Source organism: Molossus molossus, unplaced genomic scaffold (genome assembly GCF_014108415.1).
Source record: "Molossus molossus isolate mMolMol1 unplaced genomic scaffold, mMolMol1.p scaffold_m16_p_19, whole genome shotgun sequence".
Classification (NCBI taxonomy): Eukaryota; Metazoa; Chordata; class Mammalia; order Chiroptera; family Molossidae; genus Molossus; species Molossus molossus.
In genome coordinates, this window is record NW_023425354.1 from 10197399 (window position 1) to 10340103 (window position 142705).

At 50.7% G+C, this 142705-nt stretch overlaps 1 protein-coding gene and 1 long non-coding RNA gene across 4 annotated transcripts in view; both read left to right on the forward strand.

The window, feature by feature from the left end:
- The window catches only part of LOC118634461, a 4190-nt gene extending 3916 nt beyond the window's left edge, over window positions 1-274 (forward strand). The window contains exon 3 of the long non-coding RNA XR_004960354.1: window positions 74-274. This is a non-coding gene — a long non-coding RNA (uncharacterized LOC118634461). The remainder of the gene's footprint in view (window positions 1-73) is intronic.
- Window positions 275-19352: 19078 nt separating this feature from the next.
- RGS9 (regulator of G protein signaling 9) lies at window positions 19353-71118 on the forward strand. Of its 3 annotated transcripts, XM_036268376.1 has the most exons (19): window positions 19353-19533; window positions 26342-26438; window positions 28231-28281; window positions 29633-29739; window positions 29952-30003; window positions 30259-30317; window positions 31185-31261; window positions 33603-33684; window positions 39783-39854; window positions 48151-48180; window positions 48873-48934; window positions 49709-49822; window positions 53136-53251; window positions 56602-56689; window positions 58673-58811; window positions 61505-61590; window positions 64952-65069; window positions 70056-70540; window positions 70977-71118. In XM_036268376.1, exons 1-19 carry the CDS (start codon window positions 19477-19479, stop codon window positions 71110-71112), a joined length of 2028 nt encoding a protein of 675 aa, XP_036124269.1. In that variant the 5' UTR covers window positions 19353-19476; the 3' UTR covers window positions 71113-71118. The 3 variants fall into 3 exon arrangements, with proteins under 3 accessions (XP_036124269.1, XP_036124270.1, XP_036124271.1); XM_036268377.1 differs by lacking the exon at window positions 70977-71118 and having other exon boundaries at window positions 39783-39845; window positions 70056-70597; XM_036268378.1 differs by lacking the exons at window positions 70056-70540; window positions 70977-71118 and having other exon boundaries at window positions 39783-39845; window positions 64952-66560.
- The last annotated feature ends 71587 nt before the right edge of the window (window positions 71119-142705 follow it).

Sequence of the window (142705 nt, forward strand, 5' to 3'; positions counted from 1 at the left end):
ACCTGCCAGAGCCCCTGGTGTAATAACTGTTTAATAGCACCTGCTTGTCAGTCTCCTTCTATTTGCCTTGCAGATCGAAGCATCAGGAAAACACACATGGAACCAGAGATGGGGATCAAACCGCAAAGCCAGAGGGGCCTGTTATCAGGGGCCCGAGCGACATAACAAAACTGGCATAGACTCTAGTTTTCTCCCACAAATCAGTTCAAATTGGAGGGACAGAACTCAGAGGGAGGAAGGCAAGATGAATCCCATGTTATTTCCTGAAACCGCTTTCCCTGAGGTCATCATTTTTATGCATCTATCAAGATGGTTCATGATTAAATTTTTTCTGCTAATGACTTACCTTGATTGATTTTTAAATATGGACTCGCCCTTGCATTCCTGGAATAAACCCTAGTTGGATGCTGGATTTATTTGCTAATACTGTATTTAGGATTTTGTACCTATATTCATCAGTGAGTTTTCTGTTTTGTTTTCCCTCCTGACACCAGCCCGTTCTCCAATTCTCTGACACCAGTTCAGTTCAGTTTTGACCCTACCTACCTGGAGTTAGCATTAGATTCCAAAGGCTGAGGGGCTCAGTCCCACAAGACCACCCCCACCTTAGGCGCCAATCCCAAGTCCAGAATCACCCATACTTCTGATCGACTGGCTATAAACAGGGGGCTTCCACATACCCTGACCCCCTGAGTTTCAATAATTTGTTAGAACTCATAGAACTCAGAAATGCACTTTATTTACCTGTTACCAGTTTATTATAAAAGAAAAAATTCAGTCACAACCAAATGGAGGGGTTGCGTAGGGCAGGATACGGGGGGAGCTTCAGTGCTCCCTGTGGGCAAGTCACCCTCCCAGAACCCTCCATGTATTCAACTGGGAAGCTCTCCGACTCCTATCAGTGGGGGTTTTTATGGAAGTTTCATTAGTAGACGGACTGATTAAATCATTGGCTGTTGGTGATTAACTCAATCCCCAGCCCCTTTCCCCTCTCTAGAGGTGGGGGTAGGGACAGAAACCGCCAATTCTCTTCTGATTTCCTGGTCTTTCTGGTGACCAGCCCTAAGGGCCTCCCGCAACCAGACATCTCATCAGCACACAAAAGACACTCTTATCTCTCTTCAGATTCCAAGGGTTCAGAGCTATGAGCCAGGAGCCTGGACAAAGGTCAAATATTTACTTTCTATTCTACCATAACGTTAGGGACTAGCCAGTAAATTTTCTTTTTTGTAGTAAATAGCCTAGTCTAATTTTCCATCAAGGTTATATTGGCCACATAATAAGAGTTAGGAAGTATACTGTTTTTCTGCTCTCTGAGTTGGTGCAAGATTGGTGCTATTTAAATATTTGCAAGAATTGCCCTGGCCGGTTTGGTTCAGCTGTTGGAGCCTTGGCCTACCGTCTGGAGATACCCAAGTTCAGTTCCCATTACGGGCACGTACCTCGGTTGCAGTTTGTCCCCGGTCCTGTACGGGTAGAGGCCACTCGATGTGTCCCTTTCACGTTGATGTTTCTCTCTCTCCCTTCCGCTCTAAATGAAAAAATGAAAAAGTGTCCTCGGGTGAGGATAAAAAATAAAATAATAAATATTTGCAAGAATTAACTGGTGGAGCCATGTTGTTGGCTTAGAGTTTTCTTTGTGGGATGTTCTTACATAACAGATTCAATTTATTTATTAGATAGTAGATACTCAACTTTTCTTTTTCTTCAGCTGGTTTTGCAAAGTTACATTCTTCAAGAAATTTTTCTATTTCATTCAAATTGTCAAATTTTGGGTGTCAAGTTTTTAAAGAAATCTCTTATTAAGGCTTTTGATGTCTGTAGGATTTGTAGCGACATCCTTTTTTATTTCTAATATTGGGAATTTATGTTATCTCTTGTTTTTGTTGATTAGTTTTCTTAGGAGTTCACCAACTAAAAATATTTTAAAAGAACCAAGTTTTGATTTTGTTAATTTTCTCTATTGCATATTTTTCTCTCTATTGTATGTTTATCTGTTTGTTGTATAAACTATGGAGGAAGGTATGTTACTCTTTCACTATGATTGTGGATATGTCTCGAGTTTAATTTTTGCTTTATATACTTTGAAGTTATATCTTTGAGTACATACAGATTTGTGAATTGATATCTTTCTGTTGGATTGACTCATTATATGTCCTTTTTGATTTCTAGTAATGCTTCTTGTCTTAAAGTCTTACTTGATACTGATATAGACATACTCAGTTTCTTTTTGCTAGAGTTTGTATCTATCTTTTCCCATCTTTTTACTTTAATAATTCGGTTTCCATATATCTAGTGTCTCTCAGAAGTTACATATAGTTGGGTTTTGTTTTTTTATCTAATCTGACAATCTAAGTCTTTTACTTGGATTGTTTAGTCCATTTACATGTGAAGTAATTACTGATATAGTTTGGTTTATTCCTACTTTCTTACTATTTATTTTCTATTTGACTCCTCTGTTTTATGTTCCTTTTTCCTTCTTTCTTGCATTTTATTGGATTAATACAATTTTATCTGCTATTCTATTTCACACCCCAAACTCATAGGTTATATATTCTGTCGTTATATATATTTTCTAATTATTATCCTAGAGAGTAAACATGGAAATGAAGGGAGGAATGAAAAATCCCAGAAAGGATAAATATATGGGTAATTACTAAATGAATATTAAATGTCATCCCAATGATTACCATGTCTGTGGAATTTAAATATATGCCTAGAACTTAACATGTACAACAACACAAAATGAAGAAGGGAACACACTTTTAGGAAGCTAAAGGTCTGTAAGGTTCTAGCAGTCCTGGGAAACTGGTAAAAGTAATCATTTGTATTAGATAGAAGTAGGACAACATTACACAGCTGGTAAATGCAGGGAGGGTTTGGATCAGGTGTAACGGTGCTCTTTGCTCTGGGTCTAGCCCTGTCTTGTACTTGCATCTCCGCTGCTGACGCTCTGACTCAGCTTCCCCACAGGTTCGCTGGAAGTGCAGGAACTCAGAGGTACCTTAGAGGTCTCCAGGCCAACGCTCTCCCTTCATTGAGGAAAGGACTGAAACTTGGACCAGGTCAACAGCCTGCCTGTGGCCACACTGCAATCAGTCAACCTTCAATTCCTGTGATTTCTCTTTAGGGCCACCCTTAATACATTATCACCCGTGTAGTTAAGTGACAGCTGTTGTCGGAAGCGCATAGAAAATATATACCCAGTCAGTCACTCTTGGAATTTATAGTTAGAAATGGATAAAAATACCTAAAAGCTACCAAAATGATGATAGTTATAATATCTCAACAATGGATAAATGTGATTTGGACGAGCTATCCTATGGCACTGAAGGTGCTAACTGATTAGAAACTTATGTGCAGTTAATCTTCACATCAAGGGCAATGTCACAGAGGAAAGGAGACTGTTAAATAGGTTAATACAGGTCCTGGCTTGGATGTGTCAAATGGGCGTAGGAGGAGGTCACTGAGAGGACGTGACTGCCAGTTGACCCTGGACAGAGGCTCCTCCCCCCCTCCCCATACATTCTGCCCATTGTTCCCACAGTGGAAGACATGTTCAAGGAGGAAGCCTTGGAGAGCAAGCAGTGTGTTGTTGAGACCATCTGGATAGATGTGAGTGGATCCTGTTAGGCCTCTATATAAACTTTTAAGATACTGGCTGCTGCGTGTGGAGATCTACTTATCTTGCAGATGCCCAAGATTAGCCTCATATGTAAGTTCCCTGGCTTATTAACCCTGCCACTGTAACCATGCAGAAACTTCATTTCTTTTTATAATACTCACCCCAGGATATTTTACTACTGATTTTCAGACAGGGAGGGAGGGAGAGAGGGAAAGAGAGAGGGAGAGAAACAATCAATGTGAGAGAGACACATTGATTGGTTGCCTCCTGCACAACCCCAACCAGGGCCAGGGATCGAACCCCAACCAAGGGGTGTTGACCTGAATCCAACTTGCAATTCTTTGGTCAGAGGGCTGATGCTCTAACCACAGAGCCAAACGACCAGGGCAGAAACTTCATTTTTTTTATCCTCACCCGAGAACATTTTTCCATTTTTTGTTCAGATAGAGCGGGAGGGAGAGAGAGGAAGAGAGAGAGAGAGAAACATCGATGTGAAGGGACACATCGAGTGGCTGCCACCCGCGCGACCAACCAGGGCCGGGGACAAACTGCAACCGAGGTACGTGCCCTTAGCGGGAACCGAACCCAGGTCTCTCTGTACCGCAGGCCGACGCTCTAACCGCTGAGCCAAACCGGCCAGGGCGAAACTTCATTTTTTAATCTGACCTTTTCTTTTTTCCTTCCTTTTGATTCCAACTAGCTTCATCCAGACACAAACATACAATGGGGTAAGACAGTCTATTCAATAAATAGTATTGGAAAAGCTGGACAGATACATGCAGAAAAATGAAACTAAACCACCTCCTTATACCATACACAAGAATAAACTAAAATGGATTAAATATTTAAATGTAAGACTCAAAACCACAAAAATCCTAGAAGAAAAACATAGGCAGTAAAGTCCCGGACATTTCTCATAGCCATATATATATATAAATAAATATAATTTTTTTTTTTTTATCCTCACCCGAGGACATTTTTTCTTTCTTTTTTTGTTCAGATAGAATGGGAGGGAGAGAGAGGAAGAGACAGAGAGAGAAACATTGATGTAAAAGGGACACATCGAGTGGCTCCCTCCAGCACAACCCAACCAGAGCCAGGGACAAACTGCAACCGAGGTACGTGCCCTTAGTGGAAACCGAACCGGGTCTCTCCGGACCGCAGGCCGACGCTCTAACTGCTGAGCCAAACTGGTTAGGGCAACAATATTTTTTTTAATATACCTCCCCAAGCAAGGGAAACAAAAGAAAAAGTAAACAAATGGGACTACATCAAATTAAAATGTTTTTGCACAGGAAGGAAATCATCGACAAAATAAAAAGACAACCAACTGAATGGGAGAACATATATGCCAAAGATATATCTAGTAAGAGGTTAATATCTAAAATTTATAGAGAATTATACAACTCAACACCAAAACCACAAACAATCAAATAAAAAAAAAATGAAAAAAATGGGCAAAGGAACCGAACAGATACTTCTCCAAAGAGGACATACAGATGGCCAAGAGACACATGAAAAAGATGCTCAACATCATTAATCACTAGAGAAATGCAAATTAAAACCATAATGAGATATCACCTCACACCTGTCAGAATGGCTATTATCAATAAATCAACAAACAAATGTTGGCCAGGATGTGGAGAAAAGGGAACCCTCATGCACTGTTGGTGGGAATGCAGATTGGTGCAGCCACTGTGGAAAGTAGTATGGAGTTACTTCAAAAAATAAAAAATGCAGTCCAGTTGGTGTGGCTCAGTGGCTGAGTGTCGACCCATGCACCAAGAGGTCATGGGTTCGATTCCCAGTCAGGGCACATACCCAGCCTGTGGGCCAAATCCCCAGTGGGGGGCATGCAGGAGGTGGCCAATTGATTTTCTCTCTCATTATGTTTCTACCTCTCTCTCTAAAATCAATAAAAAAAAAAATTAAAAAAAAAAAAAAAAGGAACCACCTTATGACCCAGAGATTCCACTTCTGGGAATATATATGAAAACCCGAAACACATGTTGGAAAGAATATATTCACCCCTATGCTCAATGCAGTGGTCTTTACAACAGCCAAGATCTGGAAGCAGCCAAGCGCCCATCAGTAGATGAGTGAATGAAAAAGCTGTGGTACATTTACACAATGGAATACTATTTGGTCATAAAAAAGAATAAAACCTTACTTTATGCAACAGCACAGATGGACCCAGAGAGTATTATGCTAAGTAAAATAAGCCAGTCAGAGAAAGACAAATACCACATGTTTCACTTGTATGTGGAATCTAATGAATAAAATAGAAACAGACTCATAGATACAGAGAACAGATTGATAGCTGTCAAAAGGGGGAGGGGGGGACTGGGGAGGCTGACTGAAAAGGGTGAAGGGATTAAGCAAAAAAACAAAAAACCCTCATAGTCACAGACAACAGTATGGTGATTACCAGGGGGAAAGGGGGGTGGGGCAGGCAGAAGAGGGTATGGGGGAGGGGTAAATGGTGATGGTAGGAGACTTGACTCGAGGTGGTGAACACATGATACAATATGCAGATGACGTGTTATAGAACTGCACACTTGAAACCTACATAATTTTTTTAACCAATGTCACCCCAATAAATTCGATAAAGATTAAAATGAAGTCAGTTAAAAAGTGAAACAAGCCCTGGCCGGTTTGGCTCAGCGGTTAGAGTGTCCGCCTGCGGTCTGGAGAGGCCCGGGTTCGGTTCCCGCTAAGGGCATGTACCTCGGTTGCAGTTTGTCCCCGGCCCTGGTTGGTCGTGCGGGTGGCAGCCACTCGATGTGTCCCTTTCACATCGATGTTTCCCTCTCTCTCTCTTCCTCTCTCCCTCCCACTCTGTCTGTACAAAAAATGGAAAAATGTCCTCGGATGAGGATTAAAAAAAAAAAAAAGTGAAACAAACTAGCCTAGACCAGCGCCCTGGCTCACCTCTCTCCTTCTCCCTTGCACAGCATTCCCTTAATCTTTAAGCCCTCAAGACAACGAGGCCCTCTTCCGCATTAAGCAATCCTGGGAACAAAGCCTCAGGTCTGTTGACCACAGAGACAGTTTTAGTCGAACTGAAGATAATATCTAGGCCTTTAGCTGTGTTTCAGCTCCAGACTCAGAAAAGTGAACTGACTCCACCCACCACATCCTTGTGAAACTGGATGAAGGGACTAGATGAAGCAATACCATGAACGATATCAGGACCAGATGCAATGAGCAGCTATCCCCTATCCCTGGCACCGATCAGTAGAGACCATGACGCTAACTCCCTTAGTCACCAAGACCAATGATTCTCCCTCTATATAACCCACCCCCTGGGAAGCATCAGAGAGCCAGGTCTTTGAGCAAGAGCTTACCTGTGACTCTGGGCATGGTGCCATTTCCTTAAAAATAAACCTTTACTTTCTTGGCTACAAACTCTTGTTCGTATTTAACTGGGCTTTGACCCATGCAGGCAAACAAACCCCTGTAGTTCAGTAATGCCACCTACAATCTGGAGTGGACTGCCTTTTTCTTGTCTCTCCTTGCCTTCCATGTATGGGGCCACTTTCAGATTTCACCCAGGAAGCTTCCAAGATTTTGAACCAACAACAGGGCCAATAGACACTTAAACTTTAGAAGGAGAACAAATACATAGAACGAAATAAGTCATGAATAGAAAGGACGCACGAGACTGTGAAGACCCCAAATCCAAACTGGGTGACTTGGTTACAACTTCAGAGGTAGAGCTGGATAGGGACGGTAAACAGAAAAGCTTAAACCAAGCCAACTGTATTGTACTCTAGCTTGAGACAGAATATGGGGAGAGCATCTCTGAAAGGGATGAACATAGGCAAAATGACTTACTTTGCCTCTAGCACCATGGGAGAGTACTCTTTACCCATGAAAATAAGTATCTGGCCAATTTGACAGGTGTTGCCTGTAGCGTGAAGACACCTGATGCTATTAAACTTCGACATCATTCTCATCACTCTGATTCTATGCTGTGTCCCCAATTACAACATACCATAGTATAAGAATCTGGACTCCCATGTAGATCTTCCTTCAAGAAACATACTGTTGGCAAATAAAATGATCCCAATGACTAGTAATTATTTTTCACTCTAGCTTTATACTTTAGTCCCTTTTGCATTTGGTTAGCATTCATGTATCTTCTGAAGCCTACATATCTCTGCACACTAATGAAACTAGGTTTCTGCCCCTACAGAATGGAGGACCAGCCCTGGCCAGTTTGGCTCAGCGGTTAGAGCGTCGGCCTGCGGTCCGGAGAGACCCGGGTTCGGTTCCTGCTAAGGGCACGTACCTCGGTTGCAGTTTGTCCCCGGCCCTGGTTGGTCGTGCGGGTGGCAGCCACTCGATGTGTCCCTTCACGTCGATGTTTCTTCCTCTCTCTCCCTCCCACTCTATCTGTACAAAAAAATGGAAAAATATCCTCGGGTGAGGATAAAAAAAAAAAAAAGAATGGAGGACCAGACACTGGAACAAGGGCACTCCAATGTATGGTCATCCTTAGGCAAGTCTTGCTTGAAACTGCAAGTTTAGTAACGTGCAAGTAAAGCTCTCCTTGACACTTTGTCCAACGTGGAACTACCTCACTAACAGCGTCTATTGTTACTTCGGTAACTAAGCGATTGTGAATGACGTTCAAGATAATGCTTGTACTAAATTTTATTCTATACTGTTAGGACACATTTCCAGTGAATGTCACTTACTGCACACACACACAACACTTAAATGGTTTTAACTTACATTCTACGTACAGGAAAAATGCTAATTGTATCTTACTAAACTGGGCTCTTCTAGGAGTCCATGAATAAATTTTCTAAGAAATGTGTTTAAGGAACCCTGAATTGGAGAATTGTCAGTTGGAACAATTTATATACACATATTTCCAAATAATGACTCCCTTTTTTTAGTAATCACACGTTGATATTTGCTCAATGGTACTGAGACATTACATACTGTGCATGATGTATGTAGGATGAAGGGCAAGAAGGGTTCACGTTCTCTTCCAAGTGTTACAGGGCTTGTAGAACTTCTTTAATTATAGACCATTTTCTGCAACATTTGTAAAATGGAAACTACCCTTACTGAAATCCAGTCAGATGACTTTGAAAATGTAGTTCTAAAGTGTCTTTTGAGAAGCGAGAGTGCCTTTAGGGTAGATCTGAGCCCATCCAGGTAAAGGATTTCTTTATGTCAGCGTTTCCCAAAGTATGTTCTGGGGAAACCACTTGGAGAAACATTAATAGGGTGTTACTCAAGTTTCTACAGTCAAAACTACTTGCGAAACACCAGGCTAATCAAAGTGAGAATAATTCCATTACTTCAGGGCTTCTCAGAACAAATTATCCACTGTGCTCAGAGGCCATAGTTAAAATCCCGAACATATTTGTCCATTTTTTATTTTCCCCTCAGTAATGCATTATGGTAACAGCTTCTTTATATGAAATATTCCCCCCAAATAACCTTTAACATAGTGTTGGAGAAAGTAAATCCATTTTGCAAAAGAACATATACCTGTGCACAATCACTCATATTAAGATAGGATGGCAGATATCTTCATTTCAATATTGAGGCAACTCCAGTTAGCGCCTGTGGCAAGCGGCCGCCTGGAAGAGAGAACCCAGGCCAGCACTCTGCGGGCAATAGAAAATCTCGAGTCCCATTTCTCCTTGGTGAGAGAACTTGACTCTAAGCCCCCAGCCCCTCCTCTCCCACAGGGAGGGCATCCCGACCCCTTGCACCCCCTACCCCGACCTCCTTCCAAATCGCACCCTGCGTGTTCCCCTTGTTCTTCCAGGGCCACAGGTCCTGTCCTCCTCGTTTAACCTAACTCCTCTCTCCCTCACCTGGCCACAATCCAATAAATACCAAGGTGCATTTTCAGTTTCCTTTTTAAATGGGTAAGTGGGTCGTTCTCTCTGATACACGAAAACAGGCCCTAACGAGCACCTCTTTTTATATTGGGGCATCGCCATTCTTTTCTACCAGCCAGTTGGCCTCCAGTAGTACTAAGATGTAAACAAGTCCATGGTGCTGGGTATTAGGAGAGGCGGATCGTGAGGCATCCCTTTGGGGGGAAGGGACCAGGCCCCACGGTTTCAGGGTGGCACCTCCACGAATCCTTCCTCCCAGCCTCCTAAATCCTTGGCACGTAGGTCGGCGGAGCAGGCGCTGCCCAGGGCTCGGGGCCCGACTTCGGGGGTCCACGCCCCCGGCGCACGACCCCACGAGCCCGGAGCAGGGATAAGAACGACGCGAGCGAAGACGCCTCCCGACACCTGTGAAGTCGGCGGACTGGGGTGGGTGGGCGGAGCCGGAAGTGGGCCGCCGGCGGAAGTCGGCCCCCGGGGAGCCTGCGTTTCCTCTCTAGGAGTGTGGAGGACCCTCACCTCTGTGTTCTAGACCTCGCGTGGCGCTACCGCCGGGGGAGAGGGCTGCTGGGCCCGCGGGGCAGAGCGACGACAAGTGTCTCCGGGACAGGTCACCCGTGTGCAGCTGGCAGCGCTACTGGCCGAGAGTCGGAAACTGCCCGTATCAAGATAAAAAAAACCCCCCCACACAAAAACCGAAGATACAGGACCGCGATGGGGCACCCCAAACTCCTCAACCGTTCTCTCTGGCAGTTTTTTATTCGTGCATGTTCACATACATTTTTTCATTGGCATGAGGTCTAACTTCCATGCAATAACTGCTAAAGTGACGCTCCATTTTTAAAATAGTTTTACATTCGAAGTATCTTTTGAACTTGAACCCCAGGCTGGGGCTGGCCCTGCCGCTCTTGTCTCTTCAGACAATACTGCAGTGATGAATGGGCACACCTGCTCTGCCCGCACCCCCAGGGCCCCAGGTGGCTCATCTGTTGATTCTGAGGTTCATGTTAACCAACTTTTATAAACTCACTTATTTGAATTTTTCACTCGAAAAAGAGAAAGGAAATTATGCAAATATAAATACAGACTCTAGTAAAATTAGAATTGTGTAGTTTTTAAAACACATAATAGCATCCAGCACAAATAAGGGTGCGGTGAAATTAGTTCATTCTGGGCAAACAATGTAAATATGCAATCTTGTTGAAAAACTCCTCGACATTCTATTATTATTATTATTTTTAATTTTAATTTTAATTTTTTGGTCTGTGCCCCTAGCGGGAACCGAACCCAAGACTCTCTGGTCCACAGGCCGATGCTCCAACCGCTGAGCCAAACTGGCCAGGGCTCCTCGACATTCTATATCAAAAAACATTGAATATGTTTAGGCTCTGACCCATGAGAGACCATCTGTGGAAAATTGATCCCAAACAAATCATCCGAGAGAAAGGACAAGCTGTATTTCTGAAGTGATTCTGCAACGGACAACTGTTGGTTTTGCTTGTTCAACATCCTATTTTCTTTTTTCTGATTTTAGCACTATGATTTTTCTGTAGGAAGCCAGCTAGCTCTCAATTCACTTTGGGGAGGATTACATGACTCAGGCCTGGCTTATCATTAACATCCCAGCATGACCTGGAGGCAAAGTATGAAGTCCCGAGGCCAGGCTGCCTGGTCCAAATCCTGGCTCTGCTTCTTCATAAGTGCATGAACTTCAGTTTGCTATTTATCCTCTCTGAGTCTCAATTTACTCATGTGTTGAATGGGTGTATTTATAATAGATGAGAACTAAATGAATGGAGCGGGTATGCTAATGCCTGATGTGCATGTCTTACCATTATCATTTCCTACCTCCATGCCTCTGAGCAAGATCTTACCACCTCTCCTTTCTTCACTTTTGTTTTTGCCTTCCACATACTCCAGTATCATTGGCTGCATTCATCCTAGAATAATAGTTTATATCTTTCTTGCCTACCGGGAATGCCCTTGTAGTGTGAGCTTTGGCTTGCCAAGGCACCCCCTTCAAAGACAGCTATCCCAACACACACTTCGTCAGCCACACGACCGTGATGAAGAGCCGGGCCGCCTCCGGAACTGAGGCGCCTTTGTTTCAGAAATCTTGGTTGATTTCAATAACTGACCAGTTTGGGCTACTCGTCTGTTTTCTCTTTCTGCAGTTTAAATTCTGGCTCTTCTGTTTTAAAATTCACTCATGAACAAAATAAATGACGAATAAAATAGGTCCAGAGGTATGGATGAATGCAACAGACTGACAGATCTCAGAGGGGAAGGGGTGGGGATAGGAGACGGGAAAAAATTAACTAAAGAACTTACATGCGCCTATGCAGAGCCCATGGCACAGACAATAGTGGCATGAAGGCCTAGGGTGGGGGAGGGGGGCTGGGTGGAGGGGGGCAATAGGGGGGAAATGGGGACATTTGTAATTCTGTCAACAATAAAAAATAAATTAAAATAAATAAATAAGTTCACTAATAAAGAGTGAGCCAGGGGAAACCCTAGCTCACCATCCTCAACCCCAGTGAAAACAGAATCCAGGCCCTTTCTCTCCGCCCTTTCTTAACCTTGCTGTGTAGCCGCAGGTGTAGTGTGTAATTTCCAGGTCCTGTAAGTGATAAACCTGTATCTTTTCGGTTTCCCGATGGTTATTGCTGCAGGGTATCTTGCAATCATAATAAGAACCACAAGGCTAGTCCAGCCACAACAGTGCTTATTCACAGGCGAAGACCAGTTGCAAACCCCCCTGAAGGCAGGACCAGGCCGTATTTACCTTTATAGTATGGGTGCCTGATTTACTCTCCACCCCGGAAATGGTGCGCATGAAAGGCTTATTCAACAAAACTCAGTACTTTCTAACACAGAGCAGAGACAGTTGGAACAATGAATGCAAATGTACTAGATTCCAGAGGATGCACACAAGGGAAAAAGAACCACATGAAGCTAGAACAATTTTCCTACCAAAACTGGGCTCAATTCCTGAGGACTATAGTCTCCATTTCTTCCTGGCCCTGGCCTTGCTCTCATACAGTGGGCAGATGAGTGCCTGCAAGAGACTGGTACCTAAGGTGACTTTCTGAATTACTACTTCCCTTTTCTGCCTGAGACGCAATCTTCCTTTGGGAATTGGCAGGAAAAATGACCATTGCCTTCGAGAGACTGGGAGCCACTGACGATTTTTGGGAAGGGGACAGGATTATAAAGAGATACCTTGGGGGCATTAATTCTCTGAATTTGCACTCAGTAGCTTGAGCTATAATTCAGATACCATAACATTCACCCTTTTATAGGGTACATTTCAGTATATTCACAAGGTTGCGCACCAACGCCACTCTAATTTCAGAACAGTTCCCTTTGTCCAGGAAGAAAGTCCATACTCATTAGCAGTCACTCCACATTCCTTCCTACCCTAAAGGTGTGTACTTTTTACAAAACAGTAAATTTGTTGTCTGTAAAGTGACTTGAATCTTGAACCCAGAAGAGGGATGTCCACCAAAGAGAGAGAGAGAGAGAAAGGAAGGGGCAGAGCTAGCTTTCCCAAGGTTCAGGTGATGTAATCAAACATCTGTCTATCTGTCTATCTATCTATCTATCTATCTATCTATCTATCTATCTATCTATCTATCTATCTACTTACCTACCTATCTATCTATAGATGAGAGAGAGGAGAGAAAACAATATTAGATCCATACATGGGAGCAAAGAGAAATGAGTGTGAGCAGAGCAGATCTTCAAATACAGCATCTAAATAGAGCGGAAGTTATGGATGTTCTAACAATTCTTGCAGGGGTTAATATTTTTATTTTCTTTGCACCTCCTGTCATCTTCTGGTACCCTTCCAGACATGGCCTTTCCTGGGGAAACCTAGGGAAAATGCCGAAGGGCAGAACTTCAGAAACCCCCTGCTTTGGAAGTCTTAAGATGCGTGCTCCCTGCTGCTCTCGGGCTCCGCACAAAGGGCGGTGATGGACACAGAAGAGGGGCTGGGCAGCAGGAGCGTCTGAGCACAGGTACAGGACCCTCAGCTGGTGTGCATTCAGTCTAGACATCCTTCCAGCATGCTTGGCAAAAGAAGGGACTTCAGTAAGCCTAATACAAGCGAGGTGCACCAAGTCGTACATTTTCCTGGGGGTTTTTCTCCCAAGTGGGTCCTGCTTGTCCTTCACCCCACCCCCACTTGTGGCAGGAATGGTTGGGCTATGTCAATGGAAGTGTTCAGCTTTTTTGAATGTCTGTCACGTGGAGTCCCATTTGGAGGTGGCTGGTCTAAGTCCAGAGGGGCCTCGTGTTGTCAGGAGCACTAACCCCCACTCTGCCAGCCTTCGGGCTGACTGAGCTTTTTATTCTACTTAGAATACTGAAGTCTTATGATTTTTAAAATAGGAGGAGACTTCTGAATTCATCAAGTCCGATACTTTTTTTTTTTTTTTTATCCTCACCCGAGGACATTTTTCCATTTTTTGTACAGACAGAGTGGGAGGGAGAGAGAGGAAGAGAGAGAGAGGGAAACATCGATGTGAAAGGTACACATCGAGTGGCTGCCACCCGCACGACCAACCAGGGCCGGGGACAAATTGCAACCAAGGTACATGCCCTTAGCGGGAACCGAACCCGGGTCTCTCCGGACCGCAGGTGGACGCTCTAACCGCTGAGCCAAACTGGCCAGGGCCCGCTGAGCCAAACCGGCCAGGGCAATACTTTTTTATTACTTGTAAGAAACTAGCGAATCAGAGATCAGGCAACTTGATCAAAGTCATCCATCCAACTAGTTCATGGTGACAGGAGGCAGAGCAGTGGTGGCTTGGGGACAGCAGGGAGAAGGGTCACAAAGGCACAAGGAGCTTTTGGGGGAAATGGATATGCTCCCGATCTTGATATGGGTGTAGTTTCACGGGTGTATGCATATATCAAAACGTACCAAATTGTACACATTAAGTATGTGCAGTTGAGTGTACGTCAATTACACCTCAGTGAAGCCATTTTAAAAAGTCACACATGCAGCCCTGGCCGGTTTGGCTCAGCGGTTAGAGTGTCGGCCTGTGGTCCAGAGAGATGGGGGTTTGGTTCCCGCTAAGGGCACGTACCTCGGTTGCAGTTTGTCCCCGGCCCTGGTTGATCATGCGGGTTCCTCTCTCTCTCTTCCACTCTGTCTGAAGAAAATATGGAAAAATGTCCTCGGGCGAGGATTAAAAAAAAAAAAGTCACACGCAGTCAGAGGCGGAGCAGGGACCAGAAGGCACCCTTGTGCCTGGAGGCTTTCACACTCCCCTATCCCAGCGCTGCCCTAAAACCAAAGCCTATTTCAGGTTGTGAAAAGAATCTTTTCCCATAATGTCACTGAGAAAACTCTACTGTACAACATTTTCTATAATGAAAAAAAAGAACACCCTTAACAAGCCCTGGCCAGGTGGCATGCAGGAGGTGGGCAATCGATGTTCTCTCTCATTGATGTTCCTATCTCTCTCCCTCACTCTAAAATCAATAAAGAAAAAAAAGATAAGGGTGAGGTTTTGTTTTGTTTTTTATCCTCACCTGAGGACATTTTTGCATTTATCTTCATACAGAGCAGGAAGGAGAGGAGGAGGAAGAGAGAGAGAGAAACATCAACGTGAGAGAGACACATCGAGTAGTTGCCACCCACACAACCCCAACCAGGGCCGGGGACAAACTGCAACCGAGGTACGTGCCCTTAGCGGGAACCGAACCCAGTCTCTCTGGACCGCAGGCCGTCGCTCTAACCGCTGAGCCAAACCGGCCGGGGCAGGATGAGGTTTTTTGTAAGACTGTACTTTGTGATGTATTTGGTGGCCCCCATGGGACAAAATAGTTTTTGAGCAATTCCTGGATAAGGAAGAAGCAGGAAACCTTCCAGAAAAGTTCCAACTCTACTTTTTCTGTCTCTCTCTCTCTCCCTGATCACACAGCTGGGGCCACCAGGTGGCCAGCTTCCTGAGGTCTAAAATAGCCTGTTTGTGGAGGAGGTGAAAGTCCAGGGTCAAGGGTGGCTGTGCTCCAACCTGCTTGCTTTACTGCTGATCTGGCGCTGACCAGAGGGTGCACAGAGGGATTCTGTCCCGCTGGCCCTGTGTGCTCGCTGGGTCTCTGGTTTTTCGACCAGAATGTTTTCCTGAGCTCTTGCCTCTCTAGCAGGAGCTAGGAAGAAATGTGCATGTAACTAAGGTGTTATTTTTCCTGTATGTGATTTTTGAAGAATTGTAAATGTAACAAATCCCAAACGAGACAGAATTATATGAAATGCAAACAGGGGTAGAGTAGGGGCAGTGGCTCCAGGTGACAGATGAATTCAAATGATTTCTGTAGAGTCTGGGAGATGTCTGTCCAGCAGCAGAAGGAGCTGTTACCAGGCTTCCTGAAGAGCCTGGGGACACGGGATCAACTCTGAGAACTCTCCTCTGAGTGTCCACACTATCAAAGACATTTAACCCACTGTGCTTGCCTCCCCGAGTCCCTCACAGCCCTCCTTCCCCTCCTCTGCCTGCTCTGTGTCCCCGGAGGCTGGCCCTAACAGCGGCATCACCCAGGCTCCACTGCCCTCTGGCTTCCGGTCAGGACTGAACAAGGGAGGCAGCAGGAGCAGAGAGAGTTGGGGCATTCATCCCATCCCCACCCCCCACCCCCCCACCCCCCCACCCCCACCCCCACGTCTTTTTTTTTTTTTAATCCTCACCAAGGACATTTTTCCATTTTCTGTTCAGATAGAGTGGGAAGGAGAGAGAGGGAGAGAGAGAGGGGGAGAGAGAGAGAGAGAGAGAGAGAGAGAGAGAGAGAGAGAGAAACACCGATGTCAAAGGGACACATCGAGTGGCTGCCACCCGCACGACCAACCAGGGCTGGGGACAAACCGCAACCGAGGTATATGCCCTTAGTGGGAACCGAACCCGGGTCTCTCTGGACCACAGGCCGACGCTCTAACCGCTGAACCAAACCAGCCAGGGGAGTCTTTTTAAGACTTATCTCCTTAGCACTCAGCTGAGTTGAGCTGGGTTGTTAAGACACTTTCCTGTGCAGGTGACTTCAGACCTGGGCACTGCTGTGTAGATGACCACATAATCATGCCTGGGTGACATTTATCCTACCGGGGACAATGTCTATGTAGATCACATTGTATAGTGTCCAGGGCAGTATGATCCCAATTTAGGCTCCAAGTCACACCCTTCTATTGATGAGGAGGACATTGATGACTACAGTGACAATGGTGATGATGATGGGATGTCCACTTTCATTTTAGTGCGATATCCCTCTGTCATATTGCAAGATCATGTTTGCGTTTCCAGTGGGTCCTTTCACTGAGGTGTAGTTTACATGGACTATTATGCTCCAGTTTTAAGAATATAGTTCAATAAGTTTTGACAAACTTACTGCCACTTCTATCAAGATATAAAATGTTTGTCCCTTTAGACAGTCTCCTATGCCCCTTTCCATTTAATCCCTGACCCAACCTTTCCATTACCCCCATCCCTATCAAAACCAACCACTGTCTGACCCCTGTCCACCTCCATCTCCCCGACCTCATGGGATGTTATGTTCAATGAATTTCTTGTAACCACCCTCAGTGCATGCTGATCCTTGCCTCTGTGCCCAGTCTGTGCTGTTCTCTGATACACCTGCATTTATCCCTTTTCACCTGGTGAACTCCCCATCTTCCTTTATGACTCCTCCTCCAGGAAGGCTTCTTGGTCTTCTCTGCTACTCTGGCTGGATAAGGTGCCCTGCCACAAAGTTCAGTATTGTGTTGACTGGATCACCATTAAAAAAGATTCTTTTTATAGCATTTTTGTTGAGGTATCCTTCTCCCCATTAACCTGTGAGCTCCTTGAGACAGGAACTGGGTCACATTCTGCTTTGAATCCCTGATTCTAGCACAATGCTTGACATGCAATATGTTAACTGTTTAAATGAATAGGTGAATTAAAGCAATTATTATTTTTTTAGGACATGACCACTAAACTTTTAAGACCACCCTACACATTTGGAGCCTTTTTGTTGCAAGAAACAAAGACTCAAAATATGTGGGCAGATTTGCAAAGATGCACATGCCCTTGGAAAGACAGAGCCAGGTGAGCTCTAGGGGCCTCTCTGTTGGCATCATGGCCCCTCCGCTGCTCTTGGTCTGCTTAGTTCATTTGCTTCTCTCCTGATTGGCTTATGCTCACCTTTCATTTCTACTCCCTCATAACTTTAGCTTGCATTTGGCCTCTGCTTCCGCTGGCCTTGACTTTACCTCTGTCTGGCTGAAGCTGACATTCATGAAGGTAACAATCTAACAAGATCACATACGCTTTTCAGATCCACATCATGGTCACATCATCAGCTCAGCACTGGCTGTTGGGTCATGTGTCCAGCATCTCTGGTCCAGTGAACTAAGGGGCAGTTTCACAGAATATGGTTGCTTGGAGAACAGGGTCTAACAGAAGAAAGAGTGGCAGGTGTTCTGAGGCCTCTCCTATCCTATTACAGAAGAAAGTCCCTTGTATTCTTGCTCCTGAATAATTTCACTTTCTTACCCTTGACCTAAGAAAAGCCCGTTGTCTCCTCTCTGCTTTGGGCTTATAGAATTAAGCCATGTTGAAGCTGGAAGGAGCCTCGTGGTTCATCTGCTCCAGCACACCCCAGTGTGTGTTCTACATAACTAGGCCCCAAAGATGATCCATGAAAAAAAGTCAGGATATTCCAGCACTTTCCTTGGGTCTCAGCTCACACCAGGGACATACTTTTCAGTGATGAACCCCTGTAGGGTTCAGGGTCCTCTAGAGGCGGAGTGGGTGGGGGGTGTCTGGCTCTGAGTCAGGAGTCCATGGAAAGCTCCAAAGGGGACCAGCATAAACCCCTTAAAAATGTTTGCACACTTGAATCAGTGGTGTGTGAGTGTGTGTGCATGTGCACACACAGCCACGTTTCCCAGGAGAGTGTTCATAGCTTTCATCAGGTTCTTACAGGTGTGTAATGTACCTCCAAAGATACAGGTAAGAACTGCTGCTTTAAAGGGACATGGGTTGACTGTGCCTTTTGAGGCAAATCTCTTTGTTTTCTTCCAACTTAAACATTTTATCTGCTACAATCAATGGCCATCTGACTTGTACACATAGGAAAAGGTGCTTTATTTTAGGGTTCTGATGATTACTTAGGAGGGTCACCCTTTCATTTTCCAGGCATGAAAGCACTAGGGCCAGAGAAGTAAAACAATTTGCTTAGACCAGGCAGCTGGTCCAGTAGAGACTAAAATTGACTTCTCTTTCTCCTTCACTTTCTTTCTTTCATTAACCAGCACCTCACCAATTCCACTTATCATTTTCCCCCTAAGCATTTCTAAGCATTGGTGAGGACCAAGCACTGTATCATACATTTCTCCATTCAATGCTATAGCAATCCTCCGGTGGATATTATTATCTCATTTTTAAAAAACCTTTCAGATAAAGAAATGGAGACCTAGAGACTTGAAGGCTCTTGCTCAAGGTTGCCCAGCTGGCTAGTGGCAGAGCCGGGAGAGGAACTATATATATCGCGCTTATTAGTAAGGTTGCCTTGTCCCACTTCTGTACATAACTCCGTCCAGTGAGTGGGAGGATCTGTCGCCGAGAGTTTAAAGGCTCGCTCCTCCCACTCGCGAGTCTCTGACACGCACACAGGTCTCACCTGAGGCTCTGCTGGGCTCCGGCGGCGCCAGACACCGCCCCCTGGCGTCAGGTAAGTGCAGCGCAGCGCATGCTAATGAGCTCGCGGCGCGGGTCACTGATTGGCTGGCTCAGATTCCAGCTGCTTTCCCAGGGGCGTGAGCCCAGCGCCAGTAAAGGGACCCTGCAGGCAGCCGCCGCCCGGGCCCCCTGCCCTCCCGGTCCCCCCACCTCCCTTGGACTTACGGGTGTGTACGAGGCACACTGGCTCCTTCACTTGCAGGCTTCTGCTTTTCTCTCCCCTTTTGGGTTCTGGTTCCGAATTCATCCAGGGTCCAGGATGACTATCCGACACCAAGGCCAGCAGTACAGGCCGAGGATGGCCTTTCTCCAGAAGGTAAGCGTGGTCGGTCACCCGGGCCCTGGGAGGTGGGCAGGGACCCAGCTCGGGGGAGTGTCCGCGGAGATGCCGGGAGGCTCGGAGCGTGTGGGCAGGAGTGGAGGGCATCCCGTGTGGTCCATTAATGCTGCTGCTGCTGCTGCTGCTGCCAGTAAATGATTTATTTGCAGTGTGTGTGTGTGTGTGTGTGTGTTTAAAGACTGTAGTAATTAGGTTTCCATGGAACCTATCTATAGTGGAGAACCGGAGGCGGGGCGATGGTCTGCTGGAGGCTCAGAACAACCTGTTACTTAGGAGAGGAGGGCACCAGGAGGTCCAGCCCCGGCTGTCAGATGTGACTGTCTCCTGGTATTGTTACAAGGCATCCAGATGTTAAATGAACATTTTTGGTTATTTATCGGATCCCAAACAGCGATATTTTCATTGCGCGCGCGTGAGTTTGTGTGCACGTGTGGTGGCTGTGTACACATTGATCGAGAAATGACATGATGTATAGGATAAAGGGACACCCCACTCCCAGCACCCCAGATCACTCATTCGAGTATGTGTATCTGCTTATCTCAGGTCTCTTTGCTGGTAGTAGAAGTCAGAATGTTTTCTCTTCCATCACTGAGACTTTCTGAGGCCAAGTGGCCAGGCACAGGGTGTTCTGTGGTCATGGGGGAGGTAGAATACATCGTGTGGGGTGGTATATTTGGGAACAAAGTAGATCATTTTGTCCTGAACTCTTAAGATAACCAGCGTCTGAAGAGATCGTCAGAGGATTAGGTCCTAGGTCACTTGTCCACCCTTCCTTCCCTCCACAGCCACTTGTCACGGTGCAGTGTCCACCATCTTAGGCTTATCGTGTTGAGTCGAATTAGCTGAATGCTTTGTGACAAGCAGAGCCCTGCTCTGCGCCCCTAGAGCTCAGCAGATGGGTGTAGCCAGTGCCTGACTTTCCTGATTTGCCCAGGACTTTCAGTGCTAAAACCTGGACAGTGCCGGGCACACCGGGACGGGTGGTCACACTCGTTCTGTCCACTTCAAGAAGCGTGTGAGGCTTCTCCTTAAAAAAAAAAAAAAGTCGGAATGTTGTCTCACTCAGAGAGAAGCCTGAGAACTGATATTGCAGACACCAGCTCCTAAAGCAGAAGAAACCACCGGAACTCCTTGGCTGAAAGGTACAAGTCAGCCACCAGGATTTCCCAGACTGCCTTCTTTCTCCCAGACAGAGCAGGCTTGGGGCTTGGAGAGTGCTTGTCTGCAGACATTCTGTTTGTCATCAGAATCTCAGGCTTCTTTCCATCATGACTGCTATCTAGACGAGTTTCTTCTCCTTACCTTGGCCTTCTGACTGGAGTCTTGGCCACCAGCTTGCTCTCCTCCACCCCACTCTTGTCTCCTTCACCCTAGTTTCCTCTCTTCCACCCCAGCCTTCCCCTCCTCCACCCCAGCCTCAACTCCCATCAATCTGTTGTTCTACTTATTTGTGCTTTCGCTGGTTGAATCTTGTATGTGCCCTGACTGGGGATCAAACCTGCAACCTTGGCATGTCAGGACGATGCCCTAATCAACTGAGCCACCCGACCAGGTCCGGCATTGGTATTTTAAATAACGCTTCCCAAGAATTTAAATGCATAGCTAAGATGGAAGCCCCTGGGGACATTTGACAAATTCTGAAGACGTTTTGGGTTGTCACAGCTGGGAGGGGGATGCCATTGGCATTTCATGGGTAAAGGCAGGATGCTGCTAGACATCCTACAGTGCACACAGGACAGCCAGCCCCACAGCAGAGAGTGATCTGGCCCCAGATGTCAACAGTGCCTCGGCTGGCAGATGCATTGGAAGCTGGAGATGTGCCTGTAAACATGCAGGTGCCAGGTGGGCAGAATCTGACAGTCCAGGATGGGGGCCAGACATTCCACTGAGGCAGGATTTGGTGGGCAGACAGGAGACACATCAAAAACAAAAGCAGAATCAACAGATGTTGGCCACCTCGGCTGGGGTCATCTAGGATGCTCCTTGGGCTTTTGACCCGGGTGTAAAGAGCAGGGTTTGGGGAACGACTATGAGCACTGATTAGGGTATGGTACTTGTGAGGGTCTACCAGACATTGCGGTCAGATGGCCAGGAGGTCAGCTGGCCTCCATGTGGTCAGATGTATTAGCAGGAGCCCCTTCTGCTTTGTTAGCAAAACAACCCCGTGGCTCTGGGTCACTTTCTGCATCTTGGTACAGAAAAGTCCTGATTATTATCACCCACCCCTGGGAGCCTTCTCCAGCTGAAAGGAAAATTCCAGCCCACAGATCTTGCAGTGAGTGACAGCTTCTTAATGCGAGGAGTGGGTGTGGGCGTGGAGGGTGGGATGTGGAGGCCGCCACAGCCATCATTTCTGCTCCTTCGTGATGTGGGGGTTCCCTGTCACGCCCGCAGTCACACCGCAGCACGTTGGCACCGTGAGAAGCAACGTGGGCTGACACCCCGTCACCTCTGCCCCCAACATGGGGTCAGACGGGGTCCAGCACAGCTTGGCTCCGTGACATTTATCTGTTGCTTGGGAAGGAGATGGGGCTCCTTGGAGGTGCTGGGGAGCTGAGGCTGGTTAGGAGGGGCATTGACTCTGGGGGGTTGGGAGGAATGGCTATCTTCTTCCTCATCTCCAAAGGGATGCTCGCCGGGCAGAAGTTGGCAGCAGAAAGGCATGGGCTTCTCACTCCTGGAGAACTTGGGAAGTAATTCAGACCCTCTCCTGTCTGTGATGGGCAAAGGGGTTTTCTGATGAGGTGTAAGAGGAAACAAAGCAAACACTCATCTGGTCTGGCTGCCACGACAGAGGCCACAGGCTGGGTGGCCTACACAACAGACATTTATTTGTTCACAGTTCTGGAGTCTGGAGATCACGGTGTGGGCAGGGTTGGTTTCGTCTGCGACCTCTCTTCTTGGCTTGGAGACGGCCGCTTTCTCCCTGGGTCCTCATGGTCTTCCCTCTGTGTGTGTCTGTGACTTACCTCCTCTTCTTAAAAGGACACTAGTCATATTGGATTAGGAGCCACACTGATGGCCTCATGTTAACTTTGTTACCTCTTTAAAGGCCCTATCTCCAGAGTCACATTCTGAGGTCCTGGGGGTTAGGACATCAACATATGAATTTGGAGGGGGCACATTTCAGCCCCTAACAGAGTTTCTCAGAGGCAGTGCCACCAACCAGAGTCCTGTTGTTTTCTTGTTGAGCGACTGAGGAGACCCCTCCAAGGAATTGATAGAAGGAGAGTCCTGGGGAAAACTGATTGACATACCCATGGGCCCAACTCCCTGGAAATGTTCTCAAGGTCCCTGTGATGCCCCCATCCTTTCTGGGGAGGGTGATACACCTGCTAGAGAGAAATCTGACTCCCTTCATTGTGCTTTAAAAATAACTCTCATTATTCCTCCTCTGGAGGTTATTTTCAAATTCTTTACAAGTAGATTTTTAAAATTTATTTAAATTGAAGAGGGGATCAAATCCCCTGACTTTCTCTCTGGGAAACTCAGGTGTCTGACTCTTAAGGTGGGTTTCTATGTCTTCTCCAATATCCGGGTCCTCTGTTTCCATGAGATGCTGCTGTTTCCTCTAAAAATTATTTTAAAAGAAATGTCGAGTTTCATCTGGCAGGCTCTCACGTCAAAACATCAGGCACTTCTTGAAGTAGCATTTACATCCATGGCTGGTGGTTGGTTGAGAACTCAGGAAGGAGTGACTCCTGCAGCCCGTGGCTCCTGGGTCCCCTGGCCACGTCCAGGAGGAGCGGGGCCACTCCCAGCCCCGCCTTTTGCTCGTCTGCTGCTGCGCAGCTCTGCTGACCAGGGGCCTGGCCTTCTCACTGTGAAGACGAGGACTGCAGCTCGTCAGGTTCCCGAACACGTCTAAGCCCAGAAAGTGCCCTTGCACATGGGAGCAGCCTGTGGTCAGTCTGGCACAGGGAGCCCCAGGCACCGCCTGGGTCCTGCTGGCTGAGCTGCTGGCCCTGTGCCCGGAGTGACCCCGACCGTGCTCCTGATCCTGCTTGTTTCTCCCGATTGGGGTTCAGGCGCGCAAATACGGGTTTAGCAACAGATTAAAAGAGGAATCTCAGCCCTCAGCATTGACCCAGGGCATTGTCCCACACCCCCCTCCCTCCTGGGGGAGGTGGGAACCTCCAGGCTTCAGGAGGGCAGGTGGCGGGTCTCATTCGTCCAATTTAGGACCCCTTGGCGGGATTGCTTCCCCCCTCCAGTGCAGCTGGGTCAACCTCTGTCTAAGGCTCTACTTTTAGATTTTATTTTATTGTGGCAGAAGCATTTCATATGAGAATTTGAAGTGCACAGACAATATTGTTATCTCCGTGTCCAATATTGTAGAGCAGACCCCCAGAAACTATCCATCTTGCTTACCTGAAACTTAACGCCCTTTTATTAGCAATTCCCCCCCCCCCCCCCCCGCCCCAGCTCCTGGAAGCACCATTTCACTCTGATTCTATGAATCTGCCCATTAGACACCTCACCTGCGTCCTTCTGTGACTGGCTCCTATCACTTAGCAAAGTGTCCTCCGGGTTCATCCATGTTCTCCTAGTGCAGACTTTCTGTTTTGAAAAGGCCGCGTGCTCCCCACTGTTTGCACATACCCTGTTCTCTTCTCTGCCGCTCCATCGGTGGACATCGGTGGTTTCCACGTGTTGGCAGTTGTGAATAGCGCTGCAGTGAACACACAGTGCTAATACCTCTTCGAGATCCCGATGCCAACTCTTCAATAAACACCCAGAGGCGGGACTGCTGGATGATATGGCCATTCTGTGTAATTTTTGGAGGGACCTCCATACCGTTTGCATTTTGCATTCCCAGCAACCATGTGCCACAAAGCTTCCGGTTTCCAGGTCCTCACTTTCCAGGCGTAGAGAAGCCGGGGCCCTCCCACGATTCCTCCCTCGCTCCCTCCCTCTACGTACAGCCCCTTCCTCACTGTCTAGGGAAATCCTACTCATCCTCTGGGTACACTGGTTTTTGATCATCTCAACCATCCTCTTCTTCCTGGCTCTTATTCCATTAGGCACCTTCCCTAGTTTTTGGTGCAAAATTCCGTCTGCTCTTGCCATCTGGTGAGTACTTGCTCGATGCATAGCGCGATGGGAAGTGCTTTACGTGATCAATCTCCTTTCATCTTCACATCATTCCTCTGATGACGAGCTACTTGCAATCCATTTTACAGAGAAACGAGTCTTAGTGAGATGTAGCCATTTATCTAGCTCATACATTGGAGCAGGGATTCGAACGGAGCGTTTTATGCACCCAGATCGCCAGTGTTTCTCTTAGTTAAATTTCTATTTTCCTACAAATGTCTTCCCAACTCTCCCAGGACCGGAAGTATTCTTTACCTTGTTGTTTCCCCCACATGTATTTCACTGGGGGGGTCGAGCTCGGTTCTGACTCCCAGGCTCTGAACACAGCCCTGCATGTGAAGTTTCTAAGATGCACTAATTGTACAAATGCTATTACTGATGGTTCTATCAACAACCAGTAACATATATGTCTCCTCACAAAGCATCTCTCTTTATGTTTCTATGTCTTTATCCTTATATATCTTTATGCCTGTATAACATATATTTTGCCTCATAAAGCATTTTCACACAATTAATTAGATTCTAAGAGATTATAAAACCATATCAATTGGTTGGATACGTACTATCAATGTACTCTTTTTATGGTAGAGGAAGGAAATTTAAAGAGGAAATTCTCCAGGTAGTAGACAAAGGAAATCCTACTGGGAGGCTGTGAGAGGCTTAAGTTCCTTTTGTTTGGACCACAGGCACATGCCAACTGTAAAGGGACATTGTTGACTGTACAGGGCCACACAGCTTTAGAGAGTGTCATTGCATTAAATTGCAGAAGAATAACGGTGATGTAACCAGGTTAGTTCAATTGCAGGAAGCAGGTAGACCAGTGAGCTCTTTTAGCTTGGGGAGTGGACAGGTTGGTTTTCAGGTGCAACCCTCCGCGAAGACAGGTCCAGCTGTATGCAGCTGTCCTGGCTTCAGGTCCAGCTGTGTGCAGCTGTCCTGGCTTCAGGCCCAGCTGTGCACAGCTGTCCTGGCTTCCAGAGAGGGAAACTTGGCCATTGACTGAGTGGAACGGCCCTTGCAGGGTTCTGAGTGCAGAGGTAACGTCCAGAATAATGAAGACTCACTCCCGCTGCGCTGTTGAGAACAGACCGAGGGGTTGACGTGGCAATGGCGACACCCCATCACTCCCCGACCAGACTCTAGCAATAGCTCTGAAGAGATGTCCCTGCTTTTCCCTGCCGTGCCACCCTTCCTACTCGTGTCTTCCCGCTGGCCCAGACCCCACTTCCAGAACGCAGACCAGATTGTGCTCGTCCTCAGAAACAGCTGCTGGAACCAAACCCACACCACGGGAGGGGCATTCGAGGCCCACTGTGATCTGGCCTCCACCTGTTGTTCCAGCCGCGTCTCCACTGTTCTCTGTCCCTCTCGCACCCTGGGCAGGCATCTCGTGCTGTCCTCTGACTTTCTGTCCAGGAAAATCCTTTCTGTCAAGTCCCACCCTCTCCTGGCAGCCTCTGCGGAATCTCCAGGTCACAGTGAGTCTCTCTGAGCTCACAGTCCGTGAGGGATGCGTGTCTGTGGAGCACAGTCAGTTCTGGTGGCACTGCATGAGGGTCACCCAGTGCCACCCCGGTGGCACGCTCTGCGTGTTCATCTTGGTGTCCCTTGGTCCCTCAGTGCTGCGAAAAAGCCCCGACAGCCTCTGAAACGGTTCTGCTCAGCCAGGCTGTTCGCTTGTGTCTTGCAGATTGAGGCGTTAGTGAAGGACATGCAGCACCCAGAGACGGGGGTCAGAGTGCAGAACCAGAAGATGCTGGTCACCAGCATCCCTCATGCCATGACAGGTAACGCGTCTTGTAATTTAGTCTTGTCCTGGAACAGACCACACGCAGGGGCTGGCCACCTGTAGCTCGTGGGCCAAACTTGGCCTGCAGCCTATGTTTGTAAATAAGGTTTTATTGGAGCACATCCACGTCCCCATTTATGTATTGTCTTTGGCTGGGTCAACCGAAATATTTACTCTCTCCAGGGGTGGGGAACATCCGGCCTGCGGGCTGTATAAGGCCCTTGAAATCAATACCAGCTAGTATCACACGCCTCATCAAGTTAGCCTGACCAAATATAACAGGTTAATTAAAAAAATTTTTTTTGTTGATTTCGAGAGAGAGAGAGAGAGAGAAACATCGATCGGCTGCCTCGTACATGCCCCCTACTGGGGATCGAGCCTGCAACCTGGGCATGTGCCCTGACTGAGAATTGAACCCAGACCTCTCAGTCCATGGGACGATGCTCAATCCACTGAGCTACACAGGCCAGGCTAACAGGTTAATTTTTAAGTTGATGATTTTCTATGGCCCGTGAATGATGCTATAAATATCCAAATGGCCCTTGGCAGAAAAAAGTTCCCCTCCCCTGTGTCTAGCCCTTTACAGAGTGCTTTGCTGATTGCCAGACTGCAGGTTCGTTCTGAGGAAGGGGCCAGAGGGAAGGAGAAAAAGAATCAGTAAGGTTACTTTGCAAAGCCATTCCGCCTAGGAGATCATTTAAAAGACATTTACTGTCACTTTCTGTTTGTTTTGGTTTTAATGAAATCAGGTGGCAGAAAATAAAAACCATTTGGCAGAAAACAACTGGCCTTCATTCCACCCTCCCCTGCCTTCAAATTCATAGACTCTTCTTAGCTACCCATGGGGATGATGCCCCGTGTCCTTCCTCTGGGTGTGGGGTAAAGGGGTGCAGAGCAGCATTGGAGAGTATGGACAGAAAGAGCTGGACCCCAAAATAAGAATGCATTTTGAGAAATGTGTGGCATATGCTTTATGATTCGGGGGTTGCAGAGAAGGGTTTGTTCCCCCGGAGGCATATTGGATACAGAAAAGAGACTTCTCTAAGCACTAGCGGGATGCACGTTCTCTCCTGACCTCGTCTCTCTCTGCCCTTCCTGTTTTTTCACCCCAGCCTTCACTCTGCACTGTTCCCAGGCCAGCCCCTGAGACTTGCAGGACTCAGGGTAACTGTGGAACCCACATTCTACTGGCCAAAGTCGTAATCCGCCCTACAGAGTTACTAAAATCAGCCCCACCCTCCTCCTTTCACAGAAGTGCCTTCGCAGTGACCTGGAAGGCCAGGTCAGAATTCTCCGACTCTCAGCTTTCCCCAGGAACTTGGGGGTCCAGGAGAATCAGTCCCCTTTCTCAGCCCACCCCCACTTTTCTCCCCACCACAGGCTTTGACTTAGCCCATGTGTTTGGGCTCCATCTACGGCTCCACAGATAGCTCACCTGGAGTCTGTTTCTTTCAGTGTTAAGACTTAGACTGTTTACTTTCGACTTGAGTCTATGCACAGATTATTGGAAGATAAGAAAAGGAATACCACGAGAGAAGTAGAGATTGAGGGTGTATAGGGGAGGTTAAGCTGGAAATCTGGCCAGAGTCAGATCATGGCTGGCTCCGACGTACGGGCTGCAGGATCTGCACGGAGCACGGTGGGGTAGGGGTGGAGGGGAGCCCCAAACAGTTTGAGCACAAGAGGGATGAGATCACAGCTGAGCAGGGGGAGGCCAGCCAGGCCACAGCGTGGAGGTCAGCGGGTGTGTTAGGAGGCTCTGACGATGGCCGCATACTTCTGTTTTGCAGGAAGTGATGTCCTACAGTGGCTGGTCCAGCGCCTTTGGGTCTCCAGTCTGGGTGAGAGCTGTTCTAGCACCCTTACCAAGGGCTGCCATGCGTAGCACACCAGCATTTCTGCAGGGTGAAGACTCCATGGACGCTTAGCCTGGGTCTCTGAGAAACTGACATGTTAATTGAAGAGACAAGGCCTTCAGGTGTAAAACAACCAGAATCCAACGTGAAGGCATGAGGACTGGGGGACACAATGGTTTCATACAAAACATTGAGAGCATGTCAATGACAGGGGAAACTGGGGAGGAGTCAGTCAAGAAAGGTTTTTTGGAGGGGGCGATGCATCCGCACACTTGGTCTCAAAAGAAGTGATACTTGTGAATCGTGGAGGGGAGCTCGGAGGGTCTGTCTGGAGAAATGGGACGAACAAGGAACGGAGAGGTGCCGGGGGGGGCGGGGGGGAAGCTGGGAGAGATGCCTCTTTCTGGGTTTGGAGGGCAGTGGGGGGAGGGGAACGCATATTTCCAGACTCCCGTTTTATCTGGGAACTAGGCAACAGGAAGCGGGGCGGGGGGTGGGGCTTGAGCACGGCAGTGTGTATGACAGTCCCGTTTAGGCTAGGGTGTTTGGCAGCAATCTGAAGGATGGAATGGAGCAGAAAGAATCTGGGGACCAGATTTCCCACTGGAAAGAAAGGCTGTTGGGACAAGACATAAAAAATGAGGATCTTTGATGGAGGGGGTGAGACGTGAAGGGGTGGCTGGGCGAATGTCTTCCCAAGGCTCGGAGGCTGAGCTACGGGATGGCATGTGGTGGGGTCCTGGGCAGGGTGGGCCTGGTGGACTCTCTCAGTGATGGAACACACCTGCTTTCACTGGTGCCTCTAAGAGCCGGGATGCTTTTCCTTTAATGGTGCACAGTCAGCAACAAGACCTGGAGTGGGGAGGTGGGAGGGGCTGGAGGGTCTGGACGTGGGAGAGAAGTCAACAGTAGCCTCCTTTCCCAGGGAGTAAGGACTGTCCATTGGTCAGGCAGAGGTTTCTGCTCCCGGCTCCTGGGGACTTTCGCAGACCCAAAGGGTCCAAAAAAGCTTCTTCAGGATTTCCCCACCTGTCACCCCTAAAAGCCTACAGTGGACCACCTGTAGCACCTGGTAGCTTTCGGGTTCACTGGCTCCCCTCCAGACCTACCAAGTTGTCATTCCTGGGGGGGGGGGCTGGCTGGGGAACCCTCCTGTCAGCATGCTCCCCAGCTGAGACTGGCCCACAGCCAAGTGCAGGAACCACTGTCCTTGACCGAAGTGCTGTTAGGATGGGGGCATCTCTCCTGGAATTGGGGTGCTGTGTGCGGGCTGGGTCATGAGCTCCTACCTTCGGCCACTGCTCACAACATCCATGACTCAACTGCTTCTCCCCAGAGGCGCAGAACTTGGGCAACTTTATTGTCAAGTACGGCTACATTTACCCCCTGCAGGACCCCAAGAATCTCGTCCTCAAGCCCGACGGCAGCCTCTACCGATTTCAGGTGCGTCTGGGCCTGGGCTTCGGAAATTAACACGGGGTTAATCTTATCTACAAAGATAGTTGCTTGGCTTCTAATCCTCACGGATCAGGGCTGTAGAAATGGTGGGGGGTGGGGTGGGGGGACTAAGGAACTTTTATCTCTTAAGGCACATGGCTGGGGCTTGCTGGGCCACAGCCCACTGTCTAAGTGAGGCTGCCTGGTTTCTTTTGTAGACGCCGTATTTCTGGCCGACCCAGCTGTGGCCAGCCGAAGACACGGACTATGGTAACTGCCCTCCCCCTCACGCCTTTGGCGATGCTTAACGTGCCGCTTATGTACTGGCATTGGTGACATTTGTCTTGCTGTCATCATGGCCTTTATGTCAGTACACGTCTGTGTTGGGAGTGCTCCCGAGGGAAGAGGGCGGGTGTGCGGAGTGTCCTCTCCCCCAGGCTGAGCAGGGCAGCCTCACGCACAGGGAGGCTGCAGATGAACTTTAGAAATCTGATGATGGAAAATGTACATTGTTTTCTTCTCCAGCCATCTATCTGACCAAGCGAAATATCAAGAAGAAAGGGGTTTTAGAAGAACATGAAAAGGTACAGAGATACTTTCTAAAGGTTATTATAATTGAGTGGAATAGAGTCTTGAGCTTTTTCCCCCCTCTGTTTCCCCCATTGCTACATTCATATGTATCCTTATCCATCATCCATCTTCTGTCCATCATCCATCCATCCATCCATCCATCCATCCATCCATCCATCATTTATCCATTTGACCATCTAGCATCCATCCATTGCTCCATTCAGCCATCCACTCATCTATCTCTCCATCCAGCATCTGTCCATTATCCATCCATCCATTTAGAAGCAGTTCCCTGAAGTAAGTTCTTCTGCACATTGAGCTTCAGTTTCTCCTGCTGTAATTTAAGCACGTGTCCCCAAACAATATGAATAAATATGTGTGAAACTGCATATTATTTGGTGAACAGATTTGAATTTGCGTTCGTAATGGGACAATAGGACAGACTTTGGTTTCAGGCCAGATGAGTCAGGTTTCTCAAAGGACACACGCTGATGCCCAGAAGGCTCAGTGTCTGGGCAGAGGGTATCAGTTCTGCTGGTCTCGTTCTCTACAGACACGGTTTTAGAAGAACAGCGTCACAGCCGGGCTAGTCTTATCTTCGGGCATCTGTGATGTTCCGTTGTTGACTATCGAGTCTCCGTGTCCCTCCTCACACTGCTCCCTTCTTCCTCAGAAGATTTGGGATACGTGTCTTTAAAAAGGCTTTTTGCAAATTTGGTGCTTCCCCTTAAGTGAACACCTTGGCAGAACTGGGGCGCAGGCCCTTCGGCTGGGCCCAGTTGCGCAGAGTCGGGGGCACCCCTCGTTGACTTAGGCTTCTGCCCGCTGCACGTGGCATAGGTCACGGGACCCAGTGTTCTCACTCTGTCTTCTTTCCTTAGGAAAATTACAATTTCTTGAACAAAAAAATCAACTACAAGTGGGACTTCGTCATTATGCAGGCCAAAGAGCAGTACAGGTGAGTGAAAGGTCATGTTCGCCCTCTGGTTGTCCCTCCTCCCTCCCTTGCTTGTTTCCGTTCAGTGAAATGAACCTCTGTTGGGCCTGTGGGTGTGAAACACGGGGGAGGCATAGGGAGTGTGAAGACACAGTCTAGCGGGTCAGGCAGATGCTCATGGTGCTGCACTGGGGTGAGAGCCACAGGGGGCAGTTTGCAGAAGGAGCCGTAGACGCGACATTGAACTTGGAGGCTGCATAGGAGGCACCCAGGTGCAGGATGGTGATGGTGGCCGGAGCAGTGAGCTGGGAGAAACCGTGACAACCAGAGCCTGGAGGCAGGGCAGTGTTCTCCATTTGATGAGGTTTCCTGTGGCCGGAGTGGAGAGTCCAAAGCTTGGAACTGGCAGACGTGAGGATGGAGATAGGGCCATGGGGAGCCACAGAAAGGTTTTAAGCAGGGGAGATACCAGGTTCCCACGTTAGCACCAACCAGTGCTGCTGTCTTTTGCCTGCTGCTCATATCGGGAGTGGAGCTGACATCCTCCTGCAGCACACTGTCTTGCCCATCAGAGCCCAGGTGGAAATGCTGGGCGGGTGTGTCCGTCAGGATGGGGCTCGGCTATCGTCACAAACAGCCCCGCATCTCAGGGCCATGCAACCACACGGCTCACTTCTTGCTCGTGTGACACGTCTGCTGGGGGTCAGCTGGGGCCCTGGCATGCTTTGTGCACACTCTGGGACCTGTGCTAAAGGAGCAGCACCATCTCAGCTTTGTCTGCTACCCGAGCAGTAGGGGGGCAGGGCTACGCGGGTCGCAAGTGGTACATGTCACTTCTGCCCACAATTCATTAGCCAGAGCAGGCCATACGGTCATGCCCAATTTCAAAGGCGGACGGGCAGAGATGTACACTATCCCTGTATGCTGCAATGCGGGAGTCAGGACTATCTGGGGACTGATACCGTGATTAGCAAAATGGGTAAGTCCAGCCGGCCCAGCTCCACTTACCCGGACTGTCCGATCCGGGCAGCTCCCGACTTGCTGGTGCACGGTTGGGCTGGACGGCGGAGACCCCGTTCTCACGAAGCAGCCTCGGAACCGGCGTGGTGGTGATTAGTCAGGGTTCTCTAAGAGAAGAGAACCAAACAGCATATAAATATGGATAGATTTGTTCTGAGGAATTAGCTCCCTCAGTTAGGGGGCATTAAGTCCCAAGGTCTGTGGTGGGCAAGCTAGAAGCCAGGAGAGCAGCTGCAAGCTTGCAGGGTCGAGACCCAGGACAGCCTGGGGTGGGACACATTCAGCCCACGGCAGTCTGTCTGGTTCACCAGTGTGCTCCCAGGGGCTTGGAACATACCAGGAGACCAATCAATAGGTGAATGAATAGATGAATGTGATACCCTTGCTAAAAAAAAAAAAAAAATCATAATATGACAAGCTAAAACAATTCCCCATTCCCTGACTCCCTGGGATTCCATTTATTACATCTCTCTTCCAATCACTCCCATCAGAGTGGACCAAAAAAGCGGAGCCAGAAAGGATTATGGGAGCAAATTAGGATCGACTGTTTATCAGGCTGTCGAGCATCATGAAAAGTCACAGTACCTCCGGCTCCCGAGGACACGGGGTAGTTAACCTGGTAGACAATCCAGTTACGTTGGCAGGAGGAAGCTGGAGTGACAGTGTTTATATTTAATTTCCTGAGGACGTTGGTACAACACCCCTCTGGAATGGCCCTCTCCGCCCATCTGCGTCTCTGGACGTTGTTATGTTATTCACAAGACGTTAGCTGGCAAACAAATCTGCCCACTGTGTCTCGTAGGAGGCAGGCCTGTGCGTCATCCCCCGTTGCCTAGGAAAACAAGTGCTACCGAGTGTGAGCGCAGGTCCCCTGGAAATGGTGCTGAATGGGGCCCAGGCAGGGACAATGAACGCTGCCTGGTCCTGTGGCAGCAAAGCACAGTATTGTTTCCTGTTCATGACAGGAAAGGGGGAGACCGAGAGATAAGAGGGAACATAAAAAGCCTTTTGTAGTAGTAAGTCGGGCTCAGAAAAACCCTGACTTGGCACAAACTCTTTGAAGTGACAGTGGAGCCGACCAGAGGGAGGAAGGACCGCTCCCTGAGGTTGGGGTTTTCCCCATCACCAGCCCGAAGTAGCTATGTACGGGGCCCATATGGGATCATATGGAAATGTCAGGGGGACACTTTGCAAAGTATGTGATTGGCTAACCACCGTGCTGTCCACCTGAAAGTAATACAAAATGATATTGAATGCAAACTGTAAGAAAAAAAACTCATGTAACTATTAAAAATCTAAAAACCACACACACACACAGAAAGCACGGCTTTTGGCTTTTCAGGACCGGAAAGGAGAGGGATAAAGCAGACAGGTACGCACTGGACTGCCAGGAGAAGGCCTACTGGCTGGTCCACCGATGCCCGGTGAGTGTCCCCTTCCCCGCCTCGGTGTCTCCTGGGCCCCCACCCACCAGCGCTCACCGCGCCTCTTGCTGGCTCTGCTCCCTCTGCGGCTGGAGCTGAGGGAGGCAGGGGCTGCTCAGGGCTGAGTCTGTGTCGAAGCCGGTGGGCTGATGGGCTCTGCTCATCTGGTGGCCTTAGGACCCTGTGAAATTCCTTAAGCTGTTAAACCTCATTAAACCTGAATGAGTTTGTTTTTTTAAAGGGCTAGGCTGGCCCTGGCCGGTTTGGCTCAGCGGTTAGAGCATCAGCCCGTGGGCCAGAGAGACCCGGGTTTGGCTCCCGCTAAGGGCACGTACCTCGGTTATGGTTTGTCCTCAGCCCCGGTTGGGTCGTGTGGGTGGCAGCCACTCGATGTGTCTCTCTCACGTCGATGTTTCTCTCTTTCTCTTCCTCCCTCTCTCCCTCTATCTGAAGATAAATGCAAAAATGTCCTTGGGTGAGGATTAAAAGAAAAAAAAAAAAAAAAGGACTAAGCTGTTGTGTGTGTGTAGCCAGGATACCTTGGAAAAGAAAGATAAGAAGAACGAGAACACGGGCTCCAAAGCATATAAATAAAATGCTGTCGAGAACTGACACCTGGCCAAGTCACGCCTTGAGTCTCTGCCCCCCCATTCTGGGGCCTCGCGGTGCTGCGCCTCCTGGCTGAGAGCGCCTCGCAGCTGTGGCCGTGGGGCGGCCGCGCCTGTGATGTAACTGTCACAGCTCGTCACGGGAATGGTGGGCTCATTTCTAGCACCAGGAAGCAGGCTGTCACCGCCGCCCACGGGGGTAACTCTGCTGCCTCAGTTTACTCCTGTGTCAGACCCGTGTGCTGCCTGTGGGCCGTGGGAGGTGTGAAAGGCGTTCTGAAAAGTGAAGCGTTCTCCCTCTTCCTCCTCTGGGTTTAGATGACCAGAGTCTCAGAACCAGAAAGCAAACTGGGGCAGTCATGGTGCCAAAGCTGCTGGCTTTCTGAACTTCAGGCCCATCAGACTTTGGCCGTTTTGCTTATTTTCTTTCTACACTCAAATATCCCACAGATGTCCCATCTTGGGGGCTTTGGTTCGGATGCCCTGTTGCCAAGGTCAAGGTCCTGGGGTTGATCTCCAAGCAGCTTGTTTGGTTTTGGAGAAACCAGTTGACCAATGCCCAACACGGGTGCCTGGGGGCCGGAAGAGTGGGTGACTGAGCCCAGGGTCCTGGAGAGACGGAGCCAAGCACCCACCTCTGCATTGGCGCTTGGGAGTGAGTTGTCTGTATGAGAAGGGAACCAGACATTTTTCAGCCTGCATTCAGACACCTGTGCCTAAAGAGGGAGCCGTGGCGAGGAGAAGAGCGATGGCAGATAAGCTACTTGTTTGGCAAGATGCCCTGGTGCTTGGTGGCACTGGTGACCCAGGGGACCTGCACCTTGCAGGGTGGGGAAGGCTGTGGTGCGGGAATGACAGTGTGGCTGCATCCCTTCCACAGTGACGCAGACGGGCCCTGTGCAGGATCTGCCCGGTCTCCTCCTCCCCAGGAGACCCGTGGGGAACAAGGAAAAGCAGGTTATCCAAGTTCTCCCCAGTTCTCTTGGGGTAATCGCTCAGCCCCCACGCCAGGAAAATGGCTGAGTGGGTCTCTACAGTATGATTCAGAAGAACCTAAATTTGACAACGTGTCTCTGTGATGATGGCTTTCACCATCCCCTCACACACCTCCACCACCTCCCACATTGCCCCCACTTTCTCCACTGCCATCTGCACCATCACCACCCTTGACACTGTTGCTACCATCATCATCATCATCATCATCACTGGAGACCTGAATGAACTTTCAGTGTGCTGGGCACTGCCCTGGGCATCGTTCTGCAGTCACTGTCTCACTTTGTCTGTGTGGGAGGCAATATTATTAGTGCCATTTTGGTGACAAGGATGCGGAGGCTCAGGGAGGCTGCTGATTGGCTAGTGAGTGCCAGCGACTCTGAGCCCACAGACTGCACGGCCTCTCCCTCTTAGTCCTCTTAGTCCCGATACTCTCGCCTCCCACGACTGTGTCCCAGGGTGTCTCGGTGCATTTAAGACCTTTTGGTGACCTCCATGGTCATTCGAGCGTTGCCACCCTAACAAATATGCGGCCAGGCTCCCAAGGTGCCCGGCCCCTCTGTGATAGCCCTGGGGAGCCAAGTTCAGAACGAGGCTTTGAAGTACTGGAAGCAGCTGTAAAGTATCCCTTGGACACAGAACTCTTCACATCCATTGCTCTCTTACTGTTCCCTGGAGTGGAAACCGGACCTGCCGTCAGAGATGAGGCCACAGGGCGCCTGGGTCCGGCTTTCTCCAGTGGCCCGAGAGCACTGGTTGGGAACGCGTCCTGTTTGGAGAGCGTCCCGTTTGAAGTCTGTCTCAGCCTGGAAACTGAGCAAACCCAGGAAGCCCAGGAGCTTAGGGACTGACGGACTGTCTCCCAGAAACCCAAACAGACTCAGTGCACTGGGGAAAGAGCCAGCCAGGCAAACAAAGCGTCTGTCTCTGTGGAGTGCAGAGCAGCCAGCGTGTGGGCCGACTGGAACCCATTGCTGTGGGTGGGACGTGGCCTGCAGCTGCCGAGTCGTCTGTCCGGGAATCTGTGAAGCCTTCATGGGGCCCGCCCGACTCTGTGCCCGCGGAGCAGTCAGGTCCTGGGCATAAAGTAACAGCTAGAAGTCATTGAGTGCCAGCTGCGGGCCTGTGGTAGGCTCTTGGCACAGATGGGCCTATACCTGGGACGCTGCTGCGAAGCCGGGAGAAGCATCACCCCATTATCCAGAGGGGAGGTCGAGGCTCAGGGAGGTCCAGTCGCGTGCACAGACGGACGTGTGCTGAACGGACGCCAGGCCAGCGGCTGTGAGAGGCAGGGGTCCTGCCTCGGATCGAGGGTCTGGGAACACCGCTTCATGGGAGTGTCATTCTAGCCAAGATCGGCTTGGAGCCGACTTCCCCCACCCTTCCGTCCAAACCGCTCTCCCTCTTTCAGCCTCATCTCCCTTTCCCCGGTTTTATTTCGTGTATAAAATTATTTGGGGTTTTATTGATCATTTCTTTTCTGGCCCATGCACCGAAAGGGTCTGGACTGAGAAGGAAGAGCGGGGCGCTGAGAAAGAGAGGGGAGTAGGGACAGGAGGGACATGGTGGAGTGTCACCAGGGAGTCACATCGGCTCCCGCCCCGCCCTGCTCTGGAATGCCGGTTCTGGGAATGTCGCCTCCTCAGAGAGCAGATGTTAGGGCTACAAAGGGCCTTTCCTAACCTGAGTTATGAAGAACTGAGCACGTTGCCTCTTTGGCTTATGCCCAAGGGATGTCGTCATGCCCTGCTGTGCACAGTTCCTCCGGAGGGCTTCCTGTGCGGGCACGGGGGTTTCCCAAACCAGCAGAAGCAGAAACCCTGCTGAGTCTTGAAGGCAGGGCGCTGAGATGCAACCACAGCTCTATAGGAGCAGCTGAGATGCATGCAAAGGCCGAGAGGGGGCAGGAGCCTGGGCAGCCAGGGGGGTGTCCCTGGCCCTTCCGTAGAGCTGAAGAGAGCGGGAGGGGGGGCACTGGCCAGGCTGGAAGAAGACTAGGGCCCATGGGGGGCTGTCTGTCCTGGGCAGCTGGGGGCAGCCTGGTGCTGATTACGGTTATGCAGGCCCCCCTGAGCCCAGGGCGCGAGTTCCTATCAGGGCCAAGTTCACGGGGAGCAGTCGGAGAGCGAAGTCAAGACTCAAGGTGATTGCATTGGAGCGTGCACGTGTGAGGATGTGTGCAAGTGAGTATGCGAGTGGGTCTGAGTGTGAGAGTGTGAATGAGAGAGTGTGTGTGTGTGTAAATGAGAGTGTGTGTGTGAGATGTGAAAGTGGTAAGTGTGAGTGTGTTTGAGTGTGTGTGAGTGTGTATGTGTGAAGTCTCTCTTCAGGCAGGCTGGGGGACGTCTCATGCCAGACAGAGGGGCATTTCCTAGAACCCACCGTGGGCAAAGGCGCCGATCCCGACGGCCCCTCTCCGCCCCTCTTGCCCCCGTGCCGGGTCAGAGCTGCTGAAGGCTTGGACTTCTGCGCTGCCCTTCATGGCACTCGTGACAACTGTAATTCATCATTTGTGTGATTAACTGCGGAGTGGCTGCCTCCTCCAGGAGCTCTGTTGGGGGTGCCTGGAGGCAGGGGCTCTGTCACGTCCGCCGCGGGCTCCCCAGGGAGGAGCCCAGGCAGCCATAGGAAGTGGCTGCTCAATCTGTCGACTGAGGTCCACATGCAACAACCAGGGTGAGGACGGCCATCGCCTTGTCCTCCCCCCGACTTCCTACTTGTGTTTTCTCTTCCTTGCCGAGGCCGTATGCCCAACATTTGCCCCATGGCGCCTGCTGAGCTAAGTTGCCAGGTTTAGGAAATAAAATACAGGATGCCTAGTTAAACTCGAATTTCAGATAAACAGCCAATAATACATGCCCCAATATTTTGATACTTATTGTGTGTTTATACTAAAAACATAGGGAATATATTTTTATGTAAAATGATATAATCACAATAGTTATTGTTTATCTGAAATTCAAACTGAACTGGGCATTCAGTATTTTATTTGGCAACCATACTTCTGAGCGAAAACTGTGACCGATCCTATTGACGAGGCTGACTCTAGGGAGAATGCACAGCTGCTCCCGCCTCTGCTCCCGGAGAGTCACCCTGGGTAATCACACAAGAACTTGAAGGTGCCTGGTGCCAAACCAGCACAGAGGGAAGTGCAGGACCCGAACTCTGGCCTCCAAGAATTGAGAGAGACCAAGCAAGATTGGCTGGCCTGACAGAGAAGGGAACTGACGAAGACAGACCTGCCCGGCTGGTGTGGCTCAGTGGTTGAGCATGGACCCTGCACCAAGAGGTCGCTGGTTCGATTCCCGGTCAGGGCACGTGCCCAGGTTATGGGCCCAATCCCCAGTGTGGGGCATGCAGGAGGCGGCTAATCGATGTTCTCTCTCATCGATGTTTCTATCTCTCTGTCCCTCTCCCCTCCTCTCTCTCTAAAATCAATGCGGAAAAAGAAATTAAAAAACAAACAAACACTGAGACCCAGCTTTGGGCCAGGCCTCCACACACAGCCTTAGAATGAACACAGCCCTTGCTCTGTAATAGCTGCCTTCTGCCCCACCTCATTAATCTCACACGAGCCTGGCAGGGAGGAGAATCGCCGCTGTTTCTCAGAAGGGACAGCGTGTGCAGAGAGAAGTCATGTCTAGGACCTTCCTCTTACCTAGGAAGTGGCAGGACTGGGACTGGATCCCAGAGGCGCCTGGCTGAAGCTGGACTCTCCAAAGCACTGCACTGTAGGGAGGGGAAGGAGCAGCATGGGAGGAGTTGGGGGTCTCATGTGTTCATCCCAATGAACTCTTACTGAACTGAGTGTTATCCATCCATCCATCCATCCATCCATCCATCCAGGCATCTTCCCATCCATCCATCCATCCATCCATCCATCCATCCATCCATGCATCTTCCCATCCATCCATCCATCCATCCATCCATCCATCCATCCATCCATCCATCCATCCATCCATCCAGGCATCTTCCCATCCATCCATCCATCCATCCATCCATCCATCCATCCATCCATCCATCCATCCATCCAGGCATCTTCCCATCCATCCATCCATCCATCCATCCATCCATCCATCCATCCATCCAGGCATCTTCCCATCCATCCATCCATCCATCCATCCATCCATCCATCCATCCATCCATGCATCTTCCCATCCATCCATCCATCCATCCATCCATCCATCCATCCATCCAGGCATCTGCCCATTCATCTATCCACTCATCCTCCCATCACCCACCCACCCACCCACCCACCCATCAGGGCATGCATGCATGCGTCCATCTCATTGTACTAGATTCTGGGGGTGCTGTGGTGGTGGAACAGCCCTATGAAGCTCACCAGTTCACCTAGAGGGTCTTACACACCCTCGTATCTCTGTGGACTAGGCCACAGGCCCTTCTCAGCTGTCTCACGAGTGGCAGCTTGGCTAAGACCCAGTTAGAAACTGGACGTGCTCCCGGTAGTGGTCCTTATGTTATTTTTATTCCATTCAGCCAGGAATGAACAACGTATTGGACTACGGCCTGGACCGGGTGACCAATCCGAATGAAGTTCAGGTAAACCAGGTAGGTTGCTGCTGCATACTTTGGGCAGGGCCTAGGTCAGGTTCTTAGGCTGGGAAGCTGTCCGTCTGTCTATTGTCTAGTTGTGTCTGGTAGGGCAATGATCTCTCCCCTCTGAGGCTGCCAAAGAGAGGAGGACTCTGGGCTCTGTGACATCAGTGTTGGGGACAGGGAGGCCACAGCCAGAAAGACAGACGTGAAACAGAGTGCAGGTCAGAACAAACGGAATCTGGATGGCTGGTTTTCAGACTTTCCTGAGTCACTTCTGCCTTTGAGAATCTGATGAAAGTTGTGAAGGTATTGTCCCCAAAGAGGCACAGGTGACACTTTGCATACAGTTTCAGCCAGTTCCCTGAAGCCTATGGGCCCCAGGCTTAACACCCTCGAATCAACTTTGGGTTTAAACCTTCATCCGCGCAACAGGCCCTGGAATGTCACACTTTCTTTGCATCTCAATAGGGTGGTGGGATCTTTGCAAAGATTCTCCCACACTTTCATTTCAAAAGGACCCTTCCCCCCAGTACAGCCTCCATTCATGATGGATGGCCAATTTCCTGTGATGGTTCCTTATGGAAAGAAATGCAGTTCATAAGCCGTTGAAACTGAGCTTCTGGTTAGGGTTTCTCAGCCTTGGCACTATGGGTTTGAGCTTTCCTGTGCATTGTGGTATGTTCAGCAGCATTGCGGCCTCTGCCCACTGGACGCCAGTCATATTGTGCTTTTCCTTGCTCACTTCCCAGTCCTGACCATCAAAAATGTCTCCAGACACTGTCCCATGGACCCTGGAGGACAAAATCGCCCTGGTTGAGAACCACTGATCCCAGTAAACCATCCTAAACCCCACTGCAACTAGTTTTAGGTGGTTTCATTGGTTTCTTTCTACTGCTGTCTTTGAGGAGCAAGGGGTCAGTGACCTTTCTAAGCTTGGGTGATGCCTTCAGGCCTGAGAGGGAGCCAGGAGGGGTGTACCGGGGAGGAGGGAGAAGGAAGTCAATGGGTAAAGAGGAAGAAGCAGGAAAAAGGAGGCCGGGAAGCAGCTGTGTGACGTGTACTCTGCCCTCTGGGACCCAGAACGCAGAGTAGCTGTGGGACTTACCACGCCCAGTGCTGAGACAGATGCCCAGGTTGAGGGATGGAGTCCGTCTGGAGAGAGGCTTCGCACCCAGAGGGCGTCACCTGGGGATGGGCATTGCCAAGTCCCTGGTCCACAACTCAAAGGACCCTTCCTCTGATACACGGATGGCACCGGCCTCCTTCCCCAGCCGTTTCCACGTTCCCCTCCTTGTCGCGTGGTTGCCATGGAAGCAGAATCATCAAGGCAGATCCTGAACCTGGCTGGAAGATTTGCTTTTTTTATTTTTATTTTCTATGGGTAGCTGTCGGCCCTGGAAACCTCTGCGGTGTGGAGGAGGGGAGGGCAGAGCTGGGAAGCACAGCGCCATCAACAGGCTCGGAGCAGAGGGTGCCGTAGGGCTCCAAAGCCCACATCTGGCAGTTCAGCCCCGAGTCAGAGAGCGTGGGCAGAGGGCAGTGTCGGCCGCGCCGATGTTGGACACCGGGCTGCTTTTACTTTTGTTTACCACGGTCTTCTCTGTCTCTCTCTCTTCCACCAGCTCCCTTTCTCGTGTCTGCCTGCTGGCTGGCTGTTGCGAGAGTTAAGAAGAATCAAGGACCGTGATTCTCATGCAGGCGGGCCCTCCCTCCCGTCCCCCCAGCCGGTCCAGCCAGTGCCCCATCAGCTGTTAGGGATACAGGCTGCGGCTGGGCTTGATCTGTTAGCAGCATTTCCCCAGTTCGACTCAGTGTCCCCTGTTTTCGGGGTTTACCTGCCTGAGAGGAGGGGTGGTGGGGAGGCGGAGTGTCTGAGGGGCCCGGGCAGAGCAAGGGGTTTGGATTTTTGTTTCCTGTCAGAGAACACACGGTGCCAGTTTGCAGAGATTGGCCATTGCCGAGAATTAGTAAATTCTTGAAAACACAGTCATTTCCCTTAAATGAAGGCAAATACCCCAAAAGAAATGAACACACCATTAAGTGTAGGAAAGGAGGTTGCTAGGTTGGCAGGTGTGTAGGGTACCCTGGGTGACCCACTTCTTCAGCCTGGTGGCCGCTGGTCGGCATGCCAGCCCAGCCAGGGGCACACCCAGAGAGTGTGCCCTCTCTCAGTCCTGATGGCTTGAGGCTCCTGGGGGTGCCAAGCATGCACAGCCCCCCACTTTCCCTTTATTCCAGAAAGCATTTGGCCGTGCAGTGAGACTGCGTGGTGGCCAGCAGTGGGGTGTCCCTGGCTGGCCCTTGCTTTCCCGGCCCCGACAGGGTTTCCGTGGTCGCTTAGTGACGAGGGCCACTGCGGTGTGCTGAGGACAGGCTGTGTGATCAAAGCCTCAGTTTCCTCATCTATAAAGTGGGAGTAACAGTAGTTCCTTCTGCAGAGGATGAATTGAGACTCTTATGTGATGTGTCTAGAATGGTGTCCGACACAGAGACCTCCACAGACAGAAGCTATTGCTGCTTCTCTAATTGTCAGCATGCTGCGAGAGAGACTATTTAGGGATCCCCGTAGACCCTAGAACCCATTTTGGGGGGCACCTCCTCTCCTGTCCTTACACCTTCTCATACTCCTGCCCCAGCTGGAGGCGGAGGGGAGAAGGGCCACACCGATGTCAGTCTCTGCCTTGTCCGACAGGCAGCTGCTGAGAACGGACGTGCACACTGGAGTCTGGGTAGAAGACCCAAGTCTGGCTCCACAGTATTAAATGCTGTGTTCAGCAGAACCCTCAGCCTGGAGCCTCCCGTAGGTGACAGCTCCCCATACACTGCCTCCAGCTGGGGACACACAGCTTTCTCTGCATGGTTCCCGGGGGACCGCGAAGGCCGAGAAGGGACAACCCTCAGGGCTGACATTCGCTGACAGCTCCTGGCATGCCAGAGGCACGGGGCTGAGAGCGTCACACCCAGTCACAGCTCAGCGAAGACTCACAGCAGCCTAGGAGGTCACGGCTATTGGCGTGCCTTCTTCACAGCTGAGTAAGCGTGTCAGCCAAGACACGTGGCTCGGGCATGGGGAAGCTGGGATTTGAACCTCAGCTCGTGGGCACCCCAGCCCAGTTCATATTCCGCCCCATGTGTTCTCCTGTCCCTCTGTGGCTTCTAGGAGCGTTGCTGGATTTCATGAAATTCTCACAGCAGCTTGGTGGGAGATGGCACGTCAGGTCCATTTCTTTGCATGGCAAAGCAGAAACAGAGACGCTGAGCGGGTTGCCGGAGCTGGCCCAGCCTGGATTTGGATTTAGGTCTTCCCAGTTCTATGGCTCTTGCTGTCCCCTCATACCACCACTTTCCCTCCCTCCCAACCACACCCTTGGGTCCTGCATCTGGGGCCAGTTCCACTGCAAGTGACTTGTTCCTGGTCCATGGCTCCACACTCAGAGGGCCCTGTCCTTGGTTTAATGATCTACTGTCACCAACTTAACATTCTTTTTTTAAAAATTTTTATCCTCACCCGAGGACATTTTTGCATTTGTCTTCAGATAGAGCGGGAGGGAGAGAGGGAGGAAGAGAGAGAGAGAAACATCGACGTGAGAGAGACACATCCAGTGGTTGCCACTTACACGACCCCAACCGGGGCCAGGGACAAACTGCAACCTTAGCGGGAACCGAACCCGGACTCTCCCCAGTCCGCAGGCCGACGCTCTAACCGCTGAGCCAAACCGGCCAGGGCACCACCTTAACATTATTAATACTTTTGTTTGTCTGTTTTTGCACAAAGGGCCCTGCATTTTTATTTGCACCATACCCTGCCTAGTGTGTAGTCCGCCCTGCGTGTGCCTGAGCAGGAAGTACGGAGCCAGACAGGTACCGCGGAGGGTCGCAGCCTTGACCCCTCGCCTCCGTGCACAGCTGGCTGCCTGCCTCCCAGCGCATCTCTCCTGCTTTGCACTCACCTCAGCTCTGAACTTCCTGCCTTCTGACCTTTGATTCTCTCTCTGCTCTCAATGCCTGTGTCCCCTGATTCCTCAGGGTTCGCCCCCTCTTGGGTTTTGCTCCGTGCTTGCCCTCCCCTCCCCTCTTGGTTTTGGCTGCCTGATCCCAGGGTCCTTACTTGTCCCGGTTCTGGGCTCCCGCCCTTCTGTCCGCAGTGGCCCGAGGGTCTGTCAGGTCAGGGCCCGACCCCTCCTGCCCTGTGACGATTGTCTGCAGCCTGTGTCCGGCTTTCAAGGCCAAACAAGTCGGCCACCGAGCTGTGTAAACAAGCTCCAGCTCTGTCCCTATTTGGGCAAATCTGCAAGCGGAAAAGAATAAGTTAGAATTCCAGGAATGCAGAGCATTTGGAGAGTCCTTAGATGGAGGATCTTACTGTACTAAGGATGTCACCCAGATGAGGGCTAAAGAAGTGACCTCATTCCAGGGGGCCAGCTGCTGAGAAAGCAGGGGATTGGTGCGTGAATCCCAGGGTGGGAAAAAAGATGTTATTTCCTCTTTTATCATGAGGTGGTTTACTTCGAATTGCTTAGAAGTGTGTGTGCGTTTCATAACGTCACTTTATTTTAAATTTGAACGTTTCTTATGGACTTTGGCTAAGTAATACTTTTGATAGGTTTACGAGATTTGGCAAATACAAATGCAGGATGCCCAGTTACATTTGAATTTCAGATAGACCACAAATAACTCTTTGAGAATAAGGATGGCCCAAATATCGCACGGGCACCTGTTTTCTCTTGCAAGTAGGGCCAAAGCCATGCCATGCATGTTCTCAGCAGCGGCATCTGAACCCCAAGTCACTGGCCACCATCTGTTGAGTCTACATTATACCAGCAACTGGTCTATTGTCTCATTTAATTCCTTGTTTTTCTATTTCCTTTTACAAATGAGAAAAAAAAAAAAAAAAAAGAGGCCTTGAAGTGCTGAAAGACTCATCCAAAGTCATGTCACCAATAAGAGACAGAACCAGGGTTTTGACCTTGGTCTGATCCCCAAATCCAGTCTTCCTCCCACCCCACCTCCCCGTCAGATTTTCTCTCGGTCTGTTAGAGAAGTCCATAACCTTTGCCTCCACGCCCTGATATACCCACACACCCCTAGAAGGACGGAGATGCCCTCTGTGTTCATCTACAGGAAGCTGATCCTATGGACAGCTATTTTTAAAGCTAGAAATAAGTGCGAAAGTCCACGCGGACACGCCAAGGTGGAGGTGGGGAACCTCAGACTCAGTGAGTCCTATTATAAGAGCGCTGGCTGAGGCCCGACTCCCAGAAGCTAGCTGGTGATTCTGGGAATCTGAAACCCAACAGCAGACCGCACCACTGAAGCAGGGCCCTAAAAGGGTAATAACATCAAATGAAGTGCATTACAATAGGAAACGTTTTTGCCCTGGCCAGTTTGGCTCAGCGGTTGAGCATTGACCTGCGGACCAGAGAGTCGTGGGTTCAGTTCCCGCTAGGGGCACGTACTACAAAAAAAAAAAAAGAAAGAAAAGAAAAGAAATAGGAAACATTTCAAACCCTGAAGACTGAGATTTTGGACCCAGAAAGAAATATTTCAGGCCAGCGTCAGACCACAATAGGTAGACTAGAAACAACTTGGCAAAGACTGTTCTCCGTGGAGCCTGGAGGACATCAAGGCAGACTGAGAACCTGGCTCATTGTGGCCATGATGCCCACTCAGGAGCCCCGTGGCCACAGAACAGGCCGACAGGAAGTCGGGTCGCAGGCACTTTGAAGGAGGGTGCTCAGGATGCTGGCTGTGGAGCACAATTCTAGTACAACTGTGATCCTGACCATCATAACTGTCTTCCCCACTCCCCCCCATCGAGGTGTTACTGACAGGTAACACGTGTAAGTTTAAGGTATACAATGTGATGATTAGATACATGTACATAGTGCAAAATGTTACCACAGTGTTAGTGAGCACCTCCATCACCTCGCATGCTTATGATTGTGTGCGTGCGTGTGTTGATGACATTGAAGATCCACACTCTTCACAACTTTCCAGTCTACAATGCAGTGTTGCTAATTATAGTCGCATGCTGTGCGTTAGATCCCCGATCTTATTTATCTTGAAGCCGGGAGTCAGTGTTACCAGCAGTAGTGTTAATTAAAGGGTTTCCTGTGTTTGTGTTTCGTCTCGGCGTTGGGGCTCCAGCTCTCTTTTTGTTTGAATTTTACTTCAAATGGCGGGACAGAGTCATTCTAGTTTGCATCGTCCTCACTTCAGGGCGAGGAGGAAACAGGGCCGAGAGCAGCTATTTTCTGTTTCTCATGGATCCATCCTCGGTTTCGCGAAGGGCAGATCTAGGTTCCAGTCTTGGCTCAGCCTCTTACTGACCAGATGTTGAAAAAGTTGCCCAAAACCTATGACAGTCTCCGCGCTGAATGTCGGAATAGTGAAACCTCTCTCCCTTACCGGGTTGTGAGGGTCCCAAGAGGCGTAAATTACTTTGCACTAATTGCCAAGTGGTTCTTGTTACCCAACCGTGCGGCTTCCCCTTTGAGCAGAGGGCACAGACCAGTAGGTACCGTTTTTGATCCGTTTCGGCAGACTCTAACAGAAGAATCTGACTATATTAGGTTTGTATGCAAATCTGCTGTGGCCCCAGGGTCTTTTTGTACTCGGACTGCGTGTCTTCTAAAACAGTGTCTTATGTTGAGACAGAATGGGAACAAATAATCAGTGTGGTTGCCAGCATATTTGGAGCATTTGGGTAGTGTTTTCAACTTTTTAAGTAGAGAAATCGTCTATTAAGCTTAGAATAGATCTCCATTTTGTTCAGGTCTCTGAGCACACGGCGGCTGTCATATATGTAATATTCACTGAGTATCTACTCTGCACCGGGTACTGTGCCAGGGAAGGCAGACATGGTCCTTCTGTTCCTAAGGGTGCCGAGAGGGTAATGTGTATATGAAGCAAAGTCACACACAAATAAATATATAATTACAACTGTGATAAATGCTGTGAACAGGAAGTCAGGGTGTGTGTGAGCCCAAAACAAGAGCCCCACCTGAGCTTTACCTACCTGACTGCCTCTCTCCACCTCCCCACCCCGGAAAAGGATTTCCGGTGAAAAGCAATTACATAAAAGCAATCGGACGAAGCAAACTAAAACCCAGTATGGATGAGAAAGGAGAGACGAGCCTGTGACATTCTAGATCGGACCCTCCTGGCCCGCACGCCCTTGTCAGTGGGCTCAGGGGCCAGTAGTTATTTGGCTAACTGGCTAAGGAAAATAGTGTCTTCCTTGGTCTTTTGACTCCATTCCAAGTGAAGACCTGGTTGTGTTGAGCAGCATGGATATAAGCAGCCAGGGGTTCAGATGATCAACTAGAAGTATACGAGTCAGCACCAGGCAGCCCCTGGACACAACCAAACTTAAGAAAACGGAGATTGGTATCCCCTAACCTCCAAGAGTTGCAGAAAAGTGGGTACCAAGGAAGCATGGGCAATTGTAGAAGATTTTAGTTGGAGTCAGGTCTGACCGGTTTCCAGAAACCCAAACCCAGAGTCCCTTCAGGAGCCGTCTTTTCTCTGCCATAACTGACAACGCCGGGAGGCTGCCCTGCTCATGCCCCGCGTGAACCTGCTCCTCTGAGCTCGGGGCCTGGCGTGGTCGCCCACAGGGTATGCAGCTCTGCGACTCCGCGTTCAGGGCCTGCTGGTCTGGAGTCTTGTATTTTTTATTTTCTCTTCGAACTGGAGTCTTTTAATTGCATGCTTTATTTTTGGCAATGTGACGTTTCCCCCACTTGTGGTATCGGTCACATTGTTACGAGTGCCCCACGAATGACTGTCACCATTCATTTGGCTCCCTGCCTTGTGAGAAAAACAAACACACACTCAAGCTGGCTCCCCATCTTTCTCTCATTCCATGGCAGGTGGTTCTGTAGACACAACAGTCGTGGGGACCAATCCCACACTCAACCTTTTTTGTTTTTAATCCTCACCCGAGGACATTTTTCCCTTTTTTGTTCAGATAGAGTGGGAGGGAGGGAGAGGAAGAGAGAGAGAGAGAGAAACATCGACATGAAAGGGACACATTAAGTGGCTGCCACCCACATGACCCATCCAGGGCCGGGGACAAACTGCAACCGAGGTACGTGCCCTTAGCGGGAACCGAACCCGGGACTCTCTAGACCGCAGGCCGACGCTCTAACTGCTGAGCCAAACCGACCAGGGCAGAATTCTATCTTTTAAGTAAAAGAAGTGGGCAGTTCCCTGACGGGGAATGCATTTTTATTTTCAAATAGGCCTTTGAACTGGAATGATTTAACGCCGTCTGTTTAATGGTTTTGGTTTCTTTGTTTTACAGAAACAAACAATCACTGCTGTCAAAAAAGAGGTAATGCGTCTCCCGGTTCCAGGGAAGTTTGATTTTAAATCGTCTGACAAATTATATGTACTTTGGCTTTATGCTCTGCACTTGGTAATGAAATGAAAGCTGTGTGTCAAGTTCAGAGGACTGTTTGCCAAGGAATGGGCAGCGCAGAGTGGCGACGTGTCTTTCGTGAGATCTGAGTGGGGCTGGTGCTGAGACTCGGGCTCTGAGACACTTTCAGGAGGCACAGGTGTGAGGGACGTGGGAGCAGAGGCTGTGGTGTCTGCACCCCCACACCTGCAGAGCTGTTCGGAATCTCTTCGGCTGAGTATTGCCTGTTTTGGCAGATCTTGTATCCAGGGCCCAAGACAGAGTCCTGGTACTCGTTGGCTGTCGAGGTTAGCTCTCCTTGGCTAACCATCTGTCTGCATATGTTGGTTGAATGCTCCTTAGAACTTTACTATTATTATTGTTACTCGGTGCCTTTTCCCAGACCAACACATGATGGGTGAAGGAGGCCCCTAATTGGGAGTTTGAGGTCACCCATCTACTGTGGGCCTGAACCCTTGGTACAGAGGCATCTGGCCTGAGGGAATGGAATGGGGTGCTGTGATGGGTATATGGCTTCTAGTTCTGGGGGTCACTTGTAAATAGCAATGGGCGTGACACTCAAGGGTGGGCCGTTGGACATTTTCTAATGACCGTGTCTCTTCCAGATCATGTATTACCAGCAGGCCTTAATGAGGTCCACGGTGAAGTCCTCTGTGTCCCTTGGAGGGTACGTTCCTAATTTGTTGGTCCAGCTGAGGGTTGGACAGCAGATAGGCAAGAAGAGAACTTTTGCTTTAAGGCAAACTTGCGAAGTCAGAGACTGACTTCAGACCCCGATGAACTCTAAGGGACAAAAGAGGTCTCTTGGGGGTTAAGTTACTAGTTGTTCGCTTGGTGTGAGTCTCCAGGCCTCATCTTGGGTTAGGTAATATCAGGGGTGGGTGAGGTTCTGTACACATCTGCCTTCTTTCTCGGACTCCACCACTGTGTGGAAGGGATGATGGAAGAGCTCATGGACTGGACCCTACGGGGATCCGTGACAGCCTGTGCTCCTCGCATTACCCATTCAGATTAACCAGGGCCACAGGGGTCATGTTCATGGATCAGTGTAGACGAAATGTCCACGATTAATTTTGGATTTAAAATCAGGATACATTGGACATTTATGGTTGGTTTATTGAATGTTCAGGGTACCTTGACCCACTAGGACATTATTTGAGAGACACACAGTGTTTAGTGTCATGATACAATGTCAAGAGCCTGCATTTTAAATTAAACAGATACAGAGAAATTAAAACAGGACTGGGTTGGGAGACAACATTTCATTTCACAACTAGAATGGGGACAGATTTTTGTCAAATACCTGCCAATCTGAGTGCAGGTCCTAAGTAGGCAACTAAATTGGTAAGAAGAGGAGGACAGGCTGGTCAGTCGACCTGAGTATTGACTTAGTCTCCTGGGTGTTGAACTTCTAGGAAATCATTTTCCATTTGCTTTTCAGGATCGTCAAATACAGTGAGCAGTTTTCGTCCAATGACGCCATCATGTCCGGCTGCCTCCCTAGTAATCCCTGGATAACAGATGACACCCAGTTCTGGGATTTAAATGCTAAATTGTATGTATTCGATATATTGGTTATTTAAACATAGCTTTTTGAGTTATTCGTTTGCCATACAATTCACCCATTTAAAGCGTACAATTCAATCCTTTTTTTTACTATATTCATAGAGTTGTTCAATCGCCACCACAAACAATTTCAAACCATTTTCATTACCCAGGTGAGAAGCCTTGCTCTCGAACTCCTTAGCTAGCACCTCCCCCACCCCCAACAGTATTCCTCCAGCTCCTGGCAACCACTGGACGACCTCCATCTCTTTAGGTTTGCTTATTCTGGATCTTTCATCAAATGGAATCATGTAACATGTGGTCTTTTTTTTTTTCAATCCTCACCTGAGGATATTTTTCCATTTATCTTCAGATAGAGGGAGGAGGGGGAGAGAGAAGGAGAGAACGAGAGAAATACCGATGCCAGAGAGACACATCGATTGGTTGCCTGCTGCACAACCCCAACCAGGGCCGGGGACCAGACTGCAACCAAGGTATATGCCCTTGACCAGAATCGAACCCAAGACTCAAGGCTGATGCACTAACTGCTGAGCCAAACCAGACAGGGCAACACATGGTCTTTTATGATTAGCTTTTTCACTTAGCACATCGCTTTCACACTTCATCCGTGTTATACCATGTATTAGTACTCAGTCCCTTTTTATGGCTGAATAATATTCATTGTATGGATATACCACATTTTGTTTTTTTCCATTCATCAGCTGATGGACCTATGGGTTGCCTCGGCCTTTTTTGCTATTATGATGGATGCTGCTGTGATCACTCATGTCCCGAGATTTGTGTGGACATGTCTTCATTTCTCTTGGGTGTGTGCCTAGGAGTGGAACTGCTGGGTCAGGTGGTAACTCAGTGTTGAACAATATATTGTTTTTGAAAAGAGAACACTTATCTGTAGGGCTTTGCATCTTGGATGTCTAATGAGTGGCAGACTAGGTCCCAGGGCTCGAACACCGCCTTGGTGATTGTGCTGCTCGCTCTTTTGATCTGTCTGTGCGTTTTGAATGGTCGTTGTTGCTAACCGGTCCTGCATACATCGGTTGTTTGGGAGAGGGGCAAAGGGTGGTAATGCTGAGGGAGAGTGTGAGCTAATGCAGGAAAGAGGAGAAGGGTGTAAATGTTAAGTCAGAGGGGAAGGTGGAGGTGGGGGAGTGGGGATGATGGGCTGGTGTGAGTTTAAGACCACACACAGCCGAGGGCATCATACCCGTGTGAGGAACATACAGCTAGCCCAGATCCAGCCAGGTGAGCAGGCATAGCTGGACAGCCCTTTCACTATGGGAGCTGATGGTGAGGAGGGCGTTCACCCGGGGTGTCAATCACAGAGCAGAAGACTCTGGAACCGCCTCCTGTGGGGAGTCTTCCCTCCCGCTCTGGGGGCTCTAGTTATTAGGATGGTTTTCCGGAGTCTGTGCCTGTCTCCCAGTTATCAGATCAGAGGGACAGCCTGAATCTCCTTGTGGACAAGGCTGTGCAGAGTTCTGCTCTCCGGGGAGAAGAAGGCAAGGCCACCTGGCCAGGAAGGGTTGTCCCGAGACGGGTAGGGAAGGAGGCCTTTCAAAACACCAAAGTGGAAGGGGAAGGGGAAGGGGAAAGGGAAGTGGAAGTGGAAGGGGAAGTGGAAGTGGAAGTGGAAGGGGAAGTGGAAGGGAAAGTGGAGGGGGAAGGGGAAGGGGAAGTGGAGGGGGAAGTGGAGGGGGAAGGGGAAGGGGAGGGGGAAGGGGAAGTGGAAGGGAAAGTGGAGGGGGAAGGGGAAGGGGAAGTGGAAGGGGAAGTGGAGGGGGAAGTGGAAGGGGAAGTGGATGGGGAAGGGGAAGGGGAAGTGGAGGGGGAAGTGGAGGGGGAAGGGGAAGGGGGGGAAGGGGAAGTGGAAGGGAAAGTGGAGGGGGAAGGGGAAGGGGAAGTGGAAGGGGAAGTGGAGGGGGAAGTGGAAGTGGAAGTGGATGGGGAAGTGGAAGGGAAAGTGGAGGGGGAAGGGGAAGGGGAAGTGGAAGGGGAAGTGGAGGGGGAAGGGAAAGGGGAAGTGGAGGGGGAAGTGGAGGGGGAAGGGGAAGGGGAAGTGGAGGGGGAAGTGGAAGGGGAAGTGGAGGGGGAAGGGGAAGGGGAAGTGGAGGGGGAAGTGGAGGGGGAAGGGGAAGGGGAGGGGGAAGGGGAAGTGGAAGGGAAAGTGGAGGGGGAAGGGGAAGTGGAAGGGGAAGTGGAGGGGGAAGGGGAAGGGGAAGTGGAGGGGGAAGTGGAGGGGGAAGGGGAAGGGGAAGTGGAGGGGGAAGTGGAAGGGGAAGTGGATGGGGAAGGGGAAGGGGAAGTGGAGGGGGAAGGGGAAGGGGAGGGGGAAGGGGAAGTGGAAGGGAAAGTGGAGGGGGAAGGGGAAGGGGAAGTGGAAGGGGAAGTGGAGGGGGAAGGGGAAGGGGAAGTGGAGGGGGAAGTGGAGGGGGAAGGGGAAGGGGAAGTGGAGGGGGAAGTGGAAGGGGAAGTGGATGGGGAAGGGGAAGGGGAAGTGGAGGAGGAAGTGGAGGGGGAAGGGGAAGGGGAGGGGAAGGGGAAGTGGAAGGGAAAGTGGAGGGGGAAGGGGAAGGGGAAGTGGAAGGGGAAGTGGAGGGGGAAGTGGAAGTGGAAGTGGATGGGGAAGTGGAGGGGGAAGGGGAAGTGGAAGGGGAAGTGGAGGGGGAAGTGGAGGAGGAAGTGGAAGGGGAAGTGGATGGGGAAGTGGATGGGGAAGTGGAAGGGGAAGTGGAGGGGGACTTGCATCTAGGAGGAAGCCCTGGGAGGGTGTGAACACGACAAATGAGGTCTCCCTGGGGGCGGGTGGCCTGGAGGCAGGTACAAGAACCAGCAACTCCCACCAGATGCCCGGCTGTCCTCGTGAAGGGGCCACTGTGGGGTGGGTGACAGGCATTGAAGGATGGCATTGAGGGGTGGCACCCACCACCAGTGCTCTTCCGGAATTCTCTCCTGGCCTGGGGTGGCAGCCTGACCCTCTGCTGACCGGTCCCCACGGGCCCTGGAGCAGGCATTCCCTTTCTTGTGCCCAGAAGGCCAAGAGAATGGGCTCCCCGCTGTGGCCGTCCGTCCTTCTCACCTTTGGGGCCATCAGCTCCAGATGAGGCTCTGGGGTCCTAACAAGTGATTGCTTGGATTGTACATTTGTGCAGAAATGAGGGTGGGGAGAATTGGGTGGGGCTTGGCAGTGGGTTAACGGAGGTCAGCAGGGAGCTGAAGCCCCGTACCCCAGTCCAGGCCACCACCTGGCACAGCCCCTCCCCCCACCGAGTGTCTGGTGCATTTATACAGTGTCCTCTCTGCAGGGTGGAAATCCCAACCAAGATGCGCGTGGAGCGGTGGGCCATCAACTTCAGTGAATTGATTCGAGACCCCAAGGGGCGCCAGAGCTTCCAGTACTTTCTCAAGAAAGAATTCAGTGGTGGGTCTTTGACTTAAAAAAAAAATTTAACTTTTAGAAGCGCTACTGTAATGTCGAGCATAGATTTCCCAAGGGGCCTCACAGTTGCGGGGAGAATTTCATGCGTTCACATGAATGTCACTCGCGTTTCCAAGCACCCTATCCCCTCCGGCCACCCCCACTTCCTTACCCTGATCCTTGGGTCACCCGCTGCGCCCGGACGCTGGGCGGCTTCTGGCGAATCGGACAGGGAGGGAGGCATACATAAAGCACGCTTTCTCCTTCTGCCCCAGCTCGGTGCTTCTCTGCCCTGGCGCACACTCGACTCACCTGGGGGCAGTTTAAAACCGGCGTGCCTGGGCCCCCTCCCCAGAGGCTTCTTTTTAATTTATTTGGGGTGGAATTTCCCAAGGTTTGAAAACCCCCCAGGTGATTCGAGTATGTGGCCACAAATGAGAGCAATTCCCCTGCTCTGCTTCCATCAGGGGCTAGGAGGGTGGGGCTGTGAATGGAAGGGGTGGGGCCACATTTTAGGTGGATCCCATCTCTGCTGTCTCATCCTGGTAGACACTTGCACTGAGACACGCCTGGGAAACCAAAGGTCAGAGCAGGGCAAGTTCATTGGGCTGGGCATTCCATTGGCTTCCACACTTGTACTGAGATATTTACTTCCGTGGGGTTCATTTACTTCCTGACAAAGTCCCCAGCTCTGGGAGACATTCCATCTGAGCCTCAGCACTCAGCTGCTTATTCCCCAAGACAGCTGTCTGTGGGGTTGTTCCTGAAACTAACCCCAACGACAGGCCATTAGCCTGTTTGATCTCTTGATGCAACATGTTACATTATAATCTGGACTGTTGAAAGTCCTCCTCTCTGATCAAGCCTAATTGCCCTGATGGGGAAGGGGAGAGCTTTTTGCACCGGAGGGAAGCAACTGGCGAATGAGTGGATAGGGTGCCATCTGGTGGCAAAGTCACAAACCACACCCTGAGTTTATCCCACCCATGCATTCCTTAGTAACAAAATCTGTGGAAAACATTTCCCTGCATTAGCAAAATAGTGGGGTTGGTGATCCCCTCATGACATTCCTGAGGCTGCAGGTACGAACAGGGCAGGTGAATCATCAGTCTGCTCATTTAATTGAAGACATTTTAAAATGGAGATATAATTCACATACCATAAATTCATGTACCGTATAATTCACATGCCATGATCCACATGCCCTTTCAAAGGGCACAAGTCAATGGTTTTAGTTTAGTCACAAAGTTGTGCAACCATCACCACTATGTAATTCTAGGACATTTTCCCCGCCTCAAAAAGAAACCCCGATAGAAGTCATTTCCTGTTCTTTTCCTCTGCTCCCCACTTCCTCTCTACCCCCCAGCTCTAGTTAATCACTAATCGACTTCTATTTTCATGGATTTGCTTATTTTGGACATTTCATATAAGTGGAATAATAAAACAGGTCCTTCTGTCTTCTTTCACTCAGCATGTAGTGTTTTCATGGTTCATCCATGTTGTAGCAAAAAACACTGCTTCGTTCCTTTTCGTGACTAAATAATATTTCATTGTGTGGATACACTACCTTATGTTTATCCATTCAGCAGCTGGTGGACATTTGTGTTGTTTCAACTTGTTGGTTACTATGAATCATGCTGCCAGGAACATTCGTGCACACACTTTTGCATGCTCATTGACATTGTTGTGGTCAAGGATTCCTGAGACAGAATTTACCATTTTAAGTGCACAGTTCTGTGGCATTAAGTACATTCACATTGTTGTGCCACCATCCCCAGCATCTATTTCCATCCTCCCCAATTGAAACTCTGTACCCATTAAACACTAACCCCTCATCCCCCCTCCCTCTAGCTCCTGGCAAGCACCACAATTCATCTACATTTTGTCTATGAATTTTTATTTCTAGGTACCTAGTAGAAGAAGAATATGATATTTGTCCTTTCGTGTTTGGCTTATTTCATTTAGCACCATATCTTCAAGGGTCATCCAGGTTGTACTTTGCATCAGAACTTTGTTCCTTCTTGAGGTGGGATAACATCCCATCGCACGTATGCGCCTACCACGTCTTCCCGATCCATTCCTCCATCGATGGGCATTTGGGTTGTGTCCGCCTTTTGGCTGGTGTGAACTGCTCATTTAATTTTAACCTGAAGCGACGAGCTGCTTCTTGCCCTGGGCAAGACGGTCCGCACTGCCCGTGATGCGAGACGGGTTGCGCCCCGTTTCCTCGTGCCTGCCGTCAAGGCCAGCCCGAAGTTCGGGCCGAAGAGGACGGGCCTCCGCCGAGTTCTGGGACAGATGTCGACTGGCTCAGAACTGTGCAGCCTTTTCGATCTAAAACACCCGGGCCTTTCCAGACGCTGCTGTGAGAGGAGCGGAAGGGTCTTCTCCTTCCATTCCCACACTCAGGCGTTCTGTGACTCACACACACACACATGCACACACACATATGCACACGTACACATGCACATCCATGCACACATGCACAGACAGATTCTTGCCGTCCCATTGGTAGGATCACCTTTGTCTTTCCAGGCCAGCGTTGCCACCTGGGCTGACTGTACCAAGGTATTTACCCTGTGCTGGGTGCCGGGAGAACTGGTTAGAGGGTCATTAGGAAGGAGACATCTGGCTTTTTTCTGGGCCCAGAGGAGCCGAGTTTCTCTGGCTCAGACGACTGACCCTCCGTTAAGTGCCCCCGGGGGCCAGGCCTTCCCTAAGAGTGTGTCTATCAGCATCACAACTTGAGTGGCCTCTGTGAGGCCCTTGGGCTGGAATAGACCCTGTGAGGGGCCCCCAAGGATGCGATCCCTGTGCACAAAGGAGGCAGATGCCACCCGCAGTCACTGCACACGAGCAGAGTAAACGGGGCCCTTCGTGAAGAAAACCTATCACAGAGCAGCGCACGTTTGCCAGCCCGATCGCATGCGAACTTGCTCAAGCGTATTTGCTGCAGCTGACTCCCGGGACAAAGGGACCCGGCCGCCTCTGGGGTTGTGTGAGCTGAGCTGTGTCCTTGGGGAAAGAGCAGTGATAGCCATAGACACACGTGGCTGCGAACTTGGCGGTGCCAGGTCCCGTGCCAGTCCCGTGCCAGTCCAGTGCCAGTCCCGTGCCAGGTCCCGTGCCAGTCCAGTGCATTTCCAAGAACACGGGGGAGGCAGTCACTGGGCGAACACCGCTCTCCGGGCCCAGGAGTCAGCGTGGCGCTCGCTGCTTTGCCAGCCCCACCATGGGCCGTGGCGCGTTGTGCAAAAGGAGGAGTCTACCCCGTTGACCTGTTTCTTCTCTTTCTTCTCCCCACTTGTTTCCTGTCTGGTGTTGGTCTCCGTGGACGCCCTCCTCCCGTGCAGGAGAGAACCTGGGATTCTGGGAAGCCTGCGAGGATCTGAAGTATGGAGATCAGTCCAAGGTCAAGGAGAAAGCGGAGGAGATTTACAAGTGAGGATTAGCCGCCTTGTTGGAGCATCTCCCTGCCCCGCACCCCGGGTGTCCACGTCCGGCTATGAGCGCTCACCGCTGCCGCCCCAGGGCCCCCTTGGTCCCCGGGAAATGTGCTGAGGAATTTAAAAAGCAGGCTGCCCTGAAGTACAGTGCTTTGTCTAAACCCCCTTAGGTCTCCTGAGAGGTAGGAGCCATGTATGCACGTGCGGGGAGAGAGAGAGAGAGAGAGAGAGAGAGAGAGAGGTGAGGGGGTAAAACCTATTCCTCAGGCCCTCCTAGGAAAGTAGGCCCATGAGGGGAAGGGAGTGTCCCAAGTGTCCAGGACTGAGCCCAGCTTGGGGTACAGATGTGGGCGATGACAGACTCCGGTCCCCACTAGCTCAGCGTAGCAACGCGTCTTCCCCTTTCCAGGCGGCCTCTCCTCCCAGTTTCCCTCCAAGTTACCCAGAAGCCGAGCATGTCCATTCAGAAGGGCCGGTCCTGCTCCTGGCGGCTGGTAGAGGGGGGGGGACACGAGGCCACCAGCACTGCCCAGGTGCACCGCAGCTGAAGTCTGCGCCCTGCCCTCCTCCGCCGGCCGGAGGGTGCTCATGTCTTGCCCTGGTCGCATCCCTGCTGGGCCTCTCTGCACTGGCCACAGAGGACGCCCATCGTGGGCTCTGAGGGTCCAGGGCACTTAGTTCAGTCTCACATGCTCAGCTGTGGCTTCCAAAGCCCAGCCCCCATGCTGGGCTGGGACCAGCCGTCCCGCAGCCGCCGGTGGCCCTCGCCTCTGAGCACTTGTCCCTTTGGACCTCTGGTGTCCTTCCTCAGAATGGACCGTCCCCGTGTTCAGAGAGGTGCTGACAACATTGGAGAGAGAGCTTGAGGTGTCCTGCTTGGAGGCTCCGGAGCCTTCTCAAACGCTAGCCTCCCTCCTTTCACGGGGAAACCGTGCACCAGGGGAGAGGGAGGGTGATTGTCCGTCCTGGAAGGTCTCGCACACAGTGACCCCGCACAACTCCTAGTTCCAGAAATATGCTGCAGGGACCATGCTGCCCCCCCCCCCAATCAGCCTTCCTCCTCCCCGGCTCCCCACTTACCCGTCTGAGTCCACATTCCAGATTTTCTTGTGCAGTTAGTTTAGTGGTGGGGCACAATATCCATGTATTTCTAACCCTCATGTCAGATTGGGGAATACCGGGGGGCTCCCGAAATCCCAGGTGGAGCTGCAGGACTCAGGAATGTGGCCGAGTTCGGGTTCTCCTTGGGGTCATTGGCAAGGATGCCCAGGTCATCAAACCTCTCGGTCCTGGGATCATGGGTTGCCTCCCAACTCAGCATTGAGGTCCATCTCCAAACACGTCTAGACTGGGCCAAGGAGAGCAGACGCCCGGAGCACCTGTGTGGAGGTGTTCAGCCTGAGTCCTGGGAATAAGGAGATGGAGGCTGGGCTCTTGGCCCTAGTGGCTAGGGCTGCTCATCCCTGTCTGCTCTCTCCCAGACGTCAGGAAACCCAAAGTTAAACGGTCGTGTTCCCAGTACCTGCATGGTTGTTTTCTTGCTTCTAAGAAACGTTGCTTGGCAACCTGTTCAAACTCTTCATATCTCCTACAGAGGGACCACTCTCAACTCGGGACACCCGGTCATATCACTGCCTCCCTCTCAAGCAGCTGTTTTATACACACACACACACACACACACGGAGAGAGAGAGAGAGAGAGAGAGAGAGAGAGAGAGAGAGAGAGAGAGAGAGAAGGGAGAGAGAGATAGAAACATCAATGTGGGAGAGAAACATCGATCAGCTGCCTCTTGCACGCCCCCTACTGGGGATGGAGCCTGCAGCCAGGCCCTGTGCCCTGACCAGGAATTGAGCCAGGACCTCTCAGTCCATGGGATGATGCTCCATCCACTGAGCCACACCAGCCAGGCAGCAGCTGTAAGATTCTTACTAACTGACTTGGTTTAGCTACTTTTGCTAACATTTCCCTCCCTGCCCAGGCTATTCCTGGCCCCAGGGGCGAGGCGGTGGATCAACATAGATGGCAAAACCATGGACATCACGGTCAAGGGGCTGAGGCACCCCCACCGCTACGTGCTGGATGCTGCGCAGACCCACATCTACATGCTCATGAAGAAGGTAGGAGGGGTCTTTGCTGGTGGTCCTCGGGTCCAGGAGCCCTTCTCTCCCCAGGTACCTGGGAGGTTTTTTAGATATGTGGCTACTGCTTTGCTGGTGTTGGGATGCAGAACTGTTAGCCCTCCCTTCCATCTGTCCCCTGGGCTGCAGCTGCCTTGAGCCCCCACGCTCGCTGGCTGGGGAAGATGTCCCATAGGCCACTGCGTCCCAGTGGCCCCTCCCTCTGCAGTAGCATCACATTGGCTCCTCCTGCACGCCCCCTACTGGGGATCGAGCCTGCAGTTACATAGCAGTAACCATAGTGTTGCTCTAAGAACTATTATTTACTGAGGGTTTACGAGGTGTAGTCACTGTGCCAAGCGCGGAGCTTTGTATCAGCCCACGAGGTAGGACTTACTTCTCCAGAGGCTAATGGTTTGCTCAGGGTCTCCCCAGAGGTGGAGCCTGAGTCCAAAGGTGGAAACCCTTACCCTCTACAGTACATGGGTGGCAGTTCTGGTGGCCCTGGCCCTCAGCAGATGTATCCCATGGAGGGTCTCGTGTATGTAATGATAAAACCGTGAGACTTCAGACAGCCTCTGGATTATCAGTAACAAGTGAGCATGGTGGGAATTTCCAGGACATTATTTTGTTTGTCTGTTTTTTTAAAGGGGAACCTGAGAGAAAATCAATCACTTAAAAAAATTCCATTTCCTTTCCTTTCTTTGATATGAAAGTTCCATAGTATCTATCACTACGTTTTATTTATTTTTAATTAAAATTTTGTTTTGGTTTTTACGGGAAATTTATTTTTCAATTACAGTTTACATTCAATATTGTTTTGTGGTAGTTTCACGTACACAGCATCATGGTTAGATAAGTTCCCCTGATATTTCCAGTACCCACCTGGAACTATACACAGCTATTACAATACTATTTCAATCACTTTCTTAAGAAATGAGAATTTGGGGCTCAGACTTAGCCTTCAAGGGGTGGTCTAGTATGGCTGCTACTCTGTGTCATGCCCAACGAAACTTCTTTAGTAGCCTGAACACCTCATTGGGCAATTATTCCAACACCTCGTTGGCAAAGTGTCTCTAGAAACTTTGTTACATGATGTAGGTTTGTGTGAATGTCATTTTTAAATGTTTCCCTTATTTATTTCATTTACTTATTCTCTTATATTTATTGTATTGGAAAGAAATAGTTTTACTTTGCTTTGAAAATATGTAATCATGTAAAATTTTCATCACGCCAGATTAGCCATTTTTTCTTACCATTCATTTTCCATCAGTGGGGTTTTCTGTGTTTACCTTACAAAAAGATTTATAGCAGGATTTCTTTAGTAATGGTCTTCCTTCATATATTTTAAAATACGTTTGGATTCTTAAAAGTGTGGCTTCTATACAACCTTTTAGGGAGACAGCCAGGGAGGCCAGCTACTAGCCAGAACAGAACAGAAACATAGGGAACTTAATAATGATATACACAGGGGTGAGGCAAAGGAAGCTAATGTTGTAAGTATGTGAAACACAGAGTTAATAAAACCATAGCAATAATCATAACCTTTTTCCTTTTTGTTTTGTTAATCTTCACTTGAGGATATTTTTCCATTGATTTTGAGATAGAGTGGAAGGGAGGGAGGAAGAGAAAGAGAGAGAGAGAGAAACTCAATGTGAGAGAAACACATCGATTGGTTGCTTCCCACATGACCTTGACCAAGGCTGGAGATCAACCTGTTACCCAGGTACATGCCCTTGACCGGGGATCAAACCCGAGACCCTTTGGTCCATGGACTGACACTCTAACCACTGAGCAAACTGGTCAGGGCTGCATGTCTTTTTTCCATATGAACAACTGTAAGCCTACTTTTGCCTACCCCTGTATGCTTATTGGACTCTGTGTCACTACAGGTCACGTTCCTGGATCACAAACTCAGCACGACCCAGTGGTTCCCCAGTCCCTATTCCCAGGTTCTCTGCAGGTCTCATAACGTTTGCTGCTGCCGCTCAGTCTTTAACATGGTACAACATGCAGGGAACACCCCTAGTCCCCGGTTGTTGCTGTGGACTCTGTTCCGTGTTTGTGGCAAGCAGAGTGGTGTGGAGTGTGCTTGGAAGTAGCAAGCATTCATGAGGTGACAGAGCTGAGCCTGTCCAGGGTCCCAGGAAATACCCACACAGGAGCAATCTGGGTCTGGGTCGTTGTTTGATTTTCTCTGGCCTCGATACCCACGTTCAGGGCAGAAAGGGAGGTTTAGCGGGCTTGAAGCGGGCTCCATGCTCATGGCTGCTCATTTCCTTGGAAGGGGTGCTGGGCGGGACAGGTTGGCTGCAGGAACCTCTGTGTCGTGCTTGCTTCACTGGAGAAGCCCCGATGTGGATTTGGGTGGGGGCTATGGACTCCGATGAGCTAACTGAAGGGCAGTAGGATCACCTGGAGGCTTATTACCACTCAGACCGCACCGCCCTCAGCATTCCTGAGTCAGTAGGTCTGGTGGTCCTGAGAGTGTTATTTCCAGCACGTTGCGGGGTGCACCCGGGGCTGCTGGTCCGGGGACTGCACTTGAGGTCCGTTGCTTTGGACACACACCGACATGCCTTTCGGTTCTTTGAAACTGGCCACTGATGGCTGGGGGAGGGCCCGAAAACGGCGGTGTGTTCATTTGCGTTGACACTTCTCTCGTAATTACTCCTCTTCTCTTGTTCCGCTAGGATTCTTATGCTCGCTATCTGAAGTCCCCGATCTACAAGGAGATGCTGGCCAAAGCCATCGAGCCTCAGGAAACCACCAAGAGAAGGCAAGTGGAATGGCCCGGCATGGCTGGCTGCCTGCCGCTTTCTTTACAGGGAAGCGAGGGTCTCTTTCAGCCCGAAGGCCGTGGTTGAGATGCTTGTCTGATGAGAGTGTTAGGGACTGGGAAGTATTTCTCAAGATGTGGTTGCCCCATTGGCTTCAGAATGCCCTGAAGTCCCCCTAGTAGGACTGCCGTAGTCATTACTGCCTGTGAGTTTTGTTCGCCTTGTGCTGGTTTGAGAGAGTCTTATCAGACTCATAATTACACTTACTACAAATGGAAGCCACTCGTTGTTGTTGTTTTTTTTTAATTAAAATATTTATTTTTATTTTTGCAACTCACCAGGTTTATTAATTGCCACACCACCTCCAAACCCATGTATGGGGCTTAATTTAGCCACACCCTTGCATCTTTTTTTTTTTTCCTCATCTGAGAACATTTTTTCATTTTTTGTTCAGATAGAGTGGGAGGGAGAGAGAGAGAAACATCGATGTGAAAGGGACACATCGAGTGGCTGCCACCCGCATGACCCCACCAGAGCCGGGGACAAACTGCAACCAAGCTGCGTGCCCTGAGCGGGAACCGAACCCGGTCTCTATGGGCCGCAGGCCAACGCTCTAACTGCTGAGCCAAACCGGCCAGGGTGCATCTTTTTTTTAAATCCTCACCCGAGGATATTTTTCTATTTATCTTCAAAGAGAGTGGGAGGGAGGAAGATAGAGAGAGAGAAACATCGTTGTGAGAGGGACACATTGACTAGCTGCCTCTTGCATGACCTGGGGATGAACTGCAGCCGAGGTACGTGACCTTGACGGGAATCGAACTTGTGACTCACTGGTCTGCAGGCTGATGCTCTACCCTCTGGGCCAAACCTGCCAGGGCTCATGCTTGTATCTTTGTAATGTCCTCAGACTTTCTGGAGAATAGCAGATTGCTCCCCCAAAATGGCCGACTGTTAGGGGAAACAGTGACATTCTAAGCATTACTGGGGACCCCCCAGTGTCCATTAGCACCCCCACTGTCACCTTCCTCACTGGAGATGTACATCATCTCATCCGCCAGAGCCCTGGCTCAAAGCATGAAAGAATGTTCTGAGGGGTGGTTTGAGCTCTTTTGGGACAAAGAAACCTTTATGGCAGCGATTTTCAACCTTTTTCACCTCATGTCACAAGTAAACTCATTACTACAATTCTGCTACATACTAAAAAATAAATTTTTTGCTGATCCGACCAAAATAAAAAGGTATAATTTTGATTGGTTTACAAAAAAAAAAAGTAAAAAGATAATAGTAATCACCTACCCTTTTTGCTCCAAAGTGAGTTTAAAAAAAGTCAGGAGCCTATACTTGCATATAAAGATTTGCGGTACCAAGAATTAACCAATCAGACGCAACTTGATTATGCGACGTGACCAATAAGATGCAACTCTGGCCCTGGTCTGTTTGGTTCAGTGGTTAGAATATTAGCCTAAAGAATGAAGGGTCTTGAGTTCGATTTCAGTCAAGGGCACGTATCTGGGTTGCAGGTTTGATTCCTGGCCCTGGTTGGGGTTGTGTGGAAGGCATAAAATTGATATGTCTCTCTCACACTGATGTTTCTCTCCCTCCCTCCCTCCCTTCCTCCCACTCTCTCAAAAAAATCAATGGAAAAATATCCCCGGGTGAGGATTAACAAAAACAAGAAGATACAACTCTATTATATGACCTAAATATTTATGTTTCAAGACGACATTCACACCAGATGGCCATTGTTGTGTTGGCTGCTGTCATTTTTTTTATTTGACCATCTAAGACGAGAAAAGAGGTCAGGACCCCCGAGTAACAGTCAGGTATTGCATGTTTTAAAAATTCTTGTGGCACCCTGGCTGAAGCTCTCTGATCTACGAGGACTGAAGATTCAAAAGAGTAACCGCGTGGCAGCTTGAACAAAGACGGGCGACTTTGGCGCGGGTATTCCCAGCGCCGCGTGTGACCTGTCCCTGCGTTGTCGGGAATGTCTCCGTCTGCGGCTCAGCCCATGCTGAGCTCTTCTCCGGCGACTCCAGTCCATTCAAAGGAACGGTGGTTGGACCGGAGCCGTTATCAAAGGAGCTTTAACAAAACCCAACTTGGTTTTATTCTTGAGGATAACGGCGCTGCTAGGAAAAGGAGAGCAAGGAGGTCTTGGTGGTGCTCTTCTGGGCTTATAGGGATGGAAGGCAGTTCAGTTTCCTGGGGACTTGAAAGCTTCTCCTATCAACCACGAGAAAGGGTCTAATTGTCCCACCAGTTCTGCCGGGAAGTACTGGGGAGTCTCACGGTGCTCTCTCCTGATACCCTGGTTGGGGCAGACCTGAGAAATGAGCCGGGCTCTCCAGCTGGGTTGGCATTGGACCGCAGGCATGGCTAGGCCTTGCTGTCTCCGCGGCCGAGAGAGGCCACGCACGCGGGCGGGAATGCTTTTGTACCGGGCGGGCGAGGCTCTGCCTGCACCTGGGCGTTGGGGTGTGTTTGTTCTGTGATGTTCGGGAATAAGACCATCATAACACGTTCTTCTTCCAGAGCCAGTGAAACCGAGCTCTGGGCCTTCCCTGCAGGGCTGGGGGGCCCGAGTCAGGCGTGGCCTGCTCTTAGGAAGCCTCTTCCCCCCCAGAGCAGACGCAGAGCTCGATGGGGATTTGGGGACGGCCTCGGTTTTAAGGTCCTCGCTGCTGCTAGGATGCTTGTTTCCACGCCTGTGGGTGGCCTGGCTGCTCACTGTCCCCTGCAGCCGTCAGACACGTGGAGCTTTGTCCTGGCCCCCTGGACAGTGGTCGAGAGAGTTGGTCCCAGGAACCCGTGTTTAACGTCTGTGGAAGGTTCTGACTCACTGGGTGCATGGGCACAGTGCCAACAGCTCCCTAACGCACTTCAGGCCTTTCCCCTTCCCCCGCCCGTTGAGCTCTCAACCAGCCCCCTCCTTCCCTCCTTCCCGGAACCTTGGCGTTTGAAAACAAATGCCCCAGCTCTTCCTTGAGGCCAGAACCCGTGGGCGTCCAGTACCTCACCCGCCTTGCTCCTGCTCCCAGGAAGAGCCCCCAGGACGCTAGATGACAGGCTGACTCCCAAGGCTGAGGGTGTGCCCAGCCATCCCCTTCCCAGCAGCCTCTCCTGTGCCTAAAATCCAGTGTCAGCGGGGCTACTCTGGTCCCAGGCTCCGAGGGAAGAGAAAAAGCCAGGGTCGGACACCCCTCTGAGACCCTACCTGAATTCACCGGAAGGAGGGGGCAGGTCCAGACGCTGGCCTCCCAGGCCCTCCTCCACACCAAGTTAAAGAGGTGTTGCGAGGTCACTGCTGGGCAGGCCGCGTGGCTTTCTGCTAACCGCCGATGCCGCCTCTCTCTCCAGCTCCAGCCTGCCCTTTATGCGGCGTCACCTGCGCTCCAGCCCGAGCCCCGTCATCCTGAGGCAGCTGGAGGAGGAAGCCAAGGCTCGAGAAGCAGCCAACACAGTGGACATCACGCAGGTCATGAGCAAGCTGGACCGTAGGAGCCAACTCAAAAGGGAGCTGCCTCCTAAATAAATCTGTCATCCCTGGGGGTGGCGGGCATGCGCTTGGGAGAGGCTAACAAAGGCAGGGGCAGAGTCTAGAAGAGTCCATTCCCCATCAGTGGGGCGGTGGGGTGAACAGGTTCATCCCCTGTTCCTCCGACCTCCTTCTTGGTGGGCTTCCCCATACCTGGGCAATGCAAGCTGGTTCTCTGGCTCCAACAACCAAGGGGCCGGTGGGCAGTGGTGGAGGAGGGCGCTTGACTCGGTTCCTGTGTGACCACCCATCTTCCCATAGGGGGCGCTCATAGCGAGAACCATGGAGAACAGGCTGATCTGTGTTCCACCGTTTGCTTTGGGAAGCTAAAGAGAAGGCGTCCCCGCACCCCCAGCCCCCAGCACAGTTGTTTCAGAGAGTCTAGCGAAGCTCCCCATCCCATCCTCACCACTCCGATCTCGACTTTGCTTCTAAAGCAGTTGGAGATCCCCCCAGGGGACTGGTAGGGTCTCCCTGCAGGTGCGTGCCCCTGGGCGCCTGAGTTACACCTGCCTGCAAAGGCCCTGCTAACACCTGTCTGCCGAGTTTGTTCTTAGTCACAATTACTGAGGGTGGGTGGGTTCTCACCTCCCCGTTTATCTCCACCCCCTTATACGTGGTGGGGAGTTGTAGCTGGTGGGGATGAAGGACAGAGGCTTGCAGCCTCCAGACAGTCCAGGTGAAATGAGCTTCAGAGAAGCATCTTTTTGGATAAAGAATGAAGGGGCTGAGGTCCTCATTCATTGGCGGAGAGAGATAGATACCATCATCGTCGTCGTCTTCGTCATCACCGTCGTCAGCGTGTGCTTTCTCACGTCAGTCAGTGCTGTCCAGTCCGGGACTTGTCATTCTTTATTAGGCAGGGCACTTGCTGAGGGCAAACCATCTTACCTCTGTCCTTCCTCAAAGTCGTGCAGTGTAGCCCTCCCAGCGCTCCAGGGACCAGTAGGGTACAGTTCGGGGAGGAGCTTAGGGGGTTGATGTCCTCTGTCCGCAGCTCTTGTGAGAGGGCCGACGGGCCGTATGTAGAGACTGGTCAGTCTTTGGCTCCCGAGTTTCACGGCGGAAGTAAAGCCCTGTTGCGCTGGGCTGTGACAGATGACATGGGTCTTTCTGCATGGGACCAAGCTTTCTCATTTGCTTTTGGGGACAGTGAGGAGGGTGAGTGAGCAGGGACTGGCGGGGGACCACGCACACTGCATGCTGAACCTGCCTGCTCCCAGGACACAGGAGGCCAGGCGGCCACGGGGCCCATGTGAGTTGCCGATCAGTTCCTGGGTGGAAAGGGAATCACTTCACTTGGCACCATCTGCTTTGCCTTTCGTTGAGATCCTGTGATTGTGTCCTCATGACAACACACCTGCTCCATTTCGTGCTCGGTCCCCCACTTCTCCTGGTTCCCTTGCGTAATAAAACAGCGGCACAAAACCAGACCAGACCAAGCTGTCCTGCGCTGTGTCTCTGTCGTGTCTCAGTTCTTTGCCATGTGCCCTGCATGCCGCCGCTTTGCTGCTTCACGCCAGTGGGGGGTGGCGTGGGCTGGAAGGGCTGGGTCTCCCAGCGCGAGCCCCGGCCTCTGGGGGCGGCCGAGGCCATGGAAGAATGGTGGGAGCCGGTAGAAAAGGCATCCTGCTCAGGGTGTAGGGCCAGGTGGGCTAATGGCTACTGGCCCGGAAGGAAGGAGCTTCTCAGGCCAGGCCCGTGAAGCCGGACAGCGGCCACCTTCCTCACTGTACTGTCATTCATCCCGGAAAAGAGAAGGAGCTGGGGGAGGGGCGGGGTAGAGCGCACAGAATTGGGTGGGTGGGTGATATGGAGGGGCTCGTCCTGTCGTAAGCTGTGTGATCTCGGCCAAGTTGCATCATCTCCACGAGCCTCAATTTTTTAAATCTGTGAAGTGGGGATCGTAACAGGAGTTTATCACTCATTCTGAGTAGGCGGGATTCAAGTTAATGAACCGGAGGGGGCGTCCTCAGTCAGGTAGCTGATGGAGGAGCACTTCGATGTGTCCTTCCCCCTCATGACAAAGCTTATTTCCTAGTTCTGGTCCACTCTCCAGGACCCAGAGGCAATGGGATGGCCGTATGGGTCGGTAGAAGAAGCAAGGGCTTTGGGGTTACATAGACCTGGGATCAAGTTCTCATTTAGTCGCCGTGTTAGTTACCTACTGCCACCAACAGATGGGCACACACAACCTCTATTTATGTGCTCGTGGTTGTCCCGGTGAGCCGGGGCTGGGTCTCCGCTCAGGGTCTCGCGCGCCCCTGTCGCCGGGCTGGCCATGTTCTCTGGAAGCCGCTGGGCAGAACCTGCTCCCAAACTCATTCACACGGTCGGTAGGATTCAGTTTCTTGTAGGCTAGAGGGCGCCAGTTTTTTCTTTTTTTATTCCTTACCCAAGGATAGGTTTATGCCGATTTTTAGAGAGAGATAGAGAGAAACATTGATGTGACAGAGAAACATCCATCTGTTGCCTCCTGTACACTTCCCGACTGGGGATCGAACCCCAAACCTAGGAATGTGCCCGGACCAAGTAATCAAACCCGCAACCTTTCGGTGTACAGGATGATGCTCCAACCAGCTGAGCCACCCGGCCAAGGCATGGGCTCCAGGTTTTCATTGGCTATTAGCTGGGGGTGCTCTCAGCTTCTAGAAGCTGTCTGAATTGCTTGCCATGGGGACCCCCCATCAGAGCCAGCAGTGGGGTGCTTTTCCCTCCCTCACACTTCAGACCTCTCTGACTTTCGTCCTGGCCTCTAGACTCAGAAGTGAAGGGTCCACCCGATGACAACAGCTCACCCGGATAATCCTTTCTTAAAGTCGCTTGTCACATAGCCTGACCATGGGAATGACTGCCGATGGCATTTGCAGCTCACACCCCCCAGAGGGCAGGGGCAGGAATGGTGGAGGCCGCCTTGGAAGCCTGCATCCCACACTCACTGATTGGTACGAGAGCCCGGGGAGGGTAATGAGCCCCTTTGGCCCTCGATATTCTGTCTCTAAAGTGGGGCAGCTGCAGATCCGTAGAGCACCTAGCACACAGGACGTGCTCAATCACTTCTAGGGTCCTTCTCTGTCCCCTAACAGTTGTCTCTTGGCCCTAAATCAGGGCCCAGCTTCTCCCCAGCCCACTGTTATCCTTCATCTTTGCAGACTGTACCCTACATGGAGACCATGTCCCCATAGAAGGGAGGTGTTAGCTCAGGTCCCCTCAAACGTACTGTGCATAACGATGACCTTGGATGTCACTCAGAAGATGCTCTCCCCGAACCACGCGCCCCTGAGGGTCTGTCAGTGGGTCTGGGCTGGGGCATCTGCCTTTGTAACTGGCACCCTGGGTGATGCTGGTGTGGCTGGTCTGGAGGCCACACTGAGACACTCAGCTAGCCGTCACACATGCAAACTATGGAGACAGCAAGCCTGGTTCAAGCCTGCACCACCGTTCCCAGCGGTGTGCCCCAGGGGCTCAGCTTCTCGATGTTTTAGTTTCCTCGTCTGTGAGATGAGCATAGTAATAGCTCCCTCCACGAGCAGCTCTGGGGAGTACATGCAATAAGCCATTAAGTGCTCAGCCCAGAACCTCGCATTTGCTAAGTCTCACTGCCTCGTAACAACAATGACAACTCGGCTGGTATAACAACCCGCTGGCCCAGGGCTGGTCTGCTGACCTGTGGGTGTCTGAGCATCTGGGCAGCATCAGCGGCTCCGAGCTGCTGTTTCACCCAGCATCTTGCTTGGATTCAGGAGGCAGGTGGCAGAGAGTGGAGTCCCCCACCCACACCCCCACCCCCCAGCAAGCCCCCTGTGGCCTCCTGGCCTTGCTTTTCCTCCAAAAGCTGTTCTTGGATGTGACCGCCCTTGCATCTCCAGCTTGGGACTGGCACACGCAGGTGGCCTGGAACCAGGCCCACGAGCCGCAGGAGCAGGGAGCCGCCTCTCAGCCCCTCCTCCCTCCCGGGCCAGTGCTCAGGTCCCGCGCAGGCAGGTCCCTCTAGGCGGGACCTGAGTGGCTGTGGCAGTTTCCAAGAGGGCCGTTCTTCAGTGACGTCATTGCCAACTCTCTCTTGGAGGCGGTGCTGGTCCAGCTTTCCCAGAGGTCCCCTCCCTGCCAGGACCCGCAGCACATCCTCAGGTCCGTCCGCTCTGGGCCTGGGTGCGGCGTGTGGCCACAGGAGGCCTTCAGGATGGGCCACGGCAAACCCCGGCCAGTGGCCCATGCCCTCCGGGAGGAAGTGGGGTGACAGCAGAGAGCCCCCCTGGAAACGCCGATTTAAATTCCAGCATAGACAGCTCTCTCCGGCTCCTTGGCTGAAAACATGGCCCTCCGGCCCCAGTGTCCCCAGACGCGGGCCATGTGGCCCGGGAGGTGGAGATACCTCTCCACTGAGTAACCTCCTGGCCTGCTGGCCTGCTTCCTCCTGACCCTTCCCGGTGCCGCTCGGGCTTCTCCCGGCCACCCTGCTCTGCGCGAGGCACAGGGAAGTGTCAGTGTGGACACAGGTGGGGGTCGGGTCAGGGTGGGTGGTCCTGCCTTCTCTGCCACTCGATGAAAAGGGGTCGCAATGCCTCCAGCCCTTAGGCTGGGAACCAGGGACAGAGAAGGGATGGCGGTACATGGCAGCTACGGAGCGTTGCTCACTGGGGGACTGAAGTTGAGGTGATCCAGCGTCTCAGGCCTGGAGGATGACCAGTCTGCCCTGCGATGCAAGCGCCCAAGTCTGGGGACTGTGGCCAGGGCCTGGGGACAGGCAGGCCCCTGGGCAGGAGGCCTGTGTATGGCTTTGGGCACCCTCCCCAGCTTCCCAGGGGACAGCTGTAGCAGACCTGGGCTCGGGGCACTGGCAGGGGCTGAGTTACCAGAGGGCAGCTCCTGGGCCCCCCCACCAGCCGCCCGACTCACGCTGAGCTCTCCTTCGCTTCCCTGCAGCCGGGCCAGCACACCGCTCCCAGCCCCCACCTGGCCGTGTACACAGGGACTTGCGTGCCCCCCTCTCCGTCCAGCCCCTTCGCCCCCTCCTGCCGCTCCCCCAGGAAGCCCTTCCCCTCGCCAGGCCGCTTCATCCGGAGGCCCAGCAGCACCGTCTGCCCCTCGCCCATCTCAGTGGCTTTGGAGAGCTCCCTGGGCTCGGAGCAGAAGGGGGAGGCCGGTGGGTCCAATGCCAGCCACGGACCCTCCAACGCGGACACCAGTGAGGCCTCCGCCGACTGCGCGTGGCCCCGGCCCCCGCCCAGGGCCCCTCTCAAGGCCCGCGTGGCTCTGTCCTTCAGCAGTTTTCTGAGGCGAGGCTGTTTAGCCTCCCCGGTCTTCGCCAGGCTCTCGCCCAAGTGCCCCTCTGTGTCCCACGGGAAGGTGCAGCCCCTGGGGGATGTGGGTCAGCAGCTGCCACGGCTGAAATCCAGGAGAGTGACAAAGTAAGAACCAGGGAGCACTGTGCTGTGCGTGTGTGTGCACATGTGCCTGTGGGTGTGTATATGGGTTCATGTCTGTGGGCGTGCACATGCATGTGTGTGCACATGTGACTGTGTGTGTGTGCATGTGTGTATATGTGCTCATGTCTGTGGGTGTACACATGTATGCATGTGTGTACGCATGTCTGTGGGTGTGTGCATAACTGTGTGCACACATGTCTGTGTGCATGAGTGTATATGTGCACGTATATCTGTGGGTGTATGCACTCATGTATGTGTGCATGTATGTCTCTCTGTGTACACATGTATGTGTGCACACATGTCTGTGGGTGTGTGCATACGTGTATGTGTGCTCATGTCTGTGGGTGTGCATGCCTGTTGATTCTTCCCATTTGGTGTTCCCCTGCCCCCCACACTTGCTTTCCTCTTGCGTCTGAAGCTTTTTCCAGATCAGAATGGATGTGCCTGTGGAGAGTGGAAGCTGCCTGCTGGACTCAGAGGACGCCGGGACAGGAGGACCGGGTGACCAGGCCGTCAAGAAGGAGGTCATCTGCCCCTGGGAGAGCCTGGCCTAGGGGAAGCTGCCAAGCCAGGGGCCTTGGATCAGGCAGGTGTTCCCGGCAGGCTGCGCTGGATGGGGCCCAGGGACTCTGGAGCGATGCATTAGGATCACAGCTGGGGGCCGAGAGGGCTGGGATGGATCTGGGGAAGAGCGCCGGGTGGGGCTCCCAGGGGCCAGCTCCCTCCCTGCCCCTGACCTCCCCTCCGTTGGGCAGAAGAAAGGCACGCGGATCAGATGACTTTACTTGCTGCCTTAAAACGGGAAGTTTAACTCATAAGAGTCTCTCGGATTGAAATGTTACTGTGTGTCTGGTTTTCTTAGTTATTCCTGAGCTATTATTTATGAGTCAAACGCGTCTTCTTTGTTTTTTGTTCTGACGAAGGGACACTGCGTCACTTCCAAGAACTCCCTCTCTGCCTAAACTGGTCTGTGCACGAGGCTTCATCCAGGGCGCTCGCCAGGGCTGCCCCCGGGTGTGGCACCATGCAGTGGGGCTGGGGAAAGGCTCCCTTCTAGAACACCAGGGGTGCGTTCAGATCCACCACGAAGCAGATGCCAAGGTGGGGTCAGGCAGGCAAGGGGTTTGTTGAGGAAACACCGGTGAAGAATAAAGAGCAGGCGCTGGGGAAGGGGCGAGGCCTTCGGACCGTGCTGGGCCGCCCTCGGGGAAGGAGGAGTGGACAGGGGGAGTGCTGATGGCAGCACAGTTCCAAGAAGGTGTTGGCCAGGCTGTTGGGATGTCCCTCAGCCAGAGTCACTGTTGGAGGGGTCCTGTCTTGCGGGGATGCTTCGCCATCAGCACCCACCAGGCAAGATCATTGGCTGGGAGCACCTGTGGGAAGCCCGGCCTTGGCATGAACACACTGGTGCCCACTGGCTCACGTGCTCCCTGCTGCAGGAGCTCTGAGCACACGCTGCCATGTCTGCTGAGCCAGTCCGGTGGGCGCCTCTGCAGGGGGCCCTCTCTGAGCTCGTCTCCAGCTATTCACTCAACAAGTCTTTGTTGAGCCCCTACCGTGTGGCAGGCACCGTGCTAGGCCCCAGGGATGCAGCCGTAACTCCCCACTTCATAGAATTCAGCGGGAGCAGTGGTTCTCAACAGGGGGACAACGGCGCCCCCAGAGGACACCGAGCAGCGTTGGAGACAGTTTTGGTTGTCGACTGGCTGGGGACACTCCCTGCATCTACTGGGTAGAGGCTAGGATGCTGGTAAAAACCCTACAGTGCACAGGATGGCTCGTCCCTTCACGACAAACGTCCACGACAAACGTTACCCTTCAGCAGCACCATGGCCGAGAAGCCCTGCAATAAAGGCTAGGTTACGCCCTAGGCTGCTGGGCATCTGCCCTTGTCATTGGTTTCTGCCCAGGGGGTCCTGCTGGGGTCATCTTTGGAGGGGACAGTGGGTTGAAATGAAGGGTTACATGGTGAGTGAAACATTTCTTTAAAGATGCCTGGAACATCATCATAAGAAAAAAAAACTCACGTGGTTGGTCCAGCCGCTCATGACACCCCTCCCCACTTCATCCTCAGCTTGATCAGAATTCAATTAGTAGATAGAAGCCCCACCTTTGCTCCTACCCTCGGACAACTTACCTCATTTAGCCCAGCACACTGGGGCCGCCGAGTCCTCTCTCTGCACACGTCTAACGATGAATGGTGGGCAGGTGCACGGCCAAAGCCCGGACCTGTGGGCCCTGCAGGAAAACAGCTGCTTCGTGTGCAAAGAGCATTGCAGCTTCGATTCCGCAGAATCCACTCCTTCGGGCTCACCAAAGAGCCACTCACCTAGGGCCCAGGGGCCTTTTCTCCCACAGTAAGTGAAACAGGCCAGGTCTTTCTTGGAAGGTGAGTGGGCCAGTTACCTCGATGCCCTTCTTTGCACAGCTGGTCTGACATGAGCCGGAAGGCAAAGCATCCACACCCTTTGTCTCCCAGCAGCCGGTGTGTCTGGAAATAAGGAGAATCTCAGCCCCAAACTCACCTACGAGTGTTGTGGGCTCCACTCCTAGGCCCCCAGGCCCTAAAGAGAAACCATGCCCACGTGGATCCCCAGTGTCAGTGACCAGAGTCTGCAGGATTCACCGGCTGGATTGACCAAAGTCCGGGCTCAAGTGCAGTCACAGACCCCAGAGGGGAGTTCAAACACGAGGGAGTTTCTGCCTCCGGCACTTCATTGTCCAAAGACAAGAAGCATCCAGGGCGAGTGGAGTCCAGGGAGGGGAAATCCAGGGACCATATTTTTATGTGTCTCTCCACTCGTCCCCTAGTCACTGGTACGACGATCCTCCGTGTGGTCTGGACTTTAGGACCCTCTGAGGAGCCTAGAGAGACCCAGTGTCCGGGACACACCCAGTCCAATGGTGTCGGAATCGCTGGAGGTGGAGGACCAGGACGCGTGTGCATCCTTTCCGGCAGCCTGGGTTCTTCCCGCGCGCGCGGGCCAAGCGCCTCATTTGAAACTCGCAAGCGCTTGGTGGCTACCGCCGTGCTCTCAGCCTTTGGGGCCACGGCAGAAGTGGAGACAGAGACACCCCGTTGTAACAGCCCATCGCCGTTGTCAGAGGGTCAGGACTGTGCTTGCATTCCTTCTGCTGAAACCCACCTTTCTCCAGGAGTCCTGAGGCAGCTGTCTCTGCCTTGTGGGAGGGGACACTTGGTGGCCCACTGGAGACCCTGAGCCTGAGAGGAGACTGTGCTGTCCCTCGTTCGTGTGCTAGGAGAGAGGAAGAGGAATGTTAAGAAGTCTGTGCCCGTCAGGTACTCCAAGGTCCCTGGGTGCCCAGAGAGCTGGGGACAGTGAGGGGACGTGGACCTCTGCTCAGCCTGGCCTCAGAGACCCAGTCCTCCTCACACTTCACCAGAAGAGGGAGTCAGAGGCTCACGAATCCCCAAAGGGAGGTGATGGGATTTCCCCTTAAAAATTCAGAGACCTGGACTGGGGAAGGAAGAGGGACTTAGGGACAGGTGCTTCTTCCAGACTGGGAGCGGGGGGAGGGGGGGGATGGGTCCCCCCCGTGTGCGTTGTCCTGTCCTCAGCCCGAGCCCTGGAGCTGGCCGAGGCGGGACCTTGAGAGAGAAGCCTCTCGCCGGGCCTCAGGGCTCCTGGCAATGCCCTTGGCTGTGGGGCCCCTGCAGGGTCCTCCCGGCAGCTGTGCCCCGATGGGGACGAGACGAGGGGCTGCTGCTCTTTGTTTCTAGCGGCAGTGGGTGCGGGTTGAGCCTCTGCGGGGAAACTCCTGCAGAAAGAAAACTCCCTCCCCTGCCTGTGGACCGGACCGCAGCCAATAGACGCTCACCCTTTGGGGTTCATCTCTGTGGGTTGAGCTCTGACTCCTAGGACCGGAAACCAATTAAACCTCATCTTTCTCTCTTCAGCCCAAGTGATTTCCAGCTCCTGCTGAGCAGCTGAGGCTGGGGGGCTGGGGCACCCGGGGGGCTGGGGCACCCAGGGGCCGAGCGGGAGATATGAGGGTAACGGATGGTGTCCGAAACAGCTTTCCAACTTCTCCACCGAGGGGAGGGACCTGTGTATGGTCCTGTGGCAGGGGGTTGAGGGAGGACCAGGCTCATTTTCTTCTTGAGAAGCAGTACCAGGGTCCTCAAAGACCTCGTGAGTAGGAGGAGATACTAGGGCCAGCTGGGTTGGGTTTAGGTGCCGGTTTCGTCAGCGTCTGCCACATCCAAGGAGGGGAGGGAGTCTGCCCAGGTGCTTGGAGGTGTGTGCGCATGCCTGCGTGTGTGCATGGATTTGCAGGTTCCCAGGGCCACGTGTTACACCCTAGTCTGTGCGTGCACGGTGTCTGTGTGGTGCGTGCACGGGCCACTGGGGTGTGGGCCTGGCACGGGCTGCAGTGGGGACACTGCACACCCCAACGCAGCAGTAACTCAGCAGTGAGCTTGGAGACCACGATGCCCATGCAAGCATCACGCGATGTTCCCGAGAAGGTGGGTGTTGTGAAGGACGCCTCTTCTCCCTGACCCCACGAGGTTTAGGGAGAGGTGAGCACAGCATGTTAGATGAGGGTGCTGGGGGACAGTGAGGTTCATGACCAAGGCCACGCTCTGGGCTGGTCCTGGGCAGAATGACAGCAGGTCTCGTCTCAGAACCTTTAGAAAGAAATCTTTTCTACGGCGCATCTAACGAGCCTTTGCTACCCCGTGTCTCCTCCTGAACCATGTTTTCTTGTCCTGAAGTTCTTGATCATGGGAGATTGGGGGTTTGGATGAGCACAGTGTACAGGCTTAACATTTAAAGAGTCCCTCCAAGCCCTGGCCAGTTTGGCTCAGCAGGTAGAGTGTCGGCCTGTGGACCAAAGAGTCGTGGGATCGATTCCCGTCAAGGGCACAGACCTTGGTTGTGGTTTGTCCCCAGCCCTGGTTGGGGTTGTGCAGGAGGCAACCAGTCGATGCGTCCCTCTCATGTTGATGTTTCTCTCTCTCAGTCCCTCTCTTTTCCTCTCTTCCTCCCTCCCATTCTATCTGAAGATAAATAGAAAAAAAAATGTCCTTAGGTGAGGATTAAAAAAAAAAAAAAAGAGTCCCTTCGTGAATTCCTCTCTGTCGCATGGTGGGGGCACAGCACCCTCATTTTGCAGATGTGATTTCCCCACTTATCAGGTGCTGAAACATTCTAATCGAAGTTCAATGCACTTTATTTTCTTTGTGTGTATGTTGAGTATATTTAAAATTTGGAACGATAAAAATACAGAAAAGTGCGATGACTAATAAAACAAGCATCCATATGCATATCACCTAGAATTGACTTGTGTTAATAGTTTGCCCTAATTATTTGTAACACTAAAAAAAAGGGCAAAACAAGATCTCTACCCTCCTCGCCCCGTGTGAATGTACTTAATGCCACTGAATTATACACTGAATAGTTACAGTGGTAAGTTTATGTCATGTTTATTTCACCACAATTTTAAAAAGGAAGAAACCATTTTTATTATGAGGGCCACATAAAAATAGGCTGCTGGCTGGATTTAGCTGCAGGGCCGAAATTTACCAGCCTTTGTTCTAGGTTATTATTCATCTCATTAGGTTTTAAACAAATGAGTCATTATGATCGTTGTTATTGTGTATTATACTCAATGCTTATTTAGCTTCAACTATATTTCACCCAGGTCTTTGCTCACCATTGTCCCTGAGATCCCACTTCCTCCTTCCAGACACTTTTCTTGGTGCTGAAATGCATCCTTTAGTGGTTCTTTCACTGATGGCTTTGAGGTGTGCTTTTTTCTGGAACTGTCTTTATTTTACTCTCATTGCTATTTTACTATTTTTACCCTTACTATTAAATGGTCATTTAGCTGAATCAAGAATGAGAGCTTGAGAAAAACTTCCCCTCTCTTCTCCAGATATGACTTCATCGTCTTCAGCCCGACTTGTTGCTGACAGGAAGTCCAGTTGCTGTTGCTTTATCTATTTTCTTCTGTTGTGCTTCCAAGACCTGGTGTTTGTCTTGATGGTTCTGCAGGTTCCCTGCCACCTGTCTGGGTGTGGCGGTGCCTGAATGCATCCCGTGGGGATGCTGGGCGTCCGTCTAAGGGCCGTGCCTTGTCTCCGTTCTCAGATTTCCCATCCACGGTCTCTGGGTCGTGGTCCCCCTCTCTCTGTCCTCTCTGTTAGCAGCTCCCATTCTATGTTGGTTATGCTTTAGGGAGAAGTGCCTGCCCTTTCCACTGTTTCCCAGTTTGACGCAGGGGGTCTTCGGTCTGGCTCTCCAAGTCTCTGGGCCCTGGCCATCTCCTGCTGCTCTTTGCCGGGCCTATGTACTTGTTACCCTCATCGGGTATAATTTCCACATTTGGTAACAGAGGGGAGTTTAGCTCAGCTGTCCTGTTGTGGAACTAGAAGTCCGTTCAGGGCCTTCTTTTCTTTAAAAATTTTTATTTACAAGAACAGGCAGCCACTGTAGTTGCCAGTTTTTGTTATTGTTTTTTTAATCCTCACCCGAGGATATTTTTCCATTTTTCTTCAGATAGAGAGGGAAAGAGGGAGAGAGGGAGAAAGAGAGAGAAACATTGATGTGAGAGAGATACATCGACTGGTTGCCTCCCAGGGCTGGGGATGAACCACAACCAAGATATGTGCCCTTGACTGGAATCGAACCTGGGACTCATTGGTCCACAGGCCGACGCTCTAACTGCTGAGCCAAACTGGCCAGGGCCAGGGCCAGGGCCCTCTTTTCCATCATAACACAACACAGCTGCCTTTATATGTATCACTATTATACATATGTCATCATGCATATATTTAATACATTTACTGGAATTTATTTCATAGACATTCATGTGTATGTATTGCTCCAAGTTGTCAAATTATACTATTTTCCTCTCCACTGTTACTCCATTTTATTAAATTAAATTAATTATTTAATGTATTTATTTTAAATCCTCACCCGAGATATTTTTCTATTTTTATATTTTCAGACAGAGTGGGAGGGAGAGAGAGAGAAACATTGACGTGAGAGAGACACATCGATTGGCTGCCTCCTGCAAGGGGCTGGGGTCGAACCTGCAACTGAGGCACGTGCCCTTGACCAGGAATCGAACCCAGACTCTGTAGTCTGCAGGTCAGCACTCTAACCTCTGAGCCAAACTAGCCAGGGCTATATTTGCTATTTTATGTGCAAGGTGGTATTGAAGCAAAGAAGAGCTTTGAGAATGTCTTGGCCCCAGATTATGGTGTGTGTGTGTTTGTGTGTGTGTGTGTGTGTGTGTGTTGAGCTATTGTATGGAAAGATTTAGTTCCCTTGAAGAACATGTAGTAGGGGAGACCAGAACCATATGAAAATAACCTCAGTACCTTCAGTAAAATGCAAAAGAACACAGTGAGATATTATCCATATGAAACGAGAAGGCACAGAATGAAGAAGACATCCACCTCTGTAAGGACCTGACCCAAAATCTCTCCTGGGCTTCAGTTCCTGGAGGCCAAGGGAATAGGAGAAAGCAAAGCCTATTTCAGCCAGCAGGGAAATATGGCCACTGGCTCTGTGAGTATAGCAGGGTTCATTCTCAGTGGGACCCAAACACTTGACCCAAGTCATCAGCTTCTATTGTGTGTGCTATTAATGAGGTATTTCAAAGACCTGGATTACAGAAGTCTCTGCTTTCCTCGTAGAGTCCTCCGCCCTGGTCCTTCTCTGTGCTAATCCTGTCCCTCTCCTTCTTCTTGGCTTCAAGGAAAGATCATTTGAAGCATCGTAGTAACATGTCTACTAGGATTTTCAGCCGAGCTCCTGGACTGCGGGCGTGCAGGCCCCTGGCACTGTCACGGTCACGGAATTTAATTTGTAGGGCTTACGCAACACCTATTAAGATAAACATCTCCTGATGATACAGATGCTTCGTAAAGTGAGGTGGACATTGTGCGTTGGTGGCCCTTTTACTCGTTCACTTTTACATCTCTCACGAATCTCTAGTGTTTTCGTTGAAGCAGGATGAAAAGTCAATGACTTCAGAGTAGTTGCTGATCTGACATTTCTAGTGTCTTTTAAAAACAATCCTTGCCCTGGCCGGTTTGCTCAGTGGTTAGAGCACCGGCCTGCAGACCAGAGAGTCCTGGGTTCGGTTCCCACTAGGGGCATATACCAAAAATGAAAAGAAAAACAATCCTTAATGGTAATTTTTTTTCTCAAATACTAGTCATAATGGACTAGGATGGCCCCTAAATCCAGTGACTGAAATCCTCAGAGAAGAGGAGAGGACACACAGAGGAGAGACCACATGAAGATGGGGCAGAGGTTGGAGTGATGCTGCTACAAGCCCAGGGCTGCTGGGGATTGCCCGGGCTACCAGGAGCTCAAAGAGGCCGGGAAGGACCTCCCCTAGAGCTTTCAGAGGGAGGGTGGGCCTGCTGATAGCTTGGTTTCGGACTTCTGACATCTGGCACAGCGAGAGAATACGTGTCTAGCTTTAAGCCACTTCGTCTGTGCACTTTGTCACAGCGGCTGCAGGAAACTAGTGCATCATGCTTGGTCCAGTTTTTCACGACAACAAACAATGTTGCATTGAACATCCTGGTGTGTCCGTCTCTGCCCCTCTACAAGCACCTGCCCAGGACAGAAACAAAAAAAGGGGGATCACCCTGGCCAGTTTGGCTCAGCGGTTGAGCGTCGGCCTGTAGACCAGAGAGTCCTGGGTTCGGTTCCTACTAGGGGCATGTACCATAAAAAACAAAACAAAACAAACAAACAAAAAAGAGGGATCTCTGGGTTAAAAAGCGAGCGTATGTTGAAGACCAACCCACCACGCCAAATTGCCTCCGTAGAAGCCTATACAAATTCAGATTTCTGACAACATGAATGTATGAGGGCAATGTTTCCTCACTCACACTCAGAACTGATGGTGACAATGTGACGTCATCTGTTCTAATATTTACTCAGCAGGGAGACTACCAGAGGCAAGAACATTCTTCTAGAGGCCAGCAGGGCCTGAAGCTAAGCCTGCCAGGGTCCCAGTGGGGACATCACAGAGGTCATGGGGCCTGTGCCTCCCTGCCTGTCTCCGTGGGACACCCCAGCCTGGCTGGGGCTTTGGGTGCTTATTTAGTGCCACCATGAGCAGTGGTCCCAGTATGTAGCTTAACAGGAAGTGAGGGATCTCCAGTATGCCCTCAGTTACAATACAATACAATACAATGTAATACAACACAATGCAATACAATGCGATACAATAATTTGTATTGTTTCTATATGTGACTTATCTCCCGAAGAGATGGTGGCATCTCTGGGACGGGCACCATGTCAGTCATCTTTGCATGGGTGCAGAAGCCACAGGAGAGCCTGGCTTCCTGGAGGGGGGAGAAGTGGGGAACTGTGTTCAGTTTCCTGGTTGGATTCTGCCCTTGAGGCGGCTGGTGCCCCCGCACCTTCCCGAGCAATGCTTCCTCTCTGGAAACAGAGTGTGATCCCCCCTCCCTTCCCTACATCAGGCCTCAGGATGTCAGCTACAGGGTGACCCCAGAAAATGACTCAGGTCCCTCGGGCGCATCCTGGATCCTCACTGTGGGTGTCCCCACCCCGGAGAGGCTGGCTCCCGGGTTGTCGAAACAGAAGAGGCAGGTTCTGCCGATGTCTGCTTAAAATTCATGTTGCCATAGCAGTGTGGCGTTAGGCCACGGGTGATCCGGCTGCACGGAGCTTTGATCTCGGGGAAGTCAGGGTTTCTTTGCTCTTGAGCTGGTTCTGAGGGGACACTGCCTTGGGGGGTCAAGCTTTGGCTTTGCTCCTGGGCGTGGGGATTGTCCCAGAAGCGGGAAGCCGAGGACAGGAAGACAGAGAAGGAGGCCTTCAGAAGTCGGCTAAACCCTGAGACTGAGATTCTAATCTCGGGGAGTTGGCTTGACACCCTCAGGGCTAGAGATCTGGGGCTGAAGAGAGAGGCCTCAGATGGGTCTGTAATGAGGGCTGTGCTGCTCTGCGTGGCTGGGGAGGAGGGTGCAGGTGGGTGGGTTTGAGTGTGATTTTAGTAGCAGAGCTAAGGAAGGGAGTGGTTTGTCAATAGATGTGGCCGGGCTCGGCAAGTCTCAGCAATGTTAATAATTTAAAGATTCTTTCAACACCTATTATGAGGACTTACACTGTGGTTGGTGCTAGGGCTGCAAGAATGAGGAGCATTGCTTCTGCCCTCAAGGACTTTCTGAGATTTCAGGGCTCTGAAACACGCATTAAAATGATACAAAGCACAATGTGATCAAGAGAATAGTGTTTTGGGAGGGCGGGTGGCAAGAATCACCCAGCTGATGCTATCAGGGTTTCATAAATGAGCTCAGGTTGAACCTTCCATGGCAGAGAGGAGGCAGGAAGCATTCCGGTGGGAAGAAACCACACAACAACGGAGGGAGACAGAGGACAGGCAGGAAAGAGAGGGGATGCACCCAAGAACCCCGAGGAGTCCAGTTTATTAAAGGGATAGTAGGAAATCCTGTCCCAAACAGGTTGGCCCCAGAGCCGAGCCGAGGAGAAGAGACTTAATTTGATAGGCAATGGGGAGCCATGGAGGGTTTTGAGCCCGACACCTGCTCATCAAAGCTGCATTTTAGAAAAACAAATCTGGGGGCTGATTAATTTTTCTGAGATGGACTGAGAAGCGAAGCAACAGTAAGTTTGTGAAATCTTCGCAGCACCGAAGAGGTGAGGGCGGCCCCGCTGTGCCAGGGCGACGGCAGCGACGTGGGGAGGGAAGAATGCCACGGTCCGAGGGTTGAACGGGCGTGGACCATGACAGCTTCATGCCGGCTGCTGCCGTGGGATGGGGCGGGAATCAGGAGGGGACGTGGCTTGGGGGATGGACTCATGATGCTGAGCTTGAAAATGCTGAGAGCATCCCTGGGAGAGGAGACAGGCGTGGTCATGGAGTTTTGCAGACATCCTCACAGACGTAGAGAAGAGTGACGGCGGGGAGTGGAGGAAGGTACCGAGGGACAGAGCAGAGGGAAGACGAGGAAAGGAGAGACAGCAGGATCTGGAGGAGCAGCAGGTGCCAATGGCTGCAGCAGCGGTTCTCAACCTGTGGGTCGCGACCCCGTTGGGGGTCGAATGACCCTTTCACAGGGGTCGCCTAAGACTATCGGAAAACACATATTTCCGATGGCCATTCTTCTTTTTTTTTTTTTTTATCCTCACCCGAGGACATTTTTCCATTTTTTGTTCAGGTAGAGTGGGAGGGAGAGAGAGGAACAGAGAGAGAGAGAGAAACATCCATGTGAAAGGGACACATCGAGTGGCTGCCTCCCACACAACCGACCAGGACCGGGGACAAACTGCAACCGAGGTCCATGTCCTTAGCGGGAACCGAACCGGGTCTCTCAGGACCGCAGGCCGACGCTCTAACCGCTGAGCCAAACCGGCCAGGGCGCGATGGCAATTCTTAACGGTAGCAAAATTACAGTTATGAAGTAGCAACGAAAATAATTTTATGGTTGGGGGTCACTGCTCTATGTCACAAGAGTTTTCACAGGGAAACACCTTCGCTCCACTCCTAACGTGTGTGTCTAAATAAATGTCCTTCAGTCCATTCTCTTCGTAGGCTAATGCTACATATTTGACCTCATAAGTCACATTTTTTGGTGACTTTCAACTCATTCTCCCTTTTTCCTAAGACAGTTGAAATTCCCTGGTAACATCACTCCTAGGTTGTGTGAAGAAAAATAGGCTTTATCCTTAAAAAACCTTTCCTTCCACATTTCTCTCCAGCCTCTGGATCCATCACGTATGATCAGGGGCATACAAGTAGTAACATTATTTTTCCTTCCCTCATACATATTTATGATCATATATGTTTCATCTGCATCTCAGTGGTTCCTAAACTTTGTACCACTAAGGACCCTTTTATTATTCCATTCCTCCCACATATCCTAGGTTTAAAGGAATTAAGAGAGGGGTTTATTCATCATATGTTTTCCCATTTTGTTAATTAACTCACAATTGTCACTTTTGACTCTTAGTTCTTCTGACGGTTTCAGGATGCTGCAAGGCAGTCACATGGCCAGACACTGGTGTGAGAAGTGGGAAGACCAGGGACAAAGCTAGCGAGGTAAGCCACATTACGAGTACCATTCTAAACATGAGATTTTCCTATGAAGACGGTGGAAAGCCATCAGAAGATTTCAAATCAGAAAGGACATAATACAGTTTGTACGGTTGGAAGTTCTCTCTAGCAGTAATGTGTGAAATGGGTTAGCTGAACCAAGGAAATGGCAGTGGAGAAGGACAGGATCGGAGAGACTTGAAGGATGTGTAAGCGGAAAAATCAACAGGACTTGGGTGACCATTTGAGTGCAAGAGAGTGAAGGTCAAGGATAAGAAAACAGGGTTTGGTCTGGAATGTAATAAAGTAAGGTCATAAGGATTCCAAACAAGCAGGAGATAGACACACAGAGAGAATAGAGATAGAGATAGATAGATAGATAGATAGATAGACAGACAGACAGATAGATAAATACACATTGATACATCTATTATAATAAAAAATATACAAAGTTTATTTTAGTATATTTCCCTCAGGCTATATTTGTTGCATATATACTTTCTCAAAAAATTGTACTAGATGCTCCTGCTGTTTCTATACCAATATCGTGATGTTTTATATTTATTATAATTATTTTTACTGTCATCTTTATAATTTTACTGTTTCTTAACAATGCAGCAAGAGTTAAAAAATTGGAAAAGGAGGAGAAAAATATTATTTGTAGCTAATAGGATTGTAAATATAGAAAATTCAATCATCTAAAATTATTTAAATTAATTAAGAATTTAGTAAAAGGGTTAGGCAAAAGACAATAATTCAAATTTCAGTCACTTTTCTTTACATGATGATTATATTATCCACCTTGTCCCTGCAGGCTTTTCTTGTGCAACCCCTAATTATACACTGATTAATCCTTGGATTTTATCAAAGCATCAGAGAGCTCTTTCCCTCAACCACATTACTTTGGCTCTTTGTCATCAGCTTGTGGAATTCATTACTATGATCATTGCAGGAAGTTGTTGAGGAGGTGGTTCTCTACAATCTACAGGATAGATTTTTCTCTGCACTCAGTTTCAGGAAACACCTCTGCTTCTCCTCAGCCATGATTTTTAAAACATTTCATGGATGCCATGAATCATGTGGCCAATCATGGCTCTCCCAGCACTGGCTTCTGGGAAGAGCAGATACCAAAGATTTTATAAAGTACAATGTGTTATAGTCATAGAACATTTGTTGCGTGTATATATTTTAAAAAAAAGAATGGAAGGAGATGCACTAAAGCATCAACAGCAACACTGTAGGAGGGTTTCCTAAAAGTAGACCCTAAGATGAGAATTCATGTGCAAGTGATTTATTATGAAAGTGCTTCCAAGAGAACCCAGTTAAGGGGCAGGGGAAGCAGGTCAGGGGGAGGGAAAAGGCCAAGTAGGGATGTGATTTCAGTATAATGGAGAGTAACTTTAGTCTCCTCTTACATGGGAACCCTGGAGTGCAAATCCCACCTCACAGTGTTGTGTATTTCTTCACATATAATCTGCCCAGGCACTTCTGCCTCTCTGAACATTTGAGTAAAACGGCTTCAGTTACCTGCGGGTAGACCTTCTGCCGGGGGTCGAAGCACAGCTGCACTGACCCCAGAGGAGGAGCTCCAGGAATGGTATGACAGTTCCATAGTAACGCAGTGGAGAACGGGAATGTCTGCTCTGAAGGGATCATTTCCAAGAAGCAAGATTATGTGTGATTAGTATTATATCCTTTATACATTTTTATAACATTCAGATTTTCTACATAGTCAGAATATATAATTTTATAACTAGAATACAGAGGCAAATAAAATGTTAAACCATTCCTTGATACTATTTTCCTCTAGCCTCTAGTCTTTCTTTCTTTCCTCTTTGCTAAGCTTGTCTTAAAGAATATATATTTTTTATTTTTTAATCCTCACCTGAGTACATTTTTTGCACTCACCTTCAGATAGAATGGGAGAAAGAGAGAGAGAGAAACATTGATGTGAGAGAGACACATCAACTGGTTGCTACCCACACGACCCCAACTGGGGCAGGGACAAACTGCAACCGAGGTACGTGCCTTTAGCAGGAACAGAACCTGGGACTCTCTGGTCCGTGGGCCGACGCTCTAACTGCTGAGCCAAACTGGCCAGGGCTTAAAGAATATTTATGATAAATTTAAGATAGTTTAAGATAAACTTTACTTATTTTTTTATTACAAAAGTAATACATATTCATTGTAGAAAAAGAGAAAATACAGATAAGTAAAATGTAGAAGATAAAAACTCCCTAATCCCCTCACACAGAGGTAACCACTGTGATGATCTTTAGGTATATTCTTCTCGGTGTGTGTGTCAAATAGAAATTATAGAGTACTGCAAATATTTGCTTTTAAAGATATTTAGATACACTTTTTTATTTGAGCATAGTTTTAGATTTATAGACAAGTTTCCAACATAGTACAGAGAGTTCATCCAGTATAATACCTGTTCTTTTTTTCCATTTAATTGGTCTCGAAAACTTTTCCATAACAATAAATATTCAACATCATTTAAAATAATGGGATTATATTCAACTGTAGGGAGATAGCATAATTGGTTTAATCTCATTTGGTTGGATATATGGGATAGTTCTAAATTTTCACTTTTGTAGGTGTTTCTTCCAAAAAGTCCCCAGAGCGAGGGTCGCTTGGTCATATGGGAGGAACAGCTGAGGGCTCGCGATACCTGTTGCTCATTTGCCTGCCAGGAGAGTACTCTCAGCAGAATATGTGAGTGCCTGTCTCACCTACCGTGGTGTACATTTAAAAGGTACGTGTTCTTTAACCTCCACTGCCATGGCTTTGTCTAAATCACAGTCATCTCTTGGCAGAATCTACCGCCTCCTCTCTGGCCATAGGGGTCTACTAGGTCCACGTGCGGGGCATCCTAGAAGTGCCAGAGGGCTAGTGCCAGGTGAGACTGGACCGATGGAGGAGGGGCATTTATGGACCAGCATTTCAGCTCCCTCGGGGCTGGTGGGACAACTCGGAGGTATATTCCACAGGGTCTCTCGGGGTGTCCCCAGAGGAGCTGAGCTGCAGTGGCCTGTAATTGTAACCCAGTCATTAACACGCACTCCATTGGCTTTCTTCCCTTCCTATTTCCTGCACCCCACTACCCCCAGTGCTTTCTGGACTTGCCCTTTAAATAAACCACCCCGCAATTCTTGTCTCAGGGTCTCTTTTGGGGCAGGGGTATGGTGATAATATATGGAGACTCAGTGCGCTCATCTCTGAAACAAAAGTTTCAAGAAAGAATGCTTAATGTATCAAGTGCATGCTGATAGTTTCTTTTCTATGCTATTCTGCCGGACATAATCCATGAAACTGCTTTGATGACCTCTCATGGGTCTTAGCCTGCAGTTTGAGCATCACGCTCCTGGAAAGTGGGTGTATTAGGGAGCACCGGGTCTTGATCACAGGGCAGTTTGATAGCGGACTCTTCCCTGAGAAGCACAGGGAGCAGCTGAGGTCAGCCGGGAGGGGTTCTGACAGCCTGTGGACGCCTCCATTTCATCAGATTTCAGACCAACACTTCTTGTCAAGGGGTTACTTCATTGGCCTCTGCTGACCAGTCTGGCACGAAGCCATATGGAAACAATGCCCCCCTTTTCTCTGAATAGTCCTTGGGGTCACCTCAGAGAAGTCCAGGGCTGGGAGGGAGGGTGGGGAGAGCAATTAGGAAGGAGGAGGAGGAAGAGTGGATGAGGATTTTCAAAGGTCAGCTGGAGTATGATGAGCAAAGGCTTGGAGATTTATTCCAAGTGCCTTTCCTGGAATAACTGGGAAAACACAATAAAAGAAAAAAAAAAAAAAGCCACACCCAGACCCACAAGTGGGGTAGAAGTTGAAGAACACTGTAATTCATAAGGAAAAGGGCTTGAATAATTGATGCTGCTGCCATGCCAAAGATAATTTCAGCCGTCTCTCTATCTCACAAAGACATTTAGCATTGATTGAGATCAAAGTCTCGAGAACCCTGCTGCTAGGCTGAAAGGCAAAGCTCACAGCGCCCTCTCTCCGCTCTGATAATGTCGTCTTTATGTAGTTAATAAACTGCACACTTCAGTCAAACTATATCATTACAGAAGACTTAGGGAGCTAATAATTTAAAAGCAAAGAATGGCTTCTGTTCTTCACTTTGAACTAAACAACATTCTGTTGAATGAGGAGGACATCAAAGTCTTTGTCACTATTACCAGTGTGGATGGAGCAGAAGGCCGCACAGAGTGGGTACTTCAGTCATCAAGGGGAGCGGAGGAGGGGGAGAGGGAGGGAGGGAGGGAGGGAGAGAGAGAGAGAGAGAGAGAGGGGAAGAGAAAGATTAAAATATTGGCTTATCAACCCAAAGGCAGTACCAGGTGGTTTATTATTATTTTTTCTACTACGCAAGCATCAGGTCGTTTGCTTATCAATGAATGTCCTTGTTAAATGGATGTACGTGAACTGGGTCAGACGGTTCATCTTTCACCTTGACCCCATTCTGAACTTTGTCTCAACTACCTCTGTGTTCACTTCCAGCCTGCCCACCTCTCACCACTCCTGGTCCCTGGTTCTGTTTTCCAGCTTCCCCGGGCTGTCTTTGTAAAGGACTGTAAGAATGTGTGTCTCCCTCTCCTAACGCTGGCTTGTGTGTCATTGTGTGGCTTGTGTGTCATTGCATGGCTTGTGTGTCATGGCGTGGCTTGTCAGCTGCCTACTTTGCCAGCTGGCTTTGCTGGCTGAGGGCACCCTGTGCATGGTTTGGGAGATGCAACTATTTGGAGTAGGGATGTTCTGGGATTGAGAACCTCATTCCACCAGCACACCCCATCCTGCCAAGCTCTGCTGTCCGGTAGTTTTAAAGAGCCACGTGGCATGAAGCGCCTAAGACCTCCCACCTGACCACTTCTGCACACTGCTGTTGGAGCGTGTCCTAGGATGGATCTGCTAGGAGGGGTTCTTCTGCAAGTGACTTGATTATTTCTCTCAGGAGAAAACCCTTGAGGAAGTGAAGGCAGATCGAGGAAGAAGCCCAGCAAAGACGTAGCTGAACTGAAGTCTGGTCTCAGCCCGATCCCAAGGGGCGGCATGGAGCATGTGTCCGTCAGCCATGACTGTGGGCTGCCCTGGAGACGAGCTCACCTTCTAGGCACTTCCCAGGAGGGAGGCTCGCCCAGGCCAAGGGCTCAGCGCAGCTCAGAGCCTGAGCAGTCAGCACACAGGGGAGAGGTGGCTGTCCCAGCCTGCGAAGGGGGCTCTGGCAGGGAGCATGGAGGGTACATCAAATAATCGATCAGAAGACTTTAGAAAATGTACGTATCATTTAACCCAGCCCTTTTTTTAGGTGTTTAGTGTGAGGGAAACATGGATTTATAAGAAGTTATGTGCTCATTATCACCATTATAATCATCTTTCTCATCCTCTCTTGAACAGGGATTTGCTGAGCATTTTACACATATTATCTCATTTAATTCCTTCAAGGATTCTGGGAGGTAGTGCCAATGTTTTATAAACCAAAAAAAGAGAGGCTTAGAGAGGTTTTTAGACTCACCTTCAAACCCTCAGCTAGAGGGTGGCATGCCCGTGGAGGTTCTTTGTCATGTTATTTACCGTACGAAGGGTTTCGGAATAACCTATTTCTCCAACGCTGGGTACAGTAAGGTCAATGACGACACCTCTGTACAATGGCATAGTACGTGGTCACTAAAAATGCCATAAGGACACAGGATGGGTCCATAACACATTTCTAAGTGGAAAGAGGTCACAAACTGTAACATCTTGGTTGGTGCATGAGTGTGTCTGTGTGGGGACAGCATCTGTAAAATATCAAGGGAGGGGTGGGAGTGGGAAGGAGGGGTCACTGGGGGCATCTGCAATACTTTCAATGATAAATAAAATAAGGAAAATATCAAGGGACATTTTTGTGTCTGCACTTCCCCCGAGCCTTTGCTGACCCTCCTCCGAAGCAGAGGCTCTGCAGAGACGGTCCGCTCCTGGGAGCTCACCCCTCCGGGAAGAGACGTGGCAGAAAGGGCAGTGGGCAGGAGGGGCGGCCGGTCTGGGGCTCAGGAAACAGAAGGTCTCAGGGCTGAGACACCAGGGCATGATGGATAAACTCTCCCCCGGAAAAGATCTTTTGGGGTTGATGGGGTGGGGGGAGGGATGGCAGTATGTTGGAAAGGGGCAGGGAGAGGGGGAAGGCTAGGAGCTTAAACCCTGGAGAGTTCCTGAGGAAACATCCTGAGTCCTGCCTGCACTGGGCTAAGCCTGCCCAGGGCTGTGTGGATGTAGAGGATACTCCGAGGCCCCATCAACCCAGGCATCTGAGGGGCCTTTGGCCCCAGAGAGGGGCTGCTGTGTTGGGAGGATCCTGTGATGGGCCTCAGGCAGCCTCCAGGGCACACCCTGGCTTGTCCCCATACTCTAGGGGACCCACAAGGCAGAGGCACTGAACCTGCAGATGAGAGCGAGAGGCAGTGGGCAGCAGACCTTTAGATGGTGCCTAGATCCATGGCCCAGGTCCCCTTGTCCCCTGCTCCTCCCCAATCACCCCCTCCCCCTTCCTCCTCCCCTTCCTCCTCCTCTTCCTCTCTTCCTCCTCCCCCATCCCTCCCTCCTCCCCCTGTTCATCCCTCTCCTCACCCCCCTCCCAATTTGGACATAACCCCAGCGAAAGGAGGGGTGCCGAACTGATGAGGCCAAGTGCCGTCCTCCAGCTGAAGGGGGCTCATAACAGAAATCAAGCTGAGCTAGAAGAAATAGGGATCTATTTCCTGCCCACCTGAAACTGCGGACTGGTTATCACTGAGTGATTTCTATCCCCTTCTAGATGCTTTCCATGTTTTTGTTTTGTTTTGTTTTTTTTTGCAATAGAACACTGGTTAATTTTGCAATAAAAAAAAATCTACATTGTTTCATTTCCGTCTCCAGTGACAATGATAGTCGCCTAATTCACTAAGGAAGCTCAGTAGGCTGGACATCGAGCTGGCCGCTGCATCTCACCCCATCCATCCCTCACACCCGCCCTCCGGCAGGCACCGTCACGACCCCCTTTGCAGATAAGAGATCCGAGGCTCCGAGAAGGTAGGCAGCTGAGCTCCAGTGGCAGAAGCGTGTGGACAGCCAGGCCTGCTGGACTCCACGTCCGTGCTCGCTCCATCTCGCCCATCGTCTATCAGGGGAAATTTCCTGCTAAACACAGAATGAGCCGGAGCATCTGGGATGGGGCGCATCTGGGAGCCAGCGAGCACAGGTGCTGAGCAGAGCTGGCTTTGCCAATAAACAGAGGAGGCCCTACAAAGGGCTGGTCAGCATGGGGCCCGGAGACACAGCTGTCTGCACCCCGTGAAAGCAAAGCTCGCCATGACGGATTCTATTGATGCCACGATGAAAGATTCATTTTTGAAAGAATTGAACTGTATTAAAAGACAAAGGCACATGAACCACGTCAACATTGATCTACTCAGTGTCATTTCTGGACTAGGCGGTTTTTTTCAGCTACATTTTTATCGACGTTTGACATAAATAGAGAAGCTCACCCAGCAAACCAGGGTGCAACTTGGTGACTTTTCAAAGAGAGTACGCCATGGGACCTGCTCCCACATCAAGAAACAGGCATCTTTCAAGGACCCCAGAAGTCCCCCTCATACCCCTTTCTAGTTGTTTTCTCTCTTCATAAAACCACCACCCTTATTTCTACCACCCGAGATTGATTTTCCTGTTTTTGAAATTTATGTAGATGGAACTTTCTGAGCATTATATAAATGGACCAGATAGTATATTTATGAGATTTATCCATGGTGTTTACATAAATCATCAGTTTTGCTCATGAATCTGCGAATTGGACAGGGCTTGGCGGGGATAGCTTGTCTGTTCCATGTGGCCTCAGCTGGGGTGACTCAGTTGGGGGCTGCAGGGTTCCCTTTCCAAATGGCTCACCCACGGGGCTGCTGTCTGGGTGCTCAGCCTCAGTCGAATCTGCAGGCCTCAGGTTCTGTCCATAAGGGCCTCTCCCCGGGTTGCGTGGGCTTCCTCTCAGTATGGTGGCTGCATTGGAAGAGTCAGCATCCTGAAAGGCATGACTTAGTTATGATTTAACCTTAGATGTCATATGCTACCTTACTGAACAGGCAGCCACCAGGCCACCCAGGTTCAAGGGAAGAGGGAGCGTGGGGGAAAGGAGGTGTTATTGCAGCAATCTTTGGAAAGTGCAGTCGGCCACAGCCTTTTACTGTGGCCCCCAGAACAACTTCACAAGCCCTATGGCTGTTAAAGAAGATACATATGTTCTAGAGAGAAGTGTAGAAAACAAGCTGTGGCCTGAGGCAGAATAGGTGAGCCAGTGTAGTGGCCAGGTGGCATTTTTCATGTCCTCCATGTCTCTCCTTCTGAATTTAGAACCCTCCCCTTTCATTTTGCCTGCTCTCAGTCAGCCAGTGCCATAATCCTGGCTTGACCAATCAGGATATTTATTCAGTTTTTCCAGTCACAGTGATTGGTTCAGGAATAGTCACTTGACCTAAGCCAGGCCTATCAGAGTCAGCCATGGGACTTTAGCTTGAACGACTGGGAAGGAGCCCTACTCTTTTCATTATGATCACTGGCTCTAAGGGCCAAGTAAGCTCGGAGCTACTTGGTGTGTAGCGTCTTTTTAAAGGGTCCACATCTAAGAGCCTGCCTTAAGAATGAAGCCAAAACTGAGGAATGCAAAGCTGAGAGATGAAGGGAGAAAAGGATTTCTGATCACATCGTTTACAGACCTGGTTTCAGCTACACAGAGAGGCAAATCCACCTCTGGAGGTTTTGTTTATAGACACCAGTACATTTCCTTTTGGGCGTCGGCCAGGTTGAATTGAGTTTCTGGCACTTGCAACCAAAAACGTCCTGATTAACCCAAAGAACTTCCTACATAAATATTAATATGAAGAAACTGAATCAGAGGTTTGCAATTTTCTCCTTGGAGAAAAGATGCAAGGTTCCAAGGACGTGAAATCACCCTGTAAACTAGCTCCTCTCTCACCAGAATGGACGCATTAGAGGCAAGTGTGGACCTAAAAGAAATGAGCCAATGGCTGAGACTTGAAAGATGGGACACACTGGGTTGGTTCTGCTGTGTTTCCGCCACCTGCTACTGGTACGATTTTTATTGTGATATCAAAACCTGGGCAGGATAGAAAACATTTGTTAGTCTGATAGGGTTGTCATCTATTCATTCATCTATTCACCTGCCTATCTCTCTCTTCGCCCATTAATTAAACAAATATCCATTGAATGTAAATAACAGGCAGAAGGCCTCTGAGAGCGAGGGCTTGAAGCACTAGGTCAAGGTCACATTAGTAAGACATTTCCATGCCTGGAGGCTGGGGCTCAGCCAGAGGCCCTGTTTTTCATCAGAAAAATGGGAAACTCTAACTTAGATACTTGCTACCTAAGTGCTATGACTTGATGATTCAAACCATTTTCGAAATGGATGATAACTCAGCGTGTGAAATGCTCCAATTTTCTCAGGTCTGGGTGGAGAACGCAAACCTGGGGAGCCGGAGCAAGATGTGCAGAGACCTGACACCCATCTCACTCCACGGTCACTGCATCGCTTGGCGACGGTCGCGGGTGCGGAGAGGAGAGACGGTGGGCAGAACACGCAGGTTATGGCGCCCCAAGAGGGCTGGTGTGGAACCAGATGCAGCTGGTGTGGTGACGGGCACAGTGGGTGGGACCCACACGGATACGGAAAGTGACAAGACTCGGGAGCCACAGAAGAGCTGTCCCTGTGGTTTCCCCCCTGACGGTGGGAACAGGGTCTCTGCACAGACCCGGAAAGGAAGCAGAGTGTGCTCCGACCGTGGCCCGGGGACCGGGGGCGTCTGCTCTGGGCAGGCTCACGGAGGGCGCCAGTCTGCGTGCCCGGTAGCTTTCCCCGACTTCTCTCCTCCAAAAAGGAAATTGCAGGCTTGTTCCTTGCTTTGCTCAGGACCGGGGATTATGGAGCTTAAACTCTCTCCTTCAAGCCATGTTCAAGTTTTTGACTTAAAAGGGAAATATTTCATTTTAGGCCAAATGCATCCCCCTCTTTCCCCCTTCCTGGACCGAGAACAAAGCAATTCAAATCAGGAAACAGAGGGAACTCCGTGCGCACTGTCCACAGGGGCCCGGCTCCCAGCCGGGTCCCAGGGAATGTGATTGACGTACAACTGAACCCCTTCGCGTTTGTTCAAATGGCATTTAAATGGAAACGTTTCAAATCTCTGCCAAGGCACTGCCTTGGGGGTGGCATGGAATGGAGTGGGGCCCTCTGTGGGCTGCGTGGGCCAGAGACCACAGAGGCACGACCCAGGCGAGGCTGACTCAACCTGGCTCAAAGGAGGAAAAAGCGATGGGAAAAGGGGGGGCAGGAAGGAAGGGGAGCAGAGGCAGACTTCCTGGGCAGTTTTTACACGAACGATACCAGTTACAAATGAGACACAAGATGCCTGCGTTTTGGCATTTGTTTTTTACCTTTTTAAAAAAAGATATAGATACATTCAAAGCCTGGAAGGATTCATGATCAGGAGGCTTCTAGATTTGGCCGGTCACCCCTTCGGTGTCATCATGATTGCAGTGTGAATGCACCAGTTTGGAAAGAGGACAGAGTGTCTGGCTTGCTTGGGTGTTGTCAAGACAATATGGGATAAGATTTGGTTGGAGGGTGGGGTTGAGGATGCGGGTCCTGGTTTCCTTACCCCACATGGTAAAGGCGGCCATGAGGTCGGGGTGGATGCTGCTGGTACTCAGCCCTGGGAGTCTGCAGGCGTAGCCACGGTGGACTCTGTGGATGTCCAGTAGGAAGGGGTCTGGATACCCATCCTCCCCTCCAGTGTAATGGCTACTCTTTTATCTGTTTTATATTTTGTGGTTCTGAGTAAGATTTTGTGGCAAGAAATCTGCGCTTACCAATCACTGTTTGAGAACCACCAAGGTAAACATTTCAAAGGGCCCTTGGTTGTGACAATCATGACATCAAACTTGGGAAGAGATTAGAGAGGGGTCATTTTCTCATCCAAGGAACTTATTATTATTATTATCACCATCATTATTACTACTGGATAGAGTTTATTTGAAGTATCAGGACCTCCCTTACCAAGACAATGAGTTTACCTGATTGTTGGAAAACCATGGTAATGCCAGGATGTAATATAAACCATTTGTTCAATATATTGATTCATGTCAAATCATCATGGCATGATTACGTCTGAGGCCCTGTCTGTCCTTCAGCCTTTGCTCATGGGAAGGCAATAAAGCAGTGGTTTCTCCTTTCTTAAGATGAAGACACCTTTTAACTACCCCAAGGTTCTTGCATCCCCCCACAGGGTAGTAGTCAGACTTTTCTTATCTGTGGACAATGTGTAATGAGAGAAATCCACTCTGAATGGAATAAATCTTTGAAATAAGCTTGCATTTTATTACCACATGTACTTACATTTGAAAAGTATACATATGGGTAAAACATTATTCATTCTAGAAATAATGTGTAGTATAAAGACAATCTGAGGGTCTTTCCAGCTACTTTGGAGTTCACAGACTGGTGAACATATACATGTTGTATATAGATGAGGGAATGGTGAGGACGTGAAATCTATGCCTCCAGCCCTCCCCTGTGCATACTCCATCACGCTACTGTTTTTCCCACTGAGCCTGAAACTCAGCCTCAGAATCCTTCCCAACACAGTGCACTAAGAAACTACTGCCAATCTATGGGAGTTGGCACGTGAGGTTCCACATAAACTAATTCCCTTCCTCTAATATGGACTGCAAGTTTCTAGGGGATCGAGGTCAGAGGATGCTCGCTGGGCACTGTTCCAGGCCTAAAGTCAATACTGAGAGACTTCTATACTTGAAGGGTTCACACAAGCCTGGTTTAATCAGTGACTCCTGGAACCCGGAGAAAGCTCAGTATTGGTGATTCTACAAGATGATTCCCCTTGAATTGAAATTATTAACCTAAAGAGAAGAGCAGTCCAAGAGTCACTAGAGGGAGGTCCCCCGCTCTTCTCTTAGAGAGCCTCATAAAGCAGCAGGATGTACTGGGACAGGGCACACCCCCTTCACCACTGTGCTCAGTCGAGACGAAGCTCTGAGGAGTCCCTTTCACTGCGGATCACCAGCGGAAGTGACGGCTCATGAGCTGAGGAAGGACCCTGTGTCGCTCAGCTATCATCACGGAGTCCCAGCCATATCAGTTTTACTAGTCTGTGTAAGATCACTACTCTGGAGGGTGAGGATGGAGGACAGACAGTGTTCTGTTCCCATTACCAATGTGCTGAGAGTTCCCTTACCTTCCCACATCCTCTCCTTTTCCTTTCAGAGATAACAGGCCATGGCATCAGAATGTCATCTGGCCTTTTTTGCAGGAATTGACAAGCTGATTCTAAAGTTCATGCAAAAATGCAAGGGACCCAGAATAGCCAAAACACTCTTGAAACAGAACAAAGTCGGAGGACTCACACTTTCTTGATTTCAAAATGTACTACAAAGCAATAGTAATCAAGACTGTGTGATCCTGGTATAAGGATAAACCTATGGATCCATGGAACAGAATCAAGAGTCCAGCACTAAACCCACACACTTAATTGATGTGCATTAATTATTGATGTTAGATAAATGTGTCAAGGCAATTCAATGGGGGAAAGAATAGTCTTTTCAACAAATGGTTCTGAGGTAACAGGATATCCACCTGCAAAAGAATAAGTTGAGCTCCTACCTTACACTATATACAAAAATGACCTCAAAATGGTCAAAGACCCAAATGTTAAAAGCTAAAACTTTTAGAAGAAAAGGTAGGTGTAAATCTTCATGCCTTTGGATTAAGAAATGGTTTCCTGGATATGACACCGAAAGCACAGCGACCAAAAGATTTGCTAAATTCAACTTAATCAAAATTAATCGTTTCAAAGGATGCTATCAAAGAAGTCAAATATGATGCACAGAATGGAAGAAAATATTTGCAAATCATGTATCTAATAAGGGTCAAGTATCCATAGTTCTGGCAACTCAAAAATGAAGACAAATAACCCAATTAAATAATGGGCAAAGGATTTGAATAAATATTTCTCCAAAGACGATGTACAAATGACCAATAAGCACACAGTGTTCAACATTAGTCATTAGAGAAATGCAAGGCCAGGCCACAGTGAGATATGACTTCACACCCACCGGGATGGCAATGATGGAAAAGATGGATAATAACAAATGTTAATGAAGGTGTGGAGGAACTGGAATTTTTGTACATTGCTGGTGGGAACATAAAATGGTGCAGCCACTCTGGAAAATTGCTTGGTAGTCTCTCAAAGTTAAATATAGAGTTATTACAAGATTCAACATTTCCTAGTGGAATAGAAGGAATAAAATAAGATGATGAACAAAATAGATCCAGAGACAAGGAAGTAGGAAACAGACTGACAAACCTCAGAGGGAAGGGGGGTGAGGGGAGGTGGAAGAGATAAACCACAGGACTTATATGCACATGTGCATGACCAGTGGACATAGATAACAGTGCAGTGAAGGTGGGAGGCGGGGCTGGGAGCAGGGAGGAGGGGTGTCAATGAGGGAGAAAAGAAAGAACATTTGTAATACTTTCAATAGTAAAGATAACATTTTTTAAAAAAAGACTCAGCGATTCCACTTTTTTTCTCCAAGAGAACTGAAAACAAATGTCTACACAAAAAGGAGTACGTGAATGCTCAGAGCAAGATTGTTCATAATGGCCCAAAGTAGAAACATCACACATGTCCATAAATTGCTGAACGAATAAAGGTTAGTCCTGCAAGGGAGTACTTTTCAGTCCTAAGGAGTGAAGAACTGATACACGCTGTGATGTGGATGAGCTTTGAAAACACTGTGCTAAGTGAAAGAGATCAGACACAACAGGACACATATTATTTGATACCATTTATAGAAAATGTTCAGAATAGGCAAATCCATAGGGGAAAAAAGTACATCAGTGGTTTCCAAGGGCTGAGGGTTGGGGATGGGATAGAGAGTGACCGCTAATGGGTACAGAATTTCTTCTAGGGATGTTGAAATATTCTGGAACTATGTAGTGGTCATGGTTGCACAACTTTGTGAATATACTAAAAAAAAAAAAAAAAAGAAAACCACACCACTTTTAATGGTTGACTTTTATGGCATGTGAATTATCTCTCAATTTTTTCAAAGGGCAAGTGGCAGCTTGGGAAGCATCAAGATTTACTGATCTTGGCCACACCAGGATTTTCCTTAATCATCAAGTGTAGATAAGCCATGGAGGCCGTCCACAGTGACAGTGCCCAAATGTGGTGACTGCACATGCATATTTTAGTTTCATTTCTTCCATTGCTGAGTAATTTTAATCTGGCCATTGAATATCTCCTTGTGTTCTCTGATGCATGTAGGTGGTTCAGTGCAGAAGAACTTCAGAGCCAAACAGAGTCGTGTTGAACCATGATTCTGCCCTTTGCTCACTGGGGGGCCTTTGGTGGGCTACTTGGCCCCCTCAACCTCATTTTCCTCATCTGTAGCATGGGTTATGGGAGGACTCGATGTCAAGTCCGAGCCCTCGGTGCACACTCAGTCAGCATTGATGCCTTGCTTTCCCTTCTCTGGCCTCCCCAGGGTGGTATGAACTCAGTGTTTATCCATGAACGAGCATGTGTGGGGAGAGGAAGACTGCGTGAAGAGGCAGATGCCACCCCTATGTGCCCTCACCCAGGCTTAACAAAAAGGGAACGTGATCACAACCAAATCCCTCAGGTCTGGATTTTGTGTGAGGGCAACTTCCCACGAGCCCTATAAGAATTCAGCCAGACCATGAGGCTCAGGATTGGATACATTTCCCAAACGGGCAAACTACTAGAAACCAGGTACACCCAGGAGTTTCAGGAACCCAAGCCATTGCTGCTTCCTCTCCTCCCCTGGAAAAATTCAGATTGCTTGCCAGGTTCCTGTGTACCTGTATCATTGCACTGGCTGCCACGATGTCACCGACGTCCCTGTAAACCCTGCCACACACCCCTCATCACCAGAGAGAGCCCACAGCGGGGGCTGAAACCGAGTCCCATGGTCCCTTCCAGAGCATCCTCTATCCCGCCCTCCCTTCACACCCTCTGACCCGCAAGCTGGTTTTCATTCTCCTTCTCGCTCAAGCTGCTGGGAGTGTCTCTTCTTAACACTTGTCAAGAATTACAGCGAGACCCACTTTCAAATGCTCTGTCTGTACTTGCCGGCCAGGAAGGCAAGTCGGTCTCCAAAGAATTTGCATTTGCAATTCCAAATATGCACTTGTGCTAAGACCAAAGAATATTTTCTCGCCTTCAAGCTGGGTTTGGAGTGACCTCTAGGTTTTAATATTCTCAACAAAGTGTCATTTGATGATTCACCCGCACTCAGAAAGAGGAGGACAGTGGTTGTCCTTCCGCACACGTCCGACTTGATTGAGAATCAGAGGAGAAGACTTAACCCAGAGCCATCCGCTTTATTCCGTCTTCTGCTTTGGCCCTTGATTAAGTTAAAAAAATCTCCAAAGAAACATTATTGTTTTCATTTCTAGGTTTCGGCTTCTGTTTTGGTGAAGAGGATCAGCATGAGCTCTCTGAAGAAGACTGAGGTGTCTGCAGTTCCTATCACAAAAGCACCCGTCATCCTTCCTGCCTGTCTCCATCTCTCTCATCCACGCACCCTGTCCCCAGCTCCAAAGGAAGGAAGTCTGGTCACGGCCACGTCTCCCGGTCTGGATTCTGTCTGAGAGCAACACCCACGAGTCCTACAGGAATCTGGCTGACTGCTCTTTCGAGGGCTGCCCCCAGACAATGGTGGGTCCCTTTCCAAACACTCTCTCAGAGTAGTCAGCTCGGGCCACCCCCAGACCGGGAGCCTTGGAGTAGCTGTGACAGGTGCAGTCCCATGTGGGGCCACAGGAGGGTATCACCTGCTTCAGAAGTCCTGTTTATGGGTCACAGTCTCCCTGGTTCTTTAACTCTGTTATTCCTTCTCCCCTTTGAGCACAGAAAGCTCCCTGTTGACAGATGTGTGGCAGTCACTCTGCGACTCAGCCGTAGATCAGCTTGTCACAATAATCAGTGCTGTCCCGGGCTGCACCCACCCAGCTCCATGTCTCTTAGAAGCTGCTGAACAGTGGGATTTCTTGTGACAGATTCATTCAACACTCGGACAGGCCTGTGGGCACAGGACGGAGCAGGGTGACACGGAGGCGGGCTCACTCAGACCACCCTCACAGTAAAGGGCCCCTCGAGTTTGAGGCGTGAGCACCAGTCTTGGGAGAAGACTTGGAGGATCCACTTCCTGCCTAGAGCCCACAGGGTGGCTGAGAGGTGAGGACTTGAGCCGGATCGGAGCCCTCTGAACAGTGATGTGGCCCGTCCTTGTACCACGGCGGCACCTGTGAAAACAGACGCGACCCCATGGAGGCCAGGGACACATCCCACCGTCACCGCATGCTTTCAACTTGTAAAAGCCTTGTCGTAGCCACTCTTTTTCTTTTTAAATGTTTTTATTTATTTATTTTTTAGAGAGAGAGAGGAAAGGAGAGAGAGAAACCTTGATGTGAGAGAGAAACATCGATCAGCTGCCTCCTGCACGTCCTCCACTGGGGATCCCCGGGCATGTGCCCTGACCGGGAATTGAACCAGGACCTCTCAGTTCATGAGACGGCGCTCATCCACTGAGCCCCACTGGCCAGGCCACTTCTGCTATCTTGTTGGCTTCTCCCAGGAGATTTCTGCTGGTGTGGCTGGGCGGATGCTGGGCCTGGGGCTGGTCTCGCCTCCCTGCGGCCCCGCCGACCTGCTCCAGGAGTGTGTGGCGACCATGCTCTCCTGAGCAGCCTGCCTGGGCTTCCCAGCCTTCATTGGCACTGGGAACCCATGGACTCGCCCGTACCACAGACCAGTGGGAGGGAGCGGCCTCCTCAGAGCGCCTGCAAAGACCCGTGATTCTCCACGGCTCCCACCCAAATGTCCTTAGCGGCAGAGGAGAGGGATGACATCTGAGCATCCTTGAAGTATTATATTTTATCCTTTTAAAAAAGAGCCATGGAAAACTACATTCTACTTCATCACATATCTGATTTGTTATCTTTCTTTTTTATAAGTGTAGTAAAATACACGTAACATAAACTGAACTCTGTGCTCATTAAACATTAACTCTCCATTCCCCCCACCCCACGCCCCTGACAACCACCATTATTCTTGTGCATGAATCTGACTGCTCTAGGGACCTCACAAAAGACAGCATTTGTCCTTTGTGACTGGCTTTTTTGCTTGGCATGATGTCCTCACGGTTCATTGGTGTTGTAGCCTGTGTCAGAGTTTCCTTCCTTTTTAAGGCTGAGTAATATTCCATTCTCTCTCTCTATATTTAGTGAAATACATATCACATTTGGTTTATCCAGTCATCTATAGCTGTTTCTTTTAAATAAGATGTTTTGCTTCTTTTCGGCCAGAACCTCCATCTTCCAGTAATTCGCCAAAATGACAAAGGGAAAGGGGAAAGGCACCCGCTATATGTCGTCTAGGCCTTTTGGAAAACATGGAGTTGTTCCTTTGGCCATATACACACGAATCTATAAGAAAGGTGATATTGTGGACGTAAAGGGAACGGGCACTATTCAAAACGGAATGCCCCACAGATGTTACCATGGCAACACTGGAAGAGTCTACAGTGTCACCCAGCACGCAGTGAGCATGTTGTGAGCACACAAGTCAAGGGCAGGATTCTGGCCAAGAGAATTCATGTGCGCATTGAGCAGATCAAGCCCTCTAAGAGCCGAGACAGCTTCCTGCCACGTGAAGGAAAATGCTAGAGAAAGAAGGAAGCCAAGGAGAAAGGTAGCTGGGTTCAGCTGAAGCGCCAGCCTGCTCCGCCCAGAGCAGCTCACTCTGTGAGCACCGCTGGGAAGGAGCCGGAGCTGCTGGAACCCATCCCTCTGAAGTCATGGCGTGATAAGTGTAAAGAGAAGACCTCTGGACTGATAAAAAATGTTTCTCTTAATTGAGTAGAAGTGTGATGTCCCTTCCCCCCAAAAAATAATTAAAGAAAACTTGGTGTCCTAAAATCAATCAATCAATCAATCAATCAATCAATCAATCAATAAAATGTTTTAAATTACTAATTGAACAGATCATTCACAGCCTAATTAAGCCTGACACAGAGACGGGGTGGCAAACGTATCCTTAATGGGCCAGGCTTTCCCGGTCACACGGTCGCTGTCACAACCACACAACTGCACAACTCGGCTGTTAGTAGTATGGCTGCCATGGACCTCACATGAATGAAGGCGGGAGTCTGCATTCCAATAAAACTTTATAAAAACAGGCAGTAGGCTGGATTTGGTCTGTGGCCAGTGGTTTGCGGAACCCTGGTCTGGGGGCCAATAGGGTGTATATTTAAGAGCACAGGCTTTGGCGTCATGGGACAACTCAGAGCACATAAAAAACTGCTTTGCTCCCCAGGGCTCACCCGTGCAGCAGGGCCAAAACCCAGCACCATGCTCTGCCCAGAACCACCCCCAGGTCTTCAGGTCCTGTGGCTGAGTCTGGCACCATTTCCTTCTCCCAACACGCTGATTCTCTCTCCGATGACTGGGGTCCTTGCGAGTAACGACATGATATTGTGCACAAGAAGCTTTCCCCAGGAGGTCCTCTGAGGACCCAAGAGGAGACAGACGTTTGGGGAACTGGCCAAACTCCAGAAGCCACGAGTACCTGAAGCCCAGCGTGGGCCCAAACAAGAACTCTGTCATTCTGCCCCAGTGAAATCTTTGTAGTTGCTTGCAAAGCCTCGACGTTCATTTTCCCGTCTTCGAAGGGATTTTACCTGAGACCCCTGGCACTTGCCTTGGGCTCCTCCAGATGCTCTGTCCAAACCAGAATGCGGAGCTGTGTGTCAGGTGCCTTCGGCCGATGTCTCAGGGTTAGCAGAGCACGTGAACCCGGGCACCAGGCAAATCGTGCAACTTTGGAGACAAGATTTCTAAGTGGAGACGTTCTCCTTTGCTTTCTGGAGAGCCTTAAGATATTTATATAGAGAAAAAGCTTTATTAAGGTATAATTGGCATATAATAAGCTGAACAAAAATGTACAATTTGACAGATTTTGACATATATATATAAATCCAGGAACCCATCATTATAACCAAGAGAGGGAACATATATCCCTCTCCTCCTAGGTTTCTCATATCTCTTGTTGATCACTCCCTCTCCCTCCTCCCCACACCCTTCTTCCTGAGTGACCTCTGATCTGCTTCCTGTCATTATAGATTAGTTTGCATTTTTTAGACTTTTACATAAACATACTCCTATATATATAGTATGTACTCCTTTTTGGTTCATGTCTTTCCCTAAGCATAATTATTTTGAGATTTGTCCATGTCATTGAGTGGTGCATTATTTTTTGTTGTAGATAGTACTTCACATATACCACACTTTGTTTATTCATTCCCTGTTGATGAGCATTTGGGTTATTTCCAGTTAATTAGGTCGAACTGGTTGCTAATGTTGTCCAAGTCTACTATATCTTTGCTGATTTTCTTTTTACATGATTTATCACTTATAGAGAGAGGAGTACTGGGCTCTCCAACTATCCCTATAATTTGTCTATTTGTCAATTTGTAATTTTCTCCTTGCTGTTCTTTCAGATTTTGCTTTATGTATTTTGAAGCTCTGTTATTAGGAGCATAAATGTTGTCCTCTTGAGTCATTGATTCCTTTATCATCATGAAATGATATTATTTATCTCTGGTTCATGGCCCAGAAGGCAACAGTTTGGTTGCTGAAGCTTGCTTTTTTACCATTTAAGACTGTGAGGACTGGGATGAGTCCAATCCGTGGAGGGAGGCCAAGTCACGCTCTTGCCTGGCCCACTGTGGTGGGCTGTGTAATGCATCATCTCTTGGTCCCTTCCCATGTTTCTCCAATGGGATGGGCTTCATGGAAGCCAGATCCAGGGACAGGTAGGATTAGGGTTGGGGGTCTGGGACTTGGAATATCTTGGTTTATCACTGTGCACACTCCCCAATTTGGTGACATATGAAGACACGGAAGTGTTAAGGAGGTCATGGTAACCTTGTCTAGACTCTAAATTTATTTTTAAGAGGCAATTTTGTTAGAAGTAGGGCTCAGACTGCTCAGTATGTTGTGAGATGGTGCTAAAAAGACCTACTGTACAGGGCCAAGGCCCTAGGTTTACAGTTTCCTGACTAATTCCACCATAAACTTAATTGCCTTTTCTTTGGCTTTGAAGCCCTAACACTCCCCTTGGCACAAGGCTCCCTGCCACACACACACACCCAGACTCCTGGCAGGAAGTAAGGACTGAGTATCCAAGTGCCAGGGCTCCTTGACTCATTCTCCAAATGGTTACTTCTGCGGCCCAGGAGCTGGGCTCTTCAGGAGGTGATGTCAGGAAGAAGCCACCTTGCCAACAACACTTCGGAGCATTTGGAAGCAAATGTCCAGGAGCTGCTGTTTCTAAGCCCTGTTTTGAATGCTGTCCTGAGTACTCAGATTCTAGCTCATCATCGTGTCCACCCAAACCCACCCCTCTGGGATGTAGGACCTTTGACAGCTCTGTCAGATGCTTTCCCAGCATTGTTTCAGATCTCATTCATTTTCATTATAGCTCTGGAAGCCAGGTGACTGTGTACCATCCTATAGAGGAAGACGAGGCCTGGGTGAAGCAAAGGAGTTGGGAGAGGTCACGTGGCTAGGAGGGGAAGAGTTAGGGCTATGATTAAGGTCGTCTGATTGATTCCAATACAGGGCTCATTTCATTACTCTACATAAGTCTGTATTAGTTCCCTAAGAGCCACCATACAAATGACCAGAAACTCAGTGGCTTATAAAAAACAGAAATTTGTTCTTTCTGTGGCTCTGGAGGCCAGAAGTCCAAAAATCAAGGTGTTGGCAGTGCAGGTTCCTTTGGAGGCTCTGAGGGAAAATCTGTTCCGTGCCTCTCTCCAAGCCGCTGGTGGTTGCTGGCAATCCTTGGCATTCATTGGCTTGTAGACGCATCACCTCAATCCGGGCCTCTGTCTCCACATGGGTCTTTATGTGACCCTCTTCCCGTGATAACAATGAAGTAAGCTGAGACTTGTAGGCACGGTGGGAAAGGTCACTCAAGATGAAAGGCGGATTGGGAGTCAGGGACTTCTAGGCGGACCCCTGGGCAGTCAACTCAGATTGTCCACTCTTGAGTTTACTCATCTATAAAATGGGGTTCACGAAGGTGCACACCTTATAAGGTTCTTTTAAGAGTTAAATGTATGTAAAGTGCTTAGCCCCATGCCTGGCATAATTAAGAGCCCAATTAATATAAGATATGAATATGGTTGATAAGATGGCTTCAATCTCATGGTGAACAAATCCTGAAGTCTTTGCTGTAGTTGGCCAGACCATCCATGGTATGGGCCCAGTTCTTTCTGATCTCACCTCCAACCCCCCACTCTCTGCTCCCTGCATTCCAGCTGCCCTGATGTCCTGGCTGTTGCCTGTGTCTCTCCAGGACATTTGCATTTGTAGTTCTTTCTGCCTGGCTTGGTTCTGGCCTCTCTTTAAAGGTCATCTGGTTTGAGACCTTCCCTGATGTTCCTATTAAAATGTCACCCCATTAAAAAAATAAATAAATACAATTCCACCCTGATCTTCTCATTTGTCTCCCTTTCTAGCACTTCTAGCCTCTTTATTTTTCCTTAGCCTTTATCATTAATTGATACATATTTATTTATCTGATTATTTATTTCTGTCTCCCTCTACCAGAACACAAACTTCTCGGACTTTGTTTTGCTCATTACTAAATCCCTAGTGCTCATGACAGTGACCGGCAGGTAGTATTTCTCAATAGTTATTTGAGACATGCATGTATGAATGTATGAATGAATGAATGAATGAAATCTAGCTAGTCTAACTAGTTGGTAGTGTGATCCATGCATACAATCCTGCCACATTAGCCATCTTTTTTTTTCTTTATCCTCATCTGATGATACTTTTCCATTGACTCTCAGATAGAGTGGAAGGAAGGGAGGGAGGGAAGGAGAGAAAGAGAGAGAGACAGACAGACAGACAGACAGACATCAATGTGAGAGACACACATTGATCAGCTGCCTCCTGTACGACCCCTACCTACCAGGGCCAGGGATTGAACCTGTAACCCAGGTACATGCTCTTGACCAGAATCAAACCCCCAACCCTTTGCTCCACAAGCCAACACTCTAACCACTGAGCCATGCTAGCCAGGGCCCATCAGCCATCTTTTGAAGAAAGAAATATATGGTAGACTGAGCATCTACCATCTATGTCAGGCACTATGCACAGTGCCTCAATTCATTGTACATCTACTTTTATAGCTGAAGAAACAAGCTCAGCGGGGTTAAGTCAGTTGCCTAAGATCACACAGTTCATAAGAAGGGAGATGGATTTCAAACACTTGTCTGCTGGTCTCGGCATCTGCCTGTCTTCCATTACCACAACCCGGGGTCTCCCTCAACTTTGGATTCTCAAGGAACAAAACATGGGTAAAGATGGAATTTGCCTTCATCAGGGGGCTCCATGGGAAACTCTCCAATCTCTGCTCCCAGAAGAGGGTCCTGGTCTCTGGAATTCTTGGCAGGAGGCATGAGACCCTTCTGTCACTGACAAAGAAGTGTCTTTGGAGACTTTTTAAATCTAAAATCCCCTGCAGCTTCCAGCCACCCACATCTTAGTGTCAGCAGAACCCTCTCAGAGTTGCCGTTCCTTCCCGGAGTTCCTGAATCCGCGTTCTCCAGCCCCGCCCTCTGCTGCTTCCCCACCTCTGTGGTTAGTGGTACATTGGTGGAGGGTGGGAGAGACCAGAGCACGTCAGCCACTCCACCAGGGACAGGGAGCAGCAGCTCTGTCTGAGAACCCATCTCTAGGAAAGGCCCCAGAAGCTGCCATGAAGAGTTGGGGTCCTCTATAGGATGTCTGGAGTCAGGGGCCAGAGGTTTGTGGCCCAGCCTGTGCTAGTCCAAGGTCAGAGGCAATTAGTTCATCGTACGGGCCAGCAGAGTCTTCTTTCCACCGTGTGTGCTCAGACAATGGGACCCCACACCCTGGATCTCAGAGTCCATTCTGCATTTCTCCCTACTTTGCCGTGGCACGTCCATTAGAACCAAGGTGAAAGGGTTGAGAAGCCAATGTTCAACTTGCTCCTGGCTCTAGGCCCTTTGTGCCCACCTTGAATGACCAGCCCACCTTCCCTGCCAATCCATTGCCTGGTCAAGACCTAGCTCAGATCTCAAATCCCCCCCGAAGCCTTCCCAGGTTGACCCTCCAGCTCAGACCCCTCCAAGCTGTACTCCATGCAGGGGACTGAGGGTCTCCCTAGAGCACAGTTCTGATGAGAGCAATCAGCCCCCACACTCGGGATAAGCCCGTGGCCTTCAAAGCTCTTGGCGTCCCACCTTGCTGTGTCCCCGGCCTCATCTTCACTGCTCCTGAGCTCCAGTCACTGCTGTCACCCCAGCAACTCGGGCCACTTTGCTTGGCCTGGCTTCCTCTGTCTTCTCCCAGGCCCTGCCCATGCTGTTCCCCTGTGTGCTGGGTGGATGGTGTTTCCCCCAAATTCATCTTTCCCAGAACCTCAGATGTGACCTCATTTGGAAACAGGGTTGCTACAGGTTAATGTGTTAAAATGAGGTCATACTGGAGTAGGACGCGCCCCTGACCCAACGTGTCCTTATAGGAAGAGACCCCGAACCCCAGAGGGGAGAAGGCCATGTGAAGACAGATGCAGATCAAGCCAAGAAACACTAAGGCTCTTCTCAACCACGAGGTTAGGAGAAGGCAATGAAGCCTCCTCCGCAGGAGCACCGTCCTGCCAACACCTTGATTTGGGCTCCCGGCCTCCAGAGCTCTGAAAGAATAAGTTTCTGTCGTTGGGCCGCCAGTTTATGTACCTTGCTACAGTGGCCTAGGAACGAACACCCGTCCGGTCTCAGCCGCGCCCTCCCCAGTCCCACGTGCATTCTGGTTTCTGTTGATCTCCTCTCTCCTACCGGCCCTCCGGCCCCGCCACTCCAGACATCACCTTCCCACCTCGCCAAACCCCATTGGGTCCTCTCGAAACAGCACGGCTTTTCCATATTGTAGCCATTTTCTGGTTACTCCCACCACCTCCCAGCTCCCCATCCCTCCTATCCCAACTGCAAGTCCTTTCGGGGCCAGGATTTGGGAGCCTGGCTCTCTGAGCCATTCCAGGCAGATCTAAGCCTGTTTCCCAGGAATCGGATCTACCACGAGGTTCCCCTGAATGGGCTCCATGGCAGTACTTGCCGAGAACCCGTGTGCCTTCTGAGATCCCCTTGACCGTCCCCTCCTTCCTCCTTCCGGGCTGGCGTCTCACCGTGGCCGGGACACTCCTCTTCCAGACTGGGATGGGAACTCACACCCCCTGCTAGGGGCTCTGGAGTAGCTCCCAAGGGGCCACGTGGAACAACCGGTGAGATCGGGTCCTCCTGGAGGGGAGCTTGACCAATGGGACCGGGAGGGAGCTGGGCAGATAAATCCTCCCTCGTCCTCTCTTTGGGGATGACGCTGGCATGCATTGCCTCCTTGGCAGCCATTCTGGAGAAATCCTGTGTGCAGGGAGAACCCTGGCTGAGCAGCCTCATGGTAAAGTCGTGGCCGGTGCCGCGTGGCCGTGGCTGGTTGCTTGACCTGCCTCCTTGCCTCCTCTCCCCTCCTCCCTCCTCACTGCCCTGGGCTTGCTCTTTGCCAGCAGGCCAGCACCTTCATCTCTGTTGCAGGCTCGGCTTTTTCAAGGGCCCAGTCAAAAACAGGGGTCAAAGAACCGTAGGAAATAACCTTCAGCTGTTCTCCCTTTCAAGCGTCTCAACACCCATAAGCTTGTCAATGACTCTGAGCAGTCTGCAGTTTAAAAACTCTGTGTATAACCCTGGCCAGTTTGGCTCAGCGGTTAGAGCATCGGCCTGCGGTCCCGAGAGACCCGGGTTGGGTTCCCGCTAAGGGCACGTACCTCGGTTGCAGTTTGTCCCCGGCCCTGGTTGATCGTGCGAGTGGCAGTCACTTGATGTGTCCTTTTCACGTCGATGTTTCTCTCTCTCTTCCTCTCTCCCCCTCCCACTCTACCTGAACAAAAAATAGAAAAAAAATGTCCTCTGGTGAGGAAAAAAAAAAAAAACTTTGTAAATAGCCCTGGCTGGTTTGGCTCAGCGGTTAGAGCTTTGGCCCTCAGACCAAAGAGTTGCAGGTTCTATTCCGGCCGAGGGCACGTACCTCGGTTGCGGTTCATCCCCAGCCCTGGCCAGGGTCGTGCGGGAAGCAATCAGTCGATGTGTCTCTCTCTCTCATTGATATTTCTCTCTCTCCCCACCCTCTCCCTCCCTTCCAGTCTATCTAAAGATAAATGGAAAAAATATCCTCAGGTGAGGATAAATAAAGAAATAAAAAATCTGTTTACAGGACAAGCTAACATTTATCGAACACTTACTCTATGGTAACAATGGTTCTAAGCATTTTTCCGTATATTAACTTGTTAAACTGCAACCCTCTGCCGTAGGCATTGGTATCATTCCACTTCACAAACAGGGAGACCGAGGCACAAAGCGTTTGAGGGGCTTGTCTGAGGCGGCCCAGTTAGCAAGTGGAGAAGCCCGGCTGCCAATCCGGGAAGCCTGGTTCCAGACAGTTTACTCGTAACCGTGAGGCTATATATAGATGCTCTTGCTTTAACTCAAAATGGCCCTTAGTTTTTGATGATGGATTTAAAGAAAACCACATGTCACCTGTTCATCTGAACTGAGCTGGTTCTCCTGAAAACACTTTGCTCTGTTTATCTCGGTTTCCTGCCGAGATGTGGGCCGCTTGCTGTGGTCCTGCTGCCCTTATCTGCTGAAGACCTGGCCCAGCACCCTCATGAACTCATGACTCTGCACTCCAGTAAACATTTGCAGGAAGGGAAGGAAGGAGAAAAGGGCGGAAAGGTTGTCCTCATAAAAGAAGAGAGTCCCTGACTCCAGAGCAGGAACTCTGGACAGAAGTTGTGTCATTTTTAATTCCTGGTTCTGACCCCCACGTGGAAAGTCTTCTCTATCACATGGATACTCGTCAATTGCTCTACTTCTCTGTAGCGTCTAATCATGGGAAAAGAGAAAAGAGAAAACCCTCAGAGGCTGCTGCTGCTGTGATGATGAGACATGGCCCCTTGGCTTCTGGGAGTGCAGCTGCCAGGCCCAGTTGCATGCGTTGTGCCCTGCACAACGGTAGGGGGTGCTGTTTCCATGACTGTCCAGTGCACGGGGGGGGGGGGGGGAGGGCACACTCTACAGCAACCACAACGTGAGGTTTGGGTGGGGTGGAGCGAGGGTAATTGCAGGATCATAATCATTGCAAACACAATCTGGCTTATCTGAATGGCTCAGGGTGTAGTCCCTGCCGTATCACAAAGCACCAGGAAGTTCTGACATTGGCGCCTGGAAGCCAGCCCCGTCTGAGGCGAGGCCCGAGTTCTAGCAGGAATGTCTGCAGTGGCATCACCCTGACAAGCTGGCATTGAGCACCCACCTCCTCCCAGCCTTACGTGAGGCTCTGACTTGCTTCTCCCAATCCTTTGGGCCGGGTCATTCTTTGTTGTGGGGGCTGGCTGGTGCATTACAGAAGGTTTAGCAGCATCCTGGTCTCCACCTCCAGGTGCGAGTACCCAGACGTTACCAAACGTACCCGGGGAACAAATGCACCCTTGGCTAAGAGGCGAGGATCTAGAAGGTGGCGCGGTGCTGTCTAGTGAAGTTAGCTGCATGCGGTTCCCGAGCACCTGGAATGAGACTGTGCTCTTGGGGCAAATTACCCACCCGATTGCTAATGGCCCCCAAACAACACAACCAAAGGAGGTCAGTGATCGCGATAATACTTTTAAAACATCCATTATATGTTAGAATGATACTATTCTAAATATATGGGGTCGACGAACATACAACACCAATTTCACCTGTTTCTACGTTTTTTTCAGTGTGACTCCTTGAAACTTAAAATCACACATGCACCTGGAATTATATTTCTATCGGACAGCGCTGGGTTAGCTGTTCCGGCTTGTGTTCAGTCCTTCAGATGACATTGTGAAATTAGTTCCTTCTGCTTCGTCGGAGTGCCCAAAAGCATCCTCGGTCCATGCCCTTTGAAAATGCCCCGTGCTTGAAACTTCACCCTCTCCGAAGGTCCAGGGAAGAAGGACCCGATAAGCTTGCTTCTCTGTACCAGCTAGTCACAGCCCCCTCGCCCATGGGCACCTGTGTTTTTGCATCAAGCAGTCATGTGGTACTACTGTTTTTGAAACCTAGGACCTTTCCCTCAGTTTCTTAGCCCTTGTTCCCGACTCTCGGCTCTTCCTTCTGCCGTTTTCCAAATGAATTGCTCAGATCCTATTGATCCCCGTTTAGGAACCTTGAATGACACCTGGAGAAAGCCCAGGCGCCTTAGCTGGCTCATCAAAGCCCTTTGCAAACTAGCACAATCCACTTTCGGGGGACCTTATACTCACAGAGTTTCCTTCCTGTTCCAACCAAATATTTCCTTGCATGGCCTCTGCACTTGGCCTTCTCCCCTCCTTATTTCATCCTTTAAGACCCTTTTAAATCCCTCCTCCTCCTCCTCCGAGAAGCCTTCAGAGTTTACACTATCCATGGTCACTTTCTGATCATCAGAACATGTCAATACTGAGTAGTTGGAAACAATCATCTGATTGTCTTGAGGAGACGCTGGGGTCCCACTGTTCCCAGTTGACTGTATTACTCCTCAGCTTTTTGTGTGTTTAGATCTTGACTCACAGAGTTTGAAAATTCCTCAGGCTTGCCTTGTGTGAATATTCTCACCAGAATAGCTAGGCATAGTATTTTGAAATTAGGAACCCTGCCCTAGCTGGTTTGGCTCAGCGGTTAGAGTGTCAGCCCACGGTCTGGAGAGACCCGGGTTCGGTTCCTGCTAAGGGCACCGTACCTCGGTTGCAGTTTGTCCCCGGCCCCGGTTGGGGTTGTGTGGGTGGCAGCCAGTTGATGTGTCTCTCTCACATCGATGTTTCTTTGTTCTGTCTCTTCCTCCCTCTCTCCCTCTCGCTCTATGAATGCAAAAAGTGTCCTCAGATGAAGATTAAAAAAAATAAAAATGTAGGAACCCTGTCCTGGCTGGTGTTGCTCAGTTGGTTGAGCGTCATCCCATGCACTGAAAGGTCGTCAGTTCGATTCCCAGTCAGGGCACATGCCCAGGCTGTGGGTTTGATCCTGGTCAGGGTGCAGGCAGGAGGCAGCCAGTTGATGTTTCTCTCTCACATGGATGTTTTTCTCTCTCTTCCTCCCTCTCCCTTCTCCTCTCTCTACAATCAATAAAAACATATTTTAAAAAACAAATAAAAATAAAATTAGGGATCACCCACTCACCTTGAAGATAGATGGTGATCATATTGAAGCTTCTTGCTATTAGGAACCCCAACACTGTGCAAAGCACATCTGGGCATCCATAAACATCTATGAATTGGTTTCATGGGGAATGAGGCCCTCATTTGGAAGAACAAATCAACCGGCCATGAGGGGTGGTCCGGCAGGTTAAGGCCTTGGAGATATGTGGGGTATACCTTGGACAACTGACCCCATCCCGTGTGGAACCCGCCCAGCTCTGCTGTCCCTCTCTGAAGAGGACAAGAGTCGCTGGCCTCGGCCTCCCTGTCTCCGGCAGAACATCTGCGGAGCTAAGATGGGTGCTTTCCTAGCAAGTGGCTGTGCTCTCTTCTCCAGCCTCCTCACAGGTCAATGTTTGAACTGGCAAATCATGGCAATTAACCAGAACGGCGGCCCGTTTCTCCACATCAAACGGTGCTGGGCGGGATAAGGGGTGGTCAGCCTGATTCCAAGGGGAGACGGCCTGTCAGGGGGCGGATCCTTTCTGCAGACCACACTCCTATCCAGTCGACTTGCAGGAGCTGTTAGTTTCCATCTCTTTGCACAGAAAAACCCTTTGTTTATTTGTCTATAAATGGCTCTGCCCCCCCGCCCCCTTCAGGCAACCCAGCCAGTCTGGGAGCAGCCACAAGAAAGGGATGGTGCTTTGAAATAAAAGTTGTCCCTTCTCTTTGACATTTGTCCTCAGAACAGGACGAGAGAAACTGACGAGTCCTCCCAGACCCTCTCAATAAGCAGTCCCGCCTGCCCGAGGGGGAAGGACAGACAGGAAACCCTGCCAAATGCCGTGTCCACCTGGCCTGCCCAGGGAGGAGCCGGTTCCGGGGTTCCAGGCCCTGTGCTCCGAGCAGCCAGTAGGTGTCTCTGTTACACACTGTTCACATCCCCTGGTTCTTGCAGGAAGACCTGCACCAGAAGCCAGCAGCAGGAAGGCCTCCCCCGCCCCCCTTGCCCAGTTGCATCCCCCACCTGGCCCAGGGATGCTCTGAGGGATTCCTCAGGGCCAGACTTCCTGGAAGGAAGCAGGGGCGGGGCGGGGGGGGGGGCATGTTAGGGACTGAGAGCTGCCTGGGAAGACAAGAGAAAGTGAAGGGGTGGAGAGACTGGAGGGAGTGCAGGTGTGTGCAGAGTGGAGGAGGAGCTGGGGAGGGGCACCCTGTCCTGCAGTGCAGGGGGGGCTGGGGGAGGGGAGGGCAGTATTCCAGCGAGCCAAGCACAGAGCCCGGGGGAAGTGCTGAGTCCGGGTTTGCGTCCAGCTCTGACTCTTACAAGCTGTGAGGCTTTTGGCAAGTAACTCGGCCTCTCTGTCTCGAAGGACTCGTGCGCAAAAGAAAGATATCAACCTCGTAGGGTTGCTGAGATGAGCGCCCACATGAACAGTGCCTGCTACATAGTAAGCACACAAGAAATCTGAGCTCTTTCTTTTTTTCTTTTATTGATTTTAGAGAGAGAGGAAGGGAGAGGGAGAGAGAGAAACATCGATGAGAGAGAACATCGATGGGCCGCCTCCTGCATGCCCCCCACTGGGGATCAGGCCCACAACCTGGGCATGTGCCCTGACTGGGAATCAAACTGGTGACCTCTTGGTGCAGGGGTCAAGGCTCAACCACTGAGCCAGACCGGCTGGGCTGAGCTATTTCTTACTAAGTAGACTAGGCAGGCAGGAGAGGTAGGGGCAAACCTGTATGGCCCCTCCCCCACTTACCTGCCCCCACTCCCACTAAAGGCCGGAAGAGGAAGCCAGCAAAGGAGGGCAGTGGGCAGGAATGCCCCCCTTCCTTCCGTGTACAGAGATCTATGACCACCAGGTGAGCACATGAAGGCTCACCAGGAGAAGGAAAAAAGCCACTGGAGAACTTGGAAGCTGAGTCCCCTCTAAGCAGCAGAGCTGTGGAGATGCACCCATGGGCCTCCTGAAGGACTGGCGCAAGTCAGGTGGAACTTTGGTGGGGTCCCAGGACCAGGGAGCCCCACTGATGGGAAGTGGTAAATGCTCACCTTTGAAGAAGAAAACCAGAGCGCATGAGCCCTGTGAACTAATGACCAGCAGCTGACCCTTTCCTGGCACGATACCAGAGCTGGTCGCCAGGAGGAACATGGGGTGGTGCACCCCAGTGACTAAGAGCAGGGCCCTAGGGTTCAAATCCCAATCCTCCCACTGGCTGTGTGGCTGTAAGGCGAGTAAACTTACCCCTGCCGTTCCTGCCGCACACCATGAAGATGCTGTAAGGATCCCATGAGTTAACCTGTGTAACCTGCTAAATTTATGACGGCAATTGCCGCGAGACAGAAGGACATAAGCAAAGGATGTGTCAATAACACATTATCCCAGACCGACGTCATTTCAACTCACCTTCACTTTAAGAAAAAAACATGGCAGATTGGGGTTATAAGGGGAATCTAATCATTTTGCTAATCCAAGACCCAGACCACAGTAACTTACCCAAGGTCTTAAACTCATTAAAGTCAAAGAAGGGAATCTGATCTCCTGACTTTAAGTCAAGTGCCTTTAAAAAATATTATTTCTCGCCCTGGCCAGTTTGGCGAAGCGGTTAGAGCGTCGGCCTGTGAACAGAAGAGTCACGGGTTTGATTCTGGTCAAGGGCACATGCCTGGGTTGTGGTTGGACCCTCAGCCTAGGTCGGGGTCATGTGGGAGGCAGCCAATTGATGTGTCTCTCTGACGTTGATGTTTCTCTCTCTCTCTCTCTCTTTCCCCCTCCTACTCTGTCTGAAGATAAATGAAAAAGTGTCCTCGGGTGAGGATAAAAAAAAACATATTAAAAAAAAATTATTGTTTCTCTTTATCCTGATGTTCGGATTTAATCCATCGTAGCGTTTCTACAATGTTTATCAGAGCCATGGTAACAGGTGCTTCCAGAAGCGGCATCTCACAGAGAATTAAATTGGGGGAATGTCGAGTTAAAAAAAATTACATAGGACTTTATTTTATTTGTTTTTTAACTGTAGGACTTCTCAGAGCCTTTACTATGTTGAAGCACCTCGGTAATCCTTAAGGCCAACAGAGTGAAGAGTTAACAGTATTACCCTTGTCTTCTTGGACCATCTCATGAAGCGAGTGTTCGTGAAACATAGTTTGGGTTGCACGTGGGTGTGTGCGTGTGTGTATGCACATGACATATAAAAGCTTTTGATTTGGGCGTGTCTGTGTAGCCATGGGGTGGTCACTAGCTCTCTGATCATGCTCTGGGATCAAGCCCACCAGTAAGCCCACTGTCACGAGAGGTAGGCCACTCAACCCGTGTCGATGCGTGTACGTGGATTTAACAGGAAGAATCCACACCGAATGGCAGCGCTTATATTGGCGTGGCGGGATTACGAGTTATTTTTGTTTCCTTCTTGTGCTTATCCGCTCTTTGTAAATGTTCTGCAGTGAGCACATATTTCTGCGGCCAACCGAAAAAGCCATTCTTTATCGCATAATCAGTGCCATGGACTTGAAAGACGGCCGCTCCTCTGAGGATTAACCGCCGGGCTGATCTTGACTAATGACTTAAACAAAAGGACGGGGGTTGTGCTCATCAAATCCTCCCATGATTCTAAATTTGGTGGGGTGGCTCACACTCAGAAAGCCAAGAATAAAATTCAAAACAACCATGACAAATTGAAAACATGGCCTTACAAAAACCGGATGAAATTCAATAGTACAATTATAAGGTGATATATTTAGGGCTCAAAGCAGCCACCATCTGTTGAAGATGAAGACAGGACCGGCTTCCAGTCGGTCACCAACTACCAGGTGAGTCCCTACTAGGTGCCTGACCCTGAGCTAAGGTTTGAGGCCAGACACAGGTGTGTGGGAAGAAGACCTAGTGGGGGTCGCTGTCCACAGGCTGGGGACAAAGGAGCAAGACTGTCCCTGTGATCATATTTTCTGAATACAAAATCCCAACAGAGTGGTCCGGCGTGACATTACTCCTGGTGCACGAAAGGGCAGGGCGTGGGTCACCAGGACAACTTTCCCACTCCAGGACTGCCATCCTCTGACCTCGTCACATCAGAATGCCATCTGTCCCCTGCTGGGCTGGGGAACATTTTAGTGTCATCCTTGTGCCAGGGGCATTCCGGGGGCTGCAGTGGGGAAGAGAAACGTTAGAACTGCTGGGACATCGTACTGGTTTATATGGGGACAATCAAATAAAATATTTGAAATCTGAACCATCTCTACAAAACCCACCCTGGAAAGTCCAGGGCATCTGGTTGAAGTCAACAGAGCGCCTTGCCATCTTCAAAGCCGACTGGATTCCACACACATAAAAGGCCCATGACATGCCCTGGCCCCCCAGTCATCCCCCCTCTCGGGTCCCGTGTTAGTCAGCTCCTCATTAGACGGCTGAGTCGAGTCTGTGTCACCCCTCCTGAAAGGAAGGGCCGGAGAGGCTGGAGGGTGTCCAGGCAGGAGCCACAGAAATGATCAAAGCGTGGAAACCAGGCTCTGTGAAGCAAGGTTAAAGGAATCGGAACTATTTCGCCTGGAGGAAGCCAGGGAGAGTGGGAAAAACCCAGATCCAGAAGTGAGCCGCACAGACCACGTTGGCCCGACCGTGCTCATCTGGACAGAACCGGAAGTACCGCCCAGCGCTTGCAGAGGTGGTGCCCCTGGGCCCGGGCTTTCTGTCCAGGCTCTGCCCGGCGGGCTCACCGCACGTCCCCGGGCCCCGCAGTGGGCCAGGCCGCCAGCTGGGGCCCCGCGGAGAAGCCGCAGAGCTTGCGTGAGTTCATTGCGCGAGTGAGTGGCGGACACGGGTTCGAGCCCAGGCAGTCGGTCCAATGCCGTTTCGGACTGTCTTCCGACGGCAGCGGCTCCGCCACGAGCAGCCTCCGCTCACCCTGCGCGGCGTGAGTGCGGATGACTGGCTGAAGGTCCCGCCCTGTCACCAGCTCTGTTTCAACAAGGCTCCTCACACAACCGCCTCCCGCCGCGTGACAACTGGCATGACAGACTGGAACCGTGTCCCTCCAGATTCATGTTGAAGTCCCAACCCCCTGGACCTCAGGTTGTGACTATTTGGAGATAGGGGCTAAAAAAAGGAGGTAATGAAGGGAAAATGAGGTCATGAGGATGAGCCCCAATCCAACGTGACTGGTGCCCTTATAAGAAGAGGGAGGTCAGGACACTTGCAGAAGGGGAAGCAGGTGAGGACACAGGGAGATGACTATGGACAAGAGTCCTCTGAAGAAACCAACCCTGCCATCACCTTGACCTTGGACTGCTAGCCTCTGAACGGTGAGCAAATCAATTTCTGTTGTTAAGCCCCCAGCCTGTGGCCCTCTGCTATGGTGACCGGAGCCGACTAATCCATCAGGAAATCCTCAACCAACCCCCTTTTCAGAGAAGGAAACAGAGTCTCGGAGTATTCCAGTACCTCGCTCACCAGCCAGAACTGCAGGGAGCCAGGGGCACAAGCCGAGTCTAGCCCTGTCTTTGACCTGGCATCCTGTATTCCTTTCAACAACCCCCAGGAACACGGCAGAGGGAAGGAAAACCCACAAATATCGGATCCCGCTCACCTGGGAGGTCAGACCTTGACTGATACAAACTGTGTTTTGATTTCCTATCTCAATAAGCACAGGTCTTTCCACCCCTGTTATGGATTTGCAAAGAGTTTTTCTTTTTTTTAATCCTCCCCTGAGGACATTTTTGCATTTATCTTCAGACAGAGCGGGAGGGAGAGAGGGAGGAAGAGAGAGAGAGAAACATCGATGTGAGAGAGACACATCGAGTGGTTGCCACCCACACGACAAACTGCAACCCAGGTACGTGCCCTTAGCGGGAACCGAACCCGGGACTCTCTGGTCTGCGGGCCGATGCTCTGACCGCTGAGCCAAACCGGCCAGGGCTGTGAAGAGTTTTAACAGCCAAGTTACACGTGGGCCAGGATGACCCTGTTGACTGCAAAACAAACGGGGCAGAGGGGCCTGGCAAGGTGCTCTGAAAACGCCAGTCTGAAGCGCTCCCCGGCTCCTCCGGGCGGCCGTGGGTGCATCGGAGCGTGGAAGCAAGTCCGCCCGTCTGAACTCAAGTGGAGTTCTTGTGGGTCAGAGAAGAGCTGCCATCACCCTGCCGGGAAAGTGCAGTGTGGAATCAGGCCTTCGTAATGGAACTTCCACGTAGGGGCAGGAGAACCAGCGCCACTGAGTAGATAGAAATAGAGGGTTGAGCCCTGGCCGGTTGCTCAGTGGTTAGAGCGTCGGCCCGCGGGCCGGAGAGTCCTGGCTTTGGTTCCCGCGAAGGGCACGAACCTCGGTTGCTGTTTGTCCCTGACTTGGTTGGGGTGTGTGGGTGGCAACCACTCGATGTGTCTCTCTCACATCGATGTTTCTCTCTCTCTCTTCCTCCCTCCCTGCCCTATCTGAAGATAAATGCAAAAATGTCCTCAGGTGAGGATAAAAAAAAAAAAAAAAGGAAAGAAATAGAGGATTGAGTTCCACGGGCCCCAGCTCGGGCACCCAGGGCCCATGGGGGAGACGGAGCTCTCAGGAGAGAGCAGCCCACGGTGCTGGGGGTCCCTGGGGTACCCAAAGACCATCAGGATAGGGCTTTTTGGGGAGGAAGCTGGTTTCTGGATGGGGAGCCAGCATGAGGGAGCTGGGGGACTTGCTTCTGGATCCTGGACCGGGGCAGCTGAGTCTCCCGATTTCTACCCACTACGGCACAGTCTACACATGGCATGATGGCCACCGCCGATGGCACATGCTGTGGGTGCTGAGGGCTGTATGTCTGTTTTGCTGTGAGATGCCACTGTGGGATGCTGGGAGGTAGAGGCAAACAGTAGCAGGATGAGCCGGGGGGACACAGGAGGACCTGGTGAGGGCCTGCTGTCTGGGTCATAGACAGCTGTCTTCTCTTGTGTCCTCACAGGGGGGAGGAATGGGGAGACAGAGATGTACAGATGCACCTCCAAAGGTCGGAGCAGAGACGGGGGGGGGGGGAGAAGGGAAAGTCAGTGAGCGCCTGTAAGAAGTGGAGCCCAGCCCTGGCCGGTTTGGCTCAGCGGTTAGAGCGTCGGCCTGCGGTCCCGAGAGACCCGGGTTCGGTTCCCGCTAAGGGCATGTACCTTGGTTGCAGTTTGTCCCCGGCCCTGGTCGGTCGTGCGGGTGGCAGCCACTCGATGTGTCCCTTTCACATCGATGTTTCTCTCTCTCTCTCTCTCTCTCTCTTCCTCTCTCTCCCTCCCACTCTACCTGAACAATAAATGTCCTTGGGTGAGGATAAAAAAAAAAAAAAAAAAGAAGTGGAGCCCAGTTGCCACCCATGCCAGCCGTTAACTTTGCACTGCTGCTAACTTTGCACCTCTGTGCTGACAGGTGGGCACAAGGGCAGAGGACCTAAACGAGGCTGGCAGGACGAGGGTGCAGCGGCACATCAGCGAGGTGCCCAGAGTGCCCCTGAGTGACCGGGGCCGCCCTGGGGGAGGAGCACCCAGGTTGCCTCCCCTGGGAAAGCGCACTCAGGTGAGGGAATCAGAGCCTGGTTTCTCCCCCTGCTTCAGGGGACCCGGCCCTCCTGTGTCCAGCAGTCTGTCTGCTAAGCGACCCTCTGGAAGGTCCCTTCAACAGTGACACGTGATCTCGTGGTTCCGAAGGGATCTGGGGAAGCTTAGAGCCCATCGGCCAGTTCTGGCTCCGTGGGAGGGAAGGAACCACGCGGCTTCGCTGTCCTTCTCCAGAGCAGGGCCGTCCTGGCGGCCCCCGGGTTACTTCCAGCCGTCAGTTTGGAATATTCCATTCACGGGCCTCTAATGGAATCAAGACCAGGCTATTTATGTTTACAGATGGTGCAGACTTGAGTGGAACATCACATTGCCAGATGCTATCAGGACACAGGAAAACCAGTGAACTTGGCTGACAGAAGCCCAAGGACCCCCTGGAGCAGGTTTTCTGGACACTACATTCAGGGGACCCGGGACAGGCAGAGGACAGGACGCCCTGGGATGCGGAGGCCCTTTGACTTCATGCAGCTTCTGCGACCAGCAAGGAGAGCGTCTTCCAGCTTGTTTGCTGGGGAAACGCAGTCATTGTCCCATTGTTCCTTCTGAGACGACGCGGGGGACCCCCAGCAGCAGGAGTTTCGTCTCCAATTATTTTCAGCCAAGGGAATAAAACAGATGGTAAATAGCACTGAAAAAAAAATTTTTTTTTAAAGAATTAATATTAATAAAAGATGTGTTGGAGGCTCTGACTGAATCCCGAGGAACCGGGGCGCCTCGCGTGCGGGGTGGGGGAAGGGAGGTAGAGGTGCGAGGAGGCTGGGACATGGAGGGGCGGCTGCAGACTGAGAGCAGGCGCGGGGGCAGACCCAGCTGCTCCCTGAGTGACCCCTAAGTGCCAGAGGGCGGCGTGGGCGGCAGGGCACCCTTGGGAGCCCAGCATCTGGTGGACGCTGGAGCCCTAATGCCGCGTGGCGCCTGTCGAGGCTCTGAGCTCCGCGGGGGAGGAGGGCGGCCGGGCCAGGCAGCGGGCTGCCCAGCAGCGGTTCACAAGGAACGCTGGCGCCTGGGCCCCTCTTCCCGCCGGGTGTGGCCCAGATGGCTCTTTTGTGCAGCTGCAGCACACAGAGGAGGAGGGCGGGTGTCCTCACCTCCCCAGCCAACCCAGCCCCTGTCCCAGGCCCCGCGCGGCCTGTCCCAGCGTCCATCTGTCAGCAAGTGCTATCGAGTGTCCACCAGCTGCCCAGCTGTCCTCTGAGAGTTTGGAGCCCGCGTTCAAGCAGAGAAAGCGCTCTGGCTCCTTCAGAATTTGCAGAGTTCGCAGGGGAGCGACGTGGGACACGCAATGGGGTGTGTGTGGAGGGAGAGGCGGGGCCTGGGGCACCCATGGATTGGACAAAGGCTTGGAGCACTTCCCGGGTGCGGGGATTGTCCTAGGCCTCAGAGGAACGCCGGGGCGAGCAGCCGCGTTCCCTGCCCTCCAGGAGCTTCCGCTCCAGCAGGAGAGAAGCCGTCGTCCAGCGCGCAGTGTGTGTGAACCACTGTCAATTTCGGTTCATCCATAGGACATGGCAGATGGTGACAGTGCCACGAAAGACAACTAGAGTGCCACAGACGCTACCAAGGAGGGTCTGTGCAGTGGTTATTCACGGCCTCCGAGGCTTCTGGCTTCTGCCTCCCTGCACCCTGGCGCTCAGGGGGCATGAGCTCGGAGAAGCTGGCTAGAGAGGAGGTGTCACAGCCAAGAACTGGTGGCCATTAACATTAGAAACCGACAACAGCCCTGGGCAGCTTAACTCAGTGGTTAGAGCGTCGGCCCTCAGACCGATGAGTCACAGGTTCGATTCCACTCAAGGGCACGTACCTCGGTTGCAGTTTGTCCCCGACCCTGGTCAGGGTCATGCAGGAGGCAACCAGTGGATGTGTCTCCTCACACTGATGTTTCTTTCTCTCTTTCCCTCTCTCTCCCTCCCACTCTATCTGAACAAAAATGGAAAAATATCCTCAGGTGAGGATTCAAAACAAAACAAAACAGCCCTGGCCAGTGGTTAGAGTGTTGGCCTGTGGACCGGAGAGACCTGCGTTCAGTTGCCGCTAAGGGCATGTACCTCGGTTGCAGTTTGTCCCCGGCCCTGGTTGGGGTCGTGTGGGTGGCAGCCACTCGATGTGTTCTTTTCATGTCGATGCTTCTCTCTCTCTTCCTCCCTCTCTCCCTCCCACTCTATCTGAAGATAAATGCAAAAATGTCCTTGGGTGCGGGTGAGGATTAAAAAAACAACAAAAACCCCCACAAACAACAACAACAACAAAAGCTACCTTAGAAGACAGAAATTCCCACCTGGGACCGAGCCGCTGCCACATCTGTCTGACGTTGTTTCCTTCTTTGCTTTGGCTGCTAGAAAGCCCAAGGCAAAAGCATGGTTCACCTCCAGCAACAAACGTGAAGGACTTCGTGGTATGTCTCCTGTGAAGCAATCTCGCCCCCCTCCGCTTTCATTTTCTTCTCTTCTCTCCTATTCCCTTTCGTTTCTTTCACCCGATCTTCTACATTTGCATGTCACCTTATTAAATATCTGCGCCTTTTTGGTATGCGACTTGAAATCGTTTCGGAAAGCCCGTGGGGAATGGACACACAAAACAGTATGGACGTGGTCGGGGTTCCGTTAAGACCTAAAACCATCGTTGCTTTCGGCGATTCTAGACGGAGCTGAACCAGAAGAAAAAGCCACGTTGCTGTAAAGGACATTATTGGGATCATTGAAGGAACTGGACTATGGACTGTAGATGAGATAGAAGCACCATCTTAGTGGAAATTTCCTAAGTTTGATCATTTACCGTGGCTATGTGAGAGAATGTCCTCGTTCCTGGGACCTGCAGGCTGAAAGGCATCGAGTTATGACATCTGCAACCTATTCCCAAACAGCCCAGAGGTGGCGAGAAAAACTGTATACACACTTGTATGTATGTATATATGCGAGAGAGAGAACAGGGCAAGGGGAACAATTACAATCTCATACTTGAAGAACAAAAGCACGTGGACGTCCCAGTGAATTTGCCTCGCGGTTTTAAAGACAACGAACGACCTTCTATAAGGGACTCAAAAAAACTCCTTCTTTTTGCCTTTAACGCCCCCTCTTCTTGCTGCCTGTCTCCTGCGCTGCCCCCTCCCCCAAGTCTCCCACCCCCACTAGAAGGCTAAAAGACTGGATTTTGGAGGGATTCTGGGAAGAACTGTTTTCAGATAACGAGGTGTGGTCTGCATTTGTCTCTGGCTTTGGTGTAGGTATAAATATCTCACTGGAGCCCTGGACGGTGTGGCTCAGCGGTTAGAGCATCAGCCCGCAGACCAAGAGGCCCGGGTTCGGTTCCCACTGAGGGCACGTACCTCGGTGACAGTTTGTCCCCGGCCCCGGTTGGGGTCGTGTGGATGGCAGCCAGTCGATGTGTCTCTCACATTGATGTTTCTCTCTCTCTTCCTCCCTTTCTTCCTCCTGCTCTATCAAAAAAAACCCAAAAAACTCACTGGAGCCCTGGCCGGTTTGGCTCAGCGGTTGCAGTGTTGATCCGCCGACCAATGAGCCTCGGGTTCAATTCCAGTCAAGGACACGTCCCTTGGTTGGGGTTCGTCCCCGGCCCTGGTGGGGGTCCTGCAGGAGCCAGTGTGACCCTCTCATGTCGCTGTGTCTCTCGCTCCCTCTCTCCCACTCTATCTGCAGACATATAGAAAAATATCCTCGGGTGACAATTAAAAACAACAAAATTCTACGGGAGTCATCAGCAAGCATTTACGCTGTTAAGCATTTTCTTTTGGAGGCTTTTATTAACCTACCAGAACAACCCCTCACCATTTCTCCCCCAGCCCTGACTTTTCCTTTGCAATCCAACCACTTTGGACTTCTGAAGAGAGAGAGAGTTGCTAGCAGGAGTAATCACAGACTTTCTAGAATCGGAAATACACACTTTCCACTGACTCCTGGCAGCCTCTCCCTTCCCCCTCCCCTCCCTTCCCTCCCCCTCCCCTCCCTCTCCCTCTCTCTCATCTTACTCTCATCCTGAGACTGGTGAGCCCTTACCTGTAACTGATTTCAAGGTGCTCCAGACTTTCCCTCCGCTCTTCACTCTTATTCCTGCAGCATCAAGACTTCAACAAGGACACAAGCCTTCTAAGAAGTGTCCTTAGTTCATGTCCCCCCTCTTCTCTCCTGACCACAGGGCAACCACCCAGTGCCTTCCGGGCTCGTCCGCCCAGTCGAGTGGGCCTGCGTCTCCCCGTAGCAGAGGTTCAGAGTGGTCTTACTCACCCGCCTTCCCCTTACTACGGCTCCTCCCAGTCTTCTGCCGGGGTCCTGTCCACCTGCACGGGCCGATTTTCCGATCGCCTCCAAGTCACAGGAAGGTCTCCTGAACCCGACTCGTTTAGCCCAAAGCAGTGCCCGTGCTGTGGCCCCGTGGAGGAGTCACTCCGTCCACTCCCTACGTCTGCGGGGAGGAGGGAGAGAAAATACGGTAACGGCAGGGAGGCCTCTGCCGCATTCAAGTAAAGGGTGAAGTGAGCTCAGCGACGCGACTCTCCCCGCAGCACCCAGAAGTGGCGCTTTGCCCCCACAGGCCATTATTTTGCCTTTTCCCACCTCTCTGCTTGGAGCCCTCTCATTCTCACAGTTCAAAGTGGTCTTCAGATTTAGCTCTTTAATCCTGGCAATCACCAGGAGTAGCAGATGATAACGGTGATTATCCCGGAGCGGGAAAGCCAAGCCCCAGCAAAACAAGGGGATTTAGCCTGTGACACGGGTTGACCTCGGTGGCCCTGCAGGTGCACCTGGGGGGCCAGGCTGGAGCAGGGCTCCTGGGGCAGTGAGGCCTGGGAGTGGACCAGGTGGGCCATCTGGGGCTCTGGGATGTTTCTAGCCAGGTGCAGGGACAGCCGTGGGCCACGGTCAAGACTGAAAAGCGGGTGCTCTTCACCGCGAACTCTGCTGCACCTGCCAGTACAGCCTCTGGCTCTCCCAGCCCCGGGCCCTGATCCCCGCACGCGGCTCTCCAGCTGCCCAGGCCTCCGCCAGGAAGCACCTGCAGTGCGCCGGGGCCCAGGTTCGAGTCACGCTCTACCCCCAGCCGCCTGGGGAACCGGGCGTCCTTCGATGTCTCTGCGGAGTCCAGGTCTGACCTTTGCAAAGCGGCCCACCCATGAGCTGGACGATCTTGTCCCTCTTACTCTTAAACAAGTCTGTGTGCACCTTGCCCGGGGCCCTCGTTCTCCATCTACAAGCTCACTTCTCCTGAGGGGGCTGTGAGCTGACAGGTGGGGGGTGCCCATCCAGGTCTGTTTCTTTCAGGCCTGGTGAAGGTAGGTTGAGGGCTAGGGGATGCGCACTGGCATTTGGGGGGTGGCTGAAGGGGTGGGTTCGGACAATCTGCCTCCCCAGCCCCATGAAAACAACGGCAGCCGGGACCACCGGAGGCATGACCATGTACAGAGTGCACACTCCAGATCAGGCACCGTGCACCCCTGCCCCAGACCATCGGAGACAGGCTGGCATTGTCCCGTCCCACAGCGACTGTCCCGTCCCACAAGCAACTGTCCCGTCCCACAGCGACTGTCCCGTCCCACAGCGACTGTCCCGTCCCACAAGCGACTGTCCCATCCCACAAGCGACTGTCCCGTCCCACAAGCGACTGTCCCATCCCACAAGTGACTGTCCCGTCCCACGAGTGAATGTCCTGTCCCACAAGCGAATGTCCTGTCCCTAAGCAAATGTCCTGTCCCTAAGCAACTGTCCCGTCCCACAAGCGAATGTCCTGTCCCATAAGTGACTGTCCTGTCCCACAAGCGACTGTCCCGTCCCACAAGCGAATGTCCTGTCCCATAAGTGACTGTCCTGTCCCACAAGCAACTGTCCCGTCCCACAAGCGAATGTCCCATCCCACAAGCGACTGTCCCATCCCACAAGCGAATGTCCTGTCCCATAAGTGACTGTCCTGTCCCACAAGCAACTGTCCCATCCCACAAGCGAATGTCCCATCCCACAAGCGACTGTCCCATCCCACAAGCGAATGTCCCGTCCCATGTGGCCGGGGCAGCTGCTGGTAAGAAGCAGAGCAGCATTCGTAACCGTAGGTCCCCAAGTCCACCCAGACCCTGCATCTTGAGTCAATGGCACTTCAAAGAGCTCCCACAAAACAGTCCAGGGGCAGCATTGCACCCATCAATTAAAAAATGGTGTAAGCACATATACCAACACGTGTCGTGTCGTGTCCTGGGCACTGGGGAAACGGGGTGTGTCAGAGGAGGGGGACTTTACCGTGTGGGTGAGGTGGGTACAGATGGTGTTGAATTCAGAGTAAAGAGAGAAGAATCTGGCAAGACAGGGGCTCCTTTGGCTCAGGTGATTTGGGAGGGCTCCTCAGAGGAGGTGGCATTTGGGCTGAGCCCTGAAGGGTCCAAAGCTGGGAGAGGAAGAATCCGAGTGGAGGGTACCGCCAGGGCAAAGGCCCGGGGCAGGACAGAACCTGGCGAGTCAGAAATGGGCTCAGGCCAAGGAGGCGCAGCCGGGGCCGGTGCAGGTTGTGAGGGTGTCGGGGCTGCCTTTTCGCAGGGGTTCCAGCAGGGGGTGGGGCACTCTGATGTCCTGAGCCTCTAAACACCCGCTCTGGCTGCGGGTGACGGGTGGGCCACAGGGGGTGAGTGGAAGCTGGGAGACCCATCGGGAGTATCAGGGAGGAGGCCAGCTCATCTGACAGCGGGGACAGGATTCTGGAGCCACAGGCTTTCCGGAGAGTAAGCAGTGAACCCCGGTATGGGTGCTGATGCTGTGCCGAGGACAGAGGCAGCTGGCGCCCAGGACGGAGGACCCTGTGAAGCCCCCTAGGCTGGGGCCCCTCCTACCCGAAGGCACGTCCAGAGGGGTCAGCATGGACTCCAGTGTCCACCCCAGAGTCACCTCCCAAAGCAGCCCGTCCATGAGCCCAAAGGCCCCTCTGGACAGACGAGTCTCCAAAGGTGTCCTTTCTTTCCTGCAGTGGCTCAGAGTGAGTCATCCCGGATTCAGCCCTGACTTGGGCCCCTGAGCCAGTTTGGAAGGTGACTAAACCCTCACCTCAGAGCACGAGCCCAGGGCAGAAAGCGAGAGCTAGCGGTTGTGTAGAACTTACCACGACCGACTGGCCCTCTTGCAACTCTTCTCATGTGTCAGCCCTGGTCTCACCCTGAGACAGCCCTCTGAGGTAGGGACTAGTACACCCCCACTTTACACTGAGGGAACTCGGGCACAGCGTGGCTAGGCAACTTCCCCCAGGTCAGAGGGCAGGGAGGCCCGGCCAGCCTCCCACCCACTGGCTGTGGAGTTCCCACTGTTTAGTCCGATAACCTGCCTCTCAGAAAGCTTCCCAGGTCCCAGGAGCTCATCCTCCAAGGTCCAAGCTCCCATGCCATAGCCCAGCCTTGTATGAACCAGGAGACCGTGGGGGCAATTAACCCTCCAAAAATACGTCAATCAGAAAACGAAGCAACTGAAAAGAGAAAAGAAAAGGCTGTGAATTCCGGAAACAGTAACGTGCCATGTGGTTAGACCAACAGACTCCTGTGAGCGGAGGCGGAGCGCCCTGCAGAGGCTGGGCCGCGGCCTGGCTTCCCTGGGAAGGGGGACCCCGGCTCTGGCCCTCGGAGGGAAGCCCCTGGTGCTTAGTGGCCAACACGGAGAAAGCCAAGCCCTTCTGTGGGAAAATCAAGGCTGGAGTGACTGTCCCCTTGCCACAACAAACCTATACTTAAACACGATTAAATATGCTCTCTGCGAAGGAAATAGCCCACGGTTTCGCCACACACGGGGGCACCCTCTCTCCCCCAAGCGCAGTTATGGTGGTTTGTGTGGTGTGCTCCGTTCTGAACCAGGACCAAGCCTATTAGGCCAAGTTCCAAACGGGCCTTTTCCTAGCAGCCCGGGCCTCGCTTCTGCCAAGGGAGGACCAGATGTGAAGCTGCATCCCTGAGTCATGCTGTCTGCTGGGGGTGACGGTGGACAAACACTGGACACGGCCCGGGGGTCTTTTCTAAGCTCCGGCCCTGCGACCTCCCTGCCGGCTTGCCTGGGGCTCAGAAACATCCAAGTTCCCTTCTCCGGGGAGAAGCGTGGGGACGAACAGAATCGTTCTAGGTGAACAGAGGAAAGACGTTTGCCCCTTCCTCCTGTCAGGCAATTAAAGGAACCCGTGGGTGACTTGGTAAAGTCCCCTGCCGCATGTCCCAACCCCAATTCAACTCAGAAAGGGAGAGGATGGCTCCCAAAGGGACCCTGTTCCCTCCAGCGCAGCCGGTGGGAAGGCCTTTCATTCCCTTCATTGTAGAGCACCACGCACATACATAACACCCACACGCGAAGTGATTGATCTGCATGCGTGTGTGTGTGTGTGTTTGTTTGCACACATCTGCTTCCTGAATCCTGTAATTAGCACCCGGAAAAGACGACTGTATGGATTCGAAAACACCAGCCTAGATCCTGGGTGACTGACAAGCCAGAAAACTTAATTTCCCTCTTTGTAGGAGAGATCTTTTAAGCTCCTTACTGTTTGATTGCCTCAGCAGATTAGGCCGGCTCTGAACCGCTTCGGAGAAATGTGCTCCTTCGCCCGACAACCGCCCCTCGTGCTTTCCCTCCCCACCCCGTGAGCGATAAGGCATCTGTAAACACTTCCTGAAACCCTTTCTCCAGCCTTCTTGGCTTTGCCACTTTGAAGTAGAACTGCAGGAAGACCTCCGTATGAGATGAAACTGTCTTGCGAACTGATAAAGAAGTGTGGATCCAGCTAAAATCCACTCGGTAGTGGGGATTACTGAACCGGAGAAGGTTTGTTTGGATGGAAGACGTGCGTCGAAAACTGTGAAGTTCGGGTTCCATCCGAACGAGCCCCCAAACCAGTCTCCTACCCCCCTCACACCCATCCCACAGACGGGGGTGCCCAGCCAGACACGGGGAGTGCGCCCACCTCCAAATCCCCAAAGTCCTTCAATCCCACAGGATTTTCCTCCTACTTGTGGTTCTCAAATTCCCTCAGGTACGCAGATCACCGGAGGGCTTGTCAAATGCAGATTCTGGGGTTCTATGGCCACAGCCTTATTTGCATGGTCCACGGTGGGATTCAGTGGACTGGACTTTCAGTAAGACCCCAGGGGCCATTCTAATGCAGGGTTCAAGACCAGACTCTTAAAAACACTGATCTGAAACCAGCCGACGATGGCGAACAGCCTAGAGGCAGGGCTGTGGTCTGGTGGTTTGGACCAGGACTGGTGGTGAAACTACTGGACTGCGGGGGTAATGAGCTGGTAACAGCCACAGCCGCTGGTCCTGTGGGCGACATCCGCTGCCCCAGTGGTCCGCTCCTCTCCCAGGGCCTCCTAGACCCTCACAATCCAGACGCCAAGAGTTCGTGTGTGGCACAGCAGAGGGTCGCTGAGACCCCGACCGCGTAGCTGAGGTCCGTGTCTGTGCTAACCGGCCAGTCCCATCAGTTGCTCAGCATCTTCACTGGCCCCCTACACAAAGGCTTGCCTGGCAGGAGCACCCAGCTCTCGGCACTCGGTGCGCGTTTCTCCTGGTCGACCACCCTCTCCTGCTGGCAAGCATCGGCTGCCTCGTTCCTGGTTCTCCTCCTTTCTGCCCCTCTTCCTTTGCTGCTGCCGTCCTTTTCCCCACCCTCCAGCTCAGTCGCCTTCTCTTGTCCGGCCCTAAGGACCACCTAAATGTCAGCGGTTGCCGGTGTGTAGTTACTGCTCTCCGGAACTCCGGGCATTTTCCACTGTCAACTGACATCTCCACGTGGGTGTCCAAGGAGCACCTCAAACGGCACAGAGACTAAACAGAGCCCCTGGTGCCCTCCACTCTCCCCAGCCTACCCGTCTCCCTCGGTGGCCCTCTCTAAGCTAATTTGCTCAAGCCAGAAGCCTAGGACTTGTCCTGGGTCCTCTCTTTTTCTTGCCACCCACATCTCACCCATCAGCAAGTTCTGCCCACCCATTTAGGACCCACCCACTCTCTCCACCTGCACCACCACCACCGCCAGAGTCCAGGCATTGCCCACCCACCTTCCTGACTTCCCTTCTGTCATGCCTGCCCCCTGGCAATCCGTTCTCTACCCGCTGGCAAGCTGCTCCTATTACAACTTAATCAGATCATGTTGCTATCTTGCTGAAGTTCTCCAGTGGCTTCCTTTTGTGCTTAGAATAAGATCCAAATTCCTTATAGTAGCTTCCGAAGCACCTACTGCTGATACCCTGACTTTACACCGTTCTCCCCCTGGACCACCACGCCAGCCTCTCTGGCCTACTTTCCCTCCCTCAGAACACCCCAAGCTCAGTCCTGCCTCAGGGCCTTTGCACGAGATGTGCCACGGGCCTGGAGTGCTACTTCCTCACGGCTGGTTTCTTCCTGTTCGGATCTCAGCTGAAACAGACCTTTCCTGACCTTGCAAACCAAAGCACCGCCCAGCTCATCCCCGTCGCCCTCTGTTAATTCTCTGCATAGGGCTTAACACTAGCACAGGTTTTACTTTATTTATTTTTTAAATCCTCACCCAAGGACATTTTCCCATTTATCTTCAGATAGAGTGGGAGGGAAAGCGAGAGGTGGGGAAAGAGAGAGAGAGAGAGAGAGAGAGAATCAATATGAGAGGGACACATTGATTGGTTGTCTCCCGCATGACCCCGACCAGGACCCCGGACTGAACCGCAACCGAGGAACGTGCGCTTGACCGGAATCAAACCTGCAACTCGACGCTCTAACCACTGAGCCAAACCAGCCAGGGCCACGAGCAGATGTTGTAATAGTTTACTTGCTCACTCCATTGTTTATTGTCTGCTCATCCAGCTCTCCGTAATGAGGGTGTTAGCCCCAGAGCACCGTGCTTGGGGAATTTGTATCTGCTTCTTTTTTGAGTAGACTTTCCGACTCCTCCCTTCTTATTGAACGTTGTCACTTTTGCTGCAGTCAGGACTCCCATCTCTGGCGACCACCCTACTGTTACTGAGCATCCTGAGCTAGAAAAGCCGTAGGCACGCTAGTGACAATTGTGTACAAAGTAAAAGCCCATAATTCTGAGCAAGGCAGAGGCTCTCTAAAAACAAACAGATGCCCACGGTTTGGCGTGGTGGTTCCCAGGTGCCCACGTGTGGACTAACTGCATCAGAATGACTTGGGGGGACATCTGACTGAGGCAGATTTCCACCCCCCTCCCTGGAGGGCCTGTTTCGGTAGGTGTGGAGTGTGGCCTGAAAATCTCGATTTGCCAAGAAGCGGCCCAGGTGTCCTCACACGCTGCAAGCTTGGTGACCAGGAGCTCAGTGCGTGGGCAGGGGTCGCCTGACGCGTGCAGGCCTGCGGTGGGAGACCTTCACTGCCTCCTCCAGGCAGGTGTCTCAGCCTCCCCACTGCATTCAGGGTTGTTTTTTGCTGTGAGAGGCCGGCTTGGGCATCCTAAGACGGTCAGCAGCATCCCTGGCTCCTACCCTCTAGATGCCAGAGCTCCTCTCGTCCAGCTGTGGCAGCAAAAAATATCTCCAGATGTTTCTCAACTGTTCCTGGGGGCCCAAATCACCCCTGGTTGAAAATCACTGCTCTCGGGTTTCAGGTCTGGATAGCCGAGAGGGGACCTCTAGAGTCAATGGTGAAGAACATTCGGTTGCCCAAAATATAGAATAACATATGTGGGCGCTCAAACGATTGCCTTGAGCGATAAGTGCACACGTGCCGGCTGATTGTGTACATGGAAATCAAGAACAGCTCTTAACTAATCAAAAAGAGATACCCTGGTCAGAGCTTGTTTGAAGACTGCCATGTTTTAAAAGTCGACATGACTTAACACAGAATCCTATAAGTTCCTTTGCTTAAATACTTTCAGGATATATTAGGTATAACAATAGTTTGCTACATGAAAAATGGCTTTGAAAGTCTTTAAAGTGTTTTTAAAAGAAAGGGGACTCTTTTTTTTTTATTTTTTTTTATTTGCAAGGCATTAAATTGGATGTGAATATGACAGATTTCAAAGACTGTCAAAATAACGAATTTACATCATAAATGCACCGGCTTTCTCTTTAAAGGCTTTTCCACCACTCAGGAAGGCATTTAATGGTGAACAGGTTCAAAATGTCGCCAACTCCCACTGGTACGAAAGGGAGGCACTCTCTGCCGGAGTCTCTGAGCTTCAGATAATGTCTCTGCCTCTTTTCAAGTTAATAAACTGCACCCCTGTCAGATCGCAGATAAATGAAAGAGACGGCACCATTGTTTTCTCCCCCGTCTCGCTAAGAAAGATATCTCCCAATATTTCGGGAGGACCAGGATGCCAAAAAAATAAACTTGAAATAAATCCACCCCACTGCGACTTTACCAGATCAAAGACCACGGAATTTCCACAGAAGCACTTTTCTGAAGTTTGCAGCGCTTTAGTTCAGAGAGCGGCTCATTAAGAAGCCTCTAATGCATTTGATTGTTTCAAAGTTAGCCATCTAAATTTTTAATCATGTGTGAGTTCAAGATCGTCGTCGGGTTGTACCCAAACACTGCAACGCCTTTATGTCCTAAAGAGTCATGTCAATATAATATTTTCCTGAATAATCAGCAGGTAGGCTTGGGGAGGGGGTAGCTTCAAACAGCTCAGCTCTTTGATGGAGGGGTAGACAGGTTTCTGAAGTTGCCTTTTGAAAGAGAAATAAGTCTGAGCAGTTTGAAATCTGGATGCCTTTCTTTTCCAGGGAGTGAGGGTACAGCTCTCTTTTCTCCTCTCTCTTCCCTTCTTTCAGCAGAGATGAAACTGCTCTTAATAATAGATGGAGAAATAGGGCTTCTCGGGCAACCCAGCCTCTCCAGCTGAGGTCTCTTGGACGAGAAGCTCACTCGCTTCTCCAGCATGCTGGGCTTAAATTTCGTCCAGTGCTCACCACGGATCTGTTTTTGTTGTTTCCTCCTCTTGGGGACGGTCTGACTTTCTTCCTTGAGAACCTAAGGCTGGAGAACACGGAGGGCGTGGGGGCTGGCTGCAGGGTGCTGTGGTGCTCTGGGGGCCCCGGGGGAGGGCTCCTTCCTGCCGATGGGGCAGGAATCCCACTTCCATTGGGCACCATGTGAGAAGAGGAGGGGGCCTGGGAGAACTTCCTGCAAGCGTCTTGCAGAAGATAAGCTCACATGGGTTTGGAGGATCTTGGGAGACCATGAAATCCATCCCTTGCTCTTGAGATAGCTCCCCCGCCCCACTATAAGAGAAAATTTATTTAGAAAGTCACAGAGCCCTGGCCGGTTTGGCTCAGCGGTTAGAGCGTCGGCCTGCGGTCCGGAGAGACCCGGTTCGGTTCCCGCTAAGGGCATGTACCTCGGTTGCAGTTTGTCCCCGGCCCTGGTTGGTCGTGCGGGTGGCAGCCACTCGATGTGTCCCTTCATGTCGATGTTTCTCTCTCTCTCTCCCTTCCTCTCTCTCCCTCCCACTCTATCTGTACAAAAAATGGAAAAATATCCTCAGGTGAGGATTAAGAAAAAATGAATAATAGAAAGTCACAGAATAGAAGAAGTGAGCCATAGACGAAACAGGCTTAGGAAACAAGTTGCAGAGCAGAAGAAGGGCCCTTGGAGCTTAGGAGAGAGAGGGGCAGGGAAATGCACCTGGGGTGGGGGTGGGGGTGGGGCATGGGCATGCTCCAGTGAGGCCGCTGGAGATGGCTCGGAGTCCACTCCCTCGTCCTGAGCATGCACGCGATGCTTGTCTCTGTTCTAAGCACTTTACTTGGATTAGTGCATTTAATCGTCAGCATGACCCTGTGTGGCAGGTTCTTTTAGCATCTCCACTGCGCAGGTGAAGAAGCTGAGATACGGCTTGTGAATGGCAGAACCTCACCTCTGGCAAACCCACTGGCCCCATCTCTCCACGTCTGGGGTCAGTTTATGACGACACATGGCCGTCTCTCTGCCCTGGAGCACCCTGAGAATGGTCTCCCATGGCTGGCTCCCGTGTGCCGGCCTGTGCGTGTGGCTGGCATCGTCACTGACCCCAGGGAGAACCTGGCAGGAGCTACCTCGTGGCAGGGACCATGTAGGTGGTGTTCTTTCTGCATCCTGGTTACTCAGAAGCAGAACCAAAGCTTATTAGGTAAGTGGTAACTTGAGAAACAAAGCCCAAACCAAATGTTTGGGGTTTGTTCAGAGGGACGCCAATAAATCCGCAGCGTGAATGTCTGGGAGGAGAAATTCACCAGACTGGAACAGCCCGAGCTCTGGGGCCAAAGCTCGAGGTGTGATTGCCACGTGGGAGGCCCTAGGGGGGGTGTCCCCACGTGCCATTGGTCTCTACCACCCGTAAGCAGAGAAGCTGGGGGTAGCACCAGCCTACCCATCTAACACAGCACCAAGAACAAAGCCTAGGTTCTCACACTTCTTGACGTGTTTCTTCCCCACAGTTGAGTTCCTTTCAGAGCTCAGGCCTGCAGGCTTGAACTAAGGTGCACAAATGAACAGGAAGCAAAAGCAAACTCAGGTCGGTGCCACTGCATTGCAAAGTGTGACCTGCGTCAGGAGACCTGCACCCCAGCTCTGTCAGTGACGAGACGTGTAACCTCAGGCAGGTTACTTTCTTATTTATTTATTTGTCCTCTCACGAGGACGTCGTTGCATTTATCTTCAGATAGAGCAGGAGGGAGAGAGGGAGGAAGAGCGAGAGAGAAACATCGATGTGAGGGAGACACATCGAGTGGCTGCCACCCACTCGACCCCAACCGGGGCTGGGGACAAACTGCAACCGAGGTACGTGCCCTTAGTGGGAACCGAATCTGGGACTCTCCGGTCTGCGGGCCGGTGCTCTAACTGCTGAGCCAAACTGGCCAGGGCTCAGGCAGCTTACTTTCAAATGGGAATAAAAGTATGAGCCCTGCCTATCCTACAGGATTATTTTGAAGGCAGTGTCTCTCTTGCTCATCACTGCATCCCGTGGGACTTATAACAGGACACTTTGGGGGCAAAGAGTCCACGGCGACTTGGAAGTTGAAACCACTCGACCTGAGAGATGTCCGGGTGACCGCACGGTGGCAGGGCAGGAGCCAGCTCTCCTTCGGCGCAGCCAGGGGGGCCCTCAGGGCGAGCGAGCATGCACACAGAGAAGCACCGTCGATGCTTCTGGGGAAGGAGGGCGTCCAGAACACCCCTCACATCTTAACCTCTTTAGCACACAGAGAATACTCAACAAATATATTCTGCGTGACCGAATAAAGGAAAATATGAGCGACAGCTATGAAAGTGGTTTTTCAAAGTAGAAGGAAACTTACACTCAGGCGGAGGCTGACTGGAGCTCACTTATTCTTCATTCCCTGCGCCCACAGTTAGACAACATCTCCCAGACTCTTGCGGGCGCAGCAACGCAGAGGCAGGGAGCACCAAGCCTGGCCACAGAAACATCTGGGAAGCCAGGTGTTGAAGATGGCACAGTGATAAGACAGAAGGAGATTGGGTCTCCGAACCAGAGGAAAGTCTGTCCCCAGTTAGGTAAACCAGCGTTGACTTTATATAAATAAGGAATACACATCTATTTTGCTTGAGCCACTGTACATCTTGGGGTTTATTTAGCACCTGGAGCTATCTTAACTAATACACAGTCTCTGGTTTAATTCATACCGTTACCCCGAGGGCTCCTAGAGGCCAGGTGACGTTGGGGGAGAGCCCAGGTGCATGGTTCTGGAGCCTTATGCACAATTGCGCAGCCAAGTTGGAAGCACAGAAAGATGTAGCTGTTCCAACGCAACTCCAGATGGTCCCAATGGGGAAGCAAAGGGGGTACGCCTGAAGAGTCGGGCCACAAAGGGGCTGTCATTGAGCTGACACCCACAACCAAAGACAGAAAGACGTTTACAAGTACAAAGATACCCAAGTTGTCTCGCATCTGAAGCATAATTTCCGCCAGCTGAGACTTCTGAAAAATACATAGGGTGACTGTGAGCGAGGGCAAGCTAGCCACGGACACCAACAAAGCACGTTTCAGCGATGCGATGTCATTAAAGTGGGATCCTTGTTTCTCAGTCATGGACCAGCTCGCTGAGGCGCCCCAGATGGCAGGTAGCCCTTCACGTGGTGCGGTAGGGGTTCATGGATTCATGCTCTTTCCACCTTGTGCCCTTGCCCACTGCCAGGGTCTTGGGGCTCTCTGCCATCATCACGTGGAGGTGAGGAAAGGGGAGGCAAAGACCACTCATGTTCTGAGCCCCTTAGCCCCAAAGTGATGCTCATCCTTCTCCCACATTCCCCTGGAAAGTCCTAGTCACGGGGCACCCCCTGGAGGCAAAGGGGGGTGAAATGCAGTCCTTGCCCTACACTATGAAAGGCAAAGCCTGTATTGTTGGTGGACATCTTGCTGTCACTGCTACAGCAACATAAATGGCTTTCCTTTTTAAAAAAAATAATTTTTCTTTATTGATTTTTTATAGAGAGAGGAAGTAAGAGGGAGAGAGAGAGAGAAACATCTATGAGAGAGAACATCGATTGGCCGCCTCCTACACATCCCCCACTGGGGATCAGGCCCACAACCTGGGCATGTGCCCTGACCGGGAATCGAACTGATGACCTCTTGGTGCAGGGGTCGATGCTCAACCACTGAGCCACACTGGCCGGGCGGCTTTCCTTTTTCTAAGTGATGGTTAAGACAAGAAGGTGATCGAGAAAGGGATAGACCTGCCTTTTGAGTTGAATGGGATAGTGCTTATGCTGGGAAAGGGAAACAAAGGTCCTTATCTCCTCTTGCGTTTCTGTGTGGGATTCCCCTGTCTGGGAAGAGAATAATTGTACTGAATAAAGTAGAACAGACATTGGCAAAAAGGAACTGAAGCCCTCCTTGGGACAGTTACCGACTCCAGATGGATTGAATCTCCTGGCCTGGATGGTTCTACTCCAGAGATCACAGAGGATTTGTGAAAATGATGCCAAACTAGACCTCATGGAGAGCAAAAAACCGACCAACCAACTAAACAAACAAACAAACAAACAAAAACAAAAAGATGGGTAAATGAAAACTAAAGATGGGTCAATGTACCCCTAGTTGTTATGAAGGAGAAGATGTCTTCTGCATGCGTGCTAGGTGGACTGATGACCAATTCCAGGTTAAGTCCTGAAAAGTCCTAAAGTCAATGTTTTAAAGGACAGTTGAAGCACCTGGCTAGCTCAGTCGGTAGAGCATGAGACTGAAAGGGCAGTTGAAATGCTCCTAGAAAGGTAAATAGTGATGGTTAAGAGTCAGGATAGGCTTCTGAGACCAAGACAGGCCAAGCTAATCTCAACTTCATCTTCCAGTCTTAACCTGGTAAATCCAGGAGATGCAGTGAACCCAGATAACTGAGTTTTATCTAGCATTTGGCAAGCTCTCTCTTAAAATCCAGGGGCGACTACATCTACATGACCTGGAGGTAGTATGGTTAGGTGAATGTATAACTAGTTGACAGATAATAGTCAAAGGTGCCAATAAATAGGGGGTAGGGGCTGCTAACTTGATGCCTTGGGGGAGTGAGACAGGTTTATTATCAGTGAGTAGGAGTGGGCTGGGGCTTGCTATTAGGGAGTCGTGGGGACAGAGACAAAACAGAGAGTCTGTGTCTTGCCTAATGGCTGTGGTCACTACGCGCATCCAGGTGCATGGGCAGTCCACAGCCTACATAGCTACACACAGCTGCTTTGGCCACACTAGCTGGCTGCTGTCAGGTTGGAGTATGAACCCAGTGTTGAGATATCTTTAACCTATCAGGAGAAGCTAGAAACCCAGATGTTGGCCACTGATTCAAAGTTAAGCAAGAGAAAACACTGTACAGGCCAAACCAAACACATCTGCAGGCTGCATTTAGCAATGTGTGACCTCTGACCCCAAGCAAGATTTCTAGTAGCCCAGGGCTGTGACATTGGTCCAAATCTATTCAATGTTTTCATCAGTGACTTGGACTAAGCTCTAGAAAACATGCGGATCAAAATGGCTGTTGACCCAAAGCCAGAGGGACAGCTGGGCGACCAACCTGGGACTCTGAATAACCTCAACAGACCAAGACAGGGCCCAAATGGCGCAAGGAGGAGCTCTTGGAGAGACAAATGTGAGATCATGTACTTGGGTCCCCCCAAAAATCCACAATACAAGGACGGAATGGCTTAACAAGAAGACATGTTAAGAGAAAATTCGCGGTAGATGTTTAGTTGCCTGAAAACCAAGACAAGGCGACAGTGTGACATGGCTGCCAAAGGAAAAGGCAACTGCACAGCTCAGGCCGACCGCATCTGGAGCTCCACCTTCAGTTCTGGGAAACACTCGAGGGGGGGTGTGGAGAAACTAGAGCACATTTGGAGGATGAGGACGTCAACTGGGATGGTGCAAGGGCTGGAAGCGACTCAAATGAAGAATGGCTAAAGATGTCGGGGCTACTTGGCTGAGAGAAGGGAAGCCTAAGAGATATCGAAATGCTGGGTTCTATCTCACAGTTGGGAAGCAGTCATGCAGATGGGGAATTAGACTTGTTCTTTATGTCTAGACTAAAGGCAAGGGGGGAATGGTTCAGGGAGCCAGAGTCTGTTCCATGTTCAAATACCTTTCAAACACATCTCTGGTGAGGGGAAGAACTACCCAGAAAGGAATTTAGCCTCCCCCTCACCACTCCACTCATAAAAATGGAACAGGGTAGAGAGAATTTGACCATGAAATGGGTGGCCATTAGACAGTGATGGGATGTGGACAGAGACCAGGTGGGAGTCAGAGTTTTCTTAGCTACTCTGGAAATAAAGAGCCACACGATGAGCTTCTGACAGAGAGCTGGCAGGGAATAGCACACACACTCATTGGGGTGGTGGTTGGGGAAGTCAATGACAGACAGTAGGGACTTAGGAGAAATCTAAGTATTAGAGTCATTACCAATCATAGTCTCAGAAGGATAAATCATGGCATGTCATACTGGTTGGTGGCACATCTGTCCTGCAGGGACAGAAGAGCCAGGTCTCCTGACAAGCTGTTTCCATGATCAGCAGTTTGGATACTCCATGGAAAACTTGACCTCAGAATTATTTTTGTCCTCAGAATCACCCTCACTTTGGTGGCTAAAAAAACGGTCTTGACAGTAATCCTAATGGTATTTGGAGATGGAGCCCTCAACAGCCTGAGAGACAGATCTGAACATACCTCTTCTGGTTCCTATTTATTTTTCCCGCAGGTAGCTTGGTTCCAAGATTCACATTTTATCATATTCTTTCTACATCATAAATCACTCCTATCTTTGGTCCCTATGACATCTTCTTGCCAAGATGCAGGTCCTGAGGGTCCCTGGGAAGAAAATGAAGCCTACTCAGTCCACTTGTGGAGGCCAGTTCCCAAATCCCCTTCACATTCCTTCTCTGAGGTCCAGCTGGCATGACGAGGTAGGCACAGGTGCCAAGGCCCAGCACCGCCCTGAGCCTGAGCACAGTCCCCGTGTTCAGATGCCACCTGAACTCTTTCTTGGGCCTATCACATTCTTTAACCTCCTCAGAGACACTGTTGAGCTGCCTACTGAGTGAGAGACGCAGAGGGGATGTCTTGCGGGAATAGGGTTACTCTATATTGAGGTGCCATCACAGTCGCCAACGCCCCTTCAGCTTCCTCCCAGTGGCCCAAAGGGTGATGGAGCAAAGCCCCACTGGAGAGTCCAGATGCCAGCAGACCAAGCTCCTCAAACAGAACCTTTCTCTCGGAGTCTCCGAGTTTGAGCTATTATTCTGCTGAGGTGAGAGCCCAGAAGTGGCATCCACAGGGTTCTCCTGGCATGTCGACAGAATCTCATTTCCCTCCACTGCCTTTCCCCCATCCCGCTTCTGCTCAGGGATGTCACACATCGATACTTGTGATTTTCTAAACAAGTTCTTAAGAGGAGAACTCTCTTCATTCCAAGTTCTGGGATATAAGCAACGTGTCCCCTTCTAGCGTAGGCTCAGTCTGGATTCTGTAGGTTCTTGGGGATACCAGGCAAGCCTAACTGAAAACACAGAGCCTGAGGGATCCCCTATCTTCCCGGGTCTGGAGACGAAGGACAGTCCCTTGTTGCTGAAGGAAGAAGAGAATCCCTGGAGCCCAGAGTCATTCCCAGGCTTCTGTGGCGCTACGGATGCACTAGTAAGGGTCACACGTACCTCCCAGAGCAAGAAGTGAGGTCGCCCCTGGGCAGTCAGGGAACCTGAGCTATAGACCAACCTCCTACCCTCTGCTGTGTCATGTCACTTCATGCCAACTGTCTTGTGGTAGAACAAAATGGACCTTCCGTAAGCACTGACTTGGTATAGACCATGAGCCTCAGCTAACAGTGCAGTGATGAACAAGGGTGTCTCCAGGCTGAGACTAATTCCCTTCAGCCATACTTTTAAGGTGACCTTCAACCAAAGACTGAGTGTCATCCCAACTGGGTACAACGTACACCATCGTCATTTTCCTAGGTGCAAGATACCTCTTTTGATTTCAGTTCTTAGCACTTGGCCTGGCTCATCACTCTGTGGTCCCCAGTCATCCTCATCTTCTGGTGTCCATGGCCTTGCAGGCCCCTCCCCCACCGAATAGAGCTGACCTGAAAAGGGCTGACTCATTGCAGAAATGACACAAAGTGTACTCCTCAGATTGGGTCATAAAAAGTATCACTGCTTCTTCTTCCCTCTCTTAGACCACTGACTCCAGAGGAGGCCAGCGCCATGCTGGGAGGATGCTCAAGCAGCCCCATGGAGAGGTCGATACAGCAAGGAACTGGGCCTTCAGCTCACAAGTGAGTGAATGGCCACTTGGAACCAGATTCTCCAGATCTTGTCGAGATTGCAGGGAACTGTAGCCCCAGCCAACCCCTGACTGTAAGCAACCTCATGAGAGACCCTGAACTGAGACCACCCAGCTAAGCTGCTCCTGAGTTCCTGACCCACAGAAATTATACGAGATAATACACAGTCATTATGGTTTAAGTGGCTAAATTTGGGGATAGTTTGTTACACAGCAATAGACAACTGATATATACTCCACAAATGCTTGATGAATGAATGAGTGAATAATGAATGAATAAATCTGACAATGCCTGTACATGACCCAATGGTTATTGCTGCCCACTTCTACCTAAAAGAGGTATAATGGCCATGTCCTACCCCCAAAATGCCTCAATTCCAATCAATGCTGGACAAAGGAAGTTGATACCCTCACATAGTTCCCACCCTACCAAAAGAAACTCATTTCCCACCAAACCTCATTAGGTAAATAAGCTTCAGTCCCCAGAGATTGCCCGGGATGCTTGACACCTGTTGCTTCACACCTCTGCATCACTGTAGGGGCTCTTTACCTGGGCTGGGAGGTCCTGTCATAATTCCTCTTCCCGATAATGTCCACTCATATCTCATAAAATGAAAATACTCCAAAAAAGTCACAGAGTGAACTTATGTTTCCCTGTGATCCCTAGTTCAAGAAACCCAGAACAATGGAAGGCCTCTATGATGCGATAGTAGATAGTCATTTAAAGGGATGTTGTAGGAGAGTAATTCATGGCCTAGATGTTCATAATATACTGTTAATTGAAAATGAAACAAAAAAAACAGCTTACAGAGCAGTAAGCACACTTAAGGGTAAATATATTATGTAATATTTATTATTATAATATGTCATATATTGTATACATATACATATGAATAATAAAATACATTCCCATGTAACATAGATGTAAATGGATTGCAAGAGAAGAGAACATACATAAAATGCTAATGGTTCTTCTCTTTGGGTGGGGCATGATGAGTAATTGTTAATTTTTTAATGTTCTATATTATCCAAATTTCTATATAGACCATGTGTGCATTGCTTACAATTAGAAGAAAGTGAGATTGGTTTTTGTTCAAAAGGAAGAAGAGAAGGCACTCCTGGCTTGGGGCTGACTCCCCCGCTCGGGAGAACCCACGGCTGGGGCTGGGAGAACAAAGGGACACCAGCGCCCACAGGTCCTTGGGGACCTCCCGCAGCCACAGGGGTGGGAGCCCAGGCCTGGCCGGCTCCCACCAGCATGAGGAGCCGGGAGTGGCCCGAGGGCCAGCTTCTGAGCTGGAAGGTCAGCGTCTTTCCCTCCCAGCGCAGCAGGAGTGCGGCGAAGGAGTCGTCGGGAGAGCAGGAATAAAGAGCCTGACAGAAAGTAGGTCGCCAGGAAATCGGGGAAATAAACAAAGGGTTCCTGCGAGGGGAGGCTGGCTTTGATCGTGGGGTGGGAATGGAAAGGGCTGATTCTGGGAAGAGGGACAGGGTTTCTGCGACATCCTCAGCCCACCGCGGCTGACACAGTTAGTCTGAGAACAGCACAGATGGACGGGAAGGGGGCCAGGAGGCACCAGCAGCCTCACCCAACCTCACTTCCCCACCGGAAACACCACAGCTCTACAGGGGCTGCCCAGCGACCACCCCACCTTTGCACAGGCTGACCCCTCTGCCTAGATTACTCTTCTCAGCTCTTCATTATCCACAGCAGAATTATCTTATTTCTCTTTTGTTCCTCATTAATTTAAAAAAATGTGGTATAATACACATAAAACTTATCGTCGTAATTATTTTAAGCGTCCAGTTCACTGGTATGAAGCACATTCCGATTGTTGGACATCCATCACCACCGTCCATCTCCAAAACTCCTTTCATCTTGTGAAAGGGAAACTGTCCCCATTAAAGGCTGACTCTCCCCACCCGCCGGCGTCTGGCAACCACTGTGCTATTTTCTGTCTTGAAATTTGACTACTCCGGGGACCTCATATAAATGGGCTCGTACAGCATTTGTCCTCTTACGACAGTCCTCCTTCACTGAGCTTATGTTCAAGGTTCATCCACACTGTACCATGTGTCAGAATTCCCTTCCTTTCTAAGGCTGAATTAACCTTCTGTTGTATGTACGCACCCCATGTTATCCGTCCGTTTATTGGTGGACATATGGGTTGCTTCCACCTTTAGCTACTGTGACTGAATCTACTATGAAGGTGGGTGTGCAGCTATGTTCCATTTGCAGCAAACCTTACCCTGGGGTTCCCCGCACCCACCATTAGCTTCATTACTGGTTTTATTCATGTCACATGTCTATATTTACTCATGTTTGACATACTGGTTGCTTTTTCGTAGAGGCCTTGGGGAACTTTTTTGTCTCTTGGCCAAGAGAAATTTCGAGAAAGAGTCCCTCTTAGATATGCATTGCAGGTGTGATCACGTTAAGGCTCTGGAGATGGGAGCTTACCCTGACCTGTCTCGGTGGGGCCTAAATGCAATCATAGGGTCTTTATAAGAAGAAGACAGGCCCTGGCCGGTTTGGCTCAGCGGGTAGAGCGTAGGCCTGTGGACCAGAGAGACCTGGGTTCGGTTCCCACGAAGGGCATGTACCTTGGTTACAGTTTGTCCCCAGCCCCGGTTGGGGTCGTGTAGGTAACAGTCAGTCGACATGTCTCTCTCACATCAATGTTTCTCTCTTTCTCTTCCCCGCTCTATCTGAAGATAAATGCAAAATATGTCCTTGGGTGAGGTTAAAAAAAAGAAGAAGGAGAAGGAGACAGGACGGCTCGAACCAGAGAAAGGGAAGGTGGTGACAGAAGCAGAGGTCAGGGTGGCGTCGGGAAGGGGCCAAGCAACGCAGGTGGCTTCCAGGTGCTGGTAAAAGTTAGAAGATGGATTCTCCTGGAAGCCTCTAGAAGGAACCCAGACCTGCTGACACCTCGATTTCAGGACTTCTATCCTCCAAAACTGTAAAATAACAAGTTCGTGCTGTTTTAAGTGACTAATATGTAGTCATTTGTTAGAGCAGCAATAGGAAGCGAATACACTTACTATTTACTAAGCGTACCACTCATTTTTCCCCTTTAATCTCCCCTCCCCCCAGGAGATACGTAGCATCACCGTCTCTATGATACAGATAAGGAAGTTACGTAGGGAACGTCGAGTCTTTGGTTATAGCCAGAACCTTCCCCTCTCCTTCTGGGAAGCCCGAGTTTCCTTGAGGCCGATGATTTCTCTCTATCGGAGGGCCTCTCAGGGGGGCCAAGGTGCCGCAAGGTGACACGCACCAGGACAATCCCAGGATGTGAATCTTGATCTAAGTGACCTCAGGACAGAGTGGACGGCACACGTGCGTTCCAGCAGGAGACTGTCATAGGTGTGCCCACTGCTTTCTGCCCACCAGCCCCCATCCCACTGCAGGTCGGCCTGCC

Coding starts and splice junctions, on each gene's coding strand:
- RGS9 (XM_036268376.1), top strand. CDS start 19,477: ATGACTATCCGACACCAAGGCCAGCAGTACAGGCCGAGGATGGCCTTT. Junction 30,318..31,184: donor TTTTAGAAGAACATGAAAAG/GTACAGAGATAC, acceptor TTCTTTCCTTAG/GAAAATTACAATTTCTTGAA. Junction 53,252..56,601: donor TCTCAAGAAAGAATTCAGTG/GTGGGTCTTTGA, acceptor CCTCCCGTGCAG/GAGAGAACCTGGGATTCTGG.